Source organism: Phasianus colchicus, chromosome 8 (genome assembly GCF_987193195.1).
Source record: "Phasianus colchicus chromosome 8, bPhaCol1.hap1.1, whole genome shotgun sequence".
In the NCBI taxonomy this organism is placed as follows: Eukaryota; Metazoa; Chordata; class Aves; order Galliformes; family Phasianidae; genus Phasianus; species Phasianus colchicus.
In genome coordinates this window covers 26,203,574-26,312,131 of record NC_143443.1, presented here as the reverse complement: position 1 = coordinate 26,312,131, position 108,558 = coordinate 26,203,574, and the positions used below count along the sequence as shown (strand labels likewise).

Below are 108,558 nucleotides of genomic sequence, written 5' to 3'. Positions count from 1 at the left end.
CAAGAATTGAGGAGGTCTTGCTATTTCCTCAGTATCACACACTCAGCAGTCATGGTCCAGCACGTCACTGTCTGCATTTACCTTCTTGTTAACGTTGTTTAACCTTTGAGCTCACACTGAAACTTCCTTGCCACCTCTGCAGGTGGGTGTCCCCACCCTCAGACACTGCACAGCACTGGCTGACAGTGCAGGGTCTAGAGGCCAGAATATCTCTAGATTTTGGTCAGCAAAGGCCCCTGGGTGCACCTGTTCTCTCTTTTATGGCTGAGACCATTGTAATCCTTTCATAAAATCCCACCTGCAGCATGCTGCTGCCCTTTGGAAGGATGAACCTGTTTTCCATGTGATAATTGTACTGCCCATCTGTCAAGGGCAGACATTCCTCACTGCTCAATGGCAATACAGAGATATAAAAAAAAACCTGTTGGAGAGCTCTCACATCTCTCATTTTATTTTGCCGTGGTTGCTGTGCTCATGGATAGCGACACAGAGCTCTGAGGGTTCTGGAGTGACCAATTCCTAAAGGGTCCACCTTGCTGCTGGATAGCCCACACCAGGAGAGGGGAAGCCTCTGCGGTCTGTGCTAAGGAGCATAGCTACGAGAAACAACATTTCACTTGATAAGCCTTCCTTTTGCCACCCTGACTCTGACCTTTTTACTTTCACATTGCACTCTTACCCCTTTGCCAGCCTCTCTGGGCTTTTGGCTGTGGTTTCCTGCAGGATGCCAGGTGCTGGGGTTCAGCCACGGCCTCTGTCCACCTGTCCTGGGGTCACTCTGTCCCTGTCCCTACTCTAACTCCAGGGCAGTAGCAACTCAGATAAACATAGATAATGAGCTCCCAGCCCCAGGGAATGGAGAATGAAGCACTTATTGGGATGCCCAGTATTAGCTATGGGATTAGTGCTTTTCCAGACCTTGGTGTAGTTCACTTTTGGCTGCACCTGGGAAGACGGGCAGGGCCGAGCCTGACGTAGAAAGGCTCTTAAATTCCTTCCCAGCTGCCATGCAGATTACAGCTGTTTCACCCCAGTCGTGCTGGCTGCACTACTCGTTCGGTCAGTATTTAATTGCTTCTCCTTCACAACACATTGCACAGGGTGCAATTTGCCACTGCTGGGCAAACAATACAGATTAACGTGCTTTGCACGAAAAGGCCGGAGAGCAGGGAAACGTCGCTATCTGCTTCTGCTCTCCTTCCCAGCCAATGGCTCCAGACATGGGTGGGGTGTGAAGCCACGTCTAGGCCTTCAGGATCTGCACGGCTGTGCGGGCCTAACGGGGTGATGGAGCTCAGAGCCAAGGAGCAGGCTGTGCCCTGCCTCAGCCTGGCTTAACCTGCATTTATGGCTGTGCGTAATGCAGCTGTGTGTTATAAAAAGAGGCAGAAATGGATAACGCTCAATATTGATACAGACAGAAAGGCAGTTAGATAGATAACCGGGTGAATTTTAGTGTTCCTTAAATATTGACACAAACCAAGCTATCAGTCAGCATCACTTTTACAGACCTGCAAATGCCCAGACCATAGCGAGCAGATAACCGTGTCCAGTCTGGCACCAAGAGCAGGAAATGCACTGTTTAAGTTCTATTTCCCAGATTTGAGGGAAGGCATGTGGCCATCACAGCTTGCAGGGATGAGGAGTGGGCTGCTGGCCGGTGGCTCTGATGGATTTCCCCTTTCCAAGAGGTGGTTCACCTGCTCCCACTGCTGGCTGTGCTTGGCTCTCCTCCAGCCACACTTCAGAAGGTAAATCCCCACAGCCAAGAATCAGGACATTAAAGGTGCTCAAGGTCACAACTGAATGTTAAGATAACATCACGGTCTCACCGTTGCATACAACCACCTCTTGTACACACAGGGATGTGACCACATAGGCTCCCACATCACCTCCTCCACAACACACTCCCAGCTCTGTGCCCGTGTGGTCGTTGTGGTTCTGCACATAGAATATGAGCAGCGCAGCATCTTCACAGATGTCCAATTGGCTCTTCCTTGCAACAAAGATTTCTCCAATTATTATTATTATTATTTTCTGCATACTCAGTAAACAAACCATAACAAAGGCCTGAACCTTGTCAGCACACTCGGGGCAGATGCCACCATGAGCACTGTCTGGCTGTGTTGGTACCACTCTTTGACTCTGTGAACTTTTGGCCTTTGACTCCCATTACCTTTGACCTTTAAAACCTTTTGACCTCTGACCTGCCAACCCTTGACACAATGATCTTTTGACCCTTGACCTTTGAATACCCAGTGACCTTCTGATCTTGGATCCTGTGGGTGTAAACCCTGTGAGCTTTGACCTTGAGGAATCAGTGCAGGGGGTGCCCAGGATGCAAGGGTGAAGCATGTTAACTCAAGCACCTGATTTTAGGTAATGGAGAAGATGTCTCAATGATGTGCCTGGTGAGGGGGTCCAAGAGGGTCCACACAGTCATGCACATCACAGGGTCATGTCTGCACAACATGGATGCACAAATATCACACTGAACCAGGGAGGAAAAAAAAAATCTTCATCTGCCTCATGAGCTTGAGCCATTGGTTTTCTCTCCCTGAGTTTGACCCTGTGCAAACACTGATCAGGAACAGGAAGGAGAAGCTGGAGAAACCAGGCCAGACAGACTGGAAAGGAAGTTCTGCTAAACACATGTAGAAAAAACCCCTTGCACCATTTCTGATTTACGTGACTTCATTTACAGGCAAACCTCAAGTACAAAACATCTGACAACATGCTATTTTAAAAGTCAAACATATTTTCCTCTCTCCTGGAGACAGCACAGGGCATCTGCCTCTTTGACCACTGTCTATCTACCTACCCTACCCTTGTCTGGTTTTCCCTGCACAACAGCAACAACATTAACAGTCTTTCCCTTCCCAAGGCTGGCCAACACAGAAGCACAACTGTAACAAATCAGCACAGAAGCGTACCAGGGACAGTACAGTGCCCAGGACCCTGTTTCGCACAGAGATGTAAGGAAGACACTTGGACAGAAGCATAAGAATGCAGTCAACACCTTGCCCTCAGCCTCTGACAGCCTGCAATTTGTTCTCTGTGCACATGTCCGTAGCTAAACCCCCAGATGAAGGGCATCTACAAAGCTCTGCCCAGCACCAAGGCACCCAAAGCTGCATGCTCGCAGCCACGTGGCCCTGTGTGTTTCCATGGTGCCTTACTGCTTCCACTCCAGCAGAAGTCCTGGAACACTCAGAGCCTCCAGCCCATGGATGAGGCTGCTAGAGAGAAAACATTGAGCAGCAGGATATTCTTCTGTGCAGCAAGCTTGCACGTGCAAATACGTGCTCATTTTTAGCTGCAAAAACATTGAGCTAAGAGGAGAAGCCCTGCCTCCAAGTTACATCTCCTTCCATTTCTGGATTTTGAAATGAATCAATCAGAAACAACCAGTCCAGCAGACAGATGTCAGCTTTCATCTCGCAGGGCTGGAACTGGAATAATGCCCACCAAATCCCCACCAAAATACTTTCTTTGAAAGCTCTTTTGTTAACAGCTTTCCAACTGCAGGCAACGGGTGCAGCAAAAGCGACCATCTGATGCCACCTAACGGCCATTTGAACGTTCGGTTTTCGAAGGTTGTGTTTGACTTCGGGACTCAACCCTTCAATATGCATCGCTCCTACAGATGCAGAAAGACAAAAGGAGGAGTGATTAACTGCAAACGGACTTGGAGAACCCAGCAATATTTAAAGGTAGTGCGCTCAAACACTGCCACAGAACAAGGCTGCAGGAAAATCCAAGTTTCTGCCTTATATTCTTGCAGTTAGTTCTTAGTTCTCCTAACTGCTGCTGGCTTTGCAACAGAGATTTGGCAGGGGGGTTGGACTCGATGATCTCTGGAGGTCCCTTCCAACCCCTACAATTCTGTGATTCTGTGATTAGAAATTTTGGCAATTGATGCTGCGACTTTTATATTAGTGAAGTGCTTTTCACTTCTGCTGTGCAAATTTGGCTGCTCTGTGAGTCAGAAGGTTACATATGCTGAGAACCACTGGTGCTAAGGAGTTCTTATATTTCCTGGATGACCTGTTCTCCACTGAGCAGTACACAGTGTTTTAGAAGCCTGCGATGGCCAGAACAGTGGCAAACTCAACTTGTGCCACTGAGAGAAAGCAGCAACTTATGCGTGCTCAATGATGTGCAGTAACCCAACTAGCATGGCAGGAAAATATTGGTAAAAATGGCCTTAACCACAACTTATCCTGTCTCCTTGCAGCATCTAGAGACAGCTCTGAAGTAAATAATGCTTTATAGTTTCTAAGTGCAAAGGAAAGTTGTGGTTTATAGACTCTTGGGAATGATGAAAGCTCAGAGAAGATTTCAGACATGCTAAGCCCCACAGTGTAAGCTGCTCTGTGTTGGAACTGCATCCATCTCTGTGTAAATGCAGCACTAAGCAGACTGTAGTCACTCCTGGAGACAAACAGTAGCAAAAAAAAAAAAAAAAAAAAAAAAAAGTTACTTGACTCTTCAGATTTATTTAAAATGCTGAACCAGAATTATCCTCCCCCATGGGAAGACTGAGTTCATGCAACTGTCACCAGACGCAGAGGATTGGAGTTTGGCTTTCTTGCAAGTAAACAAAAGGCTGATTTGTGGACAGACAATGAAAATAAGAATTTGTTGGGGTCCTTAAAGATGTTTCACGTTGTTCGTATAAATGTAAATGCTTAACACTTCACATTCTGCTGCCTCAGAGGCACCGAGGCGCACCATACGCTAGCAGGGCTTGACACAAGAGCCTTTGAATAGCACTGAAAGAAAAGATATCCTACAAAACATTTCCTTTCCCTTGCTAACATGAAGGAAACAGTAATTTCCACAAAGTATTTCCCTGACACATCACTGAAACCACCTGAGTTCTGCTGCTGAGGCTGTCAAGCTTAAGCTCATGCTTAGGAAGCAGCCAGACAAAGCATGAGGAGAAGTGGCAGCACCAGCACGCCTGGGGTTCAGACCCTTGCCTGACAATGCCACGTTGTTTACCACAAGCCCATTCTCCTTCATCTCCAGGATCTAAGACAGAAAACAACAGCTCCCTAGTAAGACCAGCCAATTTTCCTCCATAGCTTTCAGAATAAACCCAAGAAAACCCATCTTCAGAATAAATTCTGTAGCAGCAATGTACGTAACCAAAGCATCTTTCTCCAAGCAAGAGATGCGACAGCAGTGGATAAACAAATGGCTGCTTTACAAAACACGTCTATTTAAAATACTGTTTATTTGTGATTTAACATTAATTAGCATTACATCTATGAGCAATTTCAGATAACATTTATATATTTTCCACAGGACACAAGAGTTGGCTGGCTCATTCTTTATGCCAAAGCAAGTAAATAGAGGCATTAGCAAAAGGTGCAAATAGTTCACGGTTGCATTTTAAAAAATATTTATGCACATTGCATTCATTTAGATATATTTTTAAAAAAAGTTATGAAAAGCGTAGTTCACAGGTTACTGTATCTACATATGTTGTAATACAACACAAATAATGTAGAACATAAAAAACAAAGTAAGCAACTGAAAGTTTCTACTATGATTAAAAACACTGATTCCAGTATTTAGTGATAGCTAGAAAATTGTTTCCAGGATCCATTCCAACACTGCATTATCACACTTACACAGTCAAAGCTAACCAGCCCCTGAACATGCTATATCAACATTTGTGCATGCCAAACCACTCTCCAGCCATATTTAACAATTATATATTGTATAATATTTCAACTGGTAATTTGGGAATCACATGGATCTTTAAAATGCACTTCCTATTGCCATGACTGATTTACAGACGATTTGACACAGCGAAGAAAAACCTATGTTAATTTCTATGTTTAGTTTGTATTTACAATACAGTAAAAGTAATAAAATGACAATATCAGTAAAAATGAGCAAGTGGCAGTACCACCCTACCCATGGCACGAGGCTCTGGTTTGTTCTGGGTTCATCCAAAGGACAACACACATTCATGAGACCCTTTTACAATTCAAACAAAAGTGAGGAAAAAAACAACAACAAGTGTTGCACTCTGCATGAATCCACACAAATTATTTAAAACTTCTAATATGGAAATGTCACTTTGCTGATTTAATAAAAATATCCCATAATCCATATCATATATTTAAAAAAAATAATCACCAAACTTTTACTTTCTTTGTCTCCTCCTATTTTCTCACTGTTTCACTTCCCTTTTAACAGCTTTGTTTCCTTCATTTGGTTACGTTAAGAGATTATTTTTCTTCATTCATTAGCAATACCATGAGGAAAAAACCCAACACAGTAAATTTTAAACTTGAATCCAGTTCAATGTTATACGTTTTTGTCTTCTAATTTCTAAGTCCCTGGATTCCTGAATTATATTTAACTATACTCTAAACCAAGCGTTCTTAAATACACTCTACTATTTAATGCCTGGTTCACATGCCTATAATATTTTTTATACTGAATGGTATACAAACATTTGAACATATAAAATCTTCTTTTTGTTTTGCAGTTAAACTAAATTATCAATGTTACGTGTATAAAATCCCCCTTCTTGAAAAATAAGGGTCTCCCCCTCCCCCCGACAGACAGAATAAAAAAGAAGTCTTCAAAAATTATATTTCACTAAAATGAAATATTTGGCAAAGAAGTTGTCAATGAATGGAGCTCTTTGACATTTTGAATAATTCCAAATAAACTTTCTCTTACACAGTTTTCCCCCTAATATTATGTGCCAGTGTATAGTATTTCTATATGATCTAATCTTAAAAAAGATTTAAAGGTGTGCTGTTAATATGCACCCACCCAAACAGGGGTACAGAAACATAAAATAGATGGTCAAAAATCACAATACAAAAAGGTACGACCTGGTTACCAATTCAGACAGCAGTTTTTTTTGTTTGTTTGTTTTTGTTTTTTTAAAAGAAAGTTATATGATCGCCCAACAATAACTTTAATAAAGACTTTACTGTACTGAAAATGTCAAGGTCTGCAAAATACCCCGGGCAGAACTTGTTGCTGCATACTGTGATGGTATTTCATCTCGCTATGACGGTATTTGAGCACCTGCCAGTGTAGTTCAACTTGAAACTAATGAATGTTTCAAACCCTCATAGCGGTTTCGGACTCAGGTAAGTGAGAGATGAATTAATTTTCACTTAACATGAAAGTCTTTTTTTATTTTTTTTTAATTTTTGTTTGTTTGATTTCTGTTTTGTTTAAAGCAAAACCTTTTCCAGTTCCTCTTTGTTTAGGTTAAAAGTCCAGTTACTGCACACCCCTAACACTACTCTGTTAATGGTCAACTTTAACGTTTAAAACGTGCACCACCTCCTCCCAACAGAGCTGCACTTACACTTCCACTTTCTCTTTCTTTTTATTCTTCTTCAGGAAAGATGGGGTGCGGAATTTCTTCTTCTTCTTCGACGGGGACTTGGAAGGTGAGCCTTCAGGGGACAGGGCCTCTTCTATCTTTTCAGAGCTTTTGATGGTAATCTCTACGCTCTCCACAGTACTAGTGGTTAACTGACTGACCCTCTTGGTGAGATCCTCTTCCACATCGTGTGCATCTTCCTTGCCGTTCACCACCACCACAGGCAGCTCTGCAGATATTAGGTTGGCATTCTGGGTATAGAGATCCTCGTGATTTTCTAGGGAACAGATAATTTTGCTGTCACTTAGGTGTGATATCACGTAAAAAAAAAATCCAAACGAACGAACAAACAAACAAAATAAAAGCCAACCCCAAGTTTGAAACAAAGATGAGAGTCTGGATTGCAATCCAAAGAATGAAATCCAAAATGCTAAGATGTTGGCTTTTCTCCTTTATCTACCTGTTGTATACAGACCTAAAATGTTACTACAAGATATTGGACTGAGGAAGCTAAACTCACCTCTACCAGGTGCATATGCCATGTATAGTATATTACACAAACAATATACAGATATACAGTCTCAAGCATACTTGGAATTACATTTTACTCCAGAAACAGGTTTAGAAAAGTGTCATAATTCCATGTAGAAATCTTTGGAACACTGCCCTCCTTCCCAAGTGCCTTCTTAAACCTTTCTGGAAAAGCCTTAGGCCAAACATCTGACCTTAATCATAGAATGGCTTGGGTTGGAAGAGACTCCACGGATCATCAAGTTCCACTCTCCTGCCACAGGCAGGACTGCCAGCTGCTAGATCAGGTTCTAGATCAGATTGCCCAGGGCCCCATCCATCCTGTCCTTAAACACCTTCAGGGATGGGGCACCCACAGCCTCTCTGGGCAGCCTGTTCTAGCTCCTCACCACTCTCAGTAAAAAACATCTAATCTAAATCTCCCCTCCTTCAGTTTAAAACCGTTCTCCCTTGTCCTATCACTACCTACCTGCGTAAAAAGTTGACTTCCCTCATGTTTATAAACTCCCTCTAAATACTGGAAGGCTGCAATGAGGTTTCCCCATAGCCGTCTCTTTTCCAGGCTCAACAAACCCAGTTCCTTCAGCCTGTCTTTGTAGGAAAAGTGCTCCAACCCTCAGATCATCTTTGTGGCCCTCCTCTGGGCCCTCTCCAAAAGCTTCACATCTTTCCTGTATTAGAGGCTCACAACCAAAACATATCTATTTCCTCCTCCTCATTATTAAGTAAAGTTCAGTACGTCCCATGTTATTTTCCATTTGTGAGAATTATGTATCAGAAAAACTTGGGGAAGGCAATTTACTGGATAGAGTCCCTCCCCCAGACTTTGGGAAAACAGGGCTCTTTTTTACTTATTCAATGACATAGAAGCATAAAGAACTCAGCAAAAAAGCAGATGACTCAGGTTATGAGAGCCATCAGCATTTTAGAGAAACTATACAGAATACCTTCTAATTTTTCTGGGACATTTTGCGGGGACTGAGTTTGGGACTGAATTTGTGACACAGATGAACCGTCATCTGAGAATAATTCCTGTTCAGCATCTGTAGGACAAGAGTTTGATTAGTAGCCATGCAGAAGTAAAAACAAAGCAAGCATGTCAGTGGTACAAGATTTACAGCTCTGCTAGCATCTTTATGCTGACAACATTAAGAAGTTACAGTGCACAGTTTAAATTACGTAGAATGATAGATTTACACGTTTCATCTGCTAACAATCTTTTTATATTAGTTCATTAGTAGAAAGCACAAAAAAGAGGGAAGGTTTGCATTCCATTGCATTTCACATAGCATGCCTCGTGGTTTTATCTAGCCTTAAGTCACACACGCTGCTGATGGAATAGGCTACCACACTATACCCCAATGTGGTATATAGCAAAATGGGTTTATTACACAATACTAATGGAAAAAAATGCATAGTAAGTGATACTGTCAAAAAAACCCAACAATGAATTAGTAATTTCCTGCACAATAGTAGTCCTGGATAAAAGATGTAAAAAGTGAAAGCAGATTAGTTTTGCACATTGGGAGAATAAAGGAAAAATTAAAGAAGCAAAGATCAAACGTTTTGCAAAACTTCTGGAGGTAACAAATTACAAACATGAACTCAAAAAACACTGGAATTTGAAGGACAGAAAGCAGAGAATCTATTGACAGAGCTGCACCAAATGTGAAGCAGCACAGCATATTTTTGTTCTCAGGGAGAGCTCAGTGGGTTTTTCCTGTGAATTCTGACACTTGGACAGGCATAAAACAAACCTTGAGGTAACAAAGATTTTCTTCTACCTTGTCACATTTTTCATAATTAAGTGGCAAAAAATCATTTTTCAGAGAGCCAAATATTCATCACGTATCATTTAGATAACAGAACTTCTGCAAGTGCAGGTTACAGATTAGTTTACAATCATTATTGTCACAGGCAGTCACAGCTCAGCTGGACAGCATCCCCAGCAACGCAATCCAACTCTGAAACGAACTTCAGGGAGGGCAGGCTAAATGATGGCTCTTCCATCCTAACTTATTGTACAGTTCTATGAAAAAGGTTGTTATGTTACAGCATGTTTTTGTCTTTCATTGCTTTAATTTTAGCATGAACTAAATTAAATAGAGAAAAAAACCCAATTCTACTTCCTCAAGGAATGATTGTTACATTTTAATAGTAGATATGAAATACAGATGAACTGATGATAGAAACCCCAACCACTGACCTTCCAGCCCTAACTGCTTGCGCTCAATTGTTTTCTTGTAGTCTTCCAGTTCCTTTTCTGTGAGATGGCTGAATGGGTTGGGTGGTGCTGGTGGTGCATGCTCATCATCTTCAAATTGCATTGGCTAGGAGAAAGAAAATTAAAAAATTAAAAATTGAAAAGAAAGCAAGCAGCATGCACACATGGCAAATAGTATGATGACTCTAAACCTAAAGAGAGGGAATACAGAAGAAAAAAAGAAACCAAAAAGCAGCAAGGCCAAAGTTAACATGTTTCATGGACATTTACACAGTAACGAACATTAATCACTGTAACTATAAATCACAATTCATTTACAATGGCACAATCACTATTTGAGTGAGGGGTTTTTTTGTTTGTTTTTTGTTTTAAATGAAGGGGAATAGCTTCAAAAGAAACATGTACCTCAATAGCTTACTGTTCAGGGACTTAGATTCTCTTCAGAAGTGAAAATTTTTCAACAATAGGGATTCAAATGTAACACTTCCTATATTTTTTTTAAAAAATGCTCCAAGTATTCTAGGATGTTTCTGTGAGAAAGTTACTGTGCTCACGCTACAGTTTAGGAACCTAACTGGAAGATGTCTTCTGAGACTAAACTTATAATTACAAAATTAAAATTATACTCATATTGAGAGGCAACTAATCTGGAAAATATTCTTTTTGACTGAAATAAACACGCAAACTCTGCATCATTGCAAAAGAATACTGGAAGCCAAAATGAAGAAATAGATGGTTGCCTAGAGAGGCGGTGGACACAACATCCCTAGAGATGCCCAAGGTCAGAATGGAGAAACTCTGAGCACCTGACGGAGCCATAGATGTCCCTGTTCACTGAATGGGAGTTGGACCAGATGGCCTTTAAGGGTCCCTTCCAATTCTAATAATTCTACGCAGTAACTCATGGATGGTGAGAAACTTAAAAGTATTGAATGCCAACTCTAGTTCAAATGGTTTTTTACATACCTTATCAGAGATATCCATATTAACCAGAATTAACTATATTCTATTCAAGACAAGACTGGTAAGAAAACAGACACCCTTGCTCACTCTCACTACATTAGAAGCCTGTTTCCAATGACAGCTGCCTTCTGCATGGTCCCATCCCACCTTTTAAATTCACTTCATTTCTGGGCCTTAAATGATTTTCTTTAGCAGTGAGTTCCACAGAACAATGAGAAGTTATTTTTGGCATTGTGCAATGCAAAGTCCATCATTCTTCAGCTTAAATGGTCTTAGAGAAGGCTCCCACTACAATATTAAAGACAGGTATGCCTACCATGCATATCTCCATCTGAAACTAACATTTTAAACCTCTGAGATAAAAAACACGCATCGACACGAATAAAACACAATACACATTCAAAACTTGGCATTAAAATTACCAGTTCTAACAAAGTATTTAGAAAAAGAAAATGGCCCAGAAATGAAGCTTGAAAGAAAGCAAGGCAAAATAACCCAAGTACATGTAAATCAGTGAATTATGCCCTACTCACCGGACTTGGCTTTTTATCCACAACAATCCCAGCAAGCAGCTGAGACTGTGGTCCTGCTGTCTTCAGATCATATCGGTTTTGCTCCCGAATCTATAGAGTGACAGACCAAATATAAATATAAACAGAAAAATAGATCAGATAAAAACATTATACAGCAGAAAAATGGGAGTCAACTAACTAATGAGACAGTGAATTCAGAGAATCTTAAAATCATTGTCTGGAACTTGTAGCATTAATCTCTAGATGACCACAAGATGCCTTGCCAGCCCTAAGGAAGGGAGTTGCTCCTTCTGACTCCAGTTCAATCCCCACGGATACTGATACGGTGCTTTCCAAGAAATAAAAGATTCTGTAATCACATGGAAAGCGTCCCAAATATCTGCTAGTACAGTAAAGCCCAGGGTGGAGCATTTGGTCAGCCTAACAGTTAGCGCCTTATGTGCTGGAAGGGAAAAGAAGTGAGATATCTGTGATTACAGAGAGGTCCAACAATCTTTCATTTTCTTCCCTTTTTTCTTTTTTTTTTCTTTTCCTTTCTATTGCCAAAAGAGAGTGAAGTGGGCCAGAGATACTCTAGTTTAATACATGCTAGAAGAATTAGCACAGAGCAGAGCTCACATGAGACTGAATTGTGCTGTATCCGATTTACATTTGGTTTACAGCAATTTGGTTCATGCTGGCACTAATTATCCACTAAATATATTAAATGATGGGGACTACCATTTCCAATCTATCATTTCCAGAGTTAATGGTCATCATTCACCAAACTACTGCATTCAAAATTTATAGGTACGTAGCATATACATATGCAGAATTCATGTATCTCACATGTTTAAATGCATGCTTTTTAGTGCCAGAATCACATCAGAAACTTCCTAGTAAAAACCAGAACACTTGAAAATGTTAGGTTACTGTTACACATTATTTAACATATAACTACATATAGAAATGGTACAGTTTTACCCATTACGCATCTTTTACCTTATTTCTCTTTTCCAGCACTTCACTGGGGTTTGTGTTTAAAGGAACAAACTGGTTTGGATCTTCAATTTTGATTGGTGTTCCTCCACTAGTCTTGGAAGAGTCGTCAGCTTTCATCCACTTAAAGGAAAAAAAGAATTGCACAGCATGATGGGGAGGGACATTTCTCAGTGCTGTTTTATGGCTAAAGAGGAGAAGTAAAAAAGAGCCTTCCTGACTCTATTTTCAGTTCCACATGACATCCATGGAATACCCCCAAATCTTCACAAGTCTGTATGCTTGCCAAGGGAATCTAAGTTGCCTTGAGCACGTGCCACCCAGATCACTTTTAGTAAACACCAAAACACACTCCTGTAAAACACGATGCTAACTGCCTACTAATGAAGCTATGTTCAGGAGGCATCATGCTTCATATCCACTAGCACACTGATCTGCTGGTTTCAGAGCTCATCCATCCTCTCTCATTTCCTCATTCACCTTCCACCTCTGCTAATCACACATTCTGGAGCCTCATTCCTCTGAAGTGAGGTTTCTTATCTTGTTGAGGATATTTCTCCCAAACACAAGTGCAGAAGCTTGCTAGCCTGCCACCAGGAGGAGCTGATGCCTTTACAGTTGTGCTGTGCAACTGGGAGCAGGAAGCAAATAATGTGTTCCTCAGCCCTGCAAGAGAAGTGCTGCTCTCTAGGCTGGAAACAGTGGAAGCAGGAGGAAAAGGCTCGATCACCATGAGTAGTAACAAGAGTATACTCTTCAGAGCCTGTTTTTAGCAGGCTCACAAACAGGAAAGGATAGTTAGTGGCAAATCAGACCTTGCAGAGATCAGAGCAACCTACAGGTGATTTAAAATCCTCCTATATTTGGTGGATAGTTTAAGACATAAAAGCATACAGCAGAAAAACTATTTTCTGTCTTAGGAATTGGAGGAGCTCGGTGCAAAGGCAGAATCATTCTTTATTTCTTAGCATAAACTGTTGCTCTTCCAAAGAACGGCAATGCCCAAACCATTGAGAGCCATTAGCACTGATGTCACTAAACCTCCCACAAACCTATTTCCTCCTGCTTCATTAACTGATTTGCTAATCCTGTTAAAGAGGTCTTGAAAAGAGCCGTGTGCAGGTCTGCTTTCTCCCAAGCCGTATAAAACCAGAACAACTGTCCCAAAGTATTGGCCCACCGTGATCTTGGTCCTGGGACTCGCTTCCCCATTCCAGGACTCCTCAGGCACATTTACTTTCAAGTACGTGTTTGGGGAGTTCAGCCATCTTGTCTTTTCCCTCTGTTGTCTCTGTGCCAGGAATTTCAGCGGGGAGAGCGGGACTGCATCGTCTTCAAAGGAAAAGGCAGTCACAGTGGCTGGGATCTCAACGTCACTCTTATGCCTGGGCTTTTCCCTGACTAAGGGTTGTCTGTAGGCATAGCCAGTTCTGTATCCCTATGGGGAAGAAAAAAGAAAATAATGATAATTTAAGAAATAGAATTTAAAAAATTAGAAAAAGTAACTGAAGAACTAATCAGGTTTTTCTGTGCTGTCCTATATGCTTCAAATGGGTTGAGAAGTCGTTCTACCTTCATTTTCAAACTCAGAAAGAAAACAGAAAGAATCGTTTGCCATACTGCAGCTGATCCTACACTCAGAAGCTTACAAAGGCTGCCCGGCTGTTGCCAGGAGTGTGTTCTCACCAGGTTGTCCAGCATCCGCATGAGTGCTTCAAACTCCTGCTCCCCTACTTTCCATTTTTGCTGTGAAGCCATATTAACTCCTCCTCCTCCACCTGCTGCCACACCATGCGTGAAAGGCTTGAACTTCTGCAGATCCAGCAGTAGGAGATTGTCTATCCCACCTGCTCCAGCTAATGCATGAACCTGAAGACATCAATGAGTGTTATTTCACTTGCAGAAATGCTTTGGATTCTTTGCTTTTCTGAATAAACAAGAGAAAACACAAATGCCTGCTGCAATATTTCTCAGGCTAACTTTCTTCTGTGTGAACATACATTACAATATATAGCAGGTGATTCCTATTGAAAGAATGATAATGTATGCCAATCACCACATCTAAAAGGAGTGAACTCAAACACAACCCTAAGAAAGTCTTTTTCCATCACAGTATTAAGCATTTTTCATTCTTATACACATTTCAAAATGAACGAGCAATTGAACTCAAAGTGAATGTCAGGGTAAGGGAGTGCTATTCACTCCTCCTCTCCAAACACATACTTGGGAATGTGACAGGAAACACATAAAAGCAAAGTGATGAAGTTCTGGGGACAGGCTTAAGAGTTATGGAAGATGAGGACAGTTGCACATTTGCTCACCTGTGTTTCACAGGCCAGTTGTACATTGAAAATATAGTGGAATGCTTCTTCCAGTGTCTCTCCTAGAGCTACTACACCATGGTTTCTCAAGACTAATACCTGGTAAATGAAGACACTAATGTTAAATGGTAGAAACTGTCACAGGACATGAAAAAGGCCTTTGGGAAGCTTGAATGAGGCTGAATACCTTGCAACTGGGTCCAAGTACTTTCTGAAGCTGAATTCTCTCTTCCTGATCATCAAGAGAACCCTGGTAGTTGTAATAAGCAACATCTCCCAGAATCAGAGCCTCCTGTGATATTGGAAGGATGCCACACTTCATAGATGAAACCTATTTCAAGAAAATGATATATTGATAATTAGGGAAAAAAATTAAGCTCTTAAAACCCACAACATAACACGCAACTCTTAACAAACTGTAACTTTGTCAGAAAAAGAGACACTGAATAGTGAGAGAGTTGAGAAATAGTATCTTTAGGCTTTTACTACTCTAAGTTACAAGAGGGTGACAGAACTGCTGCTACAAAATCTTAGGACAGATTGATTTTAGGAAAAGACAAATGATTCCAAGTGAGTTTCTGTACATTTTAACCATGTTTAATTTTCAACTCAAGCAGACTAAATGTTTTTTCCTTCTTTCCCATAGTTATAATTTCAAAGAACGTGTGTAAAAGAAGTTAGCCGTTCCTTTATTTGTCTGTTGCCAAGGAATATTTACATATGTATTTATCTACTTATCTCAAATCAATGATTTCAAGTCTTCTTACATTTTTATAGTTGTTGTATGAACCATTTTAACTTATATTTTATATATTTACTTATATTTTATATATAATCATATTTTAACTATGATTTTTCAGTAGTGGAGTAAATCCAAACTGAGCACAACTACTAATTAAACCAGTTAAAATGGAGTTGTGTAATATAAATGATGATGCATACGGCACATTATATGGTCAGAGATACTATTAATGAAGCCTGGGTAAACTATCTTTAGTCTTCTCAGCCTGAGCACAATCATATCTAAGCATCAGTTAATTACCATTCATTTCATTGCAGTAGCCCTGCCCTCTTAGTTCCCTGATTTCACAGCATAGATTTATTTTAAAAACAACAGTATGGAGCTGTGTTACAAACAAAACTAAAACCGCCACGAGCAATGATTCAGCTTCAGAAAGGTGATCTATGTTCATAAGATTAACCTGTTTTTTTTTTTTGTTTAACTCTTCAAGCTGGGAGGAAGAAGACTTACAGCTGCTGTTGCAGGGGTGTGTATGTGTATTATACATCTGACATCAGGGCGCGTGGAATAGATGGCCACATGTGGACTGAATCCTGCATTGTCGATACTTAGACTTGTACTGCCCTGGTCAACTACATCTCCCAGGATGTTTACCTTTATCTGGAAAAGTCAAACAAATGGACAACGTTCAAGAAGTCTGCAACAACCACAATTATTTGAGAACTTCCCTCCCCTTCTTCATACCAAATTTTCCCCACGGTCTTCAGGCTTAGAGCATGAAAAAAGAGCCACCTGTGTGTCATTAAGCCACTCTACAGACATCAGTAGCACCTGGAAGCCCTACCATGGAAGAAGTAAAGACAAAATCCTGGTACACCATGCACTCCTCTTTGGTCAAGCTGACCTTTTGCTTAAAAGAAAGCCTCAGCAATTTGCAAACCAGAATCATAATTGGAATGGAAACCAACTATGAGAAAAGATCTGGTTCAACCTGTAAGCATATTGAGCGTGTTTATGTAAGCCTCTTCCAACCATGCAAGAAAGAAAAAAAAGACACCTTTGATATTTTCATGGAAATTGCCTACAACTACCGATCACTACTGATAGCCTTTTGTAAGGGAAGCAATCTAATTCTCGGCATTTTAAAAGCAACTTTATTAACACTTCCTAAATTTTGACTATGAAAAAAATTCAGCCAATAAATTTTCAGTAAGAATATTAAATGTGCAGAGAACATACAAATTTGTAGAAAAATTAAAATAATAATTCCAGGATCAACATAAAACAACAGGAGCGCATTAGGCAGTGTTCTCATGTTTTTACTTTGGTTTTCTATTTCCTGCAAGCCTATTGGTCTATCAGTCTTCCAACTAATACTCCTGCCACTTCTTCCAACTGGAGTTAGCTTCTTCACAGATACGAACTGACATGAAGAACATCTGGCAGCTTCTATATCAAAAGGCACATGATTTTACAGCTACAGGATCCTAAATACCAACCTGTAATTTTACCCTGTTCCTTTGTAAGGACCGGGGAAGATTATTCAACTTCATTTCCCCATTTATAAAGATAAGAACTGATTCTACTGACACTACTCCTACAGAGTGATTTCATAAGAATTACCAGATTGTCAGGTTCCAAAAGGTTGCTGCTATACTGAGGCTATTTAATGAGCTCCAGGAGACAGGAGAACAAAACTTTGCTGCCGTGCATTGATGTTGGAGACAGAGCAACAGAAAGCAAAGCTATATCCAAAAATAAATAATCAGAACAAAGGATGCTGCTATCTAAATAATTAATCAGCTTTGCATAGGGTGGGTAAACATTAAAAGCAACTGCAATCAAGCAGTATGATTACAGCTAAGTCCATTTTAGTAGCCACAAAAGTATTTCAGAAAACAGGTTGAGCCTTGGTGGTTACTATGCAGGTGAACTACATACCAAATTGGAAGCTGAAGCTTCAGAAAATGACAGACCTCTTGGAATGATTAGAATATGATCATGTTCTTTGCTTACTCTGACCTGAAACAGGGAGAAAAAACAAATGGATTACCGATTTATTTCTGAATTCATATTATCTGGGGGAAATTAATGTGACTAAACAGGTAAGATCCCAAATCAACATTCTTATTCTCTGAAATACTTACAGTGATGTAGGCATTTGGCAGATGTGCCCACCCAAACAAGTCAGCCAGTCTGTATAAACTGGCTAATTTGCAACGAGTAAGTTTTTCTCCCTTAACAAACGAGGAGGTATCTATCCCAGGTAGATCATTGATGGGGGTAATCATTCCATGGCCTGAAACACAGGAAAAAATAGCAGCCAATCAATTAAATACCTCCCAGCTACGTCGTGATCTTCCAGAAGCAGTATATTCAAATTGTCAGCAGAGCAACACCAGCAACTATTAGACTGCATCTGCACTGCTGGGACTTCTAGTGTCTTTACTGAAACCTCTGTTAGTTTTGACTTTGATTGCATGAACATCTTGCAAAGGATATTTCTCCCCTTCGTGAATGCACAATACCTCTCTGAGAAACACTGCCTTTGTTTACAGGGAAAGTTACTACCAGGAGAGATAAAAGGTTTGGGTTTTCAATAGAAAGAGAACACACACTTTGAGATTAATCACCCTGTCCATATCCCCAGGTAATGTTGCAGGGAACAGTTGCATCTGCAGGACTGGCTAGAGACATGGAGTAAGGCTCTCTGTTGTTCTTTTCCACTTAGTCTGTAGTATGAACTCTAAGGAGCCATTTTGAGACCAGTTCTCAAAAAATGCTGAATGACAACAGCTGCCACTGTGCCTCAGGCTTGTAAGCTCCCATATCAAGACATCCACCCACAGTGCTTAGGCCAACTTCAGCACTGCAGGACTTGGGAAGCCTGGAACATCCCAGCAACGTTTTTGTAACTACAGCACATTCTAAAAGTTATTTTAAACTCTGGGAGATATCTGGGTAATGATTCAGTTTGGCTGGCAATTCCCCATTTTTACAACTTATATGCAAAAGTAGAAAAATAATATCATGGCTTAGTTTATGCCCACATTAAATTATCACTGGTAATAATAAAAACAAAGAGAAAAAGGGGCAGTCAAAGGCACATTTTACTTACTGAGTGAAGATGAGGAAAAACCTGCAAAAGAGCTTGCTGTAATGTAATCAGCAATCTGCTGTAACGCAAGCAGCCCAGTTGGGTTATTGCCTTTCTTCATCTGTTCTTGAATAAGGCATTCCAGATCTTCTCTAAAAGCCTGTGGAAACATTTGAGAATCATCAAGGAAACCTGGATTTGATAGAAGTAAGATTGTTATAGGTGGAGCTGGTAGATTTGCCTGTTATTAATGTTACATGACACTTCCCCTTAGACCTTGTTTTTAGTGCCTATAACTTTGCCAAATTTTAATCATCTGATCTAAACTTTGTATGCTAAATATTGGCAATTTATGGGCGAGAGGGGAAAGAAGTTTGGTCACAGAGGGTTAACCATTTCCAAGAAGAAGACAAGGCAAAATATATTTCTGTAAATGTCTGTATCAACAATTAAAAAGCTCGCCATAGTTTTGAAGAAGTACTTCAAATCTGACCAGGATACACTGCTTTTAGTGCTGGCTATTTTTTCTTTTAAATTCAGTAATCCCTCTGAAAATCCATCCAAATTTGATAAAGTTATAAACACATGGAAAACTGGAGTTCATCCGCGCTCAAGTAGGATTGCAGACATGCAAAATCTAAAAGGAAAGTCTACTTCTTTCTTTCTCCTCGAGGGAAAAGCCCTTCCCTCTTTCCCCAGTATAAAGTATCCACAACCCCAACAAGATAAACTCATGCCAAATACATTATAAGAAGGGTTTTCACTGTATCAAATTTAATATACTTAGCACTGTGGACCAAGCCTGTTCCTTCCAGAAGGCAGATGAACCACTGCTCATAACAAGCATCAGTCTTAAGACTACTTCAGTCTTGATGTTTCTTGACTAAATAAATTCTGTTCTTTCAAATTTTTCTTAGTGGCTTTGTTTCCTAACCCTCTTATTATTTTTTGGCAGTATTCCTCTAGCTTTTGTCTGAACACGCAGGACACAGAGCTGCACATACCACCAGCTAAGGTGTATGGTGAACGCTCTTACTGGTTCATTCCAGAAAGACATTTGGTGTCTGTACAGTGCAACTGACTCCTATTATAACTCCAGGCTATTCCCTTTATGTAATTGCTTCTTACAGTTTGCCTGCCTTAGTAATTATTTAGTCTCAATTAAAAAGGAAAAGAGTTCTGCAAGGCCAGTGTAATTTCTTCAGTGTTAATTCTCTTGGTTGGGTAAAACCCATCAGTTCCATGACATTCCCATACACTCATGACTGCTATTGAACCAAGTATTGCTACCACACTCGCCCAAATATCTGCAGGACCCTGCTTGACTTGGCCTCTCAGATGAGCATCCACAGCATTTAATTTTCAAGCACAGGCACTGTACTGTTTTTCTCAAAGTAATCTCACTGGGATCACATGCACCTGAGACTTGCCAGATCCCCACAGATAAAGCCACGTGGAGTGACTGTGCAGTAAACTGCTGTATGGGTTTCTTGGTGCAGATGGGGTGCACACAGACCAAATAGTTCACAGCCCCTTACTGTCTTAAGACACATGGGGAAAATCTGATTTTTCTCTTCAGTGTCTGCAGTTGAGATCTATTCAGCAAGCATAGGGAAAGGTTGGGGAAAAAGGAGAAGAAAGGGGAAATTGAGTGAAAAAAGGAACCTAATGGGGACTGGGAGGAAAGAGGTGGGTCAGCACTAGAAGCCCATAAGGGTAAATAATGGAGGTAATTATGCGGGGATAATTGCTAGCAAGGTAAACAAACATTTGGGGAAAACAGCAAGTGGTTGGAGAAAATAACCAGCACTAACAGCAGTAGAGAAAGGAGGAAAGAATAGTAAGAGGTTTGGCAAAGAATAAAACAGCTCAGTAGGAGGAAGGAAGATCTCTAGCCAGAAGAACTCCCTAGGGGAAGGAGTGTTATACAGTGAGGGACTGTACTGAGAGAGAGGGTCTGGCATAAGAGTTAGAAACAGGTGAGCAATACAAATGGAGGGAATGGAATGCAAAGCAAAGACTGGAATACATCGAAAACTTTGAAGAAAGGTTAATGGAACAAGGTAAGAAGAATCTTTGTTAAGGCACAGCCCAGCATCGCTCCTTCAGCACTGTGAGCATCACTTGGTGTCTCTCACCCCTACCCCTCTGTCTATCTGCAGGTAACTGTGAAGGTTTCTCCCACCCCCCAATTCTGCTCCAAGGATGGTCTTTGTTACTGGTGACTCAGGGTGCTCAAGCAGCAGTGCAGGAGCCACCCTTTTTTTCAGCACAGTGAGCACCTTTCTCAGTCTGGAGCCTGAACATGGCCGCAAACCCTGCAGTGCTGGAGGCCAGATGTGCAGCCACGTTTCTTACTGCCATGCACGTAACTTTTAACTGCACCACACTTGTCTCTTCCCCATGCCTCATTTAACACACAGTGGTTGGTCCACAATAGAAAATAAATTCAGTATTTTTCCTCTTTTCATAGCTCAGCACATAGCCCTGTGCTTTATCTGCATGCCGTTCATACCCTGTTGTGATGACGATTATTATTTATCTGACAAGATTTTCTCTGGGGCAGATAATTACTGTAAATCTAAATGCTTCACAAGCATTAACTTGCTAATCCCCAAAACGTGCCTTAAAGGTAAAGCAGGGCACTGTCATTTCTTTTACAGAACAGCAAGGGTGCTGAGTCCGACAGTCCCACTGATCTGGGATATTCACTGTGAGATGCTCAAGGCCTGATTCGCAGAGCACTCAGCAGCATGTGGCTATTCACATACTCAAAGCCTAATTCTTGGTGAAGACTGGAGCACAACTCTGACTGTCTGACACGCAGGGGAACAAGCTGGAGACACAAATCCCAAAACCCAGGAGGCCACGCAGCATTGCTAGGGTCAGTTGGAATGAGGTGCAGAGGCCAGGCAGGAACCTGGGTACTTCCTGCACTGCAACCAAAGTGGCTTTCAGCACTGGATGGGGCTGTGAATAACCTGATGTAGTGCCTGATTTAGTGGCTGGCAACCCTGCCCACAGCAGGGGTTTGGAACTACATGATCCTTGAGGCCCCTTCCAACCCAAGCCATTCCTCTGACATTCAGACACGTGTGATCTCTGTGTAAGGTATAGGGATTTCTCACGTAACCAGAAGAAAGGATTTTGGTGACAGATCAGCCCACAGCTGCATACAGAACGGAGCCAAAGTCCAACCTGCCTGGAAGAGTACAATAACCAGAGACACTTCCTTAGCCTTTGCGCATCGTATTTCTGACCTTACAGAAAAATTTAGAACAACAAAACAACCTCACAACAAGAGATTTTGTGGCAGCTTACTTCACATTGTTCCTAAGCTTCACAACACAACTGCAACACTGCTCTCAGAGACCTTCCAGAACCAGCCACTCCAGCCCCAGTGCTCTTTTCTCTTAGTGTCCCATCACATGGCTGCAGCTCTATGGCATTTTCTCCTTCTATTACCAAGATCTATTAAGACAGTAGAGACAATGACTGGACAATATATTTCATCCGCAAGTAACCCTAACCCTTATTTTCAGACTCTGCCAATCCAAGACATTCAATTACTCCTCAAATGTTCCTGAAAGAGGCCCCACACAAAAATTCTGCCATCTCACACTCGGGAAAGCTGAAATACTCTTGTTTATAATCTGTATATAAGGAAATTGCACATTTGTAGTCTCAGAGGGGCCATGTGGAAGACAGAATTCATGAAATTTATGTCAGTATTTGCTTGGGAGGAGATGGAGAAAAACAGTTATCTGTGTTACATTAAATCACTCTCAATTCAACAAGGACTATAGAAAGGATCTGCAAAAACATTCACAGCAAATTCCTACTCGTCGTATCCAGACTTTTTTTTTTCTTTTTAACTTGTCTGAGGAATGTCTATTGCAGGAAAAAAGAGATAGCGTAATGTATTTTGGACAACTTCTGATGGAAAGATTTATTTTATTTTTATTATTCTGCTGCCTGCGCTATTTTCATCCTTCTGATCTCAGTTTTGTTATCCGGTGTTAATGCAGTAGTGTCTCTTACACACTAACAATACCACAAGTGAGGATTTGTAGTTCAACAAAGTTGTTGATAACTGAACAACAAGCTTTCCTTAAAAGTACTTTCAGGAACACCAGAAAATTGGTATAATCCAGAGAGGCAGATTTGGGATGAATGACAAAGCAGATGTTAATAAGTTGAAATGTGGATACAATACAGTGAAGTATGCTATTTATCTCCATGCCAATGCACAACAATAATGTCTAGCAAACAGCAGCCTTCAGCGCCACACATGACTCTATCTATGTTTCCATACTTCCACTAATTCTTCTTTGCTTCACTCTTTATTGCTAAGACAGCTCTTCAAGAATCCCAGGCCCTGGAGGTAAGAGAGAGAGTCTGGGAAGAGGAAGATTTCCTCATTGTCAAAGAGGATCTAGTCAGAGATTGCCTAGGCAAACTCTATGCATACAAATCCATGGGCCCCGACGGGATGCAGCTACGAACACTGGCATGAGAAAGCTGACAGAAGTGAGTGCTGAACGGCTCTCTATCTTCTTTGAAAGCTCATGGAGAATAGGAGAGGTGCCTGAAGGCTGGAGGATAGCCAATGTCACTCTAGTCTTCAAAAAGGGCAAGAAGGAGGAGCTGGGAAACTACAGGCCAGTCAGCCTCACCTCTGTTCCTGGAAAGGTGATGGAACAACTTGCTCTGGATGTCATTTCCAAGCAAGTGGGGGAGAAGAATGTTATTAGGAGAAATCAACATGAGTTCACCAAGAAGAAATCACATTTGACCAGGCTGGTAGCTTTCTATGTCATGACCAGCTGGGTAGATGAGGGGACAGCAGTGGATGTTGTGTACCTTGATTTCAGCATGGCTTTTCACACTGTCTCCCATAACATCCTCATGGGTAAGCCTAGGAAGTGTGAGATGGATGAGCAGACAGTGAGGTGGACTGAGAACTGGCTGACTGGCAGAACTTGGATGGTTGTCATCAACACTGCAAAATCTAGTTGAAAGCCTGCAACTAGTGGTGTTTACCAGGGGTCGTGTTTAACAGCTTCATCAGTGACCTGGATGAAAGGATAGAATGCACCCTCAGCAAGTTTGCTGATTATACGGAGCTGAGAGGAGTGGCTGACACAGCAGAAGGCTGTGCTGCCATTGAGCGAGACCTGGACAAGCTAGAGAGCTGGGTAGAGAGGAACCAGATGAGATTCAACAAGGGCAAGTGTAGACTCCTACACCTGGGAGGAATAAGTGCATGAATCAGTACAGGTTAGGGGCTGACATGAAGGAAAGGAGCTCAGCAGAGAAGGACCTGGGTGTTCTGTTGTGTATCTGCACGTAACCATCTCCCATGCTAACAGAGCCTTCCTCCACTTCTGAAAACTCCTGACTGGCATTTCCTTCTTCTGGAGAACAGTTTACCCCAACTACCACACATCAAATGAGTGGTATTTACCAGGGTTTCCACTGTATAGCATTTAGTGTAAAACCACTAAAGAGAAAGGCTCTGATTTTAGGATCCAACCCACTGAGAAGCAGGAATCTGCTTCTGGAAATACAGCTGCAGCCCCAGAAGCCTGGTTCTGCTATAATTCATGGGACTGTAACTGCCACTGCCCACCAGTGACCAAGAGGCATACTGCAAGGAGAGGTTTTCCAAAAGCAGACACTGTTCCAGCACAAAGCAGCTAGTTTTCAAGCGGAAAGGTCACTACCAATTTCAGATGTAGTACTTGACAAGAAAACGCTGACAAAGGAAAAACTGTACTGTCAGATGAATGAAAAACTATGTTACTCAGCTGTGTATGCTCAGCATTGCTCAATAAAGAGCTTCAGCTCTGGGATTTATTTCTCTGTGCTGGAACAGCACCCAGTTTGCATGGAGAACAGCTCTTGGTGTGGAAGCTGGATGGGGACAGCTGGGGGGAAGGAGCAGCCTATCTCCTCAGAGCCATCACACACCACAGCACGAACGTCCTGTGACTCATGAATGAAATACAGGGCGGCTCTGTCTCACTGCACGAGCTGTGCATTTCGTGGTTTTGCAGGGGCCACGTGCTCAGCTGGATGTGGCACTGCAGGAATTTCACTGTTTCTAACACTCCAGCTGCTCCTTTGGGTGAGGTTAGGTAGGCACAAGGCCTACAGCCCAGGCACAGCTTTCTTTGACAAAGCTGTTGATCACACAATTAGCTCAACCTATTTCTAATACCATAAAATTAATTCTCCAGAAATACATGCAGTCATCTTCCAAACGCAGATCACAGACTCAAGCAGCTTAGATGCAAAAATCTCCTGTCTTACACATGCAAAGGCTCTCTGAAACTCAGTGCTGAGGTACAGTTCTGACTCATTTAATTCCATTTAGCGTAAATATAAACTGACAGCGTAAATGGGGGCTTCTAAGAATTGAAGAAACATTTGTATGTATTGGTTGACAGCTGTTTTTCTTCAGCCAACAGAAGCAGACAACTAGAATAACCCACGGCATGTGCTGCTATTTCTCTGTTATATATATATATTTTTTTTTACTAGGAAAACCCCTGTATTAATTTCTACATTTTGGTAGGCAGCTCTCTGAGGACATTAAGAGGTAGACAGACCCATAAGTATAGTATAAGTCCATAAGTAAGTACAATTTTCCTTTTTGTTTACTATTTCCATAGGTACATGATGATACTTAATGACTCAACAGACATAGAAACAAAACGTAGAGAAAAAGAACTCCCCTGTAAATAGAGAAGAGGATGGCTGCAGGTCAGCTCCTAACAGCCCACAGTAAACTTGTAAGAGAAAAAAGCACATGTTCCTATCAAGGATAGTAAGAGCCCAAACTGATACCTTAGCCTATAGAGCTAGACAAGATATGTGAGGTCTCCACTCAATAATAGCACTGCTGCATGCCTAGAAGCAGCAGAATAACACAAGAAACCCTTTAGCTTCTTTTGCCCGTTTTTGATCAAAGCACATACACATGAACTACATTTTTTAAAAGGCTATAATTCAGCTTCAGTACGTACAAACACACCCGCATGCACACATCCTCTGAGTCCAATCACTACCACGATAAAAAGTTTTAAAACTTAACTGGTGTTTTGTTCCAGAGAGCAAACAGACGAGAAGCAAACCAAGCACTGTGCATACAGCTGCCCTGGGAGGAAGAGCTGCACCGCCAGCAGCCTGCACGGCCCTGCACCAGCAGCAGGTGCCCTGATGGAAGAGGGTGGAGCTGCCCACAAAAAACCGCCAGAGAGCTGCAGCTGGCAAGGGGAAGATAAGGGCAAGAGGAGTGTTTGTTAGCTCTGTGAGGAGGAGGGGACAAGACCAAAAAAAAAAAAAAAAGCATTTTGCTAAGAGACGGGCTTATTAATAAGCGTGAGGAATTTGGTAGAGTTGCAATGATCTTTTCACTTGCAGTGAAGCATGTGAGTACCTGGGTTAGATGGAGTGACCCAAAAAGATGCTCCAGGACTTAAAAATGAATGCAGCTAAGGAGGTCCTTTTAATTGTTGCTCATTTTCTGCACTGCAATGGCAACCCCCCTTCCTTCCCACTCACCGGAGTGACTTGATGTCTTTCATTGGGCAGAATTCAGAAAACCAGTGAATGAAAGAAAAGCAGATTTCATTACGGTGCATTTTATTTTACAATTCCATATCACTTACCTACAGAATTAAGTCTGATTGTTATTCACAATTAACGACTTTAAATACACATAGAGCCATAGAAAAGGCTCATAGGCCTTGCAGTGTGTTAAGAGGACAACCAAAGCTGTGAAGGGTCTGGAGCACAAATGCTATGTGGAGCCACTCAGGGAACTGGGACTGTTCAGCCTTGAGAAGAGAGGGCTCAGGGAAAACCTTATCGCTCTCTACAACTCCCTGAAAGGAGGTTGTGGCGAGGTGGGGTTGGACTCTTCTCCCAGGTAACAGTGATAGGGTGAGACTGATGGCCTTAAGTTGTGCTGGGGAGGTTCAGGTTGGCTATTAGAAAAAACTTTTTCTCAGAAAGAGTGGTGAGGCAGTGGCACAGGCTGCCCAAGGAGGTGGGGGAGTCACTGTCTCTGAAAGTGTTAAAGAACCATGGAAACGTGGCACTGAGAGGCATGGATAGTGAGCAGTATTGGTGGGTATGGACTGGGCTTGGATTAAATAATCTTAGAGGTCTTTTCCAACTGCGATTCTATGCAAACTCATTAAGCAAAAGGATGGACTTAACTGCTTAATGATTTGAATGATCTACAGGATATAGGATCAAAAATCACAGCAGGATCTGCAGACAACTCCCTCCCAAGAAGACAAAGACTTCAATTCTAGCAAGTCAACAACACAAAGATCAGAAATATGGAAAAATATATATGTTCAGGGTGGAAACCGCTGACATTTGAAAACCTGAGTTCAAACTAAATGGAAAGCTGCAACCTGGAAATAAGGCAGAAGTCAAAGGTAATTTTAATTTCCAGTGTAACAAAGTGGAGAACAGAAGAGCAAAGATTTAAAAAGCCATTTTGATGAGAGTAGGGCAGGAGACAGTTGTGCAGTTCCCCAGCAGAGAGTTATACAAATGTCAGGGGATGTTGAAGCCAGCTGGGGGAGCTGCAGAACGGGAGGCTGCTCCTGCAGAAGGTCCCATAGTATGGGACCAAAGGGGTAGAATGGGATGCTAGCAACAGGCAATAGAGTGCAAGTCAAAATAAGAGAGCGGCTGAAAGGACTTGGATATTTCATGAAAATGAACTGCCTTGGAAAGGAGTGGTGGTGTGAAAATACTGGATGTCCACGTGATACAAAACAAAGCAAACCAGACAAATGTGAATCCCAGGAAAAAAAAAAAAGAAAAGCTAAGTCAGATGGGGCTGGAGGCTGGGCACATGCACACATGTGGACAGGAAGGACAGGAGGGCATTCGGCCTAAGCATGAGAAAACCAATTTTGCAACACGGATGGGTACAACTGAATTATTTCCATTATATAACAGCAGTGTTGAAGCATCATTAACCAATCAGCACTGTCACAGCCAGCACAGAATTAAAGCAAAGCATTGGGAGATCCTGCAGGCCAGCTTCCTCTCAGGTTAAAACCGAACAGGCTCCTAACACCTGAGTGTTTCATGGGCAAAGACACAGTGCATATTCAATGCAACTTGAAAAGCCACAAGAAACTTTCCTTTTCAAACTAACAGAGGAGAGATTTAGTTTGGATACAAGGAAGAAATTTTTTGTAATAAGGGTGGTGAGACACTGGAGCAAGTTGTCCATTCCCAGAGACACCTGAGGTCAGGCTGGATGGGACACCTGAGCACCTGATGGAGCTGTAAGCATCCCTGTTCTGTGCAAGGGGTTGGTACAGATGGTGTTTAAGGCCCCTTCCAATTCAAACAATTCTGAGATCCTATGAAAACGTAAACCAGGCATGCCAATAATCAGTTTACAGCTGTTTAGCATATAGAGACAAAACCGTTTTTAATTTTAGATGTGAGATAGAAAATAAAAAATAATTTAAAAAAAAGCATTTCCTATTTTGGATGTACTACAGCTGAAGTGTATTTTTCCACAGAAAGCAAAGGAAGTATTCTATTGCGAGAACATATTTGTTCCCAAGAAAAGAACGATGTAATACCCAAGTGTTCTGAACCTGCAGACATTAATGAAATAAAATCCTGCAACTTCATGTCCAGTGGTACTTCTGAGTGCTATCAGGCTCCACAAACCTATCTGAATGTCACTGCTTTTTACTGACTTAAGGCAGAAGAACAAACACGCAGGTGCTGTCAGATTGTCCAGGCTTTCAGATGTGCACAGGTTACAGGGAGCATCAAGTAAATATGTCTGAGAAATTGCTGATAATGTCAGGAGATTCTTCATGGGCAGCGTTAACAGAACAAATCAGCATTACTGATTTGTTTAAGACTTATTACAAGCATAAGCAAACATCAGAAGTAATGAGTGCAGCTTTTAAATTATTTAATTTACGAAAGGGAAATAGCACATCAGAGGGGAGTAGCCAGGCTGCACATCAATGTGTGCATCAAATGGCACATCAGAGAGATGCAGCAGTTTGATGTCTGAGGGTGTCTGGTCAGGGCCGTAGCCCTTGCAATGACATGCCCTGCACAAAATACAGAGTGGTTCCTGAAATATATTCTCTAATATGTTTTCTTGCTAAGGGATGTAGATTTTTCTACTTGAAAGGAAGGAAAAAAGCTTGTTAATAAAATATGAGTACCTAAGCTTCCTCCTAGATGGTAGTGATTAACCCTTTAGCTTTATAGCATGATTCTTTGCTTGGAGAAAGTATGCGTTCACACAAGTTTGCCTTTAGCCCATACATGCTTGCATATTTTTAGGATAGAAAGTTATTATCTTTGCTGCATACACTTCACAGTCACTGATACGTAATTATGATGAGTCAACAACTACCCCTCCAATCTGAGTACATATATGCACATGTAAGATGGGATGAATATTCACTAGTAGGAAATATCTTCACAAAAATGTGTCTGATGACCTCACTTCCCCCTCTTCCAAAACACCAAACTAGTTCTTACTAAAGCTTTATGCAAACTTCTCATGCTATGCAATTCTGCAGCTATAGAACAGAAACACCATACAGAATACAGCCCTGAGCTCGTGTTATGCAGACCAGTAACAAGAGAAATGTTTTTTGATACTTTTGTGAGAAAAAAATGTACTCATAAGAGAGAAGATAATCATTTTTCATCTGATAATCATTTTCAGTCCTGACTCAAGAACACTATGCCACATTGCAGCCAGCTGCTGGAAGATGGAATGCAATTTCTACCCCCAAATCAGTTATGAAGTTTGCTTGATGGACATTCAGTCTCAGATGTTGTACTAAAAATGCTTTTATTTCCTCACATGAGGAATCATAGAAGGGTTACTCCATGTTTTCTGTTTCAAGAAGAGCCAACAAAAGGAGAAAGAAGCTGGCAGCCCAGGCTCCTTCTGTCCATGCCTTCTCACACCCTGCGTTCCATGTCCTTGTCTTCTCCCAGTCAGATGAGGATGGCCACGCAGCCAGCAGGCCCCTGGCTTATTTGGACAACCATTCTGTTGTACAACTTGCAACTTACTGGCATCTCCAAACAGTGCTGGGCTCGGCTTGTCCTGCAGCAGTACACTCAGAACTGCCTGGCTTCATCCTCCTGCTGTCTGTTAAAGCACTTACCCAGACTCAGAGGTAGCACCTCTTCGTCCGTTCCTAAAACCTGTATGCTGACTCTGCATCTCCAGAATACCAGAGACTGCAGCAAAGAGACATTCATTACATTTGGCAGACTTGGCAAAGGGTCCCCCAAAATGCTGAGCAAATAGTTACGACCACCCGATTCAATGCCTCCATCGGAAGAACCAAAGAACACCACAAACACAAATACAACCTCTACAACTTATTTTTATCTTGCCCTACTTAAACAGGATAAAGATCCAGTCTTTGCTGTGAGCCCTGGCTACTTGTAATGTGAGTATTTTAACAGGAAGGAGCAGACTGATCACATTTTACAGTCGAGTGTTTAACATAATTTTATCGTGATTAAAGCATTATGCAATACCTCCTTGGAGTATTTTCTTTATAATAAAGGGGTTGGCTGCAGAATTAAACTTGCACAAATCGACTTGAAAGTCATAAATTCCTTAGTCAACAGGTTCACATTATACCCAGAGCAACACACAGATCCAAGAGGCACTCCACGACAACACTTTAGCAAACAATCCTGTTATTCATGGATGACTATAATAGGGTGATTACTAACAGCTGTTTGCAATCTCATTACATATGGAAAAGCTTCAGAAAAATGACATGAGAAACACCCCAACTTATAGTAGAACTGAACAGAAAATGATCTGCAAAGCTGCTTAACCCCTTCCAAGTCCCGTTGTCTTTGTTGCTCACCTTATAATCCCCACCCCAAAGGCTCACCCTCTATAGCTTCAGACCACTCAGGCGCCAGTTTTGCTTTCCAAAGCATTCATCAGGTTAAATTCACACAATATATACATTAAAATATAAATTAAAACTATTAAACCATCTCTAGATTAAAGTGTTACACGTAGCCTACAAAAGCACTGAACTTATGCAACCAGTAGGTAAGTGCTAACATAGAATTATTAAGGCCTTATATGGGTATGATTGCCCCCAAGTACAAGAGAAGAGAACATATTCTAGCGTTCAAATGATCTAAGCCAACATTAAAAATGTAATTAAAGCATTCCTGATGCAAATGATAAGTTCATATTCAAAACCAGAGTGCAGAACTCCATCTAACACCCTAATCTGTTCCTATTTGACCGGTGTGACTCCTTTACTCTCTTCCTTGAGCCTAAGTTTTAATTAAGTACCCTTCAGCCAGCCAGATCTTTTTGTAATACTGTAATGAAGCGTAAGACCATAAAAGCACCAGGAGGAAAAAAAAACCACCAGTGTTTATTCACAGACAAGAAGCTAAGCAAACAAAATGTTGGATAATCTGCTTAGCCACTCTTCTTATAAGACAGTCCAGAATTATTCTAGCTAACAGTGAGATAGCTTTCTTTTCTTAAACCTCAAGAAACTAAAGAGGAATCTCAAAGACAGCACGCCGTAGTTGTCATCCCCCCCCTTAATCCTACTCACAGGGCTCTGCAGTATCTGAGTGACCCTCTTCCTCTGCTCCATCATGTTGAAGTCCTGTCGCAGGTCTGGAGACATGTTCCTCTCCCGGAGGTACTCGGGGTCATTCTCGTTGATGCGGTCGAAGTACCTCTCCTTGTGGGGCATTGTGGCTGCAGGGGGAGAAGTGATCACCACCTGACTGGCATCGGTACTCATGCTTCAGCTCTGCGGATGGGAGTCCTCACCTGCAAAACAAAAAAAAGCAGAAAATTTAAAATAACGAATCCAAAATGCGCATGAGATATTTTGTGACAAAATCTCATTTTACACCACATTTACCACTGCCCAAGGTGGTTTTTTTTTTTTTTTTTTTTTTTTTTTTTACTACAGCTCTCCTCATTGACACATTTAGCTTCAACACAGCACATCCAGAAGGCAGGGTCTGTCCTCAACATCCTCTCAGAGCTCACCTCCCAACTCCAGCAAAGGCATTCCTCAATGACAGCATTTCCAAAGCACGCCATAGCTTCAGCTTAGAGAAATGCGTGCACTTGTAAGCAAGGATTCTCACCAAAGCTCATTACATTAGTAACAGAAAAAAACAAAACGGTTTTCGCATTTTAGTAGAAAGATACGTCTAAAACACCTTTAAAAAAACAAAACAAAAACCAACCAACTGATAAGCAATCACAAATAGAAAGTGGATCAAAAGCAGAAAATCAGACATTCGCATTTTCACACAAAGAATCAGGCTCAGAAAGCCCATTTCTCAACAGGTACCGAGAGCAAGGTTTTCTCAGGTCTGAAGAACAAAGAGAAGCAAGATTTGTAGGAAGAGATAGCATGTTATGAAAATACATTTGAACATGCAAATACCTACATTCAATAATGTATTTAATATAAGAATATTTGCATGCAAAAGCATTTAGTATATAAGCAATTTACAAAACATCCAAATGGGAAGGAACACTGCCAGCTGAGAAGCATTAAGTGATGTGGTTCGACTGATACCCTCCTGTTAGTGGCTCAAAGCATCCTTCCTTCGGGTCACTGCAGCTGCTCTTTGGGATATTGTGTGAGCAACAAACTGATGTGGGGCATCTGAAGTGGGTCAGCTAAAACCTCCCGCTACTTCAAGAGAAAAACATTTGGGAGAATCCCATTAAAGCAGCTCCAGCAGCCCAAGCCTTCCTGCCTGTGACAAGCCCTGGGAATGAACTGGGATGGCTATGATACAGATATATTCTTGGGTTTGCTGCTCTCCTGCAGCCTGAGCTCATTCACTTCCTAGCTGATCACCGGGGCCTGCCTGCAAGACTGATTAGGGGATGCTGGGGAGAAGGCAAAGCTGGGTTTGGGAAAAATAACCTCTTTCAGCATATGATCTTTTCCTATCGCAGACTGTTTAATGTCTTCTCATTTATTCTCTGCTTAGGGCAACGTGCTGTAAGTGGAGGTACAAAATGAGCTAAGGTTTGCTGAAGAATGAACCATTGTCTTTTGCAGCTAAGAGCACTGATGCAGAAGGATAAAACTCTTGGGAAAGCATTCAGAGACGCCATCACAGCTCAACAACAATGAATTATGGTTTTTCCCCAAGAAAAATGCATGGGCTTAAGAGTTAGAAAATGTAGGTTCTCATGATGTCTCCAAATGCCACAAGGTACTAAGAGCTGAAGATTGGACCTCTTCTCCACCCTCGTGGAGATAACTGTCTCACTGGGGCTGAACAGACTTTCCAGCACCTCCTGGTAACCAAAATAACCAGAAATGCAGAAGATGAGCACCTCTCTTGAATTGGCAGCCATCTGCAACTCCTCCATAGATACTCCTCCCAGGAGTTGTGTTATCCAGCTGCTTTTCCTAAAACGCTCCTGACTCCTGTTAACTCTGAGTGGTAAAGGGCTGCCCAACTACCAACCCATTTAGTTGGCAGGAACAACTTACACGCATGTCTGAGCTTCAAAGAACTTTTATTATTATTATGATTATTCTAAATAGGTTTACAGGACACAATTAGTTCAAGTCCGTTACTTTACAATGCAGCCTTACAGTGACAGAAAAGCCCATTCATCTGTGAAAAGACACAAATGTGGCTGGCAATACTTAAAATCCACAAAAGAGATTTTCTAATTGTGTTGGACTTCATTTTTTTCCTTTTTCCCTCCAGACTGGATGTTAAGATTTCAACATTAAAGTCCTTGTACTACAAAAAAACTCCATTACTGAACATAATATGGGTATTGGGTCCAGTTGTTCCTATTAGACCTGGTTCAATGCCTTCTCTGTTGGGTCCAGGCTGACTCTTGCATAACCCCTACTGTTTGGCTGGAAAACTTTCAAACAAATCAGCCATTCTTTTATTATTTATTTGTATCTTGCACTGATTTTTATTTTTTTTTTCTCCCAAAAGAGAGTCATTTGTTAAAACATGCTCTGCTTCTGGGGATCTAAGGATCTGTACCTCCTTCTCAGCACAGGACTGACAAGGTATTCAAAGAAAAATGGTTGCATCCTTTGATACCCTCATATAGCTCATACATACCTCATAAACCTTATATAGTAGCCCCAGATTCTGTATTTTCTACCTATGACTGGGCTGCAGAAAGTAGAGCACTGCACCTTTGTCAGGAGGATACGCATCTCTCTACTTAGAAGTTTTATTTAACAAAAGCTGCCAATTAATTGAAATAACTTGGATCTGAGCCTCGTAGGCTGCAAGATTAAGTCCCGATCGTGCCCATCTGACACTTTGTAAAGTCTGAGTAACATGCTGTGCTGCTTTTGTTGGAATAACTTTTTTCAATGTCAAATCACAGAAGCAGCTCAAAAATAATAATGAGGTCAGAGAAACATGGAGCACTTAAAGAAAAAAAAAAAAAAAAAGCGCAAGAGACCAAACGCAAGGAAAATTTCTTGCCAAAGAACATCCCAGAAAGCACTGACTTAATATATTCTTCATGACATACAGAACACATAAAAGAATAAATATTACCACAACAGAAAGACAGCAACAGAAAAGTGAGTAAATCATTAGACTGCCTAGCAACGAATCATTAACCTACCTTTTAGCCTGACTTTTTATGGCTGCATTCAGCCATCCCTCTTTTCTCTATGCACTGCAATCCACCTGGTAGAGTTTCCAGCATTATAAACCAACAGCACACACACCCCATAACTAACTGCTAGGACTGACTTCAGGTCTGAGCACTCAGGTTAGATGAGACCGCATCTGAGCGCTTCCTTTAAGGAGCACATTGTGTTATTCTGCTCTTGCTATTTCTTGTCTGCTTGTTTTTAAGGAACAGTCTGCTCTTTCTTCCCCCCTCCAGTATCTTGTCTGCCAGGAGACTTGTTGGAAGTGAGCTGGGTGTCTCTTGATCTCAGTTCCAGCCTCTTTGTGAATCAGGCAGGTTCCAGTCTGAATCAAAGACTTGGCTTGAACCGGCATGGTCAGCAATGCAAGTGAGCTGGCAGAAGGAAACATGCTTAAGGAATACAAAAGAATGGTTATGAGGAACAAAAAAATAAGTGGGGGAATGTGGGCCGAGATGAAGGCCACCATCACCACCGTGTGACAGTAGGAAGTCATCTCATAAATTTTAGCAACGATATATTATTGAGTAATCACATCTGTTCTAGGACAAGAAAATACTGGAATAACACCTCAAAGCCATTTATTTCCTTTTCTCTCTTCATTTTTTTTTTTTTTAACTTTTTGATCAGAACATCTGACAATGAGTTGGCAGATTGCGTTGCCTCTTATGTTGTATGAAGCTTAGATTTCATTTATCAGTCTCACTTTACGCACTGGTAAGAAGAATAAGCTGTACATTCATACATGAACATTCTCTAAAGGTAACTGGTGGCATCAAAAATTCTAGGTAATCACAGAATGGCTTGGGTTGGAAGGGATCTTAAGGATCATCATGCTCTGACCCATGCCCTGGGCTGGGTGCCACCCACCAGATCAGAGCCCAGGGCACCATCCAACCTGTTCTTGAGCACCTCCAGGGATGGGGCACCCTGTGACATCTCTGGGCAGCCTGTGCCAGGGCCTCACATCCCTCTGAGTAAAGAATTTTTTCCTAACATTGAACCTGATTTTCTCCTCTTTTAGTTTGAAGCCATTCCCCATAGGCAGTTAGCATTATGTAGCTAGATTTCAGTAATATATAATAATTCAGTACACTAGCACTCAAGGAAGTCAAACTGTCAAATTATACCCTTAAATTGACACAAGGCAGGATTTGCATTTAAAAAAAAAAAAAAGAGCAGACACTCCTCCTGCCTTCCCAGCCATGCTGTCACCCAGTCCTTCTGTCTCTGCCACCTCTTCCCATTTGTGCCAGCCAGTGTGTGTAAGGCTGCAGTGAGACGGGTGGGACGCACTCCTCTTGCACACTGTGCTGCCTTGGCTGCCACTGCCAGCATGGTGTGGGCACAGGTGATGGTTGCACCACAGCCCACGCTGGCTGCAGATTGAATATTTGAACCCAGCATCACATATTTAATTTAAGCCCTTCTGCTTTTAAACAGAGTAAGGTAATGAAATATCCATCGTCTCCTTCCAGACATGACATTAAGGAGACCTGGTGGTGGCAAGTGTAAGCTTCTTCTAAGTACAAACATGGGTATATCTGAACCTGGGTTCTGTATTTCTGCATTAAATCTAAAGCATTATTTTTGCACAATTACACTACAGAGTATTAAAGTCAACATGAATATTCAAACAACTCAACTCACACTTTACCCAAAAAATATAAATTAAAAAAAGTGTCCCTAAAACCTCACTTTAAGAAAATGAGGTCAGTCATCCACAGATATCACACTGGTTTGTTGTTTCCCTGTCCCTGTAATTCTTGCATTGAAAGCAGATCTTCCTCTTCGTATTTGTATTTCCTCCTTTTATTTGTTTGCTTATTTTTAGTTGCAACCTATTGTAGGGCACCTGCTTTAGCAGGGGGGTTGGACTCAATCTCTTGAGTTCTGTTCCAACCTCTGTGATTCTGTAAATAAGTACTTGACACACTGCAATTTACCAGACGGTTCTAATTTAAAGGCGAGTTACATTCTGCTTGCATGCAAGGTTGACTTACATATATAAATGCATGCATATATTTTCAACTGACATTGAACTGCAGCTGGGGCTGCCACCTCAGCCTGGAAACACAGGGTGACCACCCTGCAAAATGGTGTGGAGCCACTGTGTGCCAACCTTTTCTGAGGCAATTCAGAAAATCATCTCCTTAAAATGAGTAAAAGCACCAGAGCAGCTAATAAATTAAATCATTTGTAAAGCTGTAATTAGTTAGCTTCTGCACTTACTAGACTTGAAAAGCATGTCAGTGCTACCTCACACCCACTCTTCCTCTGTTTTCCTTCCACCTGCAATACTACGAAGTTCAAGAACAAACACAGTAAAACTGGACTTGAATCTCTCTTGATTTAAGCTGTTTTTCAGCAGCAACATTACATTAAAATTCCACACACTGGTAAGGGATGTGACCAAAGCACCAAGCTTGGACCACCTTGCTTGTTTCTATACCATGGCATAGGAGCAGCAGCCTCCTGCAGCTATGAGATGGAGCCCAGCAGAGCTGCCAGGGAGATCTGCTCCCACAGCAAGTGTGAACAGCTGCTCTCAGAGCCCCACTGAATGGCAGTGATGGATCTGAAATTGATTTTTCAATTTTTTCTCTCACTTTTACATTTTTCTGTTCCTTTATAGAAGGTAAATTGAACCTTTGCAGGAAGCACCCTCCTATCCACCACCTGGGATGACCACAGCAGCAGAACTGCTGCAGAACTTCAGATCACTGAGCTGCACACTTTCTGAAGCTGCATTCATTCCCTTGCAGCAATGAGGGCTTCTGTAAAGGAGAAGGATCTGCAGAGATCACCTCACAGAGCAGCAGCAGCACTGGTTTCCAGATGAAAAGAACCAGTCCTTTCCCAATCTCACCTAGGAGCTCATATATTATGAAGAATGAACTGTTAATCCACATTTAACCACTTCTGAAAGTATATTAAGAACACACCTACTACCATCACCTCGAAAGCATAGTTCTGGTTGATGAAAGCACACAAACATGCATAGAACATCAGTGTGTGGGCAGGGTGGGCACATGCAGAGGTGCAGCCCCATAGGACCACACATCACAGGGCTCCAGCCCTTTGTGCACTCCTAAGCATGGCCATGGACAAGGGCGAGCCCTGGCAGCCTTTCAGTTGTCACTGACTCTGTTTTTCTATGGGTGACAGCATTTACCCACCCACGTCAAACCCGTTTGGATGCTTGGAACAAAAGTCATAAATATTATTAGCAAATATTTATATGCTACAAAGAATCTGTTGGTGATCTCAGTACTTAGTAATTGGGTATTAAGGTTTTTATACACTTCCAACACTGCCTAGTGCTTTAGAGTATTGTATCAGCAAGGGATGCAAGTAAACTTACCGTGCAAAAAACAGATTACCTGTGTTTGACCTTACTTAAGTCAGGGGACAAAAGCCCTCAGAATAATGACAGGGAGCTTTAACCCCAAAGGAGTATTTCCATTTTATTCTGAAACCAGAAATGCAGATAAGACATCAGTATCTGCTTTCAGTAAGAAAAATTGCTTTTCTTTTTTTGGTTTTAAGGATTCTGATGAAACCTTGGCAACACAAACACTGCAGCACCAAAGCAGTTTCAATTTTTGGTTCTTAGGACCTGGCTCACGTTCATGCTGCAAACTGAAGGAGGTTTCGAAAACAACCATCAGCAAAGAACACAGTATATCACAGGTGGAGAAGAGAAAAAAAGATTGTATTTTAAAATTTATATTGTTTCAAAGATATGTGGGACTTCAGTAATGAAAAAACTAAGTAGTATTTTCTAACGCATTAAAACACAATAAGAAGCTATTTTTTTTTTTTTCTAAAAGACTTATTTCTGCTTATCTACATAATCACTTGTGGCTAAGTTACCTAAAAATATTTCACGAGTCAGTAGACAACAGAGAGCTAAATTAAAAGATTATGTTCTGGTAGCACTTATCCGTATTAAGCTGTGAAAGTACGCAAACACATAACCCACACACATACAAGCAAGGGCTGAAAAATCCCCTTAAATCCTTTGGAAAAGATGAAACCTAAGTTTGTCTGCAATATAAACTAAAAACTTATCTGTGAGAAAAAACAAATGCATTTAGTTGGGAAAGCTGACTGCAGTCAAAACCTTTCACATTTTGCAGCACTCTTCTCCTCCTTCTCCGGTAACTCTTCACTGCAGCTTTCCTCTGAATGGTACCAATGCAGGAATAAAATGGAATTCATCACTCTTTATGCTGACATAGTGGTACAGATAGAAAAATGAAGTTAGTAATGGAAATATTTTTTTTCAAATCCCACTGATTGACACCATCCTGGAAAGCACCATTTGGAGCAATGAAAGCTGCCTGGCAATGTGTGAGCCCTCCTCATTCACTGGTACGACATGTGACATTAGATCGCAGAGAAAAATCTTACAGATCCCAGGGCACATCAGAAGTCTTCTTGATTTATGACAGTTTGATTATTCTGAGAAATGCCATGGCCAAAGCAGCTGCCTCCAGGGTTTGGATGGGGGGTGAGAAGCTGTGATGATGGGCAACCCCAATGATCGACACGAGGCAACTGCTGGATTTCACAAATGGTCTCGGGGACGGCAGCATGTAGCCAAACCTTTTTATAGCCCAAACCTCTGGAGTTCATCTTCTTCACACCAAGCCGTGACCTTTCCCATCACCGATGCCTGAAAAGCAGCTCAGCAAGGACCTGATGACCACGCACCGACCCTACAGTGAGGAAGGGGAAACCCAGCCAACAGCTGATCTCAGCAGGGACATTTGTAATTGGAGACACGATGAAACTGTCAGGCCTTCGATCATAAAGTCTTCAAGACAAATCGTATCTTTATTTATGTTATGCACCACACCCTACATGATTCCTCCAGTTCATCTCAGGATCTCTGAACCACTCCACTATAAATTTTAAATAGGGAGAAACAAGGGAAATAGGGAAGCCATATAAATAGACTGATCCCATCTCAATTATGTGAAGTAAATTGGCTAACTTCTCCAAAGAAGTTAGACATTTTGCTGATCTGTACATATATTTCCACATTAAACAGAAAACAACAGCTTTTTTTAAAAAAAGCTGATTTATGGGATAGTAAAAAATTAAGAATATTTTAGATAACACAATGGCTTATACTTATTTCCTGTATGAAGAACAGGCATGGGGGAATGATCATATGTATGTTAGTGTGACATATATATAGATATATATATACACACACACACACGGTATTGAAAAATAGTAATATTAGAGATCAATGAAAGTATGGAGCAAGTGATGGCAGCCAGCCCAGGCTGGAGCATGCAGCAGGCACACTGTCACTAAGAGAAGCATAGAAAAATACCTAGGCATTTCCCTAGAATAAAGGTAGAGATTTACCCTAGTAAATGCTCTACAAAAGAGGCCTACAGATTGAAGAGAGAAGGCACTGTCAGTATGAGTTTAACAGCTTATATTATCCATTGGACAGCATGGGGGAAAAACAAAGAAATAAACAAAACCTGTAGTATGCTATTCCCAAAGCATGCTGGCATTGTCTTTTCTCACTCCATTCAGTCTCCAAAGGATCTCGCTTTTCTCTTCATTACTGGAAAGAATTTTGCCTCAATTTATGGTACAAATTTTCCCCTTCTTGGTCCATTTGCAACCACAATTAAATGTTAATCCATGTTAAAATATAACCAGAAGAAAGTTAACAAACACGAAGGATTTAATTGAGGTTGTCAAATACATACAAAAATCTCATCTGCAGAGGACTTAACTTCATAAGCACACCTTATGATACAATTTTTCATGCTTTCTTGTCTGGCTTGAGGTGATCTCACCCTTCTCAACTCCCATTTCAGCTCTCCAGCTCTCCAAATGCCATCCCCAGCTGTGCCAGCACATCTGCCCGTGAATTGGAGACCAAGGTTAAAGATAATTTGGGAGAGGATGACAAGGGAAAGTATGGAGCAGAAGAAGGCCACAGGGAGGTGGAGAGGGCAGCCAGGACCTCCTTTAGGAAAGTTCAAACAACAGCTATACTTAATTAGCTGATTCAAAGCATCTTGCTTTAATTATCCTTCTCTGGGAAATCCCTAGGATTTATGGTGGTGCAGGAACACTTCTGCTTTTACTCACATTTCTAATACTGTCTTCAGCTGGCTTCAAAATAATTAAAAAATACTTGACTAGTAAATCCAATGAGTTTCCACTGCAATCAAAGTTTTACCCACATAAATATGCACATTAATCTCAATTGACTTGGCCCACATTTGACCTGCTTCTTGTCTGTGGCACCTCCTAACAGTGCTAGAAGAGCGAATTGAATTTAGAGAGGCAAAGGTCTTATATACCTTCAGGAATGGAAAATTACTCAGCTGAATTTCAAGGCAGCCAGTCTGAAGTGAAACGGTCATTTTGAACTTTACCACAGCACTGAACAGAGGAACAGATGTGCCCAGAGCAGCAGCCAGCACACCCCTAACAAGTGCTGAAGATTAATTACCAAAGGCTTTGGTAGGGTGACGGATGTGTTGAGTCAGTGTTCAGCACAGTGTTCTTTAGGATGGCAAAAGCAGAATGCATAAATGCTTCATAATTAGGCGACTATTATTTTCCAGTTCAAGCAAGCACTTCTCTATTTTAATTCCATAATTCCCTCCTCCATCATCACTTGTGAGCACTGAAAGTCTGGATAAAATAGGAGATGCTGTACAGAGTATTCCAATATTGCAGTGTGGAGTTGCTCTGCATACCATACACAGTCCTGCAGCAGTTGTTTCTAGCGTGCAAAAACAGCCTGACAGCAAAAACTGGAAATTTATGCCATGTTGTCTTTCACCTAAGTAGTCACACAAACTCTGAATACAACTTGCACATTTTCAGATCTAATAAGGAGTCAGAACAATGTACCAGCAACAGAATTTCCTAACAGCCAAGGTGGCACCAGCAAACAGCTTCTCAAGATGCTTGCTTTCTACTAAAACACCGTCATGCAAATGAAGAAAAGCTGCTTCTTGGCTTTTGTTAGAGAAGGAAGCCAGGCTCTTAGGATGAGCCACAGCACCAGCAACTTGGACGTGCAGTGTCCAAGACCAGGTCAGGGTCACACATGCAGTGTGACAGATGCTCCTGCTACTCCTTCCTCAAGCAATTCTTCATTTCTGACTTCCCCTACTTTTTGGTTTATAGTTTCAAGAACATTCTTAAGCAAACAAATACATTAGATGGATCCATACGTTAGATCCAAAGATTTCAAGATAAGGTATTATGAAAAACCTCATAGAATAACTTAGAAGTTGTTTTATTTGAATTTTCTAACCTCATTTGTGTACCTACCCTGAAAAACGATATTTGCCTGTTTGCAATTAAACCTGCTTATGTCTCTGCTGAAAGCCAGGATCAGGAGCGTAACCCCTGGGCAAGGAGTTCAGAATTTGTGAGTATAGAGAGATGGGGGCACATTCTTCTCTCAGTTATATTGTTATGAATCAAAAGCAAACAATGTAAAATTCAGTCAACAATCACTGCAAAAATGTCATTGTAATCTTACCTCCGGCAATGCTTGTTTTGAATATTTGAGAAACCCATGGAAATCATCCCAGGTAAACATGGTATTTTTCTTTACAACTTCAGAAAATTAATGAGAAAACAAAAAATGACAGGAAGGACACAGATTACACCTGCTTGAAAAGTGAAAGAAATCATATATTTTCTATGGCTTTCGGTCATCTTGTTCACTTATATCTCAGATCATTTTCAATATCTGCGAAAACCTGACACTGTTTTTGTTTTCATCAAGGAATTAGAAGCCTCTGTAGTAATGTAGGAACATGCCAGAAAATACCACAAAAGCTGTTTAATCAAGAACTGAACAATAATAGGTGATTAGATGCCTGCCAAAGGCTGCATTCACAACAGCACACCCATAGACGTGCTGGAATGCTGCATCAAGCACTGCGCCCGTGCTGGAACTCATCTCCTGCTCCAAAAGGAAAAGCTGTCTGCAGGAGGGACATGGTCTCCATAGTCTGGTCTGAAAGGCTTCTCGAGGGGTAACAGTGGATGCTTCTTTTGGAGGCAGACTGTATTTAAACATTTTCTCTTTAATTAAGATGCATACTTCTAGCTTGCTAAATTGTTGTGTTATTTTGGACAGCAAGACAGCAGGATTTCTGTTTTTTTATCATAATTACCAGGTAGCATTTTCAGTGTGCATGGGAGTAACTGTCTTCAGTGTCTTCACTGTTGGGTTGTTGTGGGTTCTTTTTTTATTCCCTAGCACATAGCTACATGTGCTCCGGTTTCTGCCTGCCTCATCAGTATTGTGCTCTGTCTCTGTGATAAATGACCAAAATGGCTCACTTAGCACTGCAAAGCAGTCAGAAAGAGGCGAAGGAAAGCATGCAAAGTGTTGTGCTGAATGAACAGGCTTTTTCCTGTGACTTCTGGCTTCAAGCTCAGAAAAGTTGAGATTTGTAATGAAAAAGTCCCCTACCTGGTGCACAGCCCTACTTCAGAGCAATTATACTACACTTGAAGATAGGTTTTCATTATGTGTATCCTATGTTCATTCTCATGTTACATTGAAAGTGCTTTTTGTAATCGGGTGATTTGAACTACGAGACCAGTGGCTCCTCAAACTCTACAATGGGTGGAACTACTCCAACTGGTCCATTTTTTTTTTTCTTTTTGAAGTTATTCTCAACTGTCACACTAATGAGGCATCAGATACAAAGTTTTGCTTTCAATAATCATATATATATATAACACCTAAAATGACAGAAGGGAGAATGATAACTAAGTAAACAAACCCACCCTTTCCTGGTCTCTTCTATTGTAAAGCAGCAAGAAATGCAGCATGCCCCACTGCCCAAAGGTATGCAGCAGCTCTCCAAACTAACAGCACATCTCACCCCTTCATTCTGTATCAGAAACTACTGCCCACTACAGTAACAACTCTAAGACAGCTGACACAGTATTATTTTCATCCACATATGAGACACACACAAGGAAAAGTAATTACCAAGTGCTGCCTCATTTATTATGACAGCACAAATGTTTTGTTTTTTTTTTCAAAGCTACATTGTTTGGAAATGCAATAATGCCTTTTGGTTACTTGTTTGCATTAGATATACTCCTAAGAGGTTTTGTACATTTTGCAATGCACAAGTGGTTATATCCACTTTAATTGACTAAACTTTTCTCACTGCTCTATGAACAGATGGAATGAATAACTTTACACCTCTCTGTAACCTCAGCAGAGAATCCTACATCTTTATCTTTTAATCAGACATCAACTTCTGTTATGTGTCAGAGAACTATTCTCTACATTTGTATCAAGCTTGACTTAAAGCAGCCAGCAGGTTCAGAAGCTATGTGATAGGAATGAGTACGTGCACAGACACTGTGATCACAGAAGACCTTGTTTTCTCAGAGCACGAGATGAGCATCATGCAGCTACCTGGACTTCTTGCTGATGCATGACATGAACCCAGACATCAGGGCAGAAGTTTGGGAGAAATAAATAAATAAATAAATCAGCAACTCCTGTTATAATTAAGCTTAACATATGAATGAGGATACTGAGTATAATTTTGCAAACAGGGACCATCCAGTGGGAATCTGGGAAACCATATCAATAAGCCAACATTCATATTTCCTTTAATAATTAATAATATTTGTGCCCATGGCAGTAGCATTTCCTGAAATGTGAGCAAACATTGCAACAGATGTATTTGGAAATCGACGTTTGTAATATCAAGACAGCACAAACCACCAAAGCATACTGAACAGCATTAAAACTGGTGTCTATAAATAGCAGAGGTTCACACTTCAGAGAGGGGACAAGCATTCAAAATTCTTCAACAAGTGCCAGTGAATGATGACCTCAGACAGTTGGTTCTACCTCAACAACTAAAGCACTGAACAGAATGGGGAAATGTAAGAGTAGAATTGCTTGAAGGTGATTTTTTTGACATCCTGTTCTTCCATTTATAATTGCATCATTATCACTAAAAAAAAGATAGATCGATTAAAATCATGATATTTGAGTGATTCCATGTTTCAAAAAATGAATCACTCATTATTATTCTTGAAGCTCGTTTGACCTCAGTACAACCATGACAAACATTCAGTTAAAAAAAAATAAAAAAATCTGAAGAAAATGTGTGCTCAGAGTATCAGTTAAGAAATATAACTGCTGTGAAACATTAAAGGAGAACACAAAAGGGCCTCTACAATAGTATAACCTTTGCCTCTGTGTGCTAGCATCACAGTTTACACAGTTTCCATGGAAACTCTCTGCAAACATATGAATGTTCTGGTTGCATTAGATGCTGAACAGAAAATCCTTTGTGACCATTCCGGAGGGCCATGGCCAGTGCCAACCTCCCAGTGAAATAATGCCCCTCACTATGCCTTGCCCAGCAGGCTCATGACACACTCACTCACATGGTACAGCTGCTGCCACAGCTTGTTTTTCCACATCTGAAAAAAAGAGATGTACATCGTAACTTTTAAATGCTTCTTCCTGCATCGAGAGAGTGCTTCGCCCCTGCCAAGTTGATGGCCAAGTCCCCAGGACTGGACCTGCAGATGCAATCCAAGAGCCCTAAAACCAGGACACCGGCTGAGAGACTCACAGCAGGCTCCAAGTCAGGGCACTGAGGAATATATTTACATAATGAGTAGGCAACTGCCCAAAGTGAACACCACAATTCTTCATTATTAAGTATCTTGAGAAAAGCAAATTAAAACAACAACATGGAGACAGGACATTCTCAGGATGCAACAGGTATACCAGTCCAGAAGAGAAAACTAGTTTCATCACATTGTTCCTCATAGTGGACAGATCACTTGGAGTCACGGAATGGCTGAGGACAGCAGGGACCACTGGGTCAATGTGATCCAACCCTGGCTTAAGCACGGCCATTTAAACCCATGTCCAGACCCACGTATAAGCAGATGAACAGTTCATGTACTTGATGGACTCCTCCTGCAATGGAGGCAGAAAAACTCCATCCAAGAAAGCAGAAATCTCAACAGAAGGACAGGTCTCTGCTTTCAGCAGTTAAGGGCGTGCGCTTAGGAGAAAGCTGAGGGACCCACAGCACTTGTTTCCATTTCACCTAGGAGGAGCTACAGTCAAACATCTGAACATTGTGTCCCCCCTGCACGTCCTCAAAGTGCACAGCTCCTCTGCAGTTATAAATACTGCAACCAACACCAAGGGAAAAGCGCATCTACTGAAGTGAATTAAGAGTGCACCTTCGAGAGGTGCACCTGGCTGGGCAACACCTTGATTCTAGACTGAATTTTGTAATCTTATTTCTCTGAAACTGAGCAAATGGACAGCAGAGCAAGTTTGGCTCTAATTTCTGATGTATCAGTGGCGTCACTCATCAGATTGCATACAGATGTGCCCAGTCTGTGGCAGGACAAGCTCTCCAAAGGCTGCATTCAGAACACAAACCTGCAGGCAGCACGGGGAGGTGGAAGCCTCACTGCCTGAATGTGGGTGAAACGGGGAAGGCCAACACCTCATAGCCTGTAAGCAAGTACTTTTGTGATCAAGCCATTTTCAGACGCTACCCAAGTCCCAACCAGAAATCAGTAACAGTTTTGTGGTGAGTTCCACAGAATGAAGACAGATTTTGCACCGTGAAGAAAACCACACTCTTGCATTGCCTCCACCCTCGATTTGCACGTTTATTTTTGTCCCCTTACAACAGGAAGCTCTGGCAGGAAGCTCCCGAAGTTCAGGCGGACACCACCCACCCGCCCCACACCCGGGTCTACACGCACTGCTACCACCGTCCTCCCGCCCAGCCCGCTCCTCCCTTCAGCAGCACCTGCAGAACAGAGTAAACATTGGGTCAGCCCTAGCTCCGGCCGTTCCCCTGCTTTAATAACCCATTGTTCGCCTGCAGTTGCCTCAGTGAGATAAATCACCAACAGACAGAGTCTCCAGAGGGGAAGTGCCGGCCCACGCATGTCACGGGGTGTAAGCCCAGGGCTGGGCTTCATGGGGGGCAGCCCCACAAGTGAGTCCATTGCACAAACATCTGCCTGGCCCAGCAGCTCGGGCCATTTCTAACAGGTTTATAGCTATAACTGCTCCATATTTACTCCTCAGTGTGGGCTGGATGGGGTCTGCTGAGGCGCGTGCCATCACCCTGGCTTCTGCTGTGACCTGTGTTAGCACCAGGCTGTGGGTAACAGTGGCTGCAGGTAATGCTGAAGTACAGAAGGTGATCACAGAGAATATTTAACCATAGGAGAAAAAAACACAATGGGCAGAGAAATTAATCCAACCATACAGGAAATGATAAAAATCAAGAAGTCACTCATTTAATATTTTCCTCATATCCTCATGTCCAATAAAGAAGAGCACTGAACATAGTTAACATCCCACTAATGAGACATCCGATTGCCCAGAACAAAGCAATAATGAACACGAGCTCTGTTTCCACCAAATCTACCAGAAAGATTTTTAAGGGTCTGCTTTCCCACTGACACAAACACATGACTCCCATTAGCCTTAATAAAGGAAGGCTGCATTCAATGAGAGAGTAATTTCCCAGGACTGCACAACCAAACTGTGGCAGGACTGAGAGGCAGGAGAGATTGCTAAGAGAAGTTATCTGTCACAAAACCATACTGACAGACCAAATTCTTTCATAATTTTCCCATGAATTTCTTCAGCTTTTGTTTTTCACTTTAGGCCAGGAAAAATATTATGGACTTTTCTTATGCCAAAATTTTGGAAAAACAAACCAGATAGTGGAATGCTTAGCTCACTTTTAGACTGAACAGAATATAACTTAAAACACGCACTTTTTGCTTACTTTAATCTCAATGCATTGTCCCTGTATACTATTTTTGACTCTGTGATATGTTAAATCTTACTTCTGTAACAATGCAAATTTGTTGACAGGACGGTAGGTTAAAGTTTATCTTTCAGGCTGCTTCCCTTGCACCAGTCAGAGAAATCTAGTTATGTCAATTTATGTCCCTCTCAGTGCTCAGTGAGGTGAGGAAACGGAGCGGAATGCCAGAATGTGGAAACTGTGTGAAAAACTAATGCCAGCACTGCGCATCTGATGCTTCGGCTACGCTCTGTGTGCCCTCGTGAGACTTTGAGATTAGTACTTTGCATCTCAAAACTGCGTTAAAAGAGCCTTAATTTTAGACACTGAGAATACATTTAACCTTCTACTAGCAGCAAGTTTGTTTTGGGGTCTTTTTTCTCCAGTTCAAATTTGGGAATTCAAAAAATGAGTGCTTTTCTTTTCCTTTCCTCCCCCGACACCAGAAAATTCAATTTGATAAGCAACATAAAAATATTTCAGCACGTGTTCTCCATGAGAAACATATCTGATGTAATCTAAGACATTCAATACAATTATAGTACATATCAATGAAAGCTGCTTCGTGCACTCTCCTATAAATTTACATAAGAATAGACTCCTCTACTTAGCGCAGTGGCTAACACAGGAGAATATACAGTTTGTTACTACTTAAACACATGAAAAAAATCTGTTGGCACATGCACTCACAGAATCTGAACTGCTTTGGTATAAGAAACCAAGAAAATGAACTGCAGCATAACACTTGCTATAGCTATGTGACTGGTACAATGCTATATTTTAGAGCCACATACCAAAAATACATCTTGCAAATGAAATAAAAATTAGCTACCTATTTGTGCTCAGCTGTAAAGAAACTTGTTAAAATTAAAATCTGTAAGGCCAGCACAGCAAACCACAGTACTATGCTGTAGTACAACCAGGCCTGTGCCCAGTGCAGCTCTGGCACACACTTGAAATCCAGCACCAGTTCTCCACAGGCTGGTGCTCTGGTCTGCTTGAATGGAAGCAAAATCAGATTTCATACTCCTAAAATAATAATAATAATAACAACATGCAGAACAACTGAGGCAGAGAACAGCTTAAAGACAGATATCAGCTTCAGTGAAAAACCTTACTCAAAATGAAATCACAACTCACCAGCCATGTCGCTGCTCTAGAAATAAAGATCATGAAAACGTGAAATAGAATACAATGAAAATACAAGACAATTTTCTGCAGCTTCCATCCCCAACTGTTCTGTCAAATACACAATAGCACAAAGCATCTTTATGACAGGAATAAAAGACTCTTTAAATGCTCCTTTTATTTTTTATTGAATGAACGCACTCTTACGCATAGCTCATGGAAGACGGCTTGAGCACTAGCACTGCCAAATCATGTATTTGATTAGTCAACTATAGCATGCAAGTTACATGCAGAACAATCTGAAACATGTATTAATTGCATATAACGGAGCAAGTCAAGTGTTTGACCAGAAGACTGAAGTTGCAGCATTCAGAGACATGCAGTTGTTGCTAAGGTTAAAAAATGGTCAGTGAGTGTTTCACCACAACTGACAGAACACTTCTCAGCTCACAGTCACCAGCAAAAAAAAAAAAAACAAACCTCAAATCAAACCAAAAGGGTGTTCAGACCCAAACCCACAGACTCCTTCCAACAAGTGCTGGGTTTGGTGTGGTTTGCCCTTGTTGTAGAGCCACAACTTGTTGCTAATGCTGCTGCTCCCTTCAGGAGGCACCGCACACCATATCATGCCACACCTCCCCATCATTTGAAAAGATACCATCAGATGAGGTTCTTCCAGAGAAATCCTCTCCTACTGAGTATTAGAGCTTACTCATAGGTAGAAAAAAAAAAACACAAAGATTCAGTTGGACTCACAAACATGAACTCCTTCACAGTTTGCACCAACCTGTCATGTAACCTACAGGCAATCGCAGCTGCAGACCTTCCAGATCAAGATGTTCTCTGTACGATAAAATTACATTGCCCATCTACTCTATCTGTTGTTAAAACTCTTTTTTTTGACACTTGTAATCTCTCAGACAGAAAAGCACAAGATTAAAGTGCATTAGGAAAAACAGGGCATGAAGCCAGAGCAGAAACCAACCAAAGGGCCTCCAACCCTTGTTTCAGCAGCCCTTGCACTGGGAGGGAAACTAAACGCACTGCTCTCATGCATTGCATTGTGCCTTGACGTGGACATGGACACGTTACTGGCCATAAAGACAAGTGCAGCTCTTTAATTTCTTAAATATTTACCACTCAGACATAACACAGTATAAAACTCAGAGCTGTGTTCCTGATGCTTGGACCCTTCTGTCAAAACACATATTGACATAAGACCTCCTGGTGAAAACACTTCAAAATGCTTTCACACTTTTGTTTTGAAGTACAGATCCGTCTTCCCTTCCCTTCCCCCTCCACCCACCCACTCTTCCAAACAAGAAAGTAATCCAACCTTGCACAGGAATTTTAATTGTTTCCATAACTCCTATCACCTGCCAAAAAAGTGCTCAGTATGACAGAGATTGGACAGGGTGCCTCTGCTGCATATATATATTTACAATATAAGCATATGTATATACACACACATATATATGAATATGACTTACATAGCAGTTAACTTCTGCATAACTGTAAAGACCAGAAGACTTTGTAAGACCCAGCCTTACTCTCTAAAATAGCAACCATGGCTTAAGCACGCTTGGGCTCAGATTTACAGCTAAGTTACTACAGCTCAACTTCCTGCCTCCTGCATGAGCCAGGCTTGGTGTGCTGTCTCCTTGCACAGCATTAGCCATGACAGATCCTAATTAGCAGTAGCATGAGAGGCTAAACTAAGACACACACCGCAATGTTTGTAGGGAGTGAAGTGCAGTTCCACAGATCTCCCAACAGCCTCTGAGAGTTTGGCTGATGTGGGTACCATGACTGGACGCCTGGCTCCTTGCAAGAGTTCTGCAACTTCTTACATTTTATTTTTATTCTTTTAATTTTAAGATCTTGGTCTGTCAACCCTTCCTCACACCACACATCATCTCTTACCACAAATAAGAGCCTTGGTTTCGGTGGGATCTTTGAAATACTCATCTTGTGGCAGGACTAATTGCACAATGCAAGCTTGTAAGGATATTTTCAGAATACCCATAGAGCTTCATTTATTTAGTATTTTGGATCAGGTCTAAAGTAAAAAACACCACAACATTTCTCTAGCATTTGTTTAAACAAATAATTCATTTTTTAATATCACGCTCTTTATAAATTTATGACACGTGATTACTGAATCTCAGTAAAATCCCAAGGACTGCTGTAGTTATTTAGGCAAAAATGCTTTTGTTACTGGAGCTTTAGATGTTCTCTTGGGTAAATTGCAAACCAGAGTAAGTTTGCTAACAGGGGAGGCCTAACAATTTCCACAGAACAAAAGTGCATTTAGAACAGTTTAATAAACAAGAGGAAAAATATCTCTGGGATTTACAACACGGCAGCTAATAAATTATTATCTTCAACAATAGATACTACACATTTTTCCACTTATGTTAAAACTAAAACCAACATGCTGCAGCTTCTGACACTTCTGGCATTCAGAAAACTACTTTTGACAGCATCCCTTGATTTGTGATGGGTGGTTTGTTTTTGAATTGTTACTGGCTAGGTGAAGCCTTGAGGCAGACGTGCAGCACTGCTGATAACGTGTGTTTTCCAGCCCTGTGATAAATTTCCCATAGCTGCCGGCCCGCAATCTGACGACTTTCAGCAGTTTGACTGTCTCACATTTGGACACAGCAGCGTCAGTCCGTTTGATGTATTAACTCAGAACTCTAGATGGAAGACAAACATTCCAGTGTTGATTAGTTTCAACTGAAAACTCCTCCATTGCTTCATTTTAGACAGCACTACATCGTGTTCAAAAAGCCAAATCTTACCAAAGAGACATTTCAAGCTGGAAGTCCACAGTCAGAGATGATTTTTGGAAGGTGCAGTCAGAATCTGGATACTCATATTATTTCACAAACAAACCCAAACAAGCACACACATTTCAGCACCTTTGCATCACTACCACCAAGGTCTACGTTGTTTTCAAAGTCTACAAAACTGGCCTTTCACAGCTGCAAAGGAAGTGACACAGGAAGAACAATGTGGGCAGCGTGTATCAGCAACAATTCCATCCACTGCTGCCCAGCTGTGTGAACAGGGAGGAATTGAGCTGCTTCCTTTCCCTGAGCTGTCATTCAGGCATTAGGAATGTGTGTGCTATGGCATGGGGCTGGAGGAGGGCACAGACACAGCAGCCAGCCCAATGTGACCACACACAGCCTGCTCTCTTCTCAAACAGGACCTATGTGTGCATTGCTAAAAAGCATGTAAGATATCTCTCAGAAATAAAGATCACAGTTCCTTAGTTGAAATGAGGTGTGATGTTTTGGACTTGAGTGACTAAGGCTGAAACTCAGATGCAGTGCAAGCTCCGAGCCTGCATACGACTCATACCCCAAAACAGACCCAAGGTGACTGTTGTTGTGAGTTAGAAGTGGTGTACAACTCTCAGATGTGCTACACACCAAGGATTTCACAGGGAAAGAATGCAAAAGGCGTTTAGAAAATCCACAGCTTTCCCAGTCAGCCACAGCATGAGGAAGCTACATCTACTCATGCTGTGAATGAGCTCACATGAATGGCCAGATGTGTGCCACCTACATTACTCAAGTATGGGAGGTGCTCAATGGTGCCTAGAAAAACCTACATCACGTAGCGGCTGAGGATGAGGACTGACCTTGCCAACTGAATCACTTCACATGTAGCAGTAACAGCTCAAAAGTCACTAGTGATGATTTAATTTTTTTCTTCTCTTCTAAATTTAAATAAGAACCAAAGTTACCCAGCAACAAAAAGCTCCCAGTCTGAAAGAAAATTTCCCAAATCCTGAAGTAATCAAGTTCTCATTTATCATTCACATGATGCATGAGCTACATTGCTACCCAACATCGTCATGTTCAACACCCATGTTCACAAATTCACAAAGTCCTAGAGGGGGATTCTTTTTGCCTAAGTTTAGATGTTTACAAACATTTGAATTGCTTGTCTAAGTCTTCCTTCAGGCTGCAGTGAATCATTTTCTAGACTTTGCTGGCTGTACTGACTTGACATAAATTGTAACAGAACTCACAACTTGACATCCATATTGCTGCCATCCCAAGTTATGCAAGATGAGTGCTGCTCTAACACACCAGCAGGGTACATGCAAGACAGGAAATATGTAGCAAGAAGAGATTGCTTAGTCAAATACCAGAGAATAGAAGAAAAAAAAAGAAAGACCACAAATGGTGGCTTTTAAAACAAGAACTCATTACATTCTTGCAATTAACACAGAAGCACAGGCAGGGCATTTTGGGATGTGTTTTTCCATGGTTCTCACTGACTTCAGGGGGTATCGATCCACTCAAGAAGCCCTATTACATACTGATTTTCTGCACTGCGACACAAAGCAATGTAAAATGAGTGCACAGCAGATACCAAGCAAATGTCGAGATCTGGCAACGGTGGTGTGAATGTAGATGTACAGCTAAAATATGCTGTGAGAAAATGTCACCAGCACAAACAGGCTTTCAGAATATCAAGTGCAAGAGCTGCTAACGTAACAGGCACTAAGTGAAAACACATCTGATTCCTTAAAAAAATTGTAAGTCACAAAAGATGTCAACAAGCAGGAAAGAGAGCAAGAAGAAAGGGAAGAGGAGGAGGGCTGGGCAAACGTAATAATTAAAGCTGTAGTGTTCTTGTGGTCAAAATATATATGTTTATTTGATTAGGAAGCTGTATTTCCATGAAGAGTACTAAAGAACAAATAAGCTTAGGAGGAAATGGTGCCTAATGAGTTCCATAAAAGATTTTTAAAGCAACTGTAACACTTTCCTTCTTGTTCCCCACAAACGTTTGAAGCTAGCATACATCCCTAAGACCAAGTTTTCTTGATTTTAATATCGCTCTCGTGAGAGAATAAATGAGCCAAAAAGTTAGCAAATGAATTACACAGCTCACACTGCTAGACCTCAACATGGTGTTAAAATCTTTGCATTTCACAGTTAGTATGGCATGTAAATAAGCAAAGTGCTGGTCTATACCAGAAATCCTTTAAAAGTTCATGGTGAAAGCAGAGTTAAAGCAACAACAAACCCACACATCCATCAACCCATTACAAACATCCTGATATGCCATTTGGTAAAAGCTAATTTAAACCCAAGCCCTTACACCACAGCTTAGATATTTTGGGCTGAATTGGTATGATTAATGGCAAGCATAAAACGTTATAAATTATAGTGAAGATGAAAGGACTTCTGAATACTTCTCTGAAACATGGAGGTTTATCAGTGCCCACCTACAAACATATGTTTTCTCCATATGACACAACGTGCGCAGGAAAACAATGGCGCACACTCGATGATTTATGTTTTAAAAAGACAGCATGAATGTGTCCACAGTCTTTTTCCCTATATTCTAAAAGCCAGATTTGGTCAAAGAAAATGCTTCAGTGGGAGGAACGTGATCTCTTCTGTGATTTTTCCCCATTTTACAATCCCTCAGTACAAAACTGGTACATAGCCAAGCAATGGAGGAGAGAGAGTTTCTTCCAGTCTAGTAAGCTGTTTTACTTCAAAGCCACCTCTCCATCTGTAGCAATTGGACAGATCAGTACAATGGGAAAGGTGTTACAACAAAGGTGTGATGACGGAAGGACTGACACAACAGAAAGGTGCTACAAAGGAAGGGAAGAAGATTGTTCACCCATATCAGAAGATTCCAGGTTCACAAGGGAAAGCTTCACCAAGGAGGGATCTCCAGAAAGAGATCCTTCCCCAGTGGCAGTCAGCCCTTAAATGAGGTCTAAGAGAGGTGCAGCCAGGTTTCACTTCTTCTGGTCACACAGATGGATTGCCTTCACCTGTGCTCCCAGGGCTGACCTGGTCCTTTCCCCAGGTGCTCAATCAGTGGTTCAGGCAGTGACTCAACAGTTCCCATATACCATCATTACAGTATTACCATTTGACATAGATCAATGTTGAGAGCTTTTTTCAGTTAATAATTTTTCAAACATTCACAAGTCATCAGCACTTCATCTACAGTCAATGAAATGCAAATCCTCCCTGCTTAGGTAGTAAATAGCTGCAAAAAAATAAAAATAAAAATTCCCCACAGCAGACAGCCTTGTTGCTTTGCACAACTTTTTACTATTTCAAGGGAGATATCATCGGAACAATTGTATCAAACATCCCTTCTGTTTAATCAGTTATTTTTCTCTCTGTAAAGCTCATTAAATGCATATTTTCTCTTTCAGTTCATGAATTTGTATACACATGCTAAACAATCAAAAAAAAAAAAAAGGAGTTGTTTCATTCTTTCACAGACTTTTTACATGGAAAAAATGTAAATCCATTCAGTCTATAAGCAAGGTTAGACATCTTAGAAAGGCTGCATCCATGGAAGATCCAGTACAAACCCAGAATTAGTCCCAAGAATCCTTCTTCTTGAACCTTTGCACCAAATACAAAGACACTACACCTTCTGTTTTGTATCCTCTTACCAAGCAGCAAGCATCAGCAATTAAAAAAAAAAAAAAAAAAAAAGTAAAAATATCCTGCCTGACTCATGCCACTCACGTCTGAAGCCAGCAGAAAGCTCAGACTTGGCAGATTTCATAGGGCTGTACTGATCATGCCACATCCACCACTTGCTACAAAAGCAAGTTTACCTACATCTCGTGGTCAGGACTTGACCAAAATTCAACAAACATTCACGTCTAAATACAGGTCTGCAGTCACAGACTTGAACCACAAACTGGATAGTTAATGCATTCAATATAATACAATTTATTTCAATCCACTTTTTATGATCTAATTGTTTACTGGCATCCACACATTTTACAAGAAGTTATGCTGTGATATGGCATATCGTCTCTGGCCATCAAGTTCATATATTTCTCACAAAGACACACGATTGCAGAACAAATAATTGCTTTTTTGCATTTTATGATACTGGCAGTTTCAATTCTGTGAGCTGAAAGAGTGGAAGAGACCCAGCAACCTGCATATCTGCTGTAAGCTTCAAGAGCATCTATCTATTGATGTACTTGCTCCCTTTCCCCAAAACAAGGTAAGTGATGTAAGCCCACATATTTACCAGTTCCATAGTTTTTATTTATTTGTAATGACACATACCAACTCGCCTGCATAGACTGCTCTGTGGTACCTTGACTATTTCTGGAATGCTTTTAAGATACTGAAATTGTGTTTGCCTATTTTCATGCCTCTGATCCTAATTTTAAGGAATAGATCAGTTGCTAGAGTAGCATTTTCACATGCAGTTACCAGCATTTCACAATGAAACTCATTCTCAAGATTCACCTGTAAAGTATCTGCATGAAGACCTCTGGGGAAAGGCAACTTGGATATAAATCATTCAGCTTTCATTTTGTGCCTTATCTTCTCTGAGGCTTTCACACTTGGGCCATCTATCAGCTCTCCAGTCTGTCTGGCAGGATTTCTATTTCTGATGCATTCAAAATGATTCAATATGAGTGATTTATCATAAACTTGCACGTCTTCAGTGATTTTTTTTCCTCAGAATATTTTTAGCCAGACTCATTATATTTTAAAATTTAATTTGCAAGATGCTTTTTTTCCTGCCTATTTTCTTTGTTTGGATATAACTTCAACTTTTGAAAAATGTCCCCTTGTTTCTAATGGATTCCTTAACTCTGCTATAAAAACCTCCTTGCCTCTTAACAACAACAAAAAATGAGTAGCAACAATAACAAAAAATGAGTATGTTGTATTTGATACATGGCATATATTTTATCCAACTTTTCATGTGAGGTCTTTAAAGAGCTGCAAGGTTCAATTTCCTTATAACAAGCTTCCTTATTTTTATGTAGCACTTCTTTTCTAAATTCAGAACTCTACAATAGGGAACTTTCTGGCTATTTCTGAAAAGATCTTGAATTACAGTATATTATGGCTACAGATACAACATGATACTAAATGTCTGAAACTATGCTCTCTACCCAGGTCAGGATAAGTCCGAGCTGCTCCTCATCCTGTGGGATCTTCTTCTGGTTGCACTCTAGAACACCTCTTTGGTCCAAAATGTTATTCTCTTTGTTCTCAATGAGTGGTAGATATTGCAATACCAGTATTTTTCACTGTACAGAATAAGAAATTTAAGTGATGACTGAAATCTATGCTCTCTTTCACCTCAGAGTTTTCTTCATTGTCCAGAACTTACCAACACAATCACCTCTGCCTTGAAGTTGTGAGATTTGTTCTGACCATCAAATTGTAACAGATATATGACCTCACTGAAAGACACATGTCACCATTTTTCTTCTCATCGGCATTTTACGAAACTTTAGGTAGAAGCAAGCACATATTTGGTGTACCTGCAGACTTCTCCATTCTCTTTGTCTAGCTTATTATTTGTTCTATCCCATCTGATTTTTGCTAATTTGGGTCTTTACTGTTTGAGGATTATTTACGATTTCGCTCTTAGAAGACAGAACACACCAAACTCAATAGCTGCCTTCCCTTTTCCCCAGAGCTTGAAAATTTGTTTGCAAGCCTTTGCAGCGTCAACTGCCTTTTGCTGGCTCCCAGTTGGTTTAGCACAAGGTCATCCCTCCTTCTCCGATCTTTTCATTGCAAAAGTTTTTCCTCCTATTCCCAACCGAACAAAAGCCTCTTTTTCACACTTTCTCAACCATGCACCAAAGTTGTCTCATCCATGCACCAAAGCTGCCTCAGCAATAGCTCATCATACATAATAATGGGAACACCTCAGATCTCTTCACCAAGGTCTCCTATCGCCTGCCAGTTCGCATTTTGCTTTTGAAATTCTGTCCTACCTGCACTGCTTGTCCCTGGCTGCTTTCCAGAACTTCAAAAAGAACGCATCTAAGCAGAAGATCTGAGGCCTACGATCATGGCAGCCACAGACATTTTCCACGTACATCTGATAACCAGCTCACCCGCTGCAGTCTGACCTATCTTTAAATGGGATGTGATTTGCCAGTTACTCTGCTTCTGCCTAAATTATTTGTCCCAATTACATATGTTAGTTGTAACTGCCATGGAAAACAGAAGCACTGGGGCGCAAGTGGCAAAGAGCTGCAGGGAGCCACTTCAGCCACAGGTTGAGTGTTTTTGCAATAAATCTGTCTACTAGTGGAGACATCCAATTTTCAAAGCTCTAGTTCAGTCCAGAACCTCTTTACCCTTGCCACACTGATTGTAAACACTAATTTAAAGTCACCATCGTTACATGATTCCAGCTGCATTTCTGTAAATTATGAGCTCAAGCTCAATGGCTAGGGACTAAGGGAGATACCCTTACCAGTGTGCTTTTGCAATTATCCAAATGTTTAGGGATAAGCAAACTAATTACAAGATGTGAAATTTAGATATGGTCACTGAAGGATGAAAATACCACTGACAAAAGGACATATTAAATGTTTTCCTGTGTATTTCTGCTTTGGAGAAACAATTGCTGTTGTGTTCACTGCAAAGATGACAAGGTCAACTCTACTGGAACTACGAAGATCTCGATGAAATAAATTCATGAAATTACCTAATGTACAGTCTATAGTTCTATAAGAGCTGAAGGAAGACAGTATTGACTTTAACAGCTTATTGGAAATGATAAGTTAAAGAGATAAAATTTAAAATAACACCGATCAGCTGAAGTATGTAAGATTTTCAGCCTTGTTCTTCTCATGAAGCATTTTAGTCTACTAAAAATATTAGTGTTGCATTCACCTCTTTGCACTGACAGGTTCATCCACAAAGTGCCAGCACCATTTAAGTAGCTACAGTATCCTATTGCACTCATTATGTGAAAATCTCAAAGCTACGCACAACTGATAAAAAAAAATCTACACCTCTTATCAACTCTTGCTCTTGGGTTTTAGTCTGGAAAATCTGTGTGGGCACATTAGTTCATGCATCAGGCATGGAAATGTCTTAAAAAAGCATTAGCTAATCTTAGTGAACCAATGAAAAGTACTTTCTGACACTAGGAAAGGCAGGAGGCTGCCACAGGAGCTGCAGTGTTCAGTTCCCTGCCAGCCATGCAAACTAAATCTGCACTCAAACCCCTGTTTTGAATTAATTCAACCTAAAGTTACAGCATATATCAAGTATAATGCTTCTCTTCATATCTCTAAAGATGGAGTTAGCTGATAATAAACAGATTTGATGCAGCAATCATCATTCGCCAAATTCTGTAGTCGAGCTAACATTAATTCAGAAATATGGATAAATAATACTTAAAAACCAATGGGTCTAATTGCAGTTAACTCCCAATACCTGTGCAGATGAACTTCACACTGAAGTGTTTGACATGGAACCCTGCATATGCTTCTTTATGTTGAGGTACTGGCACCAGGCAATAGCAGCAACTCTTGACCACTGAAAATGACTCCTCATTGCAGACAGAGCATAAAGAAATCAGACTCACTTTACATCAGAGACATTTTTCCCTCCACCCCCCCCTTCACTGAGACTCTCATCAGCTTAAAGATAACAGGACACAAATCCCACTTCCTAGCACCTCACGCTGATAACAAACAGCTGTGGCAAAATTCAGCTGACAGCACTGGCCCTTTAGGAGCAGAAATCAGAGCTGCAAACCACTTGACTGACACTGCTTTAACGTGACCTACCAAGATAGATAACTGAACCAAAACTAGTTGGGCGTTTAGCAAAGTTAAACACAGTATTGTCTCTGTGAAGAATTGCTGCTCATTAGCAGGATGACAAAGCCATCGTGTTACTGCAATGGAACTGTGAGAAAGTAAGCCCAGCTTCAGCAGAGGGGAAACAAAAAGCTGTGTGTTTATGAAACTGACTTTCTAAATATCAACATTTGCTAAGGAGGTCACCATTACAAAATACAGTGCAATGCGTGAAGGGAAAAGAATGATCCTAAAAAGACAGGATGTTGTTGAAATTATTAAATCAGTATCGAGTGGATGGGAGTTTTGAGGCTTATAATTGTTTTGGAAAAATTTCAACTTTTAAACACTCATTTTTCATTCACTCTGCTCAGCTTATGAATAAAGCCAAACCAGACTGGGCTGGAAAAAAGCAACCCAACAATCCCCACTGTAAGTCACAGTGATGAGCTGATACATATCTAGCTACATTTTTTATGCTCATAAAGATATGGTATTTTTATGTCATCAAGCACAGGCTTGCTCTTGAACTAAGAAATACTTTAAAAAATAAGCACAATCTGGTGCAGACAGGGTGACACATTTAAATTTCACTCATAGGGATAATGCTGGCAAAACTGAATGATTTTTGCCTTTGGGAAACAGTATTTAATTCTAAACTAGATCCGTTCTCTTGTAATTGTAAGCTTATTGATTTAATATATGACAGTCTGAAATTTTAAATGAGCATTTCCAACTTCAATCCCAACATCTTAAAGTAATAGCTGAAAATCTGATGAGCATATCACAAGCTAGTGAATAATTACATTGCCTCATTTTTCCAGAGCTGGTCTTCGTTAATTCATAATTAATGGAATGAGATAACACAATCTGTACTACTAACTTTTAACAGTCTGTTCGTGTCAACTGAGAAAGCTGAAAACCGACAAATTTTTGTTGTTTGGTGCAATCCAGAGCTCCACTGCTTCCCTCCCACTGCTCAGCTGCATTCCCTCCCCAAAATTCCCTCTGGAAATGACAACAAAGCTCCTCCAACCCCAGTGCAGTCTGAGACTTTCCATTCATTCTGTCCTCTTCCTCCTCCTGCTTAGCAAGAAACTGCTTTATCGCACAGCCCAAGGAATTTGCCAGAGAATGCGATATAGAAACTTGCCTGCTGGCAGACAACCGTTTCCACAACAGTGGCATAGGAAAGGGAAGGAGAAAAGAGAAGTCAGTCTTCCAGTGCTCTTCAATACCTGCCAGGCATTTGCAGAAAAACAGGGCAGCACCCAAGATTCAGGATTTAAACTTCATGAAAAAAATGTCTTTGAAAGACATATTGTCTTTTTTTTTCCTAAATCCATAACAAGAACAGTATCTACAGAAATTCTGCACAAGCCCTGGGATCATCTATTAACACTTTATAAAGTTGCATGAACTTGGTTAAGCCTTTCTTGAGACAATGGATCACAGAAGGAGCAGCAATTCTAGCAGTATCCCAAGATGATGTCTTTCATTTCACTTTGAAAACCTCCTCCACTAAGCTCTCCTCTTACAGTTTTCCATGGTGATGAGAAAAGTGGTGCGAAGGATCTGGTCCTGCCAGAGCAGCTTTGGTTTTGGCTCTCTTGAGATGGAACACTCATGGCTTGGTGTTTAAGGCACAAAGAGCCAGGTCCTACTTTTTAATGGCAACCCACGCCAAAAATGTTTCTCACAAACCTAAACCACACAACTCTGTCATATGTGTAATAAAGCAACAGGAGGTACAAAGAAGTGCTTTTTCAGGAGAAAGGCAACAACTGTAGAAACAAACAGGATCTCCTTTTGTCTTTTTTATGTTCTCTTTGATTACTTTAGCTTGTGCAATATATATCTCACATCGCATTTCATTTGTTTATGAGTATCTGGGCAGAGCTCCAGTGCTTTGATGCAACTGGTCACAGTGCACAGCCGGGTTCAGTGCAAGCACCAGTGTCAGCACAGCTCGTGGCTACAGCCAGCCCAGCAAGAGCTCCAGGAAGTTTCTTCACCTGAACAGACAAGCATGCCAACAAATGGGGAACACCAGTTCCAAAGAGCTACAGAAAAATACAAGTGTCTTCATGCTACGTACAGCTCTTCTTTTCCAATCAAAGTGAAAAAGAACGCTGAGTGCAGACAGAGCATGAACAAACATTCCTATCCACGTTTACAAATATTTAGTGAAAAGGTTAATTTGAAGACTGAGAGACTTTCTTGACCTGAAACTTCTCATGCTAGTGAAAAAAAGCTTCAAACTGATCCACTGCAGAGAATGTGGCATCAGATTACACCATTATTTTATGCAATGTGCATGAGCTGAGCTGCATGCTTAATTTTGTTTTTGTTAGTGGACTGCGAGTCCAATTTATTTTCACGAATATTTACTGGGAACAGGCATCTCAGGAAGAAACACATTTGAATCCCATACCCTGCTTTGCTATTCACATAGATGTGACTATCGAGTCTTTGATGGTTGAAGAGTGCTACCTGGGCAGTTAAAACGGCCCAGATTAAAAATCGGACTGAAAGAAGAAAGCTGTGCATGAGGCTCAGGGCTCCATGGGGACAAGGAAGTCACGTCCAGCAGGATCCCAGGCCTCAGATCCTAAAGAACGGTCAGGGCTGGTAACTGATGGAAGAGGAAGGACAAGCTTTTTGTGCTTGCCTGAAATGGCATACATCCAGGAGTAAACACTAATTTCCTATTGCTAGAGCCTGGGAAGGAGTGAAGTTAAATGTATTTTGAGTCAATGGTCATCATAATTGCTGGCCTGGAAGGGTGAGGGTTGATAGGAAAATAGACATCTACACTTTGTGTAAGAGACACACGTGTTGAAAGATGTGTTGGGTGGAAAAAAAAAAATAAATCGCACAAGTGCTTGCTTAAAATAGCCCCACAAGCACTGCCTCATCCCCATGTGGGCTCCAAAGGCCCAGGGCTCCACAGCACAAAGCAGCTGGGCAAGAGGCACGACCTTCACCTGCAGCGGCATGGTCACCCTGCAATGGAACCTGCACCACATCAGCACGAGCAGGGTAGCCCATTGACACTCTGAATAGGACAGAAGCAAAAAGCTTGGTCAGTTCAGACACTGGTAAAATATAAAAATACTCTGGTAGCTGCCCCAGTCTGCCCTACTGTGACCTTGTCCTCAGTGCTATGTGTAAGGAGTTTAAAACTTCAATTTCTAGCAAAGTTAGTAACATCATCTGGAGCTTAGAAGCACGCTGCATCCAAGAGGGACATCACCCACTGTTCTCAAAAAGCATAAACCCCCACAGCTTCACAAGCACCTCTTGACAGGGGCTGTGCAGGCAGAAGAGAAGTGGACGCAGCTCGCCCCACAGCTCAGGATCAGCACAATTTTATCTAAGCAGGCTCAATGCTTCTGGGTAATGCCTCTCTGCACTTCAGGACAAGGCTGAACTTTTTTTTCCCCTCCCTCTAAATCAATTTAGGCAAGAAATCTGGACACAGATTTACATTAATCTTCCATCTGACTGTATTTTTGAACCATTTGCTTTCAGCCTGATCCTCAAACAAAGCAGGAAAGAAGAGGCTGCAGTTTCGCCACATTCTCCCATTTTTACAATGTGATGCAGAGGCCTGATGTGAGTGAGCAAACCCAAGCCCCCAGGTTACATTCTTCTGCATCTACCACCTTGTCTTTCATGCGAGCCCTGTTCATATTAAAGGGATCAGAGGCCGTCCTCAGGCAGCCCCTCTCTTTGAAGACAAACCCTCAGCTCCATTTAATGGAAAAGCCTTCTCAGTGCAGGCCTTTGCCAAACAGCACAGCAGGTTTAAACAATTATGCAAGACAGTGGATTTGGATTCCAGGCTCTTCTTGCTCAGTCTCCAGCTTTAAAAACAATATTTTTCTTTCTGCGAGGGCACTCCTGAAGTAAATGCTCCAAACAGTGACAATCCAAAAGGCATTATGGAAAAAAAGTCAACAGCTTACACAGTGTACCACACGTCATGAATAGAGAATCTCTTCCAATACTGAAAAATTGGAAAAAAAAATTCTTTTCAGCATGTGTGAATCAAAGAAAGACATTAGTGAATCCTGACAGCTTCAGACAGAAGGGAATCAAAGCTCTTGGGATACATTACACAAATGAGCAATGGCAAAGGAGGGAGAAGGATCCTATGGTTTCTTTTAACACGGAGCGATTAGTGGTGTTTTCTTAAACGGCTGGGAAAGTCTGCAGCCTGGAGCCAGCCACATGTTACTTATCAATGTTTCAGAGCAGGGCAAGTAAGAAAGGCCATGTCTGGTTCCTTTTCCAATAGGGAAAAATCTCTTTTGAAGTCTTTTTGAGGGACTGATGGGGGAGAAAGTGTCAGGAAAAGGATCTGACAGGTTTTGCACAGTCAGGAGCAAGACGATGTCTGGAGTAAAATCTCCTGTCTAAATTGGGCAAGGAGATAGAAACCTCTCCTTCAGCACCAAGATGCCAGATAAAAACGTCTGAGGCTCACTTCTATCTCTTTTCCAGTTGCACACAAATTCCTTCCCTAATGTTCTTCCAGCTCTTTCTTGCAGGGAGTAAATACTGTGCCTGCAGCCTGAGCAGACAGACGGATGTATGCTGGCACGGGGAGCACCCTAGGCACTGTAGAAGACATAGCTTTAATGGGGGAAGAGGGCATCTAAACCAAAGCTGAACGGCTAAGGAATCGCTCTGCTCCTTGAAAAGAAAGGCACCGCTGATGGACACACCACTGCTAACTCCATCACTTCACTCTGGGACAAAATTCCTCTCCTGTATTGCCAGTTCTGTACAAGCCACTAAGTGGAGAAACACTGCAACACCTGCCATATCAGCGTAATTACCCTCTGCCAGGCAGGAGCCAGACAGCCTGCATTTTAGCAGTGCTGAAGGCTGCTCTGCCCTTCTTTCACCTTCCCACCCTCTGCAGACACCATTCAAAAGGAAAACACCTATTATTTTTTTCCTCTTCACAAAACCAAAAGAAATCCTTGGTGTAAACAACCTCTAAGCGTTGTGTTAAAAGTCTGGGAGACTACTTCTGTATGGACCTTACTCTTGCCTGTATCAGACTGTGGCATTTGCAAGGTGTGTAGAAGAATTTACGTTCCAACTCAATATGCAGTCAATGGGCATAGATAACTTTGCTGTACTCTACCCCTCCTATTAAAGCATATGATTTTATTTAGGGAGATGGAGTTCAATGACTAACATCTGCTACAGCTCTGCCTGTCCCTCCTACATTCCACTCTCCTCTCAAACAAACAAACAAACAAAAAAAACAACCCACAAAAAAGCAACAGAGTGGCAAACAAAAGAGATAAACCTTCTCCAATTCATCAAAATAAATAAAAATTTAAAAAGTTCAACCTGCAAGCAATGCTTTGGCTTACCTGGGCTAGTGCTTATCCCAGCTGTGAGCACCCGGCCATACAGGTGGGCAGCACCAGCACACGCTCCTGTACTTATCCCACAGCTAATGCACTATTTCTTCCCCACAGAAGTATTTTACACAACCTTAGTGACATCAAAACGTGCAGATAAAAAAAAACACAACTACTTTAGTAAGACTGCCTTAAAGTGGCAGTCTGCTAGCTCAGCCAACTCCCAGACCCCCAGTTAAAATCATTACACCAAAAGACCAGTGAGACCACAGCCAAGAATTCAGGTAATAAAGTGCTTTAGGTACCTTGATTTTTTCCACAGCTCTCCTTGCTCTATTAATGTAGTTGACCTGTAAAGCAGAAGAAAGAGATTACTGACTTCTGGAAGGCTTTTCGGTATTACTGGAATATACTATACACTTAAAACATAAAGCAGAATTCACACAACATTAGGTTTCTTGAACCCTTTTTGGACTATTTCACTGAATTAGTTTGATACTATACAGTGCATTCTTCATATTAAAAAAAACACAGCACAGGGAAGCCTCAAGGAGCTCCTGGGTAGGAATCCAGCCACTCTGCTCTGCTTTGCACACACCAGGTTGCAAACAGAAACAAAATCCAGCTACCTGCTGAATGCTTGCAATAGGGCATAGCCACTGCAGCCCTTCTCCTCGCCTCTCAGAAGTTGAACAGCAGAGGAGCACAGCTCCCACTGCACTGCAGAGCTAACTCTGACCAGGGCAGGAGTGAAAAAAAAGGGGAACACAATACCTCTCTTTGAAGGCTGACAACTACGTAGCCGCTGGTATGACAAGTTCATAAGGCAACAACTGCCTTTCACTGACCCCTTCCCACCACTGAGCAGCTATGGGTTCTCCTCTCGCCTTCATCTTTTCACATGAAAGTAAAAGGCGTAAATAAAATAGCAATTGTTCGCTTCTATCATCTTTTGTCTTCTGTCTCTGAGCACAAATTATCTTCAGTTAAATCCAAGAAAATCCATTTCCACCACCTTCCCTTTTCCCTCATCCACGCCTCTGAGGAAAAGAAATTATTTCCTGGTGGACAGAGGCCAGACTCCCAGGTGCATCCATGCATTAAAAATAAATAAACAATGACTGTATCACGTGTTTTTTCTTTGTTTGTTTGTTTTTTAAGACCTATACATTGCAAAGTAGACATTTTATACATGGTGAAAACACTGAGATCCATCTATCCATCAGGGACTCGTGCTGCTTCTTTCCAAACTGTGACCATTTGTATTCACTGAGTTTTAATGCTACCTCAACCACCATCAGCTCTCTGTTGTTACTCTTGCATGACTTCAGTACACTACCCTCAATCATTACTGCTTTGGTCTTGTCAGCATATACAAATAATTCAAGAGGTTCGACATTTTAGCACCTTGGCTATCCCATTCTTCATCACTAAGTCAGAGTTTCAACTGCAAAGAACTGACTTCCAAAAAAAAAAAAAAAAATCAACATGCACAAAAAGTAAATAGAATTACACAAAACTAATGTGTGACAATTGTCATAAGACACTCCAAAATAAAAAAGTTCTCCACAAGAGTCAAAATGAAATACTATTGCATGTGTGCTCGGTCTGCTTTCCCCTGAGTTATTGTGTTAAAGTCCTTGCAATTAAATGTTGCAATAAATACAGCACTGTTTTCAACAAGTGTGTACTTCAGTGTGAAGGATATTTTATATTCAGCATCACCAGTACAGGTGCACAGCCACAGCACGATTCCCCTCCCTTCAGACACAACAGGAACACAGCCTGGGGCCAGGAGCTCCCTGCAGGGCTGGGGCACATTTGCACACTGGCAAAGCTGACAGAGCAGTGGTGCTGGCTGGGGAGGCAGTGGGATGGCTATTGGCAGCAACACGCAGTGTTGAGCTGGAGTGCTCTGCAGCATCAGGAATTTAAACACTGTAAACGTGACTGTTTATTCTCAGTGTGAGTACGGTTTATTTTTCACCTACTTCACACTGCCTGCGATAAGGGAGTGCTATTTCTATGCCAGTCCTTGATCAGTTATTTTAAGCATAGCCAAGACCTGGTTCTGCAGGCTGGCTGTTAATGTTTCTAGAGGGCTGTGGGTAACCACTTTTCAATATACAAATTTAATGTTCTCCCCAGTGCTGTCAAGCCCAGGGCCCAACAACAAAAAACCCACCCAACAATGATGGAATTACCTTGACATTTGGTGCCATGTCCTAATGCAGATTAACTGGCATGAGCACACAACCTTTGGTTTCATTGAGCTTAGCACTGCACATAGCCTTCATTCACTATGGTAATATTAATTAAATGCCTCTACAGCCTAAATTAAATCATATATCTAATAATGAAGGATAAAGATGTTATCAAGAATGGGAAAAAGATATGAAAAGGACTAATAGTCACATAGTAAATATTCAGCTCAAAGCAAGCTCTCAGTTCAGGGAAAATAACAGAAAGAAATTCTTGGATGAATAAACTAGGAAGAGAAATTGACTTTAACTCAAGATGTGGCAGTAGTAAGACAAATACTGAACATGAACAGCTCTGAAAAATTGGAATACATATGAATTAAGCATATGTCAGAAATTAGGCATATTATACAAATCCTGACAGAATATACAGAAAGGGCAAAAATTAAGTGTTAGAAGCCTTCAGCCTACAGGACAAAAGGATTTGTGTGTCAGAGATACCATTTCACTTCTTAAGAGTTTAGTGAAAGCCACTTGGTTATTTGAGAGTTTTCCCAGTCACTCAGAAGTATTGTTTTAGAGCTGCATCCAGAAACCATGAGTAATCATTATGATGGATAGTAAAGAAACTGATGGGATATCCCAAAGAACCACCCTTTGGAACAAAAATATAATCTTCAGCTGCACATATTATAATGGTTGATCAGCATACGCTAAGAAAATACACTTCTGGTTTGAATCCAAACCTTGAGTATAAAAAGCAAAGCCCTGGTAAATATTTAAGGGAATTCTGAGTTCTGGACTAGAGAGTGGGCAATTTTTTTATTTTTTATTTTTATTTTGTTGCTGTTGTTGTTAAATCACAACCTAAACCATCGTAAGATTGTGCAATTCTAGAAGAGCCCTTAAAGAAACAATTGGGAATTTTTCATAACATGGTATTTCCTTATACCACTGACCACAGGAATGCAAACAGTTCCACCAAACAGAGATTTTTTCATTGGAAACAAGTGACAATCTAAATGTGTTTCCATCTTTTCCACTCTGAGCTCTCAGCATACAAAACAGATTATATGATAGGATACAGAAATGTAATACAAGCACCATCAGGGCCACAAGATTTCTTTACTAAAACTCAGCACCTGAGAGGCTTTATAACAGTATACTTCTAAAGGGTTAGAGAGAATTATTGACCACGTTTGTCTAATCAATTGTTATTTTTATTGCAATTTCTACTCCTCTGTCAGATTTTCCCAAAACACTGTTAGCACCTCTATCAGCCAGAAACACCAACCTTCAACCAAAACTCAGTAAAATCAGTAAAAAGACTAAATCACGCAGCTTTCCCTGGCAATGCTAGTAAGGAGCACTGCCATGAAAACACAGGTTGTTATTCACCTTGTGAAATGGAGGAAAAAAGCACTACTACAGATCATACACCCCTTGCACCCCACAGAACGTCATCCCCTATTAGTCTAATTAATAGATTTCCTCTCCAGCTTCTCCATTTGCAGTTATTTTGGCAATGACTATCAGCACTAGAAATCGTCCCTGAAGGAAGCCCCAATAGAAAGCACATAGGAATGGGCAATGGCCCTTCTAGTATTGGAAACCTACTGGCATTTGGATGCTGGCACGATGACAATAAGCACCAGAGATACCTAAGGGAAAGGCAAGACAGGCCTCATGACAGCTAATTAACAGTCACTCTATCATGGAAAACGCAATTTACACCCTGTGCTGAGCTTCGTGCAGGGAAGAGAGAAAACAGAGAAGAAATAAACATAATGAATGGTAAAACTGTACAGCATCATCAGGACTCAGAAAGGTAGCAGGAATGCAAGGAGGTACGTGTCATCAGCACACTGACAAATTCCTGTCATCACAAATTTGCAACTCAACTAATGCAAGATTTTAATCAGGGCTATAACTGAACTTAATTCTTTCCACTGCAGCTGAAGGAAAGCGAGTGGAACAAGTCGTAAAAACAGAACAAAACCAAAGCGTGCTTCAAAGAGACAGCGTTAATATCAGAAGGAAAATATACCCAACAAAACAAAACAAACAAAACCCATGAAAGACAGAAAACTTTACATATTTAGTGTGTCAGACAAAGTCAAGAACTTTGGATGGTAAGAAGACAGACAACTGTCTTAACTACAGAGATGTTAGAAGAATTTCCTTGTGTGGGAGGCTGTTGACAATCTATGGCAGAGGGATTATTACATCGGTAGTCAAGGAAACCACTCTTAGAATTAGAAGTTTGGAAATTTTGGAATGCTCCATTTTGGAGTGAACAGAACATGGAAAAAATTGCTCCGTGATCCTCAGAAAAGAGGCTGGGATATGGTTCTGGCCTCCCACACAGCCTACAGGGCCAGGGAAGACATCTCCATGTTACAACACCAAATGTGGCCTTCTGCAGGAGTTACAGCTGAGAAAAAGGAATGCTTCTTTTCAGTTATGGAACCACCTTTGGTCTTTAAGAGAGGTACAAAAACAGTAAATCCAGTCCTCTACTGAGATCGTAAGAGGTGAATGTACTGTACTCATGGCCAGTGGGCTGCTCCCTCAGCTTCTGCCAGGCATGTCATTGCTCACACAATCCACAGATACTCTATAGGAATGAACATCAAAGATATTACAAAGACTCACTCACTGGCCACCTGAAGTACTAAGTGTGCACTACCCTAAGCTATCAAAAAGGCCCCTGCTCTTGGATAATTCATCTTTTCTAAAGTTACAAACACACGAGACCTCCCCTCCTTTTTAGATGTTGCCGAAGATCAAAACATAAATATAAAGAAGCAGCTTGGCATAATGACAAATAGTATAGCAAAAAGTATTTTTCCAGTTATTGCCTTAACTAGATAACAAAATAAAACAAGATGATACACCGAAGTCTGTGCTGAGATTTAAAAGAAGACTCAAAAGCCATTTTTCAGTTTTATTACTGTCAGTATCCTAGAAGAAAACAAGCACTAAAAGCTTTTCAATTTAATCTTACTGAGGATGCTATACAGAAAACTACCCAGTGCTTAGACTACCCAAACTATGCAAGTTTGTGAGGCAGGGCTGTATTTAGGATACAAGGCATATTTCCACAGTTGGATTGGAGCATTATCAATCTATGCCAGAAACGATTTGCTGGTTTTGATTAAAAAGCACATTCATTGTTTGGTCTGTTTGGTTTTTTTTTTTATACCATTGCAGCACTTAAATGCATGTTCAGAAAGACAAGAAACTACAGAGCAGAGCCTATGTAGCAGGGCTGCTCAGGCTGAAATTTCACTGCCATCAGTGGCAGCTTTGATGTTAATGAGGAAACAGGGCATAATTTTAGATAAATGCAACAAATCAAAGCTATTCAAGAATTTTTAAAAGGCTCTAATTATGAATACTGGCTGAACTAAATACATATGAAAATAAGATGCTAATTCAGATTTATCTTATTGTCTATAGCTTACTTCTTACTTCATTACCCTTGGTCATCTGGCTCAATGCTCAACAATTCAGTGCTGTGGAGAATAAAACTACAGTCTGCAATACATCTTAATTAACAACAGTTTTTAAGCAAGTGCATAAGGAACTTTTCAGGTAGGATATTTTAAATGCTGCATTATTACTTAAATTAAACATAGTTCAAATAAAAGTGGTCCAAGTAGTCAGAAATGAAAGTTTTAAAAATTATCTGAATGGGCTTATGGGTCTGGATGTCAGGAAGCTCTGCAGTCCTACCCAGATTTGGGAAACATCACATGTGCATTGCATTTCTCTGCCTCCTGACTTCTTGAAATGGGATGAAGTCATGACTGAGATTGGGATTTGTCAAGCTGTACATTCACATTTGTAAATACATTGCATCTCTTTTGGTGACAGTTATTGCAAGACAGACAAAATACCAGTGCTAACTACAGTTTTGAAAAGTTTGTCAAGAGAGGTGGACTGTGGTCCTTCATCCTTAATTACAAAAAAATAAAACGCAGGTGTTAAAGCTACACACAATACAAAACGCGTTTCCAGTCATGCCCAAGGTTTGTGTAATCATCACCAAAAAGCCATTTGGCATTTCCAACTGCTATCTAATGCTCTTGCCTACCTACACTGCATGCTAATGTGAACTTTCCCTGCTTTCTTTGCCCCAAGCTATGCATATTGTGGTATTCAGATTCTTCAGATTTTTAAATCTATCTGGAAAGATAATTCTGTCTACCTTACGTTCTGTTTTACAAAAGAAACAGTATCATGAAAACCTGGCACGACTCCTCATCTTTTGCTGTCATAGGCTTCCTGCTTTCTTTTTGCCCTTGAGGCTGAGCCTCATCATCTACCAGTCTTTCACTAACAACTCCGACTCATTAGCTTTTGCTAAAATCTCATTACCACCGTAAGATTTCATCTACTAATATGCTGTGCTCCACATTTTAAAAATCATTCTTGGCTTCTTACCAGAAGCCAACCACTCCCACTGAATGGTTTCCAAGACCCTACTCTTAGCAATACACAGGCGTTCAAAAATGTGAAGAGTGCTAGAGGCATTGAGAAATCCTGCCCTCCACCCTTCACAGCTCCTTCACTGCTTTGTTCCTGCTCCTGCATTCAGCTTTGAATGCAATCCTCTGCACTTACAACTTCATCATCAGCTCTCTCCTGCCACTGCCACTCGTGCTCTTGGTATGAGAATTGCCTATGAACATTACTTTATGATCTCGTAGGTCTGGGAATTGTAAATATACCTTTTAGTTTACCTTAGAAAACAATAAGATTGAACATATTATCACACTACACTTCCTTTCATGGTTTTTGCAAACTTTGTCACTCTACTTAAGAAACACCCATTCAATATGTCCTTACTGAGAAGCCATCCTTGCTAACTAGATGCTTGGACCACCTAGGCAGCCACCGATTCCTCTTGAATCTCATCTTTTCCTTTCACACACGTTCTGTTTTTATTTCTAAATCATCACACCTACAGCAACTCTACACCTGCTCCAGCATGCACGTTTCTTCTCCAGCTCTGATGTGGAAGTTTTACTCTCATTGTACTTAGGCAACATTATTACTGAGCAATTCCAGCAAGGTTACTGTGATTTCACATCTTCTTCAGATGCTGTCCAAACTTGTCTCCTACCACACCCCAAACAAAACGAGAGAAGTGGAAGGAAAAAGGAAGCCCTGCAGCTAAAGGCTGGAAGGAGGACTTTTTCCTACACTCCATACAGTGTTCAGCACAGCCTGTGTGCCTGGTGACTGATGATCAGAACACATGTCACAATATAAACTTTCAATGTTTGGTGTTATTTTCTTCCCGTAATAATCTTTGGATAAAGTCATAGCTGGATTCATAACAACAGTGCTGCTGCAAAGGTAATAACCATCCCTGCACATATAGATCTTTATCCTCAACTGCGAAGTACAAATCCCTGTATTTTGTTGAAACAAGCTGTACTTGAAAAGTAAAATTATTATGCTCATAACTGACCACCTCCACTGCTAAAAAAAAAAAAAAAATAAAACCACAGCAAGTTCTTTCTATCAAATTTCTTTATTCTTATTTATCAACAGAAACTTTTCATACACTATCATTCAATCGCTATTGTGAAAGGATCAGTCCAGCCCCAAACCTCAGGAAGAACAGAAATCAACCAGAAATCAACTGTACTTTACTTTAAAAAGAAAGGAAAGGAAAAAAAAAAAAAAGAAGAAGAAGAAGAAATGCTCTGTATCTGCGTTTTCGTCTCTCACTTATTCACCTCTGACTTCCACAAAGCTTAATTCATCCAACCTCCACCCTAACCCCTGGGAGCATCGTGTACTTTCCAGCCATCTGGACTGTATTTACTTTACTAAGAAGTTAAATTTGCTCATGAACAAAGAAAACTCCTTACTATCTTCCTGTCATGTCTGCACGGTTATTTTCTAAATTCTTACTTTCTCAAAAAGTTATTATGCCCTCTGGGGAACTCTCTCAATCTTTCTTGCGAGCTCTATAGGGTCACACAAGTTCTTCATTCACCATTTTCCAGTGCCGCTCTTTTTGCAAGAGGAGAAATTTGCTTCTTTTCCCCTTGCTTTTCACCCCCACTTCACAAGAGCCCGTACAAACAGCACTAAATCTCCCATGTAATAGAGCAGAACCGTGGCACTTGTACCAAAGCATTTATTTAGGGAAAGTGACAGTTTTACAAATGAAACCAGCCACTGCCAAAATAAGATCAGAAATGAGTTTTAAAAGGAACACAGGACAACATGTGTGCTTATAATCCTACTTACTGTGAGAGTCCCCTCTGCTTTCTGCACCACCAGACAGCCAGGGACATCAACTTCCATCTGTGCTATCTGTGCTGCTGTACGACTCTTCCCTTTTGGTATGTTTTATAAGCCTATTTTTCAAAGCACATTACTTTTTCCTACCAAAAGTAGCCCGCTATTGCTTATCATTAACATATATTCTGCCACTTTCCTCCACCCCTCCTGACACGCACCAGAAATCTGCAGGAAGTTTCAACAAAACCAGATTGGCACCTTTGTTACAGACAAAATTCCTGAACGCCATCAGCAACGCGTGATGGGAAGCTAGATTTTAATTGGGAATGGAAGGTTCTCAGTGCTTTGTGATGCTTGACCCAAACGTTTGATTCATCTGTAAATTTAATGTAATGAGCTAATTTAATAGCTGTGACAAGGGAGAAGTGCTAATGTAGAACATAACGCACACGAGGGAATACATACTTAAAAGGAAACAACTTCTCCAAGGATGACTACATGAAGACAACAACTTGCTGTTGTTTATTTTCTAGTTGAACCTCTAAACATAATTCAAAGATGTGAGCCTTCCGAGGCATATTGATTTTTAATGACCATGTCAAGTATTTCCTCATTTCTTCAATGGCTCTTCTGGAATATCAGGGAGTAGAAGTTCGATTACAAACATGCAGGAGGCTGCACACCACAATAAATGCATTAGAGTAGGAAATGCACAACATCAAGATAACAATGAATGAACAATGTAACTCAGCACCTCCCCATCAAATGTAACAACTGAAACAATTCACCAAAATACCACCATACATGAAATAAGGCAAAAGAGAAAGAAATTTTGCATCCCACAAATGCTTGAACCAGCAGAATTAAGGGGACAAAGCAGAGAAAGAAACCCTGTCTACAGAGATAGGCCTTAACCCCGCGTTAAACAAATACCCAAACATTCTGTCTCCCTGCAGTTGCTGTTTTCAGTTTCTCGGCTGATTCAACCTTATTCCTTCCCAGTTTTTTTCTTCCCCATTTCCAAAACCCACAAAGAATCATCAGCATGAATAAACATATTTTGTCACTAAAATCATCTGAAAAACAGTGAAGATGCAACACATCTCTGCTTTTGGGAAGCATTATCATGTTATTTATCAGAAACAAAACCCCAGGAGATCTGTTACCAGTTGAGCAATATCTCCACTAACAAGGACTTCTTTCCCCCCTTGTATGTTTTCAAGCTGTTCAAATTTTCTCTAGAATTTGTAATATATTTTTTTTTTTCCCTTTTGAAGTGAAGACAAGGACTTTCATCCATTAGGCAACAGAACTGCCTTTTCTTGAGAAACGAGCTGGACATTTCAGGCAAGCTATTGAAGATGCTTTATTGCAAGCAATGACAATTCCCAAAGCATTATCAAATGAATGGCAATCACAGCGTATGGCACTCTGTTCTTTAAAGCATCTGAGTTGGAAAATGATCAGTAAGATTAGATTCACTGCCGTATCTGCAAAGAAACAAGGACCAATATATTTACACTTCGTGTGCATCAGCTTGATTTTATGTGTTTTCTGATAGAAATGATGCAAAACACTTTATTGCCAGTCTGCATCTACGGCATGAAATTAGTTTCTATGGAAATCTGATAGAATCTGAAGGAATTTTTCTTCTGAGCTACTTCTGTAGCAAACACAGATTCGGCTGCAGTAGGTACATGAAGCAAAATCCCTCCAAACTGATGAATGTATTGAATGCTGACTATCCTATAGAAGCAGACAGGCACCAGCCAAGGTGTTGGACCATCGGTCTCATGGGCACACCCATGTACTCGAGGCAAGATGAGAGGATGGGGAGCCTGTCTGCAGGCCCAGCCTCACAGTTCCTCTTTCAGAGACAAAGTGCATTTTCAACCAGCAAGGCAGAAGAATCTTTCTTTTAAAGAACTTAAGGGGGCAGGTGGGAGGTGCTGGTCTCCAGGAGGGATTCCAATAGCCCAGGGATTTACAGCCCCAACCTGAAATCCTGCCTGTGTTACCATAGCTGACGATATTTTCTTATGCAATCCCAATGCAGATTGTATTTCACTGCCCATCTTTATTTGTTAAGCCAGTGGAGCATAGTTTAGGCACAAAAAGCTTCAAATAAATCCTTTAAATTAACTTTCCAAATTAATTATGCAAATGCTGTATTAAAGTGCACAGATTATTATTACTTCAAATTTGTAAACCCCAGCACAGATACTCTGAAAGGGAAAGAAAGTAAATGCTTAATTACATACAATGAATAATCCAAACAATGACCTGTCACATGCATCACTCTGAATCTTAAATAGAATGATGGTTTTAGCTGTAAATATAATTTGAAAACGTCAAATAACTTGGAACCTGTCATTGGCAAGAACACATTTAAGATCTTCTCTGTATTCTGTGGTAGATTTCTATATATATAGATAGACATAGACACATATTTACCATTTTTCCCTGCTAAGTTTCAAAGCCTTTCCCTTAAAACGTACCCTACAAGATGTTCCAGAAGGTGTGAATAACTACATTTCCTAAAGTAGAAGAACACTGTCATCACTGCCTTGGTAAAAAAAAAAAACAACACTAGAAACAACAACATTCTGTTCGCTGATTTACTGTTGTTCAAGAAAACAGCAAATGTTTTCCATACTGAAGACATCCATAAAGGATGACCACACATAAATTCCTATGACGAAGAGCACTTGCTGCTTTGGAGCGTGAAAGAAACTCACAGGTAAGAGCTAAATTCCTCACTTCTGCCTCAAGAAGGAGTCCCTAGCATGCAGTGTAAGCATGTCCAGCAGGTAGGATTTTCATATCATGCTTTACACAACAACTACCTTACATGCAGAAACTGAGAGATGCATGAAAGGAAGGGCAGGTACCATCAGGTGAGAGCACCCAGGATGGCAGATGCAGAGGTAGAAGGAATGACAGCCTTCTACCTCTGCACTGCAAAGTTCCACTCGCTATTGCCTATGGTATAAAACAAACTTCTGCACAAATCAAATGTTTCAAGACAGTGTTATTTATTATGCTTTTAACAGGACTGTTCTACAACTCAAGGAATTCCAGGTATTGGTTAGGAAAGAACAAGAGCTTCTTTATGTCTATATGATGCCAGTGGCTATCTCAACTATAACAGTAACAAGACTGTCTATCTGCTCTATGAAACAGAAGTTGTTCTTTCCTCTCCATTCTCAAGGTTCGGTTTCTAAGAACTTCTGCCACTTATAAGAAATACAAAGTTACTAAATTTCATCCTGAAATTAGGCTAAATTTGTTTTGAGGAAATAATAATAATAAATACTAACAAACATAATACAGGAATATAAATTCACTCATTCTTAAGTGATAGATAATTGGAATAGATTTAGAATCAGTCAATGAAAATACTGCTGCTGTACAGTTTGGTCTGGTTGATATCACCAAGCTGAGAAAAAAGACAGATCCTGTCAGATGCTGCTGCAAAAGCCATTATAACAAAGTCTAGCTGATGCAATTCTTGTTTGTCGTTCACCATAGAGATTCCAGTTTTCCAAAGGAGAAGGGAAAAAAGAAAAAAGAAAAAGAGGACCATTGAGAGCGCACATAAGAGGTACAGTTGATTTACAGAAAAAGTAAACAAGAATAATACCCAAATTTACTTACATTCAGAAGACAAATCTCTGTTTTGATGAATGCCTGGACAGCACGAAGTTTCAGAAAATTACTCAACTAGTTCAACATATTTTGCCACCAAAAGCTAAAGGAAATTCTTATGTTTTGACTCAGGAAGAGACAGCATTTCACAATACACACATTATTGTCCAAATCCCTTAATCCCAACTCCAAATTGGTTGGAACACTGCAGTTTAACATATGTCTAATATTCTTGAAAATTTAAGTTAATGGGGTAAAAGAACATGACCAGCTAACCTTTCTTTCCCTGTCAGAAAGAAAGCTCTTTTCTTTTTTTTCCCCCCACTCAGTTATGAGACAGAGCATTATTTGCAGCTTAGTTAAGCTGACTCACTTCCCCAGGCTCTTCCAGCATAATTTTAACAAAGCCCATTTGGGAAGGAATTATTTTTCCTCCTTCAAAACTATAAGTCAAAATGGCATTCAAGCATACAGTAAGAATAATACAAATACACATTATTGCTGCTTGAAAAGGATGCTATTTAATTTTATACTTTCCTACCCCAAGAAAGGTGGTGTTCGGTTTCAAGATCCCTTCCCACCTCCTAATTACGAGTTAAGTCACACAATCCTCCCCACCTTCCAGAGTCCATCTTTCTAAAAGGATCCTGAACTTCACCTACCAGAATTTATTGCACACACTTTGATCCCTTCAACAGAAATTATTAAAGAAAGAAAACACGCGCTGATCAAACAGAGCATGGCACGAAGCGGTGATGTGAGGCTGCACAAGACAAATGTCAGAGGTCAACATGATTTATTGAGTTTGGGTCTAAAATAAAATAGCTCTACAGAAGCATAACATTTCCTGACTATCTGCATCTCAGTGAATTTACACAAACCCTTTACTTATCTTTGTAAATCACTTCCACTCCTAAAACTGCTAGACCAGAGAAACAAAACAGTTGCTACATTTAAAACACTGCCATAATAATAACTTGTACATCAAATTCAGTTACTTGAAAGAGCAACACACCAACAGAGTTAATTTACTTCTTTGACTTGAGTCTGACTGCTGAATACTTTGTTATTGATTCTGGTCTAATTCTAAGGTTTTTCTTTTTTACTATTAATGACAATATTTGCCTATTCAGATTGGGTTGGGAAATGCAAACAGAGGCTTGTTACCTAGTTAAACAAAAAACCCATCCACTGTAATGTTGCATTAAGTCTACACAGTACATAACACACCCTCTATATTCTTCCCCTACAGTCTTCCTGGCCATCCACTCCTTCTGCAGCTTCTGTCTTTCTGCTTTCTCCTATTTCCATTCTACAAAATGCACAAGTTTGGATCTTTTTTATAAAAGCAATCAGAACTGTTGTCAAAACTGTGAATTGCACATTGTAATATCACAACATCTTAGAGTTACCTCTTTGTTAAGCATCAACCTATAGGCTTCCCAAAGTGCTGTCGTGTGCTTAGGTTTCCTATTTTAACATTCTACCTCCAACTTTTCTTTTTTTTTTTTTTTTTTTTTTTTAAGAAAGATTATTCTCATCCTTAGAAAGAGGAAGTCATTATGTTCAGAATGTTTATGCTAAATGAAAACATACATATTTCTATGACTGCTATTCAGTGACTGTTGGGTGGTCTCAATCACAATTGAATTTCTGACCAGCAAGTGTTTCCCTTGGAGGAATTACCAAAGCCAGTAACAGTAAAGCACAGCCTTAGAGATCAAGGACTAGAAAGGTATAAACAATCAACTGTCGTAATTACAGCTCAAGATTAAAAGATTAAAAAAAAAACAATTTTTTTTTTTTTAAACATACCCACAAGAACCTCCCAAACATCTGTTTTCACTAAGTATTTAAATCAGTGTTTTCCCTGAATTGTATCAGAAGTTGGCTTGTGTTGCACATTTCTTGGGATGAGGTCAGTAACGTGCATTAATGCAAGGCTTTGGTTGCAGTAACAAGTGGATGAAGAGGGAAATCCACAGTCCATCAGCATCCTCCACCAGGAATCAGAACACTGTCTGAAGCCGCATGTGATCAATCTCTCCAATGTACTCCTAAAGCATTTGAATTTTCCTTTTAAATTTGATAAGTGTAAGAAATTTTTACTTAAATATTAGACAACAATACACTAATGGGTGTTCTTCTATAAGGGAGGTCTTTGCAGGCCACCCAACTGTATTCCCCCCCAGCCTCACAGAAAAAGCTGTCCCTTGTGATTTGAGTTTATTGTCCATACTAATCCTAATATCCTGCTGCTTACCTTTCACAGATAAAAATTACATTCTAGGAGAAATTAAACTCAAGTCCATCAGCACAAGTTTCCTATTGCTTTTTCAACACCATCTGTCCTTATCACAGGAAAATTCACTCCCTTTCAAACTCTAGTTTTTAATTACTAAATATTTTGAAGAACTCTCTTCTGAGAAGATAACTGCAAACCAGTTCCTCAATAACAATGGGCACTTTCAGAAAACTTGAACGCTCCTCCAGCTCTCCCACTTGCTTTCCGTAAAAAAGCAGTATTTGGACTTATCTGGAGAAGTCTACAAAAGTGCTGAGAACAGTTTCTGTGTATTTTGATGCTCTATGAATCACCGAAAATGGAACATGAAGCCAAAAAACTGTGAAGCACGCACATGTACAAACAACAACTAAGATCTGGGAAGACCTATTTTAGACAAAACAAAATGTATCCTTGGCATATCAGGAAGAGACCAACAGGAACTCACACATTATGCCACTTCCACATGAGGCTATTTACATTTGTTTGAACCCACAAATCAATATGAACATCAGGAATTAATAAAGCCAGCAGTACAGAGCAGCTCTCCAGAGACCAGCCACATCTGTTCAGCAGTGCCAAGCTGCCAGCTGGAGAGAGTCCCAAAAGCCTTTACAGGGTCATCATGCACAGCAAAAGCTCATGCTTGGCTAACACCTTCCAGCCTAGCAATAAAAAAAAAGGTAATAGGTATTCTGCTAATTACATTAAGTAATTGAGTCATATTTAGCTCTGTTAATTAGGATGCTTTATTTTAATGGCTCTAATAACCACAATGTTTACATTCCTGTTTTGTTTTGGTATTGCAATGAAAATTTAGTCTAAAAACAACAATCATTTCATGACTAAAAAAAAAAAAGATGCTGCTAACAAATAATCTATTGAAAGTCCAAAGTAAGACACCCCAGATGAAGATAGTTAAGCACACAAGGGCATTTTATTTAAGTATAAATTGTAAGAATGTCCTTTCCCTATGACTGTTTGATCGGATCCTATCACAGGATGACATATACCATAATGCAGATGACATTTGCTGCTGTCCCCACGACATCCCTTGCTGGCACATAAGACCTTACTGGGCATAAAAGTTCTTGAAACAAGACACTATTTCTGCACCAACCATTTGCTGGCATTTATGGAGAAACTTTCCCTTCCAAACATCTCCAAATCTGAAGTACAGAATCATTCAGACACAGCTAAAAATCCTTCAAACACACACGTGTTGCTGAGATATGCTGTAGAGTACTGCTGTGAGTTAAGTCCCACCACATACCTTCCTCCTGCTTTGGGGGTGCTTGCTGCTCATTACCATTTTTGCTACTGAATTTCCAGTTCTTTTCTTTCTGCTACTCTCTAAAGCTAACCCAAATGGTTGGCCTATGCTGCAGCTCTTCACAAGACCCACAGAGATGGTGCTTCTCCCAGATTAAGATCAACCTGTTGAAATTAGTCTGAGCAACTCATGCCAACAATTGCTGTGCAGTCTATTTTATTAAAAGCAGATCACTGCTTCCAAACTTAACTCTTAGCAGCAAGCTGCACTGAGGGTTGCTACTTATCCTCAAAGGCACAGAGTCTTCAAGGTTTTGTCGTTGCATAGATTCATGGTTTTTGAATCCATGCAGTGTTTCAGAGGAGCATCATCAGTGCAGCCACAGCACATGGAACCCGACCTACGAAAGCATTTGAAATTATAAGGCTCACATTCAATTACCAATTCAGCTCCTAACTTTATATTCCTTTAGGCAGAGCTTGTTATCCACATTACACCAAGCCATCCATCTGGGAATGCAGAAGTCATTTGCCCACCTCTGTAGTGTGTTGTGAAGTTTTTAAGATGAAGACATATTTCATCTTGTGGTGCTACATAAATAAGCAAAGTATTATAAACAATCATTTTTATCTGACTGGGGTTATGTCATATGGTTTGCTTTCTCTATGAAAGAAAACATGTACATAAAGTGCAACCAGATGCTGTTGGCAAAGAGTCCATTTAATATGGACTCATTTCTAAAAACATGATTACAGATGTGGCCTACATCCTGAACCCAATGTTTAAAGGAAAATTCTCTCTATATGTAATCATTTAACTTGTCTTCTATGTTTTCTCCAACTCTCTTACACAAACTTTTTAGAGCTATAACATTAAAACACCCTCACCTTTTCACAATTCCATCACAAAAAACAATTCAAGTGTGCCCTTACCTATGAAAAACTGAACATGCTGCTTAGGAAACACTGCTTTGTAGCAGTCCATTCCTGCATCAGCTGTGAAAAGAGAAACCTTTCAGGTGAGAGCTAAGGTTGGACCGAGCTTCTTCATTACCTACTTCCCTGCACTGCTTATTTTGAGAAGTCGGTTACTATAACTCTACTCATGGAAACAGAAGAACAAAGAGGCTTCAATCAAATATTTGTAGCACTTTGAGTTAAACAGAAATTTATACCTAAGTTTTAGATCAATAATGACATATTTAAAATCTCTCAATAGAGCTCTTGGCAAGCTAACTCAAATTATATGACAAAAATTGGTGTGTTCTAGCATCGCACAGAGAATTAAACAACTTTTTATGCTGATAAGAACACAGTCAACAAAATAGTATAGGAATAGTAATACGTTCTGAGTTGAAAATCAGTAGGTTCTACTGAAGAACTTGGATCTTCCACATGTACTGATCTATAAAATATTATCACCTTAGCTCACGGAACTTTTATTCAAACTCATTCTCTTCTCATCCTCAAAACAGAATAGAAACAGGAAGCCTGACTGTATCATCCCACATGTAAAACCAGAAGATTTGCACTGGTTTTGAAGTATTGAAGAACAGCATTTTTTACAAACGCACTGCTGAGCTGGATCAGACAAGTTCATAAGAATACTGAATCCAGTGTTGAAGAAAAATCTCTCTGTATAATCATTTTATTCTCGCTCTACATTCACGTTCATACAAAACTAAATTAGTAAAAATCCCAAAGTGGTTCACAGTTACTGAGGTTATTGTATTGGTGATGTATTTATCATAGGAATTACAGAACTTGAAGTAAGGTTAAGTAACCACCAGTGGCATCACTTAAATTAACAACTGAAAAGAAAACAGTCCCTCTCCCCATATTACCTCTTGGTTGAACGTTTGAAAAATACAATTGTGTAACTCTTTCAGAAGGTGCTGTCATTTATGAGCACCTGCATTCCTCACTAAAGCTCAAGTACTTGATTAACCTAGACCATTTTTTCCAAGAAGTGTATTTGAAAAGTCACATGAAATGATGAAAGAAATTGAAGAATAAAATCAAAGTGGGGATAAGTTGGATTTTCACTGAGGAAACACGATGTAAGATGACATGAATGGAGCTTCAGTTTGAAAACTCTCCCAAGCAGGCAATTTGGAAACACCAAGACATCACTGCATTTGCCTCTGAGCTCTTCCAGGGGGACTGGGGTGGGTATGCAGGTGGGCAGCACTGAAGATTACTTCCAGCAAACTTCAATGCTATCACCTCATTCAAAAAGAAGAGACCACCCAGGTATGGGAACTTAATCACTGCTCATAACAGAAGCCTTGCTAACAAAGCTTCTTCTTCAAACATAAAAGAAAAGCCTAACTGAGAGTATTCATGCCTAGTTCTGAAATTGACCTATGGATGGGGCTAGGAGAAACTCATGAGGATGTGCTTGTCTGTGTATTTTCTTAAGAGAGAACGCAAACAAATTGAACTGCTTAGGAACCCAACACCTCCAGGTGGATTCTGACCACACTGAAGTCAACAGCAAAATCCCTTTCATTTACTGCATGCCAACAGTTTCACACTATGGGCTGTCCCCAACCAGCAGCTGTCACATTACTGAGGGCTTCAAACATCCTAAATAGCAAAGGATAACACTGCAGTATTTGCACAGCTTATATTAAGAAGTTAATTAAAAAAATCTCACAGTCTGAGTCTTTCTATGGGTTAAGCCAACACGCAGATGGATTAATTAAATATTAGAGCAATCTAAATAACAGGTTGAGAACTAAACAGACTCGTGCCATTCTTAAAGAGCTGGGAGGACCCAGAGTTTGGATCCTGCCGAGGTGCATGAAGGCACAGCAACATGAGGGGGTCACTCACACTGCCCCAGTTAGCCAGCTAAAGGTTGGGTTTGCCTTGCTGTAAGACTTCCACCATCAATAGATTTCTCCAGAAGGCAGCTCAGACCAGGGATGTGACTAAGGACACAAACAGCTCCTGCCTTCCTCTGACTTAGAGATGGAGCCAGGGATGCCCGGAGAGGTGGATGCCCCATCCCTTGGAGGCATTCAAAGCTGGATGTGTCTCTGGGCAGCCTGGTCTAAAGGTTGGCACCTTGCACGTAGCAGGGGGTTGAAACTAAATCATCTTTGTGGTCCTTTTCAGCCCAGGCCATTCTACAATTCTATGACAGTTCCAGGCAAAGCTGAGGAGCCAAACCCAGTGCAAACCCCACAGAGATCGTGAGGTGCTACAACACAGTCCTGGCATATTTGATGTGAGAGATGCAAAGACAAATTAGCAAGCTGCACAACTGCACACTTCAGTAGGTCCACGCTACTTTGCTGAAAAAAAGCAAACCAAAGCAAACGAGATATCAGAACCTCACATGTGCTAAACACGCTGCTCAGGAAACTGAGTTGCAATGTAACCGAGTAATGTAAGGATGTGAGCTGTAATATTCATTCTTTCAATGAGTTACACAGCATGGTACCCTCAGCCTGCAGCTGCTTGCAGGTAACCAGGATTTCACATGCACCCATATTCATCCACCTGCAGAACTGACATGGATGTTCTAATACCTGCTACAGACAGACCTCACTTTTACAAATGCTTTAATAATTTCGGCACTTCAGGGCAAACTTTTCTTCTCCCTTACGTAACACACATTGCTACAGTCCACAGAAATATTTCCAGAAGTTTATCCTTGGAGCAATGTGCAGTTTTAACCTGTCAGCTTCTTTTTTCATCAAGAATCTCTTTGTGTTCTACATACATATGGTACAAGGGGAAAGAAAAGAGGAACCGCTAAAAATGCTGCATTCATTGCATAGAATTATAATGCACTGCAGTTGAGTACTGCAAGTGCTCATCTCGAATCACACACAGCGTTTTGCCACGTCCAGTTTGCATCTGCCAATGCACTATACTCACTATAGCCCACTGTAATGGCTTTTGCTTTAGCAGAGAACTGCTTCTAACACGGGCAGTAAGGAAATAAGGTTTGAAAAGGAGTTCAGTTATGCAGTTGAACTGGAGTATGAGGGAAAGGTTGGATATTAGGAACAATTGCTCCTTCTGAATTTATGTGGTGTTTGAATCAAAGGGGCTTTCTGAGTAAGCCAGAATTCAGGGTAAATGCATACAGACAGGATACAGTGATGGCACGTATTGCCCGAACTGTCTGCTCTTGGTCTTTCAGTTACTTCAAACATTCATGCTCCTTTAGTTTTAAACTCTGCTAAAAGCAAAACGAGCAACTGTCAATTAAAAAAGATGGAAAAACTAGCATCAGCCAAATCTGGCATTGTTTATTTCAACTATATAGAATCATTACGTCCGGTCCTTGGATCCTCTTTATTATACCCTCATTTCCCCTGACTGAAGAAACCTCTGTAGCAGAAAACCCTAAGGAGCTATAACTTAACAAAGACAGCATCCTAACTTGATACAAAGACTGTATGAATGAAGCCAGTAATCTGGGTATGGTTAAAAAAAAAAAAAAAAAAAGAAAATTCCAGTGGACAAAATGAAAAACTACATTTGATAATAAATCTTTTTATGAGTTAGCTTAATACCCTTCCTCTTGGTACCGGAATGTAATGCCGTCTTCCTTGCCAAGAAGGAAAAAAAAGAAAGAAAAAAAAAAAGAAAACCCCACAGAACAAGAACAACGAGAAAACAAAAATGAAATAAACATCAGATACGCACTGCATTTTCAAAAAACATAGTATTTTTTTGTATGAGCTGACATGGGATGCAGTGACTGTGGTACAGTGGGGTGCTCGCACCACTTTCTCTCTGCACAAAAGGGCCGAGATCCCAAACCCAGAGGACAGTGCCTGAACCCAGGCACGAAGGCACTGCAGCTCTGATGTAAGCGAGAGGCAGAGGCACCACGCTCAGGATCAGGATGCATTTAAATGGTGTCCAGTGTCACGCTGAGCCTTTGGGTGATTCACAGCGAAAATTCAGGAAAATTCAGCCTCTCTCTTTTGATTCATCCCACATTGAAACCAGGTCGGCCAGCGCGCTGACACAGCCAGGGCTGTTATTTTTAAACACAGCCACAGTCTATTTAGCTAAAGCATCTTTACTCTGACTGAGCCAGTATTACTTTGATAAGACTCCTTAAGTATCTGCACTGAACCCCGTGCATCACACCAACCAAAAAAAGCACAAACTTCTGAAGATAACAAAGATAACACTACGTTGCGGTTAGGAGAGGGAACAGAAAATAAATAAGAAAAAAAGGCACAGGAAAAAGCGAGGACACCCCACTGAAGGACATGGAGCTATCTACAGGACGGCTGTGCACACTGTGTATCATTCACCACCTGCAGAGACAAACTGGAACAATTTCAGTCAACTTCACAGCAAACAGCTTTCCGTTCTTTGGAAAGTCAGCATTAAATTTGTTAAAACAATTCTGGTGCCAAATTTGTTAGCAGTAACACTAGGTTTTCTTACACATCATTTAACTGCTGAAAACCTGGACAGGAGAAGACAGCCAACGCTGTTTTGAAAAGCACATAAAAAGACCACAAATTTTGATTGCGGGACATTTTGGGAGGCAGCTAAGCAGTGCTAAATCTGCCTATCTTCAGCTCTCTTCAATGCAATGGTTACTTCTTCAAGTATGAAGGTGTCTTACAACCACAAGTTCATTAGCAGAACCAAGCCCAACCCCATCCTTTCTCTCCAAAAAGCACCTTGGTCTACAAATTGCAGGTGGTTAACGTAAGACACCAAGACACCTTGGTCTACTCGATGCAGTGAAGTTTTACTGTGGAGATATTTAGCCTCAACTTGTTGTCAATAACCGTGAGATTGAGCCAAAAAGTAAAATGAGCAATGTTACACACTGCTCAATAGGGAAACCTTTTTAATTTACAACAGAAAAATTAGCTATGGACTTTCATGCTGTACAGAAAGGCTGCAGACCTGAAGACAAGGTCGTAACAGAAAGCACCCCATCCCAAGCACTGAGCCCTTGTGCTGCCCACGACCCTCCACTACACTAACACCTGCAGACCCATGCAATCAGTCAGTCCCTTTAACTCCAACAACAAGCTGACTTCAAGGTCTTAATGCAAAATGGGAAATACCTGAACTTGCAGGGACACCTTCCATCTGCCTGCACACACACATGCTCTGTACAGCCCCCTCCTTGCAGGATTAAGGGTTAGGTGAGCACTGATACGTGCCTAACAGACACAACTGCATGATACAATCTAAGGATAATAAAACAAGTAGACATGCTTCAACGCTTATTCCTATGTATTTGTCAGCTTTTTCATTCTTCCACATTCTGTGAACCAGTTACATTGGCAAGTCCTGCTTTGGTTATCCCCATTTTTCTTCTTTTCCTCCCCTACATGACACCTTCATTCTTCAAATCCAGCATCTAGGACAGGAAACTCCAAACTATCAGATAACAGGAATGGCTTTTCAAAACTTGGAAGGTTCTGACACATTTCTGAGCCTCTTAAGAACTGCCAAAACAAACAATGGACAAGGAGGTTTTAATTAAAATAATTTTGAAGTCTCTGTAGTTTCTCCAAAATGTTGCCTTCAACCCAAAGAGCATCCCTTCTAACAAGACCTTTTCCCTACACATTCTGGGAATACTGGAGCTGCCACCTTGTATCCCAAAGTCTGGAGCCACGGTTTCTTTCATTCTGAGCTGTTTACAAACACTATTTACACAGCTTTATTTATTCCCTTAAATTGTTTTTGGAGAGACAGAGAGCATAACCAAAAGCTTAGAAAGAAGGTGAAATAACCTTGGAGGAAGGATGTTACATTACACCACATCACCCATAACAGTCTCCCCAGCATAAGTATATGCCAGTAAGCATTCTTCAAGTTAACTAACAAACTGAAGAGTCATAGAAAAGAATTACTTGCATTACACATTTACACATTATAGCTGGTAATTCTGCAGCTTTCATTTCATCTTTGAACCATCAGTTATACTGACAAATAACAGCGGCAGCAGCGCATTATTGCACACGGAGTAAACAAATGACCTTTATCTAACTTTATTAAGGTAATAAAGGACAGATTTTTTTTTTTTTCTTTTTAAGAAACTTCCTTCAAAGGGAGTTTTATAGCTTACCACCAGCAGGGTGTGGATTGAAGCTAAAAACTTTGAAATGGGTCTCTGTGAAATCTGAAACCAAAATACAGCAAAGGTCACCCTTCTGTGCAGAACCATCCCATCTGCGTGCACGCTACAAGCAAAGCTCTGTTAGCTGAGCCTCCCCAACAGCCCAACTCAACTCACCCCCTGGGATCAGCAGCAACATCAGGTTTCTCATACAAAGATAAATTTACTGCCTACAATACCTGTTACCATACATTTGCAGCTTGTTTGATAGCAGCCAGGCTCTCCCGTTACATGGCATACCTCAAGCTATTTTTTTCTTGTTAAAAAGTAACCCAGGTTATAAATATGACTCTGTTATTTCTACTCCCAACTTGAGCTAATTCATTTTGGTCATAATTCCACAGACAGTAGAGAGCCTTATGCAGAGTATTATCCAACCTTAATATGAAAGGAAGCAATATATCTGAATTGTTATTTTTTTTAAACTCTAAAGGAGACTATTTCAACAAGGAAACACGGTGAATTTTTCCCCATCAGAGAGATAGGATCACCAAATCCAGATCTGGAAACAACCAGAATGATACACTTCACTCTGTCTTCGGGGCACCAGCAGGTGCAACATGGCTTTTGCCCATGTTTTTGCCCACAGGGATGCAGGGGCAGTCCCATTTCCAGCTGTGGGAGCTCACCTGGGTCTGGGTGAGCTGAGCATATGGGGCTGGAGCAGCTCCCACCTCTGCCCCCAGGCACCCAGCTCTCTGAGCGCTCCCTTCCCTTGGCTCGGGTCACATCGCGTGCGCCTGCCAACTGAGGGAAGATCTGGCATCCTTTGCAGCACAAAGATTTCACAAGGCGTAGGACTGAGAGGCTGACTGCCCTTGCTGGAGGGCACAGTTCTGGCAGACAACATCACAGCACACCGCACACAATCCGTGCGGCCACTGGAGGTGGAGATGGCATCTTGATCCAGGCACTCAGAGATTCTCAGGCTTAAGGCATGGTTGAGAAGAACTGAGCAGCCTTAGCCATTTAGCCTTATGGAGGATTTGCCTTAGGGCATGTAAAGTTACGAGCACTGTTGTTTAAAAACAGCTAAGTTGAACAAGTGCAAACCAGGAGGACAGCATGCACACACGCCAGCACCTGAAGAGGAAGCAGCACTGCAAATTTCCCCCAAGTCCTTGGCTCACAGGGAATCATCTGACACAGACAGGGAACCCATTGCCCCTCTGCTGCCATAGGGTGACTTCTCCAGGCACCTCTGGTGTTTTACAGCTTAAATGTTTTATACAGCTAAAGCACATTGTCTAGAGTTCACATTTCAACTTGGAAGCTCCCTGGATTCATTTCAAGACGTATAAATTTTTTTTATAAACTAACCTGGTTTTGAGCACAGAGCTCACTCATTCTAGCACTGTACAGATGTATTCAATCTCTTAGCACACTGCAAGATTATTTAAACAAAGTTTGAAAGGGAGAAGTAAAGGAAGAAGAAAATCCAACTGCCAGACTGCTGGGACTGTTGGCTTTCTTTGCGCTGGATTGTTGTTTTCTTTTTTAATTAAAGATCTTTATTTTTTGCTCAATACCAGACCCATGATTTTGATTAGTTCGATAATGAACAAGCCAACCCTACAACATGAGGTGTGCTGGCTGTGGGCTTACTTTGCTTTAGAAATCACTGCACTACCTACCACTGAAACATGTCTCACAACTTCCTTTCTCTTCCTCAGCCACTCAGGGTTAAGCCTTTGCAATGAAAATATTTATGAAAATTTTATTGAAAGATCCACCTTGGACATTTTGCCTTAGAAGATGGGGTGCTCCATTCCAAGCCATGCACATGCAGTGAGTGGGGTCTGCTGGGTGCCCCAGCTGTGTCCCTGCAGTCCTCAGCCACTTAACACAGAGCACACACGTGTCCCTGAATGCCAAGCCAGCTACACAGCTCTGTATATTCAACCTATAACAATCAGCATGCCTAAAAGAAATCTAATTTGTATTCACTATTACGTCCATTCATGGGAATGGAAAAACAAAACCCCAAACAATCATGTATACGCAGATCCTAAAATTCTCAAAGTTACGAAAGGAATAAGTAAACTATGAAGCCCCTGGAATGAAAATGCACAGTTTGCCCTAGGAGACAACTTCCATTTAGTGAACGAGTTGTAGACCGTAAACATCTCAGCTTTCTGCCTTCCAGCCCAGCAGTTGGGCCAGAAAAAAAAAATTGTTTTGAATCTCTTGACGAAGAGTTTTGCCTTTGTATATACCTTTAGACAAGCATGCATTTAAAGCAATCTGCCATTCAAAGCCAAAATTCCATAGGCTAACTGTGAACCTTACAAAGACTTAAGACTCCTCAAATGAATATTTAGCACAATACTTCATATGCAATCAAGATCTGAAACATGATGATGGGCCTGTGGGCACTGCCACAATTTGATCATGATAAGAGAAATACTTGACTAGTTATTCATTTATTATGGCAGGAATACTATATCACAAGGGCTAACGTTGTATTCAGTTAACAAAGGAGTGACAGCTGTTAATCTGATACACAAACCATCTTCTTGTACCCTAAATTTCACAAACAGCATAGAAATTGCAAATAAATACACCTGGAAAAAAAAAAAAAAAAAGAAAGAAAGAAAAAGAGATCCATGAGAGAATATATCATTTTTCCCCTCTTCAGAGTACTATGTCATGAAATCTCAAAGAGAAATTTGAATGTTCTAGCAATTAGATACTTTGGTTTGGAGGGTAAATATAGCAGCTTGTCCCGTGCATAGCAATGCTTGGTGTATTGAAAGTACACCAACAAACTGGCTTAAGTCACGTCTCACTCCTGTTTTAGAATTGTCCAGGATTCTGGAGAAGTGACCATGCAATTCATAAGTTCTCATGGAAATGGCTGTGCATTTGTGTTGGAGAAACCACAGGTTGTCACCATGTCACCAATGCGGTGTCACTGCTCAGCTCCACACAGAACTAGATGCACCACCTGGTATCATCCACTCTTTCCACCTCTGAAGTCTATTTCCAATTTCATATTTCAGCTTATTTTTTTCCATATTTTTCTCTTCCAAGCTGAAGGTTGCCTCTGTTAAGTATCTGCTAGATGTACAGCATCTGAGCCAGAACACTCCTACTCTTCCTGACATGAGGGCTCATGAGTATGCTTTCCAATGCTATAGTTTAATTTTCATGTTTAAATCCAGGATATTTTCTTTGGAATGCACTATCTAACTTTCAAATACTTGACTCTGTGACCTTAATGAATCTTTAAGCATAGAGTTTTTTGTCTATAAATTTATAAAGACTAAAACGTGGGTGAGTCACTGCTGTTCATTCCCGAGGCATGCACCTGAACTGGGCACTTTCTGAAAGGCTGAGGCATCAACTCCTGGCCTCCAAGGCAGCCTGCAGGCTGTCCTCACTCAGCCCGTGTTTAGAGGAGAGCAACGCAGGAGGTTGGCCAACTGACTTCACCCAAAGACTTGAACCTGTGGTTGTCTTTTGCTTGGGATCTGCAGGGGAATGGGGGAAGCGCTGGGACAGAAGCTGAGACCAGTCCCAGCAGCAGGAAAAGAACTGGAGGAAGTGAAAGCCCCCAGCATACATGTCTGCACAGGAGACAAGTTGCAATTCCCATTGATCTAAAATTTGTTTATTTCAGCCACACAGTCAACCTCAGCACCAAATGGTTTCTATAGGATTAGGTCAAGGCTTCCAGAACTGACAAAATAAGTCTTTCTTCACCCCAAGTGAGTCTATGTTTGGAGGAGAAAATATAAATATTTTGAGTTCTATTTTGTCTTCATTGTTTTTAACGCATTAGCACAAGTAAAGAAAACTTTATCCAATAAGCAAGGCCTTCTGTTTTACCCTGTATTTATCATCCAGCACAGGAAGGCTTTGCTGGTGCCATGCATCTTGCAGTCAGACCCGACATTGACCACAAGCCTGCAAACACACGAAGATGCAGATCTGGTGGACTTTTGAAGAATGTCACGTTCAGTGTAACAGCCACAGGTGACATGTGTAACTTTACCTATTTTCTATAATAATAATAATAATAATAATAAATGTATTCCTCTCCTAGGCAACCTGCTCCTCATGGCCACGCTTGAGCAGACGACCACTAAAGGTCCCTCCTAACCTAAACCATCCTATGACTCTGTGATAACACAATTAAGCATACGCAACAATAAAAAGAGCCTTAAGATGAATTATTGCACTTGTAGATTAAGATAACAAACACAAGTTTTCATAGTAATTCAACAGAACCCTGTCACTTTGGCAAACACAGTCCAGCATTCAGCTGAAGCTCCAGCCACAACCACCACGCTGTGCTGAGGACTCATGCAAGGCAGCACAGTGACAGGAAGAGAAGCAGCAAGCTGCAACCTGACAGCTGCTTAAATGCAATACCTGAGCTGGAGAAGTACCTTCAGTGCATGCTGACTGCAAATGGGGAAGGGCATTCCACCAACTGCTCACTGCTGCAGGTCAAGCGAAGGCAAAGTGAGGAGCTATGGAGCTGCTTGCCCATTTACTGACCTTGCCCTCAGCCTGCCAGCTCACCCAGAAGCTCCCTGCTGCTCTGAAGTCCCTAGGAATTTAACATGTTAAACAATACAAGGCAAGAAGAGTTTCTTCCCAGCCAAGATCAAGGTGAAGACTAGAACAGTGAATGAGGCTACTATAATGGTGCCTTAATTTGCTCTTCATTCCAGCTGATTGCATCCCTGTAAAGCAGAGTTTACATTACTACCATTTGAATGATATTAAATATAATAACGAATCTTATATGTTCCCAGTCTTGGCAAAGCAGTTACCTACATCACATAGACTGAACTGTGAAGATGCAGGGTAAAACCAAACTAAGGAAAACACCATCACCCTCAAATAAAGGGGTCTTCTTTCAGAAGATTTTTAAAGAATCCCAAGGAAATCCCAACTTCTTCACAAAATATTTTCCAGTTTACTGATTATTTTAAGTGACAAACCTCCCCACTGTAGTCTAGGTTAAAAGAAAGCTATAATTGAAGACACTTTCATACCTGACCAAATTCATTGATGCAATTCAAAATTGGTTTGTCTTAATAGTAATCAAGAACTATCCACCATACAACTACATTTGTGATGACTTCAAAAGAAAGATCTTGAATTCTCATTTGTGCAAGGTAACAGAAATCACTGTGCATCACAAAAGCTTCCCCATGCCAGTGGCATCAAAGTTAATATAGGAAATTGATCTGCTTGCCTCTAATTTGAACACGAACATGTTACCTACGAGTCAAGAAGCTTTTAATCCATCTTCACGTACCAAGAAAATGCTGCATGAAGACACTGCCTGCTGAGAACCACCACCAAAAGCAACACCAGCACTTCTCCCAGTACAACAACCAGTATTTCAGAGCAGAGCTTGCAGAGAAGCCTGTGACGTAACAGCAAGCAATGCCACCAAATAATATAGATTGCAATCTTCTGAGTCAATACCAAAATACCGACCTACTCCATTTTTGAAACAACAACACTAAGAGATTGCAAAATTGACTTACAAGAGAAATAACAGCTTGACGTTGCTATGGCCACTACAGTTACAGGATATTTCTTAAAGAAACAGTTTTTTATTTCTCCTGTTTAAGCTAGCAAAGGCAACTGTGTATCAGCTCAAGGTTACACAGGTTGTTCCCTATGCCAATTTTTTTTAAGCACTCTAATTCCAATACCATCCCTATGAAGCAGGCTGAGAGGTCTCACCTGCAGCAAGGATTGTAACAGGGCAGCCCCACACTCACCTCCAGCACCGCATGCAGTGGAAATGAGCCCAAGCGTCAGGATCCAGCCCATTCCATCCCACCCCATCAGTGAGCCCACACCACTTGCCTGTCCCCTTTGGATCCCAGCCACTCCACAAGCACTGCAGATGCATCATCCCCCAAATCATCCTTTTCTTAAATAAAAGACCAGCTGTGTCAATCCTCGGGCAAGACGGAGGATAATAAGTGACTTAGCCAAGGCATCACTACACCCCCAGAGATCCTGGAGCACAGCAGCACTCCATCTATTGGCCAAGATTGAAGGACTGCTCAGCCATCAGTGCGTGCACTGATCCTGACACGAACAACTCTCAGTCCCTCCCCGCTTCAGGTTTCACATTCCCCCAGTGAAAACTAAATATCAGCAACGTCTTATCCTAAAAAATAACATGAAATCCTGAGAACCTGAGAATGCAAAGGCTTGTAAAGCTAAAACTGGTATCCACTAGTAGTGAGCGTGCACAGAGTTCAGGAGCTCACACACCCACCAACCCTACAGCAGAATAGGGCAGCTCCTGGACCCTGTGCCCTCCCCATACACCACGCGCAGCACAGGAGGCACCTGTACAACCCAAAATTTCCTCAATCTCAGCAAAGCCTAGAGTCTGGGGTCACATTTATCAACTTCACTCCTCTGGTACCAAAGCCGATTGCAGCAACAGCTTATCCTGCCCGAGAGTCATCCAGCAAATCCAAACATGGAGTCTTTTATAACCTCCTGGCAATCATTTTTTGCTATTTATTTTACCTATTGATTTTATAAGTCAGCTCCCCCACCGATGAGCTCCACCCAGCTGAGGCACAACCCTACACTCTTCCATCTGCTTAGGACCACATCACCACCCTCTGGGTGCTCTGGGGGTGCTGGTGGACACAAAGCAGCAGACTGGGGCTCAACCTACCTGTAACGTACAGATGCTGGGCAGAGCCACACTGCAGTCACGCCGGCTGGTAAGCAGATGCTGCCAATCTGCTGTACTGAGATGAGCTCCAATTCATAGACACGCTTATCAAACTCACTCTGAGTTTTTATATAAGAGAGGAAAACAGTCTGCAAACTCAAAAATTGGGAGCAAACTCCCCAAGGCCCCTTGCAACCCTCCTCACTGAAGTTAAAGGCATAAATAGCCAATTTTCTCCTAATGTACACAGACATACATCACTGCAGGACACGGAGCAGTTTCCAGAGCTGCACGGCTCCGGGAGCAGAGTGTGGAGAAGGGCAGGACCAGATGTTGGCCACAGCTGTAGGGGTGCTGCCGGTGAGCAGTGCCGTGCCAAGACTGCGTGTGCTTGGGAATGGGATCCCTGGCAAACGGCAAAGGTGGAGCTGAAGGCGACGGAACATTTTTAAAGCCCAGCCCTCGTGGAAGATATAAATTATAAGCCGTTTTCTGAGGCTCGCATGGGCTGCCGCGTCTCGTGATAGCGCCAAGCCGCTCCATCGTTACAATCGCTTCCAACACCGCCCTGCATTAGCGATTTCTGCACAGAGGCGCGCGCTATTTCAGATCGGCGCTGAGGCAAAAAGACAGCATTGCAGCACCCGGAGAGCCCGCGGGCGGCAGCGCGGCCCCGCAGAGCCCCCCCCGACCGCGGGGCGCCGCACCCGGGGAGGGACGGAGCGACCCCCGGCTCCCGGCGTGCAGCTTCGGGCAGCGCGGACGCGAAACGGCGCAACTCCGCAGCGATCGAGCCGGGCGGCTCCGCGGCGTTACGACGGCTGGGTCACCGCTCGCACCGGGTTAACGGGGGCAGAGCCGGGCCGCGCGGTGCTCCCGGTGCGCGCAACGCAGCCCCGCAGCCTTTGTGCGCCCGCAGCCGTGATGCGCGCACACACGCACATGCACACACACGCATGCACACACACTTCCACGCTCAGCACGCCGGGCCGCGCGGCCGCAAACTTCACCCCCCAGAAGCGGCGGGGGGAGCGGACATCTTGGGGCAGCCCAGCCCCGCACCGCCTCCCCCCACTCTCTACGGAGCCGGGAGACATTTTACCGAGCCCCCACCCCGGCGGCTCGGCTCCCGCTTCCCCCTCCCCACCCCGAAAGGCAGCGGAGCCGCGCGGCGTTACCTCGGAGCCCCGCGCCTCACTCCATCCCTCCGGCGGCGGCGGGCGCGGGAGCCCAGCACCGCGGCGGGCGGGGAGGGGCGGAGGGGAGGGCCGGGGGCAGGAGGGGGCGGAACGATGTGGCAGGAAGGGACACCTGGGCTCCTCCTCTCCGCTGCTATCTGCCCGTGGTTGTGCCCTGCCCCCAGCGCCGCTCGGCCAAGTTTGAGGGGCCGCGAGGAGGAGGAGGAGGGGGGAGAAAGAGGAGCGGAGGAAGGAAAAAAAAAAAAAAAAAAAAAGAGGAGGAGGAGGAGGTGGTTCTGCCGAGGCCCCGCCCGCCGCCCTCCATTGTTGCTCCCGCCACCCTCACTGCCGATGGAGCAGAGTGGGACTCGCGGTGGAGCCGAGCTGCACGGGGGAGGCACAGGGGAAGGCTCCCAAGAGGAAAGGAGGCAGGGTGTGTGTGTATATGTGCGTGTATGTGTGCAGAAAATGCAAAGAGGCTGCTTTCGGCCAGTTCTGTCCTCCGTTTTGTGCGGCCGCTAAGCATTCTGTGGTCGCAGCGCTCTGCGGCTGCTATCGGCTCCGTTCTGCTCTGCACCCGAAGTTGGTGGTTTCTCGGGTTCGAGGTTTGCTGGGCAGCATCCGTGCGGTGCTGGGAAGCCGTCGGGATGTACAGAACCACTGGGTGATACACGGCTTTACATGCAAAAAGAAAAGTCTGTGATAATATTTTTAATTTTAAGGCTCAAAAGTTGCCTAAAACATGCTTGAATGGTTCCATTTGTGACCAGATGCAAGGCTGCTCACATAGCTCAGCTTTGAGATGTTTCAGGGCAAACCTCATAACTCAGGGATCTGCTGACTGTAGTGATAGCATGAGAGGGAAAAACGGCCTTGAATTGTGCCAGGGAGGCCCAGGTTGGATATTGGGAAAAGTTTCTTCTCCAAAAGAGTGGTGAGGCACTGGCACAGGCTGCCCAGGGAGGGGGGCAGTCACCATCCCCAGAGGTGTTCAGTCATGGAGATGTGGCACTGAGGGACGTGGTTAGTGGGCATGGGGGGGTGGGTTGGGGTTGGACTTGGTGATCTTAGTGACCTATTCCAACGTTAGTGATTCTATGATTCAAAATGCTCCTGAGGGTCATTTCTGATGATGATGATGCACCAAATCCCTGAGATGCTGGTCCCTCTGCAGAGGGCCTTGGAGACAAAATGTCTGCAGGCACCGCACTGTGCAGCCTGGGGTGCTTTAATTTGCAAATTGATAGCCAACGCTCAGACAGCCCCACCTGGCTGGAGCAGTACGTTTGGAGCCTGTAGGTGCTGGCCAGTGATAACAGACGCTGTTCCAGCTCGTCCCTTTATTTAATGCAGGATCTCTAACTATCTGGTTCTTGTAGGGAATGAAAGCGCTTGGGTACAGGAGGAGCAAGTGTGCTGGCACACCTATACCTGCATGTGGAGTGCACTGGGAAGGATGGAGCAGTTGGCTTCCTCATTCATATTTATTCAGTGTAGCACTCATGGAAATAGCAGGGCTGTTCCTTGCATGTTTACCCCCACTTTTTTACTTCCTTTTAGGAAAAAAAAATACAGCTGTGTCATGTTTTGATAAACTTTCAACCTGAAAAAAGCCAAGAAATACCACCATTTAGCTGTGGTTTGGAAAGTGAAGGCAGTAGTACAGGGAAGTCCTTGGGTCAGGAATTCCCTTGGCTCCTGCTCTCTGCTCTCGGCACTCACACAGCCAGGGGACAGCCCTGGCATGAGGACAATGGAACAGGAACTGGCTGCTGACACATTTCAGCTGGAAATCACAGGAGAGTTGGCAACATCCAGGGGGGGTACTGGGAATGGAAAAATCTCACTGCTTTTGAGATGAAGTTTATTAAGTCATTACAGGATGTGGAAGCAGGGGACAGACCTGGTGTCTGGGGAGGTTGGTTTGAATGCTAAGGTGCTGCATGACATTGATCACACACCTGGGAATTTGAATTTCAGAGGCACCGGTGCTTATCCCAGCAGAATGCTTTCAGACACGTAAAGATGCATCCTTATGTGTTTATTGTAGGACAAGTTTTCTTCTCCTGGGCATGTGGAAGAGCTTCACTATTACTTTAGACCTGAAAAGCTTATGGAGATGACAAATCCTTATGATTCAGTCCATAATTGGCTCACAAACAGGACCAAGGAGAAACCTTCCTGCATGGGAGAGCCTTTTCCCATTAGTTCTGGAGGCTCATTTCCCTCCTTGGAGCAGTGCTTGGCCATGCCATCAGGCAGGGCTGTGCTGCAGGCTGCAGGGTGAGGCAGTGCAGGGATTGCTGCCACGAGCCCTGGGTGCTGCTACAGGAAGCGTCATGCTGCAGGGCAAGGCAACGGCTAGATAGGGTGGTTGAATCTGCTGGGTCAGACCTTAATGGGTGAAACCAAACCCATAGTAAGCTACAGTAGCATTGCATTTTTGGAGCGTGGGTCTTTGGGAAGAACTAGTGCTCTGTTATTCCTTCTGGGGCTTCGTGTTGTTGCTCCCTGTTTGCAGTGTCAACAAAACCCTCTCTTTCTGGACTTTTCTTGCATTCAGCTAAATAATCCTCCAAAAAGCAACCAACAGATTACACACAGCAGATAAAGTGCTTCCTTTTTGGGTGCCTGATCCCACAGACATGCTTTGCCACTTGCACGGTGCCGCAGCCTTCTCGCCCTCTGAAAAGCCATGTGTCTAATCAGGCGACCTTGCAGAGCTACTCATTAGAAACTTGGCCAAACCACAAACATTTGTTTCCTTGCTTTATGCCAAACTCTGAGAAAGGAGGAAGGAGTGGCACGGAGCTCATGTTAATGAGTTCTTCATTCCCCACAGAGAGATAATCAGAGCACTGCTCCTAGATTCATCAACATTTTTTATTAGCACTTTAATGGCCTACATCTTTTTTTTTTTTTTTCTTCTTTTTTTCATTTTTAAGGAGTTCCTTCAGCTAAGAGCTAGATAATTCCTCCTGCAGCTGTGCTTTAGGAAGCTGCTCAGGGGATGTGCATGCCAAATTACTTTAGCTCTAGTTAAATATATATATACATATATACCCCAAGATTTCCTGGGTGCCTCCTTTTTCAATCAAGGGCATTATGCCCTCAATCCATCTCTTCTGGGTTGCATGGAGTTTGGGGTTTCTTTCATGTCTTTGCAGTTTGGGTCTTTCATAAGACTCGAGGCAGTCTGTAGCTCCTGAAGTTGGGGCAGCATCCCTCCTCCCATAACAAACTGTGGTGGCCACAGCAGCAAGGGCAGCTGTGCTGGGGTCCCTTTGGTTGGAAAGGGAGAGAGCTGCTGCCTTTATGCTGTCACTTAGGATGACTGTTGGCTGGAAACATCGCTACAGTTTCTTCCCATGCCTCCCCCACTCCCCAGTGGCCAGGTTTCCTTCTGGTCTTCTGGAGAGGGCTGTGAGAATATATGCATTAAAGACAGACGGGCAGTGAAATACTGCGGGATAGCTGGGGTTATGAGAGTATTATAAAGGAATACTCTGTACTTTTTCCTGAATCGAACCCCAAGTGTTTCCTGTCAGACCTCAGCACAATGGGACTCAAATGTCCAGTTCATTACATTCACATTTCCTCCAAAGCGCAGCCTCTTTCCTTTAAATGCAGAGGACAGGAAGGAATGCTCTCTGCCCCCCACTTGTGTCTCTCCACTGACTTTGTCTCATTGGAAAGGGGCTTTGAGGCATTCAGCGTTCACTGCCATCAGTTGGTTGCCTCCCTTCAATCCATACTGCCTTGGGATCTGAGAGGTATAAATATGGAAGGATCCTGCTGAAATCAAAGAGAGCTTCACTGGGAAAACATTGGCATGAATGAAGCAAAATGAAATCCATAGGGAATAAAATGCTAGTGCTGGGGGGAAAAAAAAAAATCAAGATTCAAAGCACTAGTCCAGAAGAATAGTAGCTCATATCATATTAAAAAAAAACCCGTAGTTCTCATTTCCTCCTTATCGCTGTAGGACAGGAAAGAACATCCTGCTCTTTTAATATGAGCAAAATACAAGTTATTTTTAGAAGAAAAAAATCATGCTCAGAGCACATTTTTCAAAAGACATCTCTGATCTGTGATTCTGATGATGCACGTGGAGCAGAGCACATCCTTCCGCATCCAGAAACCCAGCTTTATCACCTCAGCACCATCCGCACTCATGCAGGTGTCTTTTGGTTGAACAGGGGTTAGCAGTGCTGTGTTGGGATGTCAGCTGTGCTCAGAAGCCATCTCCAAGGGGTGATGGGGGCAATGGTGGAGGGCTCAGCCCAGGTATTGGGTCTTTCGTGGTGAGCTCTGCAAGGGGCTTCTGTGATGGGTTCCAGGCCAGGCTTCCACTTCTTTGTTATCTCCAAAGCAGGACAAAGCTCACACCCTCAGTCTTTCTGCACTGGACTTCGTGTGCTAAGCACAGACTGATTGAGCTGTGTGTGCTCTCATCTCCTGGGCTGAAGTTTGGAAGTTTAGAGCATAAAGTCAAACTCAGGGCCTTTGGGGTGGGCCGTTGCTTATTTTGTTTGATGGATTGCCTGAAAGGACAGCACAGAGATGAAATCAGCCTCAGATTTGTTAATGTGAATAAACAATATTAATTCATGAATAATGTTCAATTCTGATTCTGTGTAGGTGGCTGTTAATCCCAATGCCTCTTTTGAAGTAGGTAAGAGTGAAGAATATACGTTAGCACCATCTCTAATGATAAGGATAAATAAATTGTTAATCATTTACCAGTGCCAGATTAACAGACTCCAAATGCACTATAAAAAGAGCTCTAGTTTCACTTTAAAAACCATTAATTGAGTGCAAGATTTTAGCTCCTCTCCACGTGAAGGGCCCCAAATACCTAAGCAGGCTCTGGGGAATGACCTCATCTGTAGTTTCTGAGCGTGTTCCTGGGGATACTAATGCTAGAAACAGACTGCTTGTCAGTGCTGAAACCCTGGGGTGCACAGCAGGGGCCAGGTGTGCCCATGGGACAGCCCAGACCCCAATGGGCAGCACGGGTCAGCAGCAGAACAGTCGAGCATCCTGGCACTCACCCATGATGTGCTGCAGCCCCTGAGAGCACGCTGAAAAAATCCATCCGGATCTATCCCTATGAAGTCAGTGGATTACTCATGCACTCAAAGCAGTGATTTCCCTAGCGGGACAAATTGTGTTCCATGGTTTTCATCCGCAAGGACGTGAGGTTGTTTCTGCTGACCGTCTCAGCTTGTTTTCAGACAGGAAGCGGAGCGGGGCAGTGCGGACCCACAGTCAGCTCTGTGCAAACAGGCGGTGGAAACTCCCAACAAATCCATCACAGAGGTATGTGGATGGTTGCGAGGGGAAAACCCCGCGCTTGTCTTTGCCCGGCAAATCCGGATAATTTTGCAGAACGTGTTTTAACCAGCTCCACGTCTGGCTCGTTCCCTGCTGCTGGCGCACAGTGAACTGCAACGTCAGGGGTTTTGACCGGGGTGCCTGAACTCTCTGGGACTCTGCAGGGAAAGACAAATGGATCTGTATGGCAGGCTTCCATGTCACCACCATTCCCCTAAGGGAGATAAGGAAACTGCAAGGGAGGAAAAGCACAAATCCCCCTTAACAACAGTAATAAATAATTCTATGTACAATCACTTATGTACTAGAGAATAACGTACAGTCACTTATACGCTAGAAAATAGAGCACAGATCCATTATCTAAGAGAGGTACTAAATCTGTGTAAATGCACAGCAGAAGAGGAAGCTCAAACCACTGTGCAGAAAACAGACCTCGGATTGTCTCAAGATAGATGGTGAAAAGACACCAAACATCAACAGAGTTCTCCAGAGTGGAAGATACATCAGTGCAAATTGAGTATCTGGTCCCCTGGAGTTCTGCAAATCATCAAAAAAGACATTAATGTCATTAGTAAAAGCAACAAATGTGCCTATACTTATTACTTATTTGTAATAAGCTTTGGCTAATGTATAATTAGCAGGCTTCAGAAGTCTTTAACAACCTCTGAGATTAGTTTCTCTGTCACACTGAAGTTCACCAGAAAATTCCCATTGTTTCAATGGAGCTGCAGCTTCCCTGTCAGCTCCTACACCCTCATCTGGACTGATATTAGCATATGCAAAATATCACATAAATCCATGAGAACTGTGTGTATATATACATAAACATGCATCAATTTTGGTTGATTATTTACTGTATGAGGATAGTCTTTGATCAGGAGATTTCCCAAGAGGCAACAGCACTCTTCTGCCAAGCAGGACAGCGAGCTATGCTATGGATTTGTGATGTGTACACACAGGATTACCCATCAGCTGGCTTGAACACATCCAGTTGTGCTTGGCTGATGGAGCTGGCTCACTGTCCTTATGCTGTGATGCTTTTGTCCACACTTGAGCATATGTGCAATGTTATTTAAACACAAGCCTAGCTAGGGATGCACACATCCCAAGAGATGGTGCACTGGGATGGGCGCATCCTTGTGGACCTGCTGGACTGGCTTCCTGGCTTGGATCCTCAGGTCAAAAAGATGAATTGGGTGACACCAAAAGGCTCTGTACAAGACTGCAGTTTGAGTTACTGCTCCTCAGAAGGCTCTCAGGACTTCAATCTTTGGTAGGCTTGGGTGTGCTTGTTGGGAAAATGGTACCTGAACGTTCAGATGACACTAAAGCAGATGAGGATGGTAGTGCTGGAGCTGGCCTTCTGTCAAAGCCACTGCATCCTCATCCAGCATCCTGCCTGATGTTCAGGTGTGAAACCAGCTCCAGATCTGCCAGCTCTGCTCTGTGTTCTACAAGCTCGAGTCTTTTCAAAGCTGTTGAATTCATGCACAAGAACCATCTGTTTCACTTCCTTTTGCACCACCAGAGGTGTGATTAGGCTGGTCTGGCACCAACAGAATGGGGCTGGGCGCTTTCTGAACACCAGATGATGCCCTCACCCTCCTGGAGCCTCCCATCCTGGGGCTGGGGATGCAACTCTTATGCAGAAGGCTTGGTCCAGGTCTCCTTTGCGCCATGCTCTGAAGCTAGTGGAGCTCAGGTCAGCTTCAACTGCTCTGCTTGTCTTAGAAACTGTTCAAATGCCATTTTTTTTCCATGTGGACTTGATACAGAATTTGTGTCATGATCCATCTTCTGTTGCTGGCAGCAGGGCTGTGCCTCTGATGCTGTCAGAAAGCTACTCCTGCTCCACGTGCAGGACGTGCAGCTGGGACATTGCCTCCCCATCATGGGGACAGCACTGGGACAGCTGCAGACTGGGCCTGGGGGGGAATCTTCCCCGTCCTTTGAGTGAACAATGTGGTCCCTTCACTGATGATGTTGTTATCAGCAGTTCAAAACAAGTTAGCAAAAATACTTTCCATGCTGTGCAACTGGCTTCCTAGATCCAGCTACAGAAATGATGCTGTCAATGGTGTTGTCAGGGGTTACTGGTGAAATTTCTAATGCTAATGAAAAGATAACAGTGTTAAAACAAAACAAAACAAAACAAAACAAACAAAAAAAAGAGTAGATGTCATGAAGTGGGATTGCATTTCTGTCTCTGCTGTGAACTTTGTGTATGAACATAAGCAGGTTTTCAAGAGGAAACGCTTTCACTGAATTTGCATCTCCAAGCAAATAAGGCCAAGCTTTCAGATGTAAGAATTTCCTTTCAAATCGAAATGCAGCAGGTATTGCCATAATTCACAACCTGGGTGTTCTTTTTCCCAAGCCCAGACTAAAGTGTCCTGAGCCTCTGATGACTCCAGTGGGATCTGACACTATATTTCTGCTGCAAAGCCTGCTGCCCGGCAGGCAGCACCAGCTGTGCTTGCAGAGCTCTGCGTGGATCTTGCATTTCTCTCAGACAAAGTCAAACTGTTGATTCGAGACTGATGAACTGCTGTGAATACTCTGCTTTATCAGAGGAAATAGTTGGAGGCTGAAGTCTTGGTCCCTGACAAGTCTTTGCGAGGATATTAGTGTGTCTTGCCAAGATCTAGTAATTCCCTCGCAGCCAATGCAACATTCCTCAGAGGCCATAAGGCGAGATGGGAAAGGGGATCATGTGGCTCTGTATAGGTTTAGTTAGCTACTACACAGAAACAGATACATCTGATGGAACAAAACCCACTGCATGCTGGTGGATCCATTAGAAGCATCTCTCTTCCAAATGTTTAGTGTAAGAAAGAAAAGGACGTATTTTTGAATGCTGACCGTACAATTTGATATACTGAGCAAAACAAATGGAAGTCTGGGAATAATAGAAGGGAACTGGGGAAGAGGATGTATTGTACAGCCATTACTAGCTTTTGGTTGCCTGCTCTCTAGTGAGACCAGAGTGTCAAGAGAAGAAAAACAGAGAAATACTGAACCTGATCCCTGTACGTAACAGTTCATGCAAAACTCTGCCCTTCTGGGAGCTCCCTATGGTAGGTTAAACCTGACTTTCAAAAGATGAGCAGCAGGTTTTCAATTATGGCATTGAGAACTCTGCAGTGGGGATTACAAGAGGATGGTCCAGTGAGATGTACCCTTTGAGACTTGCTTTTAATTCAACCAGAGGACGAGCCCTCAGACTGGTACTCTTGCAAGCATCCAGGTCTGCACAGAGCAGGGCAGCACAGACATGACGCAGCAGGCACCAGCAGTGGAACTGGGGCTACTGGTGTATTTCCATGGCTGTGCTCATGCTAAAACATGGTGTGCTCGTTTAGCTGTGAAGACAGCCTTGCTGCATGCTGATTTGGGTATCTTTGTGCCACACACCATTGCCAGGCTGTTTCTCCAGCCTGAAGGGCAATGGGAATTGTACCAGCAGCTTTGGAGAAAACAGGCCAGCAGGGAGGGCTTTGTATCTCCTACGCTAAGGATCTTTATTTGTTTCAGCACTCATTATTCTGACAGTTGTCTCATTTATTCACTTTTTACATCAAAATTCATTCCTTTAAAGCTTATGTTAAGCCTTAAGCTTCAGCATGTGCTAATAGTATTAATCACTCTGGAAATAGCTCTGTCTTCTCCATTATCTGTAGCTATCTTGATGATGCTGCCGTGGCTCAATGTTTTGTCCCAGCTTTTCAGGAGTGGCTCTTGAGTGACTAAATAGATGCACAGCAAGGGACAGGGCAGGAGACAAAAGAAAGTTGAAGGGATGCCCTTTGGTTATGCCCCCATGTTTCAGAGTGAGTGCTGAGGCACTCTTAGCTGCAGCGTGGTTCAACCCTGGATTCTTCCAAATTTCCTCTATACATTCCATCTGTTGTGGAGGAAACATCACACAGCACACCCAGGTGGCAAAGACAGACCAGACACCTTCCATGACAGGTCCTACCATCACTGGCATCAAGGGCAGATGAGATGTGTGGACAGGAAAGCCAGCTCTTGGAACCAGTTTGGGATCCTGCAGATCGAGTTAAGCATCCTGCCCATATGGTTTTGTCTTATTATTAGCCAGGTTTCTGTATGTGCATTTCTTCAGAAAAATGGAAGATATTCTGGTTGGCTTTGAAACCTTCTCTTGGATATATTAAGAAGTAACATAATGTGTGGAATCACCAACAGAGAAATTCAGCTAGGACTAAAAATAGTTTTCTTTTGCTTTCTTGTTCAAAAAAATGCTAATGTCCAGTTTTGTGATTTTTATATTTCTTTTATACAATGGACAGTCTTAAAGTAAAAACATTCTCTTGGGCAGCATCTTATTTCTCTTCACAATTGGCTGAACCAGGTTTTCTGCTGTTTCTGATCACAGAATATCTCACAGCTAGCTACAGCGACTGTGGAAAAGTACTGGTAACAGCAGAAAGGTTGCAAGTACAGCGTGTTAGCTTATTGGAATATAACTTAACTGCTGAAAAACAAATGATGGTTACAAGCACATGACCAGTCACTTTGTGCTTCTTGGGCCATGGCTTAAGAACTGCAAATTAGTAGAAAAATGTTCACAATCAATTAAAATATTTACTGCGGTAGAGGTCAGTAGAGATGGCTCTGCCCACAATTGCACACAGAAAACTTTCAGCACACTTAACAAATCACTTCCCATATCTTATTTTCCCATTTTTAGATAGCACAAAATGCTTGCAGACCTGACAATTTTTCCACAACCCACAGCACGTTCCAGGAGAACAAATTCCATCATGGGACTTTTGGTAGACTCGGGAATACTATGGATATATTACTGTTGTACTGCAAGTTGCACATGCTGAAATAGTCCTTGAGTAGGAAAAGATAAGGTTATTTTTAGCTATTGGTAGTACATGAAAATGTAAAATGCATGGTATGGTGTGCAGGTAGGATTGGATCAGAATAGTGCTGTAGTAGTTGTTTAAGAAATAACATGCTTTTAGTGATCAATGGGCATTTTTAGGCAAATTTGTCTGAGAGTATTGTGTAACTATTAGAGACACTTTGGTAGTAATTGCATGTTAGTTCTCTAGTATCCCACAGCACATGCCAAACTATTGCTTTGGTAGTTAAAATCAAAGTCATGTACCTCATTTCTTCTGCACTGATCATCTATTTTTGACTTTTTGGGGTAGTAGTCTTCCTTCAGCTCAGAGCACATGGTTGTTGTTTATGTTAACATTAGCATATGATTATAGCTAGGAAAGACTAATCAACTTGCAGCCCAGCTCTTTTCTAGTGAATGTTTTACCATGAAGCATGCTTAAGAAGTCTGGAAATGAGCATAAAATTGAAATGAGCTACTTCATGCCTCTTACTACTGCAGGAACAATAGCCATGTCCCAGAACAAATTTATTAAGAAAACCATTTTTGCTGTCAACACTATTGGGAAAAAGTCCAAGCTCCCATTCAAGCTCAAGCACAGTTGCCCAAGTTAAACAAACATTAAAAAAATAGTATTTTGTGATTATTTTTACTTCCTCCAAAAAAATGCAGTACTTATTTTCATTGCAGGCTAATACGTCCTGGTCAAATGCAAGACTTTGCATTACCTGTTGCTGATGCTTCTCCTTGGGTTCCTTCCCCCCATCCCTGCATGCCCCTTGTCCCCGTTCCGTGGCTGTGCTGCTGGAGTCGCCACTACTTTTAAAAGTTCCCTTTGAACCAGACGGATCCTGCTGGCACGAGCTGTCGGCAGCCGTCATTTCTCCAAGCTCTTGCCTTATGTTGCATTGCCAACAAGATTTGGCAGCAGCCTTGAACTTGTCTGGGTCTGCCGCAACGCGCTGAGTCGTACTGCTCGCTGGCACCTCGCGTTGCTATAACGACTGCTAACAATAAAACTCACCTCTTGTCTTAAAACAGGAACTTTTACACTGTGTTTTCCTGGCAGAGCTGCAGCTAGATTATGGGGATCCTGGCTGTGTTGCTTCTCCTTCATCTTCCTTTTTTGCATATGATAACAGAAGTGTGAGGTACGCTGCTCTCCTTCCAGCAAAACATATATAGGAGAATAGAATATGGACTCTGGCATGGGGGGACAGGTTCTCACAACACACGTGTCACTAGTTTGGTGGGGACGAGGCTTTCAGAGCCAGAGGAGTCCTGTAATGATTGTGGAACACTTTTAACCTTTGGAAATGCACAGCAAAGATGTAATGGAGGCAGTGCAGCCATAGGCTGGGTGGAAGTTTCCCACTGCCCTAACTCACCTCCTTCCTGCACTTCCACTCACGAGGACGGTGTGAAGCATTCATCCTTTTCCTGTACGTCATAGCGACGTGTGTCTCATGCGGACTGTCTGTCACCCTCACTTTTCCATAACACGGGTCATCTTTCTTCAAAGGGGCAGAATCCAGAAGCCAACAGTTGAACAATAGGAAAGCTTGTTTAGGAACAACCAGAACTGTTTATGGCTTTTTTCCCCATCCTCTGCTGCTCGGCTCTTTTGAAGGAGCCACAGTGTGAAACAGACTCTGGCAGGAAAAGAGGTGCCCCACATAGGGCAGAAGAGGCATGCAGGCCTGAAAGACCATCCCCCAGTGTTATAAGCAAAGCTAAAACCTCTCTGTAGCTTTCAGATGAGTAATCTTAGCCTGGTGTCTCACGGGGCTTTTTGGGACAGGTGTAATGTCCACTCAAGCCCTGCCTCAGCCCTTGCGGGCCTGAAGTTCCACAGCTGAAGTACCACAGCTGGGGTCCTGGGTGATCCCAAACTGCCCATGGATGTGGGCTGTGATTGTTCTGCCTTGGGCACAGGAGTTCAAGTGGCCAGGCACCCCACTAAAGCCCTCAAACAGAATCTCAGTTTGGTGTAGCAGGTAGGGAACGTGTCTGTGCCCAGGTGTGAAATACTGATCATAGGATCGACATGGATAAGCTTCAAAGTCTCTACTTGGGACACATGCAGCATATTTAATCCCAGCTTTTCCACTTTGTCCTATTATCTGGCACAGATGGTAACCCAATACTTTGTGTCTGGACTCCTGTACCCGCTGGAATAAACACGTGTTTCTTGTGCTGTGATTCATTTAATATATTGCATAGCATGGCATTCCAACATGCTCAGACCCGAGGGGGATTTCTGCAGGTGAGTGGGTCTCGCTTGTAGAGGCTGTGACTTCAGGTAGAAGCCAAGGATTGTAAAATGTGGTCCTCATATATACATATGAATGAATCTTCTGTACTACATACATTAACTGCAAACAAAATCCACATCTGGTTTGTCACTTTCAATGCCAGATGCATTCTGAAGTCCTGATAATGCAGAATTAAACACATACCTGGTAAGTAACTGTTTTCCTAATGAATTGAGGCTTCATAGGCTATGTGCTTTGTCCATCTATCTGCCCATCACCACTTTGCAGAGGCTTTGGACCCCTCACTGATGGCAGGATGAAAAGAGGACAGAGAGCCAAGTCAGTGCTGTCAGAGGAGGTGAGTGCTGCCCCAGACATGACTGTTTTAGGGCTGAGCCATAGCTGTAAAGGCACCTGCCTTCTCTGGCATTTCTATCCGAGGAGATAAGAAAGCTTGTATGATAACAGTGCTTTCCGTTGCCAGGACAAAACATAGGCATGCATGTCACTGAACCCTGGTAATGTTTGTGCTGACAAAACCTCATGCTGCAAATTTCCTATTGCTGTCTCTCCTGCATGGCACCCTGCATGGGCAGTATGTGGGGAGCTGCCTTATTCCACTTTCACTCTCCCAGACCCACTGAGGTGCACCAAGAGCCAAAGGTGACCGATGTCATTAAAAAGCTCTGGGCTTGCTGGTGGAAGTGGGCCATCTCAGAAGATTAAATTGCAAAACAGGAGTCTCAATTTCATCTGTGCCCAACAAGAGAAGATGAAGGAAAGGAAAGTTACAGCTGTAATAAAGGTATCATGGGTATAGGAGGGCTGATAAGATAATGGGAGTTCTTTTAAGGTTTATTTCCTGGCCTTGATCTCTTGATATGGATCAAGATTACAACAGAGTTAATGGCTCTGTCACGTGGTAATTGGTCTCAGGCAATTTTGGTTGCTACTTGCCAGACTGCCCTCTCTCTCTCCTTCTC

At 41.9% G+C, this 108,558-nt stretch overlaps 1 protein-coding gene and 2 long non-coding RNA genes across 9 annotated transcripts; 2 read left to right on the top strand and 1 right to left on the bottom strand.

The window, feature by feature from the left end:
• Positions 1-3,181: 3,181 nt before the first annotated feature.
• On the top strand, positions 3,182-12,711 carry LOC149917090 (uncharacterized). The gene is made up of 3 exons (XR_016468839.1): positions 3,182-3,713; positions 7,390-7,439; positions 12,623-12,711. It is a non-coding gene; the product is annotated as an uncharacterized LOC149917090 (long non-coding RNA).
• ADD3 (adducin 3) lies at positions 5,224-95,307 on the bottom strand. Of its 7 annotated transcripts, none has more exons than XM_031597505.2 (16): positions 95,105-95,306; positions 64,758-64,802; positions 31,403-31,626; positions 18,783-18,921; positions 17,812-17,963; positions 17,606-17,686; positions 16,175-16,324; positions 15,110-15,253; positions 14,923-15,021; positions 14,288-14,470; positions 13,782-14,039; positions 12,605-12,724; positions 11,624-11,713; positions 10,110-10,233; positions 8,851-8,946; positions 5,224-7,649 (listed from the first exon to the last, which is right to left on the bottom strand). In XM_031597505.2, the coding sequence occupies exons 3-16, from the start codon at positions 31,595-31,597 to the stop codon at positions 7,351-7,353; spliced, it is 2,130 nt and encodes a 709-aa protein (XP_031453365.1). In that variant the 5' UTR covers positions 31,598-31,626; positions 64,758-64,802; positions 95,105-95,306; the 3' UTR covers positions 5,224-7,350. The 7 variants fall into 7 exon arrangements, with proteins under 7 accessions (XP_031453365.1, XP_090001615.1, XP_090001614.1 ...); XM_090145489.1 differs by lacking the exon at positions 95,105-95,306 and adding an exon at positions 93,092-93,700; XM_090145488.1 differs by lacking the exon at positions 95,105-95,306 and adding an exon at positions 76,578-76,841.
• Positions 66,377-74,968, top strand: LOC149917089 (uncharacterized). The gene is made up of 3 exons (XR_016468840.1): positions 66,377-69,144; positions 70,116-70,250; positions 72,219-74,968. It is a non-coding gene; the product is annotated as an uncharacterized LOC149917089 (long non-coding RNA).
• Positions 95,308-108,558: the final 13,251 nt, after the last annotated feature.

Bases quoted from the DNA above. Each gene is read 5' to 3' on its own strand.
- ADD3 (XM_031597506.2), bottom strand. From the start codon at position 31,597: ATGAGTACCGATGCCAGTCAGGTGGTGATCACTTCTCCCCCTGCAGCC. The intron at 18,922-31,402 runs GTGAGTAGGATT...ATGTTTCCACAG, and splicing joins CTCAGATACTGCAGAGCCCT to GCTTTTAGAGAAGATCTGGA. The intron at 8,947-10,109 runs GTCAGTGGTTGG...CTTGTCCTACAG, and splicing joins CAAGCAGTTAGGGCTGGAAG to ATGCTGAACAGGAATTATTC.